At 44.0% G+C, this 125,554-nt stretch overlaps 1 protein-coding gene and 1 long non-coding RNA gene across 3 annotated transcripts; one reads left to right on the forward strand and one right to left on the reverse strand.

Annotated features, from left to right (window-relative positions):
• The first annotated feature begins 20,686 nt into the window (after positions 1-20,686).
• Positions 20,687-33,323, forward strand: LOC140714208 (uncharacterized). The gene is made up of 3 exons (XR_012095845.1): positions 20,687-20,800; positions 28,818-28,913; positions 30,953-33,323. It is a non-coding gene; the product is annotated as an uncharacterized lncRNA (long non-coding RNA).
• An 11,707-nt stretch (positions 33,324-45,030) lies between these two features.
• On the reverse strand, positions 45,031-105,824 carry marchf8 (membrane-associated ring finger (C3HC4) 8). Of its 2 annotated transcripts, XM_073025196.1 has the most exons (7): positions 105,593-105,824; positions 59,903-59,953; positions 55,655-55,734; positions 54,126-54,947; positions 50,093-50,273; positions 48,191-48,338; positions 45,031-46,765 (listed from the first exon to the last, which is right to left on the reverse strand). In XM_073025196.1, exons 1-7 carry the CDS (start codon positions 105,620-105,622, stop codon positions 46,461-46,463), a joined length of 1,617 nt encoding a protein of 538 aa, XP_072881297.1. In that variant the 5' UTR covers positions 105,623-105,824; the 3' UTR covers positions 45,031-46,460. The 2 variants fall into 2 exon arrangements, with proteins under 2 accessions (XP_072881297.1, XP_072881298.1); XM_073025197.1 differs by lacking the exon at positions 54,126-54,947 and having other exon boundaries at positions 105,593-105,820.
• Between the last annotated feature and the right edge of the window lie 19,730 nt (positions 105,825-125,554).

Below are 125,554 nucleotides of genomic sequence, written 5' to 3' on the forward strand. Positions count from 1 at the left end.
TGTGGTTTTACTCTTGGTCATTGCTCACTGGGGCTGAGGGAGACTGCCAGAGGGCAGGCTGTGACACTGGCAATGAAATCCAAATGGTGAGGTGGTGGGAGAGGGTGAAGGGAGAAGAGAGGAGAGAGAGGGAGGGAGAGGGGGAGAAGAAAGAGAAACAGAATGAGAGGAGAGGATTGAGGGGGAAGAGAAGGTGGGAATGAGTCAAAAAGAGGAAATGAAAAGGGAGGGGCTGGGGAGGGGGAGATGAGTAAAGGGAGAGAGAGAGAGAATGAGAGAGAAAGGGTGAAGGTGAGAAAAAGTACGGGACAGAGAGAGCAGAGAGATGGAATGATGTGGTGAGGGAGGAGAAGGAGAAGGGAGAGGATGAGGGCAGGAGAGAAGGGGGTTATAGAGAGGAAGAGAGATGGGAGGAAGACGAAGAAAGTGGGAGAAGAAATACAGAGAGGGACAGAGAGTGGTGTGGGAGTAAAAGAGGGAAATAAATATAGAAAGGTGAATTTGAAAGAACAAGAGAGGGAAAGTTAGTGAAAGACAAAATGAAATAAATTCTGAGAATTAGAGAAAAGAATTCACTCAGAGGGTGGTGGGGCTGTGGAATTTACTGCCCCAGAGAGCTGTGGAAGCTACTACACTCAATAAATTCAAAACGGCGATAGACATTTTCCTGGATAAAAATGGCATTAGGGGATACAGTGAGCGAGCAGGTAAGTGGACATGAGGCTAGGTTTAGATCAGCCATGTGATCTCCTGGACCAGTTTTCGACAGCCTGGATGGGTCGGAAAGGAATTTTCCAGATTTTTTCTCCTCAATTGGCAACTCGGTTTTTTTTCCCCGGGTGATCACATGGGTTTGCGCGGGATGAATAATAAAATAAAATGGGTGGCATGGTGCCCTGTTGGTTGGCACTGTTGCCTTGTGGGATTCGGTGAAAACTAGAGTTAAGATTGGATCAGCCATGATCTTGTTGAATGGCGGAGCAGGCTTGAGGGGCCGATTGGCCTACTCCTGCTCCTATCTCTTATGTTATTATGTTCTAATTAGTGCAAACGATGAAGCTGATCAGGCGAGCAATGAGATTCTGCAAGGCAGCAAGGTCACACCCAAGTCAACATGATGTGGGTGTGGAGATTTAACATTAAGCTAATACCTACAAGAAAAACAAATAAAACCACCCTCCCTTTGTAAGAGAACGCATATCGTTGCTTGGAAAAGGACACATTTCTGAGAAACCTTTCAGCAGACTGACTGTAGGGAAAGTACATGGAATGTTCCAATGAACCCTGAGGTAATCTCACAGAGGGAACGCAGGAATTTAAAGAGCCATGCACCCAAATTCACACTGAAGATTATTGAGCATAATGAGATTCATAGTAACTCAGCCGAGGACATGCCCAAGGGATTTTGAAAGGACATAGCTTTACAAAACCAGTTATAATAATGTGACAAGGTATGGGTTTAAAATGAGCACTGTCAGTTCACCAGGTACAAAACTGAAAGCCTTATTGCAAAACATTCAAGGTAGACATTGCTGAGAAGATGGTACAATGGAATTATGTATCTTAAATATGGGACTAATCACCAGTGCAAAACATAGATTGTTTGTAGGTAGGTCAGTTCTGGAAATCCAAAAATGAAATGCCTTAAGTGTAACTTAGCACCTCTGCTCCTCAGACGGGTTTGAGAAGGAAGAGAACCTGAGGATGTTGTTACATGGGGAAATCCAACTACATCCAGAACAGGGATGGAAGGTGAGAATTCTGCAGTGAAATTAACCTTCAGTCCTGCAGGTTATACACCTTCTCTTCAATATACTTGTAGTTGAGAGGGTTCACCCCCAGTATGCTTACGTGGTCTTACCTGATGGGCGGGAGGACACGGTCTCCGTCCGCGACCTGGCGCCCGCAGGAGCAGCAGACCACTACCCCGAACACTCCACGGTAACTATGAACCCTGTACCCGAGGTGACACCGCGCACACCGAGCCCTACACAGACTCCTCACGACACTCCTATACTGGGCGTCTCACACGCGCATATACCAGGCGCCTCGCACACGCATGAGGGATCACTGACGCCTAGTGGGCTGACACCTCCAGTTAGGCCGGAACCAGCACAGCCACTGTCTCCGGTGTAATCACCACCAGCACCTGTGTAATCACAGCCGGTGCTACGTAGATTGCAGCGACAGATTCGACCACCTGATAGACTTAACCTGTAAATATACTTGTAAGAAACTTCGCCCCATGGGGACTCTCTTTTAAAACAAAGGGGGGGTGAATGTGGTGAACTACATATACCTGTCTGGACACGCCCCCCCCCCCCCCCCCGCTGACTGCTCCTGTGGCTCCTCCCACTGACCGTGGCTCCTCCCACAGACCCCGGTATAAAGGCGATTGAGGCCTGAGCCCGGCCCTCAGTCTCCAGGATGCAGTGTGGTGGTCAATTGCTGCTTGTTCTTTCTTCCAGTCAATAAAAGCCGATATCTCGCCTCACATCTCAGAGAGTTATTGATGGTGCATCAATACTGTATATTGAAGAGGATGGATTCAGGAAGAAGAAATATTGTCACATTGGCCCCATGGTTTACAAGTCAGAGGGCAGGACCAGTTAAATGGACAAAGGCCGAGGGGCAGCTCTCAAGACCATGAATGGAAAACAGAAAAAAATGAGAAAGGAAAACTTTTACTCCTCCTCCCATCTCCCTCTCTACTAATCAATGTGCTCTTGATTAGTAAGGGCATCAAAGGTTATGGGGTGAAGGCAAGAGAATGGGGCTGAGAGAGAAAGAAATCAGCCATGATCAAATAGTGGAGTAGACATGATGGGCAAAATGGCCTCACTCTGCTCCTATGTTTTATGGCCTTCTGGCATTATAGACTTGTTGAGCTCCTCCAGCAGGTTGTTTGTGAATGAAATACACAACTTCGGAGGAGGCTATTGAGCCTTTGGTTCTTGTGCTGCCTCCTGTAATCCACCCCAAAGGTTTATCCCATTCCATTTAAATTATTTTCTAGCCTCTGCGCAATATCCATGCCATGAAGGCTCGTTCCTGCCCATTTGATTGAACCAGTGAGAGTTCATTGCATATTGAAGAACGGGGTAAACAACCTTCTCTCTTCATCCCACTGAGCTCCAGCAGTCTCCCTCATCTCTTCCCAACTGCTCTCTCTCTCAGTGCCACTGCCAGAACTTCTACCAACTGCTGCCTTCCCTGAGCTGCTCCCACTCACCGTCTTATTGTGGAACTGCGGGATTCCAGATCCCCATTCCCCACATTCCCACTTCCACTCTGCTTCAGTCTCCTCTATCCTACTCCAACACCTGGCAACCTCACTTCATGACACTGCCCACTTCCTCCATTCTCCATACTCTTAAACCAGTCTCCTTCTGCTTGACTTGTCCCCTTGCCTTTGCCCAAAACAGCCCCTGACTCTCTCCCAACTCTCAATCTGACTCCTTGTCACTCGCTAAAATTTGACTCAATCTGCCTCCCTTCAATTCCTCTCTCACTGACCCCAATTCTCCTCCCCACCCAGAGCCTCACTTCTTTGCCCTATTCCTATTAATTCTGGTCCCTACACCCCTCCCTGCTTCCTTCCCATCCATTCCTCCCTCCCATCAACAGCTCCCAGCCAAGTTCAATTTTTGTTAACCAAAGTTGAGCAATCTGCCCACAGCCAGTGGTGGCACTGAGTAACAGGGTGAAGGTGTGTGTGTGTGTGTCTGTGTGTGCAACAGATGTAATGCTGAGGTTTTGTAAGACACGGTCAGATCACATTTACAGTCTTGTGAGCAGTTTTCGGCCCCTTGTCTAAGAAAAGATGTGCTGGCATTGGAGGGGGTCCAGAGGAGGTTCACAAGAATTATTCCGGGAATGAAAGGGTTAACATATGAGGAGCATTTGATGGCTCTAGGCCTGTACTCACTGGAGTTTAAAAGAACGAGGAAGGATCTCATTGAAATCTATCGAATACAGTATTGAAAGGCATAGAGTGGATGTGGAGAGAACGTATAGAGGGGGAGTTTAGAACCAGAGGGCACAACCTCAGCATAGAGGGGCATCCATTTAGAACAAAGATGAGGAGAAATTTCTTTAGCCAGAAGGTAGTGAATCTGTGGAATTCACTGCCACAGATGGCTGTGGAGGCCGTCATTGGATATTTAAAGTTGAGATTAAGAGGTTAGAGAAGGCAGGAGAATATGGATGAGAGGGATAATAAATCAGCCATGATAGAGCAGACTCATTGGGCCAAATAGCCTAATACTGCTCCTACATCTTATGGTCTTAGGGTCTTACAGCCCTACAGCCCAGATATCCCGTCCACCCCACCATCTGGCATTATCAATACCAAGGGAGTCCCAGTCTCACAGCAGCTGGGAGGGGCATCTCCATGGCAATGGGACACAGAGTAAATCCCTAGAATATAAGCTGATTATGACTGAACCATGTGGAGTGTCAGAGGGGGTGGGGAGGGGTAGGGTTGGTATATTTACCGAGACTGTTCTCAAGAACTGGCATCAATAACTGAGGTGAACTGTCGGGACCACTGGCTTCTCTCCTTCCAACTCGACCAGTACGGTTTCCACTTTCCAAAATCCTTCTCAGAGATTAGCAACTGGTGATAAAAATGACAAGCTTAAGCAGGGAGGTGCTTCTCCCATCTGTTGCCGTGGTCAAGTTTTGTTTCAGTTGCCTCTGACATAACCACCAGTGGTCGCACCCTCCTGGGAGGCAACTCCCACCCTGCCCAAGGACACAGAAAGGTGTTCAGATCCACCATGGAGGCACCCAGTACAAAGCTGTTCAGACCCACTGAGCATCCAGTTTCACAGGGAACCAAAGTTCAATTATTTGAGATTCAGACAGTTAATGCACTGGGCTCCTTTAGTGCATAAATTAGTATTCTGTGTCATGTTTACAGACATAACATTGGGACCATCTGTATGGCATCCAGGGGAATGAGCAGAACAACGTTACACACAGTGAGCATTACACAATCTGCTGGACAGACTTAGCAGTTCTTGCAGCATCAGTGGAAGGAAAAGGATGGTCAACGTTTCGGGTCTGATGGTACACACATTGAGTTGTTACAATCAGGACTCATTGACTTAAACCTCTCTCACAGCATTTGCTGGAATGGAAAGCCAGGATCTGTGCATATCACTATCCAGTCCGGGTTGCCAGAGAGGCCATTCTGCCCCTTGAGTGGCTACAATCAAGACAAAGACTCCAAAGCCAATGAAACAACTCAGTAACGACTCCGAGCAGGAAATTGGTTAAAGCTTTCACCCCTTTGATGGTCAAGCAACCTCTCTACTTACACCAGAAAAATACTCTGCTTCCACCTCCTTTGAGGAAGAAAGTTCCAAATTCTTATCGGCCTCAGAGAGAAAAGATAAAATTACATATCTGTCTTGAACGGTGATTTCTAGATTCTCACCTCCTCTGCTCTGCACATCTATCCTATCCAAACTCTGTTTCATATATCAACAGTTGCTAATGAGTTGCTTGCACAGACTTAAGTTTCCTGAAAACTTCTTTCTCTTGCCTTTACTTTCCACATTACCAGCTTTTGATCTTACATCACTGGGCTCTGATATTGGAGTATACAGCTGCCTGGGAGCTCGTTGTTCAGTGTAGACTGGTAAGTAACTCTGGGTCCTCTCTGACATTTCTTCACTTTCTGGGCGGCATGGTGCCTCACTGCTCCAGAAACCAAGATTTGCTCCTCTTGGTGAGGAGTCTGCACATTCTCTCCCTGACCCTGGCTTCCCCTTGGTGTTCCAGTTTATCCCCACATCTCAGAGAAGGTAGGTATATTAATCGGGAACTTTAAGTGAGATGAATGATGGAATATTATTGGTTAGGGTAAAGTTGGGTGTTTAATGATCAGTGTGGACTTGGCAGGCCAAAGGTCTGTTTCCGTGTTGTATCGCTGAGTCACAGTGACAGCTGTACAAAGCATTGGTGAGACTGCAGCTGGAACATTGTCTGTAGCTCTGGTGGCTCTGCTATGGGAAAGATGACTTTAAACTAGTGCACGTGCAGAAAAGATTCACAAGGACATTGCCTAGACTTGTAGGCTTGAATCATAAGGAGAGACTGGATAGGCTGGGGCTGTTTTCTCTGAAGCAAAGGAGCTGAGGACTGACCATATAGAGGTTTATAAAGTTATGAGTGGCATGGATACTGTGGATGCCCACTAAGTAGGGGAGTCTGGAAGCAGAGGGCATAGAATAAGATGGGGGGGCAATTTTTCTCATTGGAGTGTGGTGAATATCCTGCATGGAAGGAGCTGCCAGAGAGAGTGGTAGAGGCAAGTGGTTTCAAAGACATTTGGACAGACTAGTGGATAGGAAAGATTTAGAGGGATACAGGCAAATGGGATTAACTCAGAAGGCATTTTAGTTGGAAAGGACAAGTTGAGCCGAAGGCTTTGTTTCCTTGTTGTATAATTCTGTGACCTCACGGTGTGAGATTGGAAATAAGTAACAAGCACCTTCACACGCAGCCATGCTACATGCCGTAATAAGCTGGCACTGTACCAACACAAACAGGACTCAAGGAGTGGCGCTCACACCTCATTGATGCACATTGAGGCTGTAACTGGACCATACAGGAGTAGACAGTTCCTGGATGAAAGCAATCATACTCTTCCATATTCTCTCACACACGTTCACTCTGCACACTCACACAAGCACATAGTATTTCTCACACACACTCACACTTTCTCACAGACATTTATGCTCTCAAACAGTAAGACAGTTGCCCATCCATTCCCATCATTTAGACTTCACCACACATACTCTCCCCCACCCCCCATCCCTTCACAGGTCAAATCTCCAAATGTAATGAAAAGGTCATCTCCTCCACCGGGGAAGAAAAGAGAGATCTCACACACAGGAGTGGCCCCTCGAGACATCAGTCCCTCACCAGGGAGGAGACCATCCTCATTGCTATGGGCAACAAGGCCACCAATGATCAAGAGGTAAATATCCTGTACTTTATGTTCACCACATTACCATGCAACACCCCTAATACCAAGAGTGTTGCACCATCACCGTAAATGTCTTTTGGTCACAGGTCTTAAAAGTGCAAACCTTTTCTCTTTCCTCTTTGCTGATAAACGAGGAGAGATATCAGTTACCGCTTTTTGGAACCAAAGCACCCAGGCACTGTGCCACTACATGTTGAGGTCCTACCTATCCCCTGGTTTGCAAAGATGGGTATGATCCCATTGCTTTGCAATGTCCCAGATGGCTGGACGCTGCCGCACTACCTATCCTTCATGGAAAAGTTCTTCCAGACAAAATTCTGTCCTTCCAGACAAGTTCTTTGTACTAAACACTTCCTGGTGACCATAAATCCATCAGGTAGTGGTCAGCAAGAAACTTCCTGCTGATGCTGAGAGACAAGGATTCTATGGGACACCATTTCATAGAATACCTCATCACTCCAACTCACCAACAAGCAGCAAGACCTGGCTTGGCCAGCAGTGAGAAGGGCCCTTCTTGTGTGATTGGAATCTCATTCCCAATTCATGCTGCCATTGGGTTAGCTGTTGTGGGAAGGATATGCTCCACCCATTTCATTGCAGACCGTGGATTTGCTAAGAGGGTGTGGAGGAGGAAGCGGGGGTACTTGTTGTGGTCCATTCCCAGCATCTGTATAACACAGGGCTCTCTGATCTGGGAGGCTGTTCCCAAATACACACGCCGAGATGGAGGTCAAGTGCTGGAAGGTTCATCAATTCAGTGAGAGGTACCCTTTGGTCTTCGGCCAAAGCTTGTTTGTCTCCCAGCTTAGTGCGATGCCCGTAAGGGAATGCTGACAATTAGGACATTCCAGACTGCAGAGTGCGTGCTGAGGGACACACTAAAGCTTGATGCAACCAATGTAAAGGCTCTGTGGGGAAGACCACAGTCCAGGTCCTTTCGCTGTTGGACCAGGAGGGGACGAGGCTGATGAGGATGGTTCTCAGTCTGGCAGCAAAAACATAGAGAACATCACATGGAAGTTGGTCTCCAAACCACACACTACCCTGACTTACAAATGTATCGCTGTTCCTTCACTGTCGCTGGGTCAAACTCCTGGAATTCTATCCCTGACAGCACTGTGGAAATAACCACTCCACAAGGACTTCAGAAGGCGACTCACTACCACTCTTGGACAGCTAGGAATGGGCAATTAAGTTCTGGCTCTGCCTACAAAGTCCACATCCCTCGAACGAATGAATAAAAATAAAGGTCAGCTGTGGAATAGTGTAGTCTCAGTTTTCAGCACACTTCTAACTAATCATATCAAAATAATTTCCTCTTGCATGTGCTTTCTGCTAATAACAGATAGACAGACAGACACACTTTATTATTCCCGAGGGAATAAGTCCTAATGCTATGCCCATTAATATTTGAGTTTGAGAATCAGAATCAGAATCAGGTTTATTATCACCGGCATGTGTCATGAAATTTGTTAACTTAGCAGCAGCAGTTCATTGCAATACATGATAATATACAATAAATAAATAAATAAATAAATAAGCAAATCAATTATAGTATACGTATATTGAATAGATTAAAAATCACCCAAAAACAGAAATAATATATATTTAAAAAGTGAGGTAGTGTTCACGGGTTCAATGTCCATCGGATGGCAGAGGGGAAGAAGCTGGTCCTGAATCGCTGAGTGTGTGCCTTCAGGCTTCTGTACCTCCTACCTGATGGTAACAGTGAGAAAAGGGCATGCCCTGGGTGCTGGGGGTCCTTAATAACAGACGCTGCCTTTCTAAGACACTGCTCCCTGAAGATGTCCTGGGTACTTTGTAGGCTAGTACCCAAAATGGAGTCGACTAAATTTACAATCCTCTGCAGCTTCTTTCGGTCCTGTGCTGTAGCCCTCCCCCCCCCCCCCCCCATACCAGACAGTGATGCAGCCTGTCAGAATGCTCTCCATGGTACATCTATAAAAGTTTTTGAGTGTATTTGTTGACACACCAAATCTCTTCAAACTCCTAATGAAGTATAGCCACTGTTTTGCCTTCTTTATAACTGCATTGATGTGTTGGGACCAGATTAGGTCCTCAGAGATCTTGACACCCAGGAACTTGAAACTGCTCATTCTCTCCACTTCTGATCCCTCTATGAGGATTGTTATGTGTTCCTTCATCTTACCCTTCCTGAAGTCCACAATCAGCTCTTTCATCTTACTGACGTTGAGCGCCAGGTAGTTGCTGCTGAAGCACCACTCCACTAGTTGGCATATCTCACTCCTGTACATCCTCTCATCACCACCTGAGATTCTACCAACAATGGCTGTATCATCAGCAAATTTATAGATGGTATTTGAGCTATGCCTAGGCACATAGTCATGGGTAAAGATAGAGTAGAGCAGTGGGCTAAGCACATGCCCCTGAGGTGCACCAGTGTTGATCGTCAGTGAGGTGAAGATGTTATCACCAATCCACACAGATTGTGGTCTTCCAGTTAGGAAGTTGAGGATCCAATTGCAGAGGGAGGTACAGAGGCCCAGGTTCTGCAACTTCTCAATCAGGATTGTGGGAACGATGGCATGGGGAAGTGATGGAATTCACCTCCTGCTGAAGCTAATGTTCAGTGACAGTGGGATTGTGGCTCCAGAATATCTGCCTTGCAAGTTGTTCCCTTTCAAGTTTTAACCAATTCCCCACCTGAGTGTGTTTCATCATTCACTCGGACGATGAGTCTGGATCAGAAGAACACATGGTGTGCTGAATTGTTCTCATTTGTCAGGCTCCATTGCAATGATCCCACTTTATATCTATCAACGTATCACTGAATCTTGATTTGTACACTAAAGAAACCCAGTGCATTCAAATATCTGTTTTCTGCCCTCGCAGTGTGTATGTAGAAAGCTATATAGTGAATTAAACAACTTCTCAAAACTCACTGGAGATGAAAGCTTTCTTCAGGGTTTTTAATGAGATCTTACTTGTGAAACCACAAAAAGGTAAGTAAAGGTAAGTAAAATATTACTTTTATATTACTGACATTGAGTGCAAGGTTGTCTCTGCAACATCATTCAATTAGCTGGTAAATCTCTTTCCTGTATGCCTTCTCAGCTCCAATGAGATTCTACCAACAATGGTTGTACAATTAGCAAATTTATTGATGGTATTTGGGCAACCTAGCCACACAGTCATAGGTATAGAGGGAGTAGAGCAGTGGGTTAAGCACACACCCCTGAGGTGCACCAGTGTTGATCGTCAGCGAGGAGGAGCTATTATCACCAATCCACACATATAGATAGATAGATAGATAGATAGATAGATAGATAGATAGATAGATAGATAGATAGATAGATAGATAGATAGATACTTTATTCATCCCCATGGGGAAATTCAACATTTTTTCCAATGTCCCATACACTTGTTGTAGCAAAAACTCATTACATACAATACTTAACTCAGTAATAATATGATATGCATCTAAATCACTAACTCAAAAAGCATTAATAATAGCTTTTAAAAAAAAGTTCTTAAGTCCTGGCAGTTGAATTGTAAAGCCTAATGGCATTGGGGAGTATTGACCTCTTCATCCTGTCTGAGGAGCATTGCATCGACAGTAACCTGTCGCTGAAACTACTTCTCTGTCTCTGGATGGTGCTATGTAGAGGATGTTCAGGGTTTTCCATATTGTGGTCTTCCGGTTAGGAAGTCAAGGATCCAATTGTAGAGGGAGGTACAGAGGCTCAGGTTCCATAGCTTATTGATCAGGACTGTAGGAATGATGATGTTAAATGCTGAGTAATTGTCAATGAACACCATCCTGTCATAGGTGTTTGTATTGTTCACAAATTGCGTGGCCCCCACATGTTTTCCTTGCAATGTGAACCAAGGGCCAAACACGTCCAAACATATGGAAATGCAGGGTCAGTGCACAAGTGATCTGCTGGCAAGTCTGCCATCTTCTGTATCCTGCAGTCTACCCTGCCTCTTGCACCATGTCACAAACTGTAGATCAGGCTACTGGCTTTTGCTTTCCTCCAACAATCCATTAACCTCTGCTCTCATGGCTCCTTCAGTAAAATGCCGGCCTTGTTGACATACTTGTTCATTGATAATATCTAGTGAGCAGAGGTGTTGTAATATTTACTCAGAATGATGATCAGGTGAGTTGAGCCTTCCTTATATATCCTCCAACTCACAGTAACCTCTCTGAGTCAAGAAAGGAACAGAGTTTATGAAGGGGACTTTGTTTTGGGAGAGGTTCCTGCTTTGTAATGCACTGCACTTCTGCATAAATCTGTCTTTGAACAACAAAAATGATTCGAACCTTTACCCTGTTCAGTTGCTTTGTGCTGAGAGGCTGCATGCAGTTGTGCCAACCATTGTAAAGGCTGCCTTTGGCTACTCCTGGAAAGGAAAAAGCAACACGTGAGAGCCAAGCAATTACTGTCAAATTCCTGCTGACTATGTTCCTGTTGGGGATCAGCAAGAAATGCTGGCCAGTCAACCATGAGGAGAGGGTGAGCTGACTAGCTTGGAGCCCCCTTGTGGCATGATCAGCCAAGTATACATTGGATGTTATTATGTACTGTACATGAACACAGAATCTCCTTGTTTCATTGAATATATAACTGGCTCAGCATTGCTGTCGGTAAAGAACATGATACCATCTAGTTCTGTGCCCACTCTTCAGTTATCACCTCTGCCATCTCAACTACTATAACAGCAACACCTTGCTCAAACCTTGGTAGAGCATGGCTTCAACACTGTTGGGTAGGATCTTATGTATTCTGAGATTAGATTGCACCAACGTGTCTGATGACTGCTTCTTCTGCACAAGAAAATTACTTAAAACCATCATCAACATAGAAATGCCTCTCTAGATACCTGTGTGCTTCAGTCCTGAATTCCTTCTCTCCCTGAATAGCTGTCTTTTAAGCCTATACATTGTCACTGCTGGTCAGTTACCACAAGCATGAACTCTCATGTGGTACTCCAGAACCCCATTGCCCAGTTGGTGGTCATAAAATCGCAAAAACCTGAGGTGGACTTTCACTAGGAAGCTGTGGAACATTTGTTTGATGTCTGCCATCACTGAAGTGCATGAGGACCCCATGCAGACTGTTATTGAGGTCTGGAACTCAGAATAGCACATTGCTCTGTGACACGCCGTCGAACTGCACTCTTGAGTCAAGGACAATTCGTATCTGTGCAGGTTTCTGGAGATCGTAAACACCAATGCTGGGCAAATACCAGTTTTCGTGGTTGGGATCTGGTGAAGGAACTAACTCAGCCTGATAGCTTCTGAAGATTCTCTCCATGGACTGCACGTGGTGAACTTTCATTTCCAGTTTCCTTGTCAATGTGCAACTGAGGGAGATCGGTCGACTCAGAACCTGCTCTCTGTTGTTTGGTAGGAGTTGTCATGGAGAGCAGACAGCAAGAGGAGCTATCCAAATGTTTGACTCAATTTTGCCTAACTGTTTGTTCAGGATTCAAAGGAAGACCTTGTCTTCAATGGAAGGTGCCAGTTTATAATCAGCTTCTGAGTGACAGAGGGCGAGCCTGCCTAAATCTGGCTGAGCAGAGTTAAGTATATCAGGATGCTTGGTTTGCCTACCTACAATCATCTCTTTCATTCAGGTTCTACTCTCACAGGGCCTGAAGTAGCTTGAGTACCCATTCTCCAAGACATGAGTCTTAAATTAACGGTAGTATGGTGTTGCCCAAATGCAGAGGGATAGACACTGGTGGATTTAACAGTTCACTGAATTGTAGTAAGAACTGTGCAGAACAAAAGGAAAAATAGTCAACGTTAGGCCAACAAGGACATTAACTAGAACTCTCAAACTAAAGATAACACCAACAGTGCAGCTCAGAAGCGGTAACTTAATACTGAATTAATTCCACTGCTTTACTGCGTCAATCTAAGCTGTAGTCTGCTTTCCTGGAACGAGGACTAAGATAAGCTAGGAGCTTAGCCATCGGTCTGCTTTGGTCAAGACTCAACAAGACTGAAATGAAAGGAAGGGTGTTAAATACAACCACAATGAAACACTAACTGGCTGATATGTGCCTACTCACAAGGGTGGTCGGCAACTCTGTTCACTTACCCACCTGCGAGGGCACCCAATCTCCCTGGCAGTCCGCTGTGATTGTGACGGGCCCCCCCCCTCCCTAATCGTAGCCCCTGAGGCACCAGAGACTTGTGCCCACTGGAAGTCCAGGATGAGAGACTTGTCCAGGATGTCATGTGCAGGAGCCCAAGAACGTTCCTCAGGGCCATACCCCTCCCAATCCAGGAGGTACTGGACGCTACCCTGCACCTGGCAAGCTGCCAGAAGTCACCCCACAAAGTAGACCAGGAATCCATCTACTGTGGTGGGGGGGTTAAATGGAGTGTGGGAGAAAGAAGTCATCATCGTGAGCTGGGAAATATGGAATGCCGGAAGAATTTTCATTAACGATGGTAGGCACAGTCTATAGGAGGCACTGTTAATAGCCTTCTCTACTTCAAATGGTCCCGCATGGCATGGGGCCAACTTGTGATTCAACTTTCAAAGGAAGATCTCTAGGTGGCAGCCAGACTTTCTCCCTTGGCTTAAGAGTTCTCACTTTTCAATGGAGCTAACCAGCCTACTGGGCAAATTGTCTCTGAGCACAGCACAGAAGCCCAGGCCTGTCTCCATGTGTGCTTATAACTTTGAATCAAACAGTCAGCAGCAGGAACTCACTCATCCAACTCTTGGTTAGGTAGGAGTGGTGGCTGGAATCCCTGTTGGCATTCAAACAGGGACATGCCAGTGGAGGACAACTGGAGGTTATTGTTGGCAATCACCGCCCAAACCAGTTGGGAGCTCCAGGTCACGGGGTTGGAAGAACAAGGCAGTGCAGGGTTGTCTCCAGCTCCTGAATACCCTCCCAGTCTGGCTGTTAGATCGGGGGTGGAAACCAGATGAGATGCTGGCTGTGGCTCCCACAAGAGAACAGAAAGCCTTCCAAAAGTGGGATGTGAACTCGGTCAGACACTATGTCCTGAGGGAAGCCATGCAGCCCTGAACATGAAGATGGCAGTTTCACAAGCCGACTGGAGCTTGGGAAGAGCAATGAAGTGGCCAGCTTTGGAGAACTGGTCCATCACTACCAGAATGGTGGTGTTTCCATCTGACAGGGGTAGACCAGTGATGAAATCCACTGAGAGGTAGGATCATGGAAGGTAAGGAACAGCCAGTAGAAAGCTGACATGACATCTTGTTCTGGGCACAATAGGGATAGGCAGAGATGAAGTCACGAACATGCTAGGACATAGATTATTTTCTTTTATTAAGTGCAATCGTGAACAATAACCAGATCAGAAATGCTGATCAGGTCAACTAGTTCTCAAAGAGAACTCTGATAGGCCAATCAGACGGTTCACTGCTGCTCAGCTAGAAACACACCTGAGTGCTGCGGTGGAGGTATGTGCTATACGTGACCTCATTTTTTTTATGATTTGAAGTTCTGACAACAGGTCTGCAAGCTCCTATAGCTTCTGTATGGTTCTTTGTGTGGGAGCTTTGGAAAATTATCAAGTGTACTGAACAGAGTTTCTTCAATTGCCTCTGCAGAGCCACAGCATTTGTCTAGCCCCTGCCACAGTATATGTAAAGCTGTAGCTGGATTATTAATATGAACTGCTCTCACCCTTCCTGCATGTTGCAGTGACTCCCCGCTAAGCCACTTACAGAGAAGGTCAAGTTCTTTGCTAGGTTTGAGACTTAGTCCTTCCACAGCATAGCAAAACTCTGACTTCAGGACTTATAACTGCCACGCTAGTTGTCAAATACTTTTAGTCGTGCTGTGACAAGGTCTCGATGAGCCAGAGGTCAAGCCAAATCTAATACACCTGCAGCTCCTGAATGAGGGCGTTGTGGAGACGGGTTTGCTAGACGTGCTTCCTGCAATGGATGGAAGTTCAGTCTGTCCACTCAGGCGGGACTGGCATCAGTAGCAACTCTTGAGTGAGATCTTTGCTACGGTGGAACTGCAGAGGGGGTGTGTGGGTATTTGCAGTTGTAGACCTTGACTGTCGATACCTGCACTATGCAAAAGTCATGTTGACTGCATGGTGGGGACAACTTCTCCTTGTAGAGTTGGAGCACTGTCTTTTTTGTTGGCAGAATGCATTTGAACATGTTCTTTAGTAAACTGTATTGGCTGTTGTGACGGCAAAGCATAAATAATTCTGGTTATAAACTCATCACTATCTAAGTCGGTTCCTGTTTCATACACCTTTGCTTCTGCTGAGGCAGTTTCAACTTCACACTCTTCCTTGAGTGTACTTAACATAGCCTCTGCACGTGCTCTCTCTATGTCTATACTTGCTTCCTCCATCACTATATGACTATTACTCCAGTTGCATCTCAACATCGTGCTCAGTATAAACCACTCTCGTTCTTGCCGCTTCAGCTCCCGCGTGAGCTCATGCTGCAGCTGTGCGGATGTGGTTTCGCTCAAGCATCACCAAGATGCAATAGACGTGCCACATTCTCACCTGATTTGCATGATCCAGATGGCTCAGGTCAGAAGCTGACCTTGTCAGCTATAGCATTCAGATGCGTCTCCATCTGTTGGCGAAGTCTTTGAAGAGGAGTTATCTTTTCACTCTACTGCCCTCACAGTAGATACGTGCAAAGCTATGCAGTGAGTTGAACACGTTCTCAAAAGTCATCCAAGATGGAAGCTTTCTTCAGGATTTATATTGAGAAGGTGTGAAAGTGCAAGAAGTTAAGGAAATACAATATTAAATTCAATACAGAATCATCGCGCACCTATACATTACTAATACTGTTGATTCTTCTCACAATTGGTGTTAACCAAGATAATACACATACACTTTAATCCTTTTTCGCTCCTTATGGAGCATAGAGCCTCAACAAAAGTCCTCCACTTCCTGCGATCTCTAGCAGATGTTTTTGCAGTCTCCCAAGTTTGGCCGGCGGCTTTCAGTTCATCCAAGAGCCTACGCCTCCAGGTTTGCTTTGGGCGACCTCTTCTTCTCTTCCCTTGTGGATTCCATTCGAGTGATTGTCGAGTGACGTTCGACTGGCTCTTCCTCAAGGTGTGGCCAACCCATCTCCACTTCCTCCTCCTTATCTGGAATACAATGGGCTCTTGGTTTGCTCTCTTCCATAGGTCTAGGTTTGACACTCTGCCGTACCACTTGAGGCGGAGGATCTGCCAGAGGCATTTGTTGAGAAAGGTCTGGATCTTGTTGCAGCTGGTGTTAGTGATTCTCCATGTTTCGGATCCATATAGCAGGATGGCTTTCACATTGGAGTTGAATATACGGAGCTTAGTTTTGACAGAGATGGCCGTAGATCTCCAAACAGGTCGTGGGGTTGGGCATGTTGGGCTTTTCCGATCCTTGCTCTGATATCCACATCTGTACCTCCTGATTTACTGATTTTGCTTCCGAGGTAGGCGAATTTGTCTACATCTTCAACTATTTGTCCTTCAATCCATAATGGCTCCTCTTGTTTGTTATTAATGCGTAGAACTTTGGTCTTCTCCTGACTGATCTTAAGGCCTACTCGCTGTGAGGTCTCTCCCAAGGAATCTACTTTCTTCTGCATATCTTGAAGTCGGTGTGAGAGAAGAGCGAGATCACCTGCAAATGCTAGGTCTTCCAATTTCCCTGTTAACGTCCACTGGATGCCTCTCTCTGAGCCAGCATAGGCTGTTCTTGTAGCCCAGTTGAGTACCACAAGAAAAAGTAGAGGCGACAGCAGGCATCCCTGTCTGACTCCAGTAGTGACCAGGAACTCTTCGGACAGTCTCCCATCGTGGATGACCCTGCATGAGAAGCCATCATAAAGCTGCTTGATGATATTCACCATCTCTTCCGGTACACCATAGTGTCGTAAGATGCTCCACATTGACTTTCTGTCCAGGCTGTCAAATGCCTTCGCAAAATCAATAAACACACATACAGTGGAGTTTGCCATTCTATAGTCTGCTCCACAATAACTCTAAGTGTAGCTATCTGGTCAATGCATGATCTCTCTTTCCTGAACCCTGCCTGCTCATCTCTAAGTCTCTGGTCAATGGCGTCTTTCATTCGTTCCAAGATGACCCTGGTGAGAACTTTGCTAGGAATGGACAACAAGGTGATCCCCCTCCACTTGCCACACAGTGAAAGATCTCCAGATTTTGGCAGCTTCACAAGGAGGCCCTTCTTCCAATCTGATGGGATCTCTCCTGTTCTCCGTATCAAATTCAGCAGTATATGCAAATGGTCCACCATAACCTCTCCACCCTCTTTCAATGCTTCTGCAGGAATGTTGTCTTCTCCAGCAGCCTTGCCGTTCTTCAGGCTTTTCAGGGCTTTTTGAATTTCTTGCTTGGTGATTTCACCTATATTGATGTTGAGTGGGTCTCCAGGCTCCAGGTCAGGTGGGTTCTGTGGTGGTGGTCTATTCAATACTTCCTGGAAGTGTTCCTTCCAACTCGCCAGCTGATCTTCAACCGAAGTGAGCAGATGGCCTGTCTTGTCTCTAACAGGTCTGTTGAAATTGCTTTTCTTCCCTCTCAAAAGTTTAGTTGTCATGTAGAGTGCCTTGAGGTCCCCTTTACTGGCCGCTGTTTCTGCTTGCTTTGCTATTTCATTGAAGTATGACTTCTTGTCCTTTCTGAGCTGTTTCTTCACCTCCTTGGCCATCACGCTATACCTGTTGGTGGTGATTTGTTTCTGTTGCCGGTTTCTGGCCTGATTCAACTCCTGTTTGAGCTTTTTCCTCTCCTCCACCTTCTGCCATGTCTCATCCCTGATCCAAGGTTTACTGTTGACTGGTGGTCTTCCCAGTACTTCTTCGCAGGCTCCTACGGTGGTCTGCTTGAAGATAATCCAGGCGTGTTCCGCTGTTCTCTCATCTTGTTCCTCTATTTGAAGAGCCCCAAAGCGGTTTTGCAAGGCGATGTGGAAATCTTTCTTGTTCTCTTCCGTCTGTAGTTTTCTAACATCAAACTTTATTTGCGTGTTCTGTTGCTTCTTCTTGGCTGACAGCTTCATCTTCAGCTTTGCAACAACCAAATGGTGGTCAGATCCAATATCTGCTCCTCTTTTGGCTCTCACATCTTGCAATGAACTTCTCCAGCACTGGCAGACTATGACATGATCAATCTGGTTCTCTGTTTGATGGTCAGGTGAGACCCAGGTTATCTTGTGGCAGCGTCGGTGGGGAAAGAGGGTACCTCCAATGGTCAGTTTGTTGAAGGCACAGAAGTCGGTAAGGAGTTCTCCATTTTCATTCATATTCCCCAAACCATTCTGGCCCATCTCTCTCTCCCTGCCAGTGTTATCGCTGCCTATTTTGGCATTCAGATCTCCCATGACGATCAACATATCTTGCTTAGGTACCTTTCCAACTACTGCTTGAAGCTGAGTGTAGAAGAGATCTTTTTCTTCTTCCTCTGCGTTGTTAGTTGGGGCGTAGCACAGGATAATGGATACCTTCTGGAATCTGGACTCAAACCTGGCTGTGATGATACGGTCGGACACTGGTTCCCATTCTATCAAACTTCTGCCTGCTTCTTTGGACAACATCAGGGCCACAACAGCCTCATGCGGGTCTTCCTCTTTTTCTTTGCTGGAATAGAGCAGAGTTTCTCCCGTCTGCAGTTTGGTCTCACCAAAAGTATTCCACCTTGCTTCGCACATGCGCAGGAGTGTGAGGTGGTATCGGTTCATTTCCTTCACTGCCTGTGCACACCTACCTGTCTCCCAAAGCGATCTCACACTCCATGTTCCGATTAGGGTAGATTTCTTCTGTGAGAGCAGCTTTGGAGCCTCCATTACAGTTTTCCTCAGGTGAAGGACGGTTGTCAGCCCTGCAGCTTCCTGACGGGTTTGGTTGCAGCGCGTCATCAGCCTCCTGAATGGGGCCCTGCTTTTCCCGAGATCTGGGTTAGTGGTTGACAATCTGTTGATGGTTTCTGTAACAATTGCTTGTTTTACGTGAACGGGTTGTTAGCCCATTGCACAACCCCCAACCTGGAGGACCAGGGGTTTTCTGTCGGGGTCACCTTCCCCTAGGCGATGGCATTTCCATGCTAACGAGCTCCACCTACCCGGGTTTGAAATCAGAGTTTACCCTCTCCTAGATAGGCTGCCATCCAAGGTTAATGAGTCCTATCTACCCAGGTTTGGAATCGGAGTTCCTTCTCCTAGGCTATGTTGGTTCGCGGCACCTTCTTCCATATTATCCGGTGCACCCCTCACACGAGGGATCCCCCATCCACCACCCAGGGGACGCGCCTCAACGCCGTATAGCCCCAGCGCGAGGAATACACATACACAATACTCCATAATTACAGTGCATAAACAAGAGTAAACTCATGGTGCTACAATATCTTAATAATGATAAGCAACAAGCATAATACTTGCTACAAAATATATCTACTAAATGTTTACTAATATTAACAAAAACTTAAGTCTCTCAGATATTGCTGATTCAAGAGGAAATAAAGAGTAGGTGGAGATGGGTGGCTTTCCACTGTCAGCCTCATATAGAAAAGAACTAACCAGCATAGAAAATGATAGAAGAAAAGAGCTTACGTACAGGAAGTAAAGTCCATACAAATCCAGTGACTGGGGAATGGAGATTGGCATTCTGTTTAGGGAGGAGAAGGGGGGCGGGGGTCAGTGAGTGGAGGATTGAAGTGAGGGAGAGCAAGAGAAAAGGGAGTAAGGGAGAAGGAGTCAGAATGAAGGTTGGGGGTGTTTTGCTAAGGGAAGGAGAGAGGAGAAGTGATTGAATAGAAGAAGATGGGATTAGTGGGCAATGTCATGGGAAAGGAGGCGGTGAAAACTGTGGAAACTGTGTGGTGGTTTCTTTTGAACTTATAGTCTTTTAACATCTTTGGACTATTTTTACTGTGCCCATGGTCTGTTTTTTTTTTCAATTATGCTATTGTTTGCACTGTTGTAACTATGTGGTTTTGTGCAGGTCTTGTAGCTTTAGTTTTTGGTCTTGTTTTGTCTGGTGGATTTGGAGCTCCTTTCCGGGGAACACACTAAGATGGTAGCGCGATATTAATACGCAGCAGCCTCTCTGGACTCTGGATTGGGGATTGCCAAACGTTATATGGATTTTTTGGTGTGGTCTGTTTTGTCATATGCTTTTGTGATATCATTCTGGAGCAACGTTGGCTCATTTTTTAACTGCATTGCATTTGTGGTTTCTAAATGACAATAAACTGAATCTGAATCTGAATCTGAAGGAGACTCGAGGGGCTGAATGGCCTACTTTCCTTCCTAATTCGAACTGCTACGAGCTTGCATGATGATAGAGGAGAAATGACCATACTCTCTGAAATTTTTCCCAGCACAATAAACTACTGAAAGGAAACCTGAACTGTTACTAGGGGAGAAACTCACACCAGGACAGTCAGCGATCGCAGTGGAATCAAAGAATTTTCCCAGAGCCTGCAGTGGGCATAAATAAACAACAAATTTAGTCAATAGCATTCCTTCTAGGTCTGAGATGCTGTATGACCTGCTGACTATTTACCGTGTTTAGATTTTAATCATATCTCCTTTATTATTTTTCCAGTCCGGTCTCCAAGTGACTTGCCCTGGTGGATTTCCTGGGAATTCCGCTCCCCCTACTGGCGACTGATGGACATGCCAAATGCCCTGGCTGCTTTATATAAGGGCAGCGTGCGTGCAGAGGGCTCAGTCAGCTGCCAGGATGAAGGCTCTCCCTCTTCTCTGCTGTGTGGCGATGATTGTTCTCTGCATTTCCTCCCTGAATGTGGCCAGTGTTAAGCAAGTGAAAGGTGAGTACAATTTACATTACTCTGTACCAACATCTGTCAAGTCAGGCAGAGGGAGAGGACTCCTGTTCAAGTTTGTTGCCGTGGGCATATGTACCCAGGGTTTAAATCACTTGAAAATGAGCTTTTTGGCAGCAGCAGCTCAGTACATTACAAGCAGCACATTAGTAAATACCCTGCAGGTAGTGAACTAACTCTTGACTTTGAATATATCCAAGGTAAATCATAAATTTGATTGAGCTTCTGTGAGGACAGCGTCAGGAGCTGCTGAATTGTCCAATTCCTTTATTTGTGTGCAACGTGAGTGGGAGTGTGGGGTTCACTTAAGCACCCAATGTGTTCCAAGTCTCAACGGCTGTCTTCCCTTCACGACTTCTTGCTCCTTTTGGAAGAGCTTTGCTCTTCGACGACAGTCTTTCGCACTTTCACAACTCAAAAGCATGTTGCTCATCCGATGAAGTGTTTAGGAAGCAGTGAGCTCCCACAGACACCCCGTGATGATGGCTTTTAAGGCATTTTCTGAGCAATGAATAATGGTCAAGCAACTGAATGGGGAGCAAATTCAAAAACCGGAGGTACAGAGGGACTTGGGAGTTCTCGTGCAGCATTTCCTAAAAGTTAACTTGCAGGTTGAATCAGTGATAAGGAAAGCAAATGCAACGTTTGCATTCATTTTGATCGGACTAAGTGAACGCAAGGGTGTAATGCTGAGGCTTTATAAGGTATTGGTCAGATCTCACTTGGAGTATTGTAAGCAGTTTTGGGCCTCTTATCTAAAAAGAGATTTGCATTAGGAAGGTTCCAGATGAGGCTCATGCGGATGATCTCGGGGATGAAAGGATTAACGTATGAGGAGCATTTGATGGTTCTGAGCCCAGACTTGCTAGAATTTAAAAGAAGGGGGGGTGGGATCTCATTAAAACCTATTGAAAATTGAAAAACCTCGGTAGAGTGGATGAGGAGAGGATGTATCCTATAGTGCGGGAGTTTAGGACCAGAGGGCTCAACCTCAAAATAGAGGGACGTCCATTTCGAACAGAGATGAGGAGTAATTTCTACAGCCAGATGGTGGTAAATCTAAGAAGTTCATGCCGCAGCTGGCTGTGGAGGCCAAATCATTGAGTAAATTTGAAGTGGAGGTTGATAGGTTCTTGATTAGTTAAGGCATGAAAGGTTACGGGGAGAAGGCAAGGGAATGGGGTTGAGAGGGATAATATATCAGCCATGATGGAATGGTGGAGAAGGCTAGGTGGGCTAAATGACTTAATTCTGCTCTGAAAAAAATACTGGGTCATTTCATCCACACCATCTCTGCAAGCACCAGAATGGTTTACATTCACCAGAAGGGTCACGCAGAGTTTCTGTTCATTGATCAGCTCTGGGTGAATTTGACAGTGCCAGGTTTGGTGTCCTGTTCTCAGAACAGGATCAGCGAAGAGTTATAGAAGGGAAGGCTGGGCAAGTCTACAAGGAGCACTAGCTCACTGGCACTCCTCTGGGCCACATTGCCAGCGACTTGCAGCACAGCTGGTAGACCCTCTGCCTCACTGCTCCAGCCACCCAGGTTCATTTCTGATCTGGGGAGCAGCCTGTGTGGAGTTCGCATGTTCTCCCTGTGACCATGTGGACTTCCTTCGGGTGCTCTCACTTCTTCTCAAACCCCAAAGATTAATTTTAATTAGCTATTAATTAATTAATCAGTATTAATTAGCTGCTGTAAGTTTCCTCTGATATGTGGGTGAGTGGAATCACTGGGTGGGAGTAATGGACCTGTGCGGAGAGTAAAATATGATTAGTCTTGACTGGATGTAGGTAGGTGGCCCATGTTTCTACCCTGCATGACAGACAGCATCTATGGAGAAAAATAAACAGTTGACTAATGAAGGGTCTCAGCCTATAACACCAACTGTTTATTCCTCTCCAGAGATGCTGCCTAACCTGCTGAGTTCTTCCAGCATTTTTCACGTGTTACTCTGGGTTTCCAACATCTGCAGAATCTCTGACTCCATCCCGCCTGACTCACTAATCCTCTGACTTACACTGACAAGGAAGTGGTTAAATCAGTTTCCAAAAAATCTAAGGAGCATAACTATTTAAAATGTAAGGAACCCTAAGATATTAGAGCAGTTTACTAAGGGAATAGGTTTCTCTCTGGATATGTAAGGAGGAGAGAGTGCTGCAGAGACTGATGGATGTAGAGTGAAGCTCAGAGCTTTGTATCCCGGCAGTAGTGTAGTGAATAAAACTGGGGCTTTCTAAGGAGACAGAATTGGAGTAGTAGGGATGGTTGACAAGAATTCTTGAGATTAGAGGTAACATGGCTTTGTAGTGTTTTAAAACAAAGGATGGTAAGGGTCAGTGATGGAAACTATTGGTGAAGCCAGTGGTGATGTTCAGTGATGAAGGTCAATGGTGAGACGAGTGGTGAGGGACAATGATCCCACACCAGTCAGCCCAGTGAATGGAGCTGGAGCTCTAATTTCAAAGTCAGATGGACACCACTGGGATCTCTGGCAGATGAGGTGTACTGACCACACCTGATGTAAAGGACTTCTGCATATCTGGAGGCAGTGGTATGCACTCCTGTAGATTTCTTCCCTGATGCCAACACCAAACCCTTTCAAGCTGCATAAAACTGATCTGATCATCAGCTTAGCCATCTGTACAGAGGGGCAGTGTGGAAACTGATCAAACAGCTTGCTGTGAATCAAACAGCGTCTGTGGGAGGAAAGGAACAGTCATAGCCTCCGGTCAAAACCCTGCATCAGGGCTACTTTCACTCAGACTCTGCTTGAGTTGCAGATTCCAGTGTCTGCTGTCTCTTGTGTTTCAAAGGAAATAGATTGTGATCCAGGATTGGGCCCTCTTCTCTCTGGCTGAGAGCAGAGCTCAGCTTTGTAGAAAGAGGAGGATGTTTGGAGTGGGGATCAATCCCAAACCCTGTAGTGATGAGAACTCCGTGTACAACTGAGAAATGACAAGTAGGAATGGATTTTTGGGTGTGGTTTTTAATGGTTAAAGATTGTATTGCTATAATAATATTATAACTTGTTCCTTTTGTGTTGAGCTATAATTTTAAATTAATGCTTTTGGCAAAGTAAAGCCAGTCAGTCAACTGTTCCAATGGTTACCATGGTGATTGGGGTCAAGCCCCACATCACAGAGATTTCATCTGTGACTGCAGGTCATAGGTCAGTACCTTTTCTAGAACCACTGATACGTACAGCAGAGAGGATGCTCATGTGGCCCATCAAACCTCTGACAGATCATTTCCAAAATTAATCTGCTTGATCTGAAGCAGTCCTCCTTACTTAACTTTGACAGAGGCTGCCCACGAGGAAAGGCTCAGTTGCGTGTGGCTGGGATCAGTGGGTTCAGGAAAGGGAAGGTGGATAAAACCCAGGACACTGAATGAGAAACCAAGCTCTGCCTCTGGTGCCCAGGAAGAGTCCAGCTCCTCCTCATCTCCGTATCAAAGCTGCTTTCCGGAGCGTGACTTGTCTTTAGTGTCAATTTCCCTCGGGCTGTGAGCAAGCTGAGCACTTAATGCCTATTCCTCAAAGCTTTTGGGAAGGTATTGCTGACGCAGCTCCTGAAGTCAGCCTAGTTTCAGTGACGGTGGCGTTCCCAAGACTGGAAGGGAGTTAAGTCACAGTGTAGTGACAGTGAAGAGACAGTGGTCTATTTCCAAGTGAGGCCGATGTGGGTTTTAGAGGGGATGCTGCTGCTGGTGGGGCCCTCATGCTTGGCACAGACCACTCTCCTTAGAGTGGGAGGAGATCTGACTCTTACAAGCCAAGACCTTGAGAACCATTCCTGCCTTCACTCAAGGAAAACAGGGCAGCAGTGAATGGGTATAAAGCAACCCCAGGCGAGTGGGCAGGTTCAGTCATCAATCTTGCCAGATAAAGTCAAAGTCTAAATCAAAGTAAGTTTATTATCAAAGTATGCATAGGTTACTATATACTACCTGGAATTTCATTTTCTTCCAGGCATTTACAGGGAAATAAGGAAATGCAATAGAACTTATGAAAAACCATACACAAACTAAAACTGACAAACAACAAATGTGCAAAATAAAAACAAATTGTGCAAATAAAAAGTAAATAATATTGAGGACATGACTGTGGAGACTTGAAAGTGAGTCTGTAGCTTGTGGAATCAGTTCAGAGTTGTAGTGAGTGAAGTTATCCACACAAGTTCAAAAGCCTGATGAGCGTAGGGCATTAACTGTTCCTGAGCCTTGTGATGTGGCTCCTGTACCTCCTGCTCAATGGTAGTAGCGAGAAGAAAGCTCAGTCAAGATGGAGGGGTCCTTGGTGATGGATACTTGTGGCAGTGTTCCACATAAATGTGCTCAGTGGTGGGGAGGATTTCCCTGTGACGGTCTGGGCTGTATCCACTATGTCTTGTAGACTCTTCTGTTCCTGAGCTTCCATACCAGGTTGTGATGCACCCGGTTAGGCTTCAGAAACTGAAGTCACAAGGTCAGCAGATTCGCAAAGGTACCTCCATGTTCTGTTGGTCAAGATGATCATAAAAGATACTGAGCTCAGCTAGGAGCAAAACCTTGTTGTTATTTATGCTGCTTGGTTGAGCTTTATAGGGATCGATGGCTCCAAGGCCTGCTGCAGCTCTTGACCATCCATCCCTTCTGTGCTTCAGGTTTAGTCCAAGATTGCAACTTTGAACATAAGGTCATACCTGGACCTCTCGTCCTCAACACCACTGATCTAGCCCCAGAAGCGTTCAAGTCTCTTGGTTCATCTAGGTCTTCTGGTTTGGGAAGAATTTGAATGATTTTGTGGCGACACACTCATCCACAAATCTCTGTATAAATACCATGACCATTGTGGTGTGTTTATTCAGCTCCCCAGTGAGTCCTTGAATTTGACCCAGCCTCCTGACTCAACACAGTCCCATCGCTGGTCCTCTGCCTCCCATGGCCACCTCTTTGTTGTCCTTACCTCTGAAGCCTTGATCTTTGGTTTCTGTATATATGCAGGTAGGAGAAGGACAACAAGATGGCCAGATTTCATGAAGTGCGGTCTAGGGATGGGATGGTAGGCGTTCTTGATGGTAGTGTATCAGTGGTCTAGTGTTTTGGATCCACCAATGCTGCAGGTAACAGGACAGCAATTTTTTTAAGCCAGCCTGACTGACATCTCTGGCAAGAATGTGAAAGGCATCAGGGCAGGCTGTTTCTTGTTTATTAATTATGGCGCACAATCCATCAAGTGCTTGCTTGTCACCTGCCTTGGGCGGTATGTAAACTGCAGTCAAGATCACGGCAGACAAGGTGAGTTATAATTGACTCACTGCTACTATAATTTTAACTTCATGCATCTGTTGTCCAGAAGCTAATAGTTCTGCAGAGTTATAAAGGAACCCTTCCTCTAGAGGCGAGGAAGCATTAATGCCAAGAAAGTGGATGGGGTTTAAACCTGTGATGTCCAAGTTTCAAAGTGAACTTATCATCAAAACACTGTACATACACTGTATGTTACCTTGAGATTCATTTTCTTGCAAGCATTTACCCGGGAGAAAAGAAACACAGTGGAATTTTATGAAAAATTATGCATACACACAAGATATTTTGTAGATAATGGAAATCTAGAGCAACACACATAAAACACAGGAGCAAGTCAGGCAGCACCTATGAAGGGGAATTGATGTTTCAGGCCAAGACCCTTCATCAAGACTCATGAAATTTGCAAACAAAGACAAACTGCATTTAAAAATAATACTGATAACAGGAGTTGGAAAGAGTCTTGAAGGTGAATCTGTAGGACATAGAATCAGTTCAGAGTAGTGGTGACTGAAGTTATTCACACCGGTTCAGGAGCCTAATGGTTGTAGTGTAATTGTGAACCTGGTGATGTAGGACTTCAGGCTTCTGTACCTCCTACCTGATGGTAGTAGCAAGAAGAGAACATGGCCTGGATAGTAGGGGACTTCAACAATGCACACTGATTTCTTATTGCAGCATGCCATTTAGAAAAACCAGTACTGAACCCAAAACCTTTTAAATATTCCCAGCCTGTGTGTCACAGCTCATTACTATATAGGAACACACCGCACAGAGAGAATTCTCAGTTAGTACAACATCCGTGATTTAACTTGAGGTTTAAACCAGCCTCACCCGCCCAACACACAGTTGTATCTTTTAATCCAGATCTAGGTTGATAATAAAGCTAGCAAACATAGCCATTGTTTGCAATGCCCGGTACAGAGTGACACACTCACATGCTGTCTGGATTTTGGACCAGGGCTGAATCACCCACAATTGTTTGAAGAATGCATTCCAATGTGAAATGGTCACTTTTAACTTTTGTCCTTTTACGATAAGGGGGTGTGGTGCATTGTGTAAGTAAATTTGTTATAAGCTCTAAAAGGGAATCGGAGGCACTTACAAGAGCTGGTACTGATATGGCCATAGTGCCTTCTTTAGCAGGAAAGGACAGTGGCTCAGAGCTTAGTAATGATCTTTTACAGTTCCAGGCACTCTGGTTTGATCTTGACCTCTCATGCTGCCTGTGTGGATTTTGCACACTCTCTGACCACATGGGTTTGCTCCCAATGGTCTGGTTTCCGTCTACATCACTGAGACTTGTTTTTCCATTCACTGGCTACCCTACCCTTAACTACCCTTAGTGTACTTAAATGACAGAGGAAACAAAGTGGTGTTGTTAGGCTATGAGAAAAAAATATAGCAGAATGGGACTGATGGGATGTTGGGGCCAACATGGGGCAGAGGGCTGAATGGCCTCCTCCTGTATCATGACCAGCAGGATGGTCATTGCATTGTACAGAGAAACAGGGTGCAGGGTAGTTGGAGGAGAGGAACACCAGATGTTGAGAAATCCTCCCATCCAGGCCTCTCTGATTCACTTGTAGCTGAACTGCAGAAATCACAGTCACCATGAAAGAACTTAGAGTGTGGCCTGGGTCAGTGTGCAAGCTGGGTCTTCCCGAGACCAACCTTCCAAGGAGGGAACTGGTCCAGCCTACTTGTGACTACAGTCTGATCATCTACACTTGTCTTCAGAACCTAAGTTTAGGGAGGTGGCTGATTTCTCCAGGGGAGGGGAAAGACATCTGGAGCAATGACTTACAACTAGAATGAGCATGTATGTGCACAAGTGTTCGCATGTGTATGTATGCACACGTGTGTGTGTGTGTGTGTGTGTGTGTGTGTGTGTATACGGCCTTTCATTTAAGAAACATTGCAAGAATTTAATTTCTTAGAACATCTCAAGATGCAGAAAAAATGATGCACGCTTTTGTTTTTAGCCAATTAGATTACTGAATGCACTCTTTTCAGGAGTGCCTAAGAACGATATAAATCAGCTGCAGCTTATTCAAAGTGCTGCAGAAAGAATCTAAACAAAACAAACAAAACTCAGAACACATTTCACCAGTTTTGGCATTGTTACACTAGCTGTCTGTGTTCTTTAGGATCAAGTTTTAAATATTGTACATAAGGCTCTGAATAACTTAGCTCATCCATATACTTTGAGTGTCTATCCCCTTATGTCCATAATTACAATCTTAGATCTGCAAGTACTGGTTTGCTAATGTCCCGAGAGCCAAGCGTTTAAGAACTGGTGATGCAGCCTTTTGCTCTTATGCAGCAACAATTTGGATACACCAGGCTAGTACCGTAGAACATTTCAAAGTATTTCTAAAAACCTGCTTTTTAAATTTGACCTACTTCCGGGATTACGTTATGCAGTTGATGGTGATTATATTTACAGTATATAATTTGGTATATTCATTTACATTGTTTTCTATATAATATTTGTCTTATGATTTTTAATTTTGTTTATTATTGTTATGGCTGTATTGATTTATCTTTATAATCTGTGTAAAGTGCTTTGAGTCTGCATTTTAGTGTATGAAAGGTGCTATACAAATAAAGTTATTATTATTATAATACAGTATACTGGGGTCCAGGGATTTGATTAGGCTTGGTCAGGCCAATGTGTTACATCCTTTAGTGACTGTCCACCTGTTTTAGGAAAGAAGATAAGATGCTGCAACAAGTTCAAGCAGTGCCTGCGGTGTCCCTACTTCCTGCTTGACAAAACTAAAGAAGCTCATCATTTCAAAAAAGGTGATCACATCCGGGGGCTGCCCGTGGGACTGGGACAGTGGGAGATAACGAAGTCTCAGCGACAGGGTCAGAACATGGAAGGCACATTCAGAGGAGACCACCTTCAGTCAGGTTGCTTGGCCCTGAAGATGTGGGTCTTTGAGCGAGCCTCTCAGTACTGAATTCAGAGGAGAGTAAAACTAGGGAAACCAGTTGCTAACTCTCTCACCCTCTGATCTGATGAGGACTGACTCATGAACCGGTGGTTTCCCTCTCCTGAAGTGTCCAATCAGTTATTCAGTATTGTTTGATGCACTGATGCAAAATCTCCACAGATGACCTGCAAAGCATTTTCAACAACTTCTATTTTGATTTCAAATTTGTAGCATCTGTTTTCTAAAGTGCTGCCTCTTTATTTACGCCTTCTGAACATCACATCGTTGTGTGTGCTTCTATTCAATCTGAACCACTTTGCTCCAGGAGGAACAACTCAGCTTCTCCAGGAAATGAATTCCTTCCTCCCAGGTCCATAAGACACAGGAGCAGAATTAGGCCATTCAGCCCATCAAGCCTGATCTGCCAATCCATCACGGTTGATTTATTATTTCTCACAACCCCATTCTCCTGCCTTCTTCCCGCAATCTTTCATGCCATTACTAATCAAGAACCTATCAAATTCCACTTTGACTTGGCCTCCACAGCCATCTGTGTAATAATTTGCACAGATTCACCACCCTCTGGCTAAAGAAACTCCTCCTCATCTCTGTTCTAAAGGGAAGGATTGGGTTGACTCTCTTCAGCACCCTCTCCTTGCCATGGCATCTGGCTCATGATAGACTGTATTTCAAATACTTCTGACACGACTGAGAGCCAGAACCCAATATCATCAGAGCATAAGGAGCAGGCAACTCAGCCCCTTGAACCAATGCTGTCATTCATTAAAATTGGCCGGCTGGTGGCGTAGTGGCATCAGCGCCGGACTCCGGAGCGAAGGCTCCCGAGTTTGAATCCAAGTCCCCCCACGCCCGAGCACGCTTTCCATCCGTGCTGGGTTGAGCGTCGAACTAAGCACTCGGCCTCGTAAAAAAAACAAGGGTCGAGTCAGGAATGTTCATATCGTGACCCAGTTAATCCAAAAGGAGACCAATCCTGACACCACGCGACTGACAAGAATGGCTGACTGTCTGGTGCGACACGCTAAAAAAATACATTAAAATCATGGCTGATCACTACATTAACACTACTTTCCTAACCTATAACCCCATCCTTGCTCCTTCCAACACCCAGAAATCTATCAATCTCTATTTTGAAACAGATTGTTGGGGCTGAAGTTTATACTTTGGCTCACTAACTCTTCAGTCAAACAGAGGTTTAAAGAGATCCTGGTCCAACTCTACCAGCATGGGCAGTTTGTCACAGATCACTTGCCTCTGCCCCAGGAAGGCAGCGAACACAATTAATGAGACTTTCCTCCCCAGATGTTCTCTTTTCTCCCTTCTCCTATCAAGAACAAGATACTGACCTTACAAAGCCAAGGTAGCATTAAGCCCAAGGACAGTTTCTATTCCACTGTTATAAAACCCATAAACAGATGTCTTATGCAATGAAGATAAACTCTTGATCTCTCAAACTATGTCATTGTGGCCCTCACACCATATTGCCTACCCACACTGCAATTTCACTGTAACTGTAATGCACTGCTTTCTTTCTGCATTTGTGTGTGGAATACTCTGTCTGGATGTCATTCCAAACTACACTGGTCACTGACTCCCAGTAATAATAAACTATTTACCAGTTAGCAAATTCCGAACAGAACTAGGCACAGGGAGAGGAGGAGAGGGGATGGAGCCGGCAAGGGGATGGGACAGCCAAGGCCTGAGTTATAGGGCCCTGAGCCGCTGGGGAAGCGGGAAACTGCAGTAGGTCACATGTGGATGGGCTGCCCAGAGACAGCAACAGCATCATCTCTCAGTGGTCCCACGATCCAAGGCTTGCTGCCTCAGTACAGGGAGAGAGGGCATTGGAACTTATTTCCTGACTGCTCTGTGTTTCTCTTCCAGCGCATTCCATCAAGTTCACGAAGCTGATACACAAATGCATAAAATGCTTGAGTTCCATGTCGTTTCCTGGAAGAACAATACCTCTGCCTGGAATATAGGGAGAGGCACCAGACATCTGCAGGAGCAGCCAATGGAAGCAATGTTTGCAGATCTCCAAATTAACCTGCATGTCTCATACCCAGTTCATAGCTCTACACACATCTCTCCTCCTACAATACCTCAGGTGCCCTGGACTCGACACCTTACTCTCCCAATTATTTTAACTTGCAAAAAGTCTCTCACTTCCTGCTATATTTGTTGTCGTTGATCTGTAATTAAAAAGCCCTCATAAGATGAATCTGTTATGAGATGACTGTTGACGAAGTGCCAGTCCTTTGGTGACCTGAGGTGAATAGGTGATGCTGAAGTTATCGAAAGACGTAGATTGATCATTACACAAACAGACTCTGTGTCTCTGTCCAACAGGGGCCTTTGGACACTCACTTCCCTCTCACGCACTCCATGTATCTGATTTCACCATCCATTGTAAACAAAACTCACCTGCCACATTATTGTTTAACTACAGGCCATTATCCTCGATGTACATAGCTCAGAATACCAAGGATGGGATTGGATGGGAGGGGAGGGGAGGGGAGGGGAATGGTAAAGGGCTACAGATCTGTAGGTTGTAGGTCATTCCCAAGATGTACCTATTGATCTCTATCTAGCTCCAGACATCAGACAAGAAATGGTGCCTAGTTTCTCTCCCCAGCACCCGTGGCATCTGGGCTGAGAGCGGAAAGTATCTCTGAGCTAACTCCCTGCCACCCGGTCTGATGCTCCAGCCGAGGACCCTGTGTCTGGGACCGAAACAAATCTGGCTGTTCTCCCTGGCCACTTTATCGCCATTATTCCATTGAAAAAAGAGAGAAACTATTCAGCCCATCGAGTGTACGATAAACAATCCCATTCCCCTGATGCTCTGCCCACCTTTTCACCGGTATAGTTGATAGTAACCAACATGCGTTTGGGGTGTGGGAGGAAACGGGGGCTCCTGGGGAGAAACCCACATAGTCACAGGAAGAACATTCAAAGCTGAGCTGCTGGAGGAACTCGGTGGGTCAGGCAGCATCTGTGGTGGGAGATGGACAATCAATATGTTAGGTTGGGTTGAGACGCTCCATCTGGGCTGAAAGAATAGCTGGGAAGTATAAACAGGTGAAGGGAAAGGCTGGGACAAGAGCAGGGAATCATGGATCCAAGTGAGGAGGGATGATGGACAGATGGAGAAGGGAAGACTGGAGGTTTGGAGGTAGCAGATTGAGGTAACAGAGGACTGCAGATGATTGAATCTGATAGGAAAGGAAGGTAAAGGTTTCTTGGGTAAAGATATTCTGGAGTGCAAAACCTCACACCTATAATAGATGTGGTGGGGAGTGTGCAAACTTCACAAGTAACTTCAGACATCAAGGTGGAACCCAGGTCACCAAAGTTGTAAGACAGCAGCACTATGCCTCCCACAGGGCTGATGACCACACCATAGGACCTCAGCTCTCCCATGAACAAATCACCAGTCGTATATTTCCAAATTCTTTGAACTACTTCATGATTGTATATAGAAGCTCGTAACATTGACAGTGGCTTTAGCAGCAGATAGTTGCTTTGTCAATGGCATTTGTGATTAATGGCTGTGCGTATGCTCTCAAATGGAGGGCTTTTGATTCATCAGTTCATTTAAGCTTTTTGATTTGCTTTGTTTGACAATCTGTGCCTTTTCAGCAAATGTTGAGAAGATAAGAAATAGAACATTTGGGCCATTCTATCCATCATGCTTGTTTTGCTAATTGTTAAAATCATGACTGATCTCTGCATCAACAGCATTTTCCTAATCTATCTTCAGATCCTATGCATCTTCTAACACCATTTGATTGCCATAAATAACCAATCCTCCCCAATTCTCTGGGACAGAAAATTCAGAGGATTGGCCTTGGTGAGAAAATAATTTTGCCTCATTTCAATCCCAAATCATTTCCCCTTCACCTTAAGTCTACAAGCCTTAGTTCTGGCATCCTCCACCAGGAGAGACATCTTTCATGTACTTATCCTCTCAAGATCTCCAAGAAATTTCTTTCAATGAGGTCACCTCCTGCTTTTCCAACCTCTAGAATTGCAGCTCAGTCTCTCTCCTCTAGTGATAGACCAACCACCCAAGGAAATAGTCTGGTGAATATTCTCAGCATTTCCTCTGTAAAATGATTTCCCACTTTTAGGTGAGAAGACCAGATTTGGACACAATCTTCTATCTGTGGTATCAGCAATGCCCTATATAAGTACGATAAGATATCTTCCATCATGTACTCAAATCCCTTGGCAATAAAGGCTTTGTTAATTACTTGCTGCGTCTGCCTGTTAGCTTTCAGTAACCTGTGTACAAGAGCAAACAGATTCCTTTGAATGTCAGTATTTGCTATTCTATTTCCATTTAAAAAGTACTCAGAACTATTTTTGATTTCATTGCAGTGGATAAACTCTCCACTTCCCCTACCAGTCTCCAGCTGCCATTCCATTACCCACATACTCAGCTTGTCTGTGTCCATTTGAATCCTCTCCACTCACAGCCCACTTAGTTAAGTTTGGTGACGACAGTGAACTACAATATTTGGTGCCCTTGGCCAAATCAATGACATAGATGTTGAATAAGTGGATCCTAAGCACTGAATGCTGCAATACCCCCTAGACACAGCCCCAAATTGCAGGAGAGCTTATTCCTACCTTTTCTCTCCGTTAATCAATCCATATTAGTACCTTATCTCAAACCTTACTCCATCATTGGAACCTTGCTGTAAATCTAAATATATTACATCGACTGGATATGCCTCTCTTACTCTACTGAATCCATTCCTAAAGTACTTAACAAATTGGTCAAATGTGATATCCCTGCAATAAGCAAACAAGAGAAAAACTGCAAATATTCAAAATCTGAACACGCACACTAAATGCTGGAGGAACTCAGCAGGCCAGGCAGCATCTATGGAAAAAAGTACAGTCGACATTTCAGGCTGAAATCCTTCGGCAAGAATGGAGAAAAAAAGGCTAAGGAATAGATTTAAAAGGTAGAGGTGAGGGGAGAAAGAAACACAAGGTGATAGGTGAAACCTGGAGGGGAAGGGGATGAAGTAAAGAGCTGGGAAGTTGATTGGTGAAAGAGACAAAAGGCCATGGAAGAAAGAAAAGGTGGAAGGAGCCCCAGAGGGAGGTATTGGGCAGGCAAGGAGATAAGGTGAGAGAGGGAAAAGGGGATGGGAAATGGCGAGGGAAGGAGCCATTACTGGAAGTTGGAGAAATCGATGTTCATGCCATCACTTTGGAGGCTACCCAAACGGAATATAAGGTGTTGTTCTTCCAGCCTAAGTGTGGCCTCATCATGCCAGTGGAGGAGGCCATGGATGGCCATATCGAAATGAGAATGGGAAGTGGAATTAAAATGGGTGGCCACTTGGAGATCCCGATTTTTATGGCAGACGTAGATGCTTGGCAAAGTGGTCTCCTAATCTATGTCAGACCTCCAGTATACAGGAGGTCACACCAGGAGCACCAGACACAGTATGTATATGACCCCAACAGACTCACAGATGAAGTGTCCGCTCACTTGGAAGGACTGCTTAGGGCCCTGAATGGCAGTGGGAGAGGAGGTGTTGGGACAAGAGTAGCACTTGTTCCTCTTGCAAGGATAAGTGCCAGGAGGGAGACCAGTAGGGCGGGACAAATGAACAATGGAGTCGCAAAGGGAGAAAGTGGGGGGAGGGAAAGATGTGCTTGGTGGTGAGATCCCATTGGAGATGGTGGAAGTTCCAGAGAATTATGTGCTGAATGTGGAGGCTGGTGCAGTGATAGATGAAGACAAGAGGAACCCGATCCCTGGTAGGGTGGTGGGAGGGTGAGGTAAGGGCAGACATGCGTGAAATGGAAGAGGTGCAGTTGAGGGCAGCGTTGATGGTGGAGGAAGGGAAGCCTCTTTCTTTGAAAAAGGAGAACATCTCCATCATTCTAAAATGTTAGGCCTCATCCTGAGAGCAGATGTGGCAGAGACGGAGGAATTGAGAGAAGGGGGTGGCGTTTTTACAAGTAACAAGGTGGAATGAGGTATAGTCCAGGTAGCTGTGAGAGTCTGTGGAGTTATAATAGATACTGGTGGACAAACTGTCTCCAGAGATTGAGCCAGTAAGATGGAGAAAGGTGTCAGAAAGGGACCAGGTAAATTTGAGGGTAGGGTCGAAGTTGGAGGCAAAGTGGATAAAGTCGACGAGTTCAGCATGGGTGCAGGAAGCAGCACTAATACACTCGTTGATGCAGCATAGGAAAAGTGTGGAACAGTCACTAGTGTAGGTTTGGAACATAGACTGTTCCACGTAGCCAACAAACAGGCTTAGCTGGGACCCATGCGAGTGCCCATAGCTACCCCTTTTGTTTGAAGGAAGTGAGAGGACCCAAAGGAGAAATTATTTAGAATGAGAACAATTTGCTAGGCAGAGGAGAGTGGTTGTGGAGGGGAACTGCCATAAACCCATCTTGACTCTACGCAGTGATGTTTTCCAAGTGTTTTAATATCATATCCTTTATTATATATTTTTGGATTTTACCTGATATTCCCAAAAAACTCAGGGGCAACCACTCAATAGTCATCAAGGGCATTAAATTTTGAAGGATAGCAAGGTACTGAGAAGAGGAATGTCATCTCTCCACAGAGCATAATCCTGAGAATTATAGACCACCGAGTGAGAGGATTCTGAGATACAGGATGAATGAGCTTTTGGAGAAGCATAGTCCAATCAGAAATAGTTCACACAGCTTTGTGAAAGGCTATTCATGCCTCATGAGCCTGATTGAATTCTTTGAAGAAGTGACAGAACAAATTGGTGAAGGTAGAGCCGTGAATCTGATGCATATCAATTCTAGTAAAGTATTCAACAAGGCCCATTCAGAAAGTCAGAAGCATGGGATCAGGGGAATCATGACTGTGTCAAGTTGGAATTGGCTTGCCACCAAAGCAGTGGATTGTAGTAGGTGGGTTGTATTCTACCTGGAGATCAGTGACCAGTGGTGTTCTGCAGGAATTTGTTCAGGGAGCCTGCTCTTTGTGACTTTTATGAATGACTTGGATGAGGAAGTGGAAGGGTGGGTTTGTAAGTTCAGATGAGATGAAGGTTAGTATTGTGAACTGATGACAGAGTACAAACTTAATGGCAGGATCCTTAGCAGTGTGGAGGAACAAGGAACCTTGGAATCTGTCCATAGATCCCTCAAAGTTACTACACACGTTGATTGGCTTTTGTTAGTAGGAGAATTGACTACAAGAGCCGCAAGGTAATATTACAGCCCTATAAAACCCTGGTTAGATCACACTTAGAGTATTATGTCCGGTTCTGGTCACCTCACTATAGGAAGGGTGTGGAAGCTTTAGAGAGTGCAGAGGAGATTTACCAGGATGTGACTTAGATTACAGAACATGTCTTATGAGGAAAGGTTAAGTAAGCTAGATTTTTTCTCTTTGAAGCACAAGAGGATGAGAAGAGACTTGATAGAGGAGTGTAGGGTGTAGGATGGTAACAGGCGTAGATAGAGTGGGCAGCCAGCACCTTTTTTCCCAGGATGCAGAGATTAATACAAGAGGGCATTTTTTTTGGAAGATGTCAGAGGTCGTTTTTTTAACACAGAGTGTGGTAAGTGCATGGACCATACTGCTGAGTGGGGGAGGGGGCAGATGGTGATAGAGAAAAATACAGTAGGGACATTTAAGAGACTCCTAGACAGGTACACGGATTAAAGTAAAATGAAATATGAGAGGGAAGGGGTAGATTGATCTTGGATAGGTTAAAAGGTCAGCACATCATAATGGGCCAAAGGGCCTGTGTTGTATTGCACAGTTCTATGTTCTAAAGCCTCTGTTATGGACTTTGTGGTAAATGTCCCACGAATTAAGAATGCCAAGGTAACCTGAGGCAGTACTAGTGCAACAGCCCCACCAGCAGCCTGAGGGGAGTATTGCAGCCACATCCCCAACATATTAAAAGGAGCTAACGGCAAGATCTCAGAGAAAATGGTGGTGGAATGAGAAACACCAAAACCTTGGCAAATTAAAATTAAAATCACAGTACTGGAAATAGGACTTTAAAAAACATAGAAATTGCTGCAAACACTCTGGAAGTCAGGCCGTATTTGTTGAAAGAGCAGCATAATTAATGTTGAAGTCCTGTTATCACACCCAATGAAGCATCTCCCTGTTGAGAAAAAAATGATGGGAATGCAAGAGAGGGGTTGGGGGCAGGGTGCAAAGTAAAGATTCTCTCATTCATGTAGAACCAAGCCTGGGCCTAATCTCATTCCGGGTGAGTCATGGTGACTGAGCATCGAGGTGAAGGAGTAAATTTGTTATTGGCATTTCCCTGTCAGGGAGGTGACAAATGGGGAAACCGCCTGCCTTTCCACATAAAGAAGAAATCAAACTCAGCCCCATTCTGGGAGCTGATTGACTTTGATAAAATTTTAACTATCACAGACATGGGTGTCAACCTGTAACATTTGTTCTCCACTGACACTGCCAGCATTTGCTGTTTCCGTGTTAACATATTATCTTTTTTCCAACTCATCGTGATGAGGTGTTGCGCTAATTACTGCACTCTCTCTCCAACGTATTGAACAGCCTCCATTAAGTGGGCACAATTAGCTCTGCAGACTCACTGAGTTAGATGATGCCAAGAAATCAATGTAGCACCGAGTTATGGTCTCCTTTGAGGTCATAGCTCAGATTTAATTGTGTTTTTAGGCTCATTGGGATGATTTGGGGACAGAGAAGGGAGTGAGGGTCAGATTAAGGTTTAGGGACAGTGATGGGGGGAGGTATTAGAGGTCAGGCCTTTTCTCCATGCTCTGTTTTCAAAAGCCAGTAACATGGACATGTGCTGAAGGACATGCTGGACTAGTGGCCCCGCAAGGATGAAAGCTGGACCACCCCCCACCGGGTCAGTGAATTATCGGTGGGTTCCAGCATCAGAGTTTTGTCCGGGCAGGAGGCATGAGGGCAAGTGACCACTAGATATGCAACCTGGTGAGACCAGAGTTTGAGGTCCTCATCCAACAGCATCAGTGAGCCCTGAGGTCAATACCAAAGATGTATGATGCAGTAGTGAGGGTTTGGGAGAGTGCAGCAGAGGGGAGAGTGGGGCAGAGGGGTAGTGAGGGGGGGGGAAGAGTCAGAGAGAGATTGGGAGAGAGAATGTGAGTGAGAGAGTGAGAGAGAGTGACAGAGAAAGAGTAAGAGAGAGTAAGAGAGAATGAGAGAGTGAGAGAGAGAGAGAGAGAGAGAGAGAGAGAGAGAGAGAGAGTGCAAGAGTGAGAGAGACTGAGAGTGTGTGAGAGAGGGAGAGAGGGACTGTGGGGAGTGAGGGCTTGGGAGAGTGGGGGAGGGCGGAGAGTCAGAGAGACAGAAGTTGTGAGAGAGATTGAGAGTGTGTGACAGAATGTGAGAGTGAGGGATAGTGTGAGAGTGTGTGTGACAGAGAGTGTGAGAGAGAGTGAGAGAGAGAGTGAGAGAAAGTGTGAGAGAGAGTGAGAGAGAGAGTGAGAGAGAGGGTGAGAAAAAGTGAGAGTGTAAGTGAAAAAGAGTGAGAGAAATAGAGTGTGAGATTGTAAGACTGAGTGGGAGAGTGAGAGCATGAGAGAGACTGAGAGTGAGAAAGAGTGAGAGTGTGAGAGTGAGCGGTAAAATGGGACATTGGGAGAGTGGAGCATAGGTGGTAGTAGAGGGAGAGGCAAGAGTCAAAGAGAGAATGTAAGAGAACAAGAGACAGTGTGACAGAATATGAGAGACAGAGAGAGCGAGTGTGAGGGATAATGTGAGAGAGTGAGAAAGACAGAGAGAGTGTAAGAGAGTTTGTGGAAGGGAGAGAGTGGGGACTTGGAAGAGTGGGGAAGAGAGGTGAGGGGGGAGTCAGAGAGAGAGATTGTAAGAGAGAGTGTGACAGAAAGAGTGTGAGTGAGAGGGTGAGGGATAGTTAGAGAGAGTGTGCATGAGAGAGAGAGATAGTGAGCAGGAAAGTGGGTGAGTGGGGGCTTGGGATAGTGCGGGAGTGGAATGGGGGTGAGTCAGACAGAGAGAATGTGAGAGCAAGAGAGAGTGACAGATTGTGAGGAAGAGAGCACAGGAGAGTATGGAAGTGGAAGAGAGCAGGAAGAGCGAGAGGGCAAGCCAATGAGAGACTGGGAGTGCGAGAGAGGGAGGGAGGGGTGAAAGAGAGGGAGAGTGGGCGTGAGAGAGAGAGGGAGTGAGAGTGGGAGTGAGAGGGAGAGAGTGGGAGTGAGAGGGAGAGAGTGGGAGTGAGAGGGAGGGGTGACAGAGGGAGTGAGACAGACTAGGAAGGAAGGAGGGAGTGAGAGGGAAGGAGTGAGAGAGGGAGGGGTGAGAGAGGGAGTGAACTAGAACTTGAGTTTGAGAGAATGATAGAGTGTGTGAAAGAATGAGAAAGAGGATAGTGAGAGAGAGTGAAAAAGAGAGGGGAGAGAGAAAATACGAGCAAAAGTGAGAGAGAGAGTGTTGGAGAGAGTGAGGGTGTGAGACAGAGTGTGAGAGAGAGGTTGAGCAACTATGAGAGCAATAAAGTATGAGAGAAACAGAGGGGGGATTGAGTAAGAGAGTGAGAGTGCAGGAGTTGTAGAGTTATGGAGAGAGTGTGAGAGAGAATTAGAGTGAGAGAGGGAGAGAGGGTGTGTGAGAGAGTGTGAGATAGTACAAGAGAGTGTGTGATGGAGCTTGAAAGAGTGTGAGAGAGAGCATGAGTGAATGTGAGAATGAGTGATTGTGAGATTGAATGTGACAGAGCAAGAGTTGTAGAGCGAGGAGTGAGAGAAAGCAAGAGACCGAGAGAGTGAGTGAGACAGACTAAAAGTGTGTGTGAGTGATGGAGAGAGAGTAAGGGGGAGTGCGAATGAGTAAGAGATGTGCGAGAGTGTAAGGGAGTGTGAACGTATGAGAATGTGAGAGAGAGTGAGTGAGAGTGACATTGAGGGAGAGAGGGAATGCGAGAGAGAGCGTGAAAGACGCAGAGTGAGAACGAAAGCGAGAGACTGAGTGTATGAGAGAGAGAAAATGTGGGAGTGCGAGTGAGAAAGAGCAAACGCAACAGAGAAAGGATGGGAGAGAGCACGAGAGAGAAGCAGTGTAATCGAGTGAGACAAAGCGTGAGTTGTAGACAGTGAGTGTGAGAGTGCGAGAGACAAAATGAAAGTCAGTGTGAGAGTCTTGAGTGTGAGTGTGATAGTGTGTCAGAGTGAGAGCGAGAGAGGGCGAGACTGGGACAGTGTGATAGTGAAAAAGAGGGAGAGGGTAAGAGAGGCAGAAAGACGAGAGATTGAGGTTGAGAGTGACGTGGTTTGTTTTGCTGTTGTCACTGTTGTTCTGGTAGCAAGGCGACCATGCTATATTGGCTCCCGAATGAGTGCTAACTCTTGTAGATGCCCCCTGCACTTCCTTACTTGTGCGTCACATCTACGCCGCGTTGACGGCTGCGCTGTTTGTAAACGCAAATGACACATTTTCGTTGTGTTTTGATGTACCTGTGATAAATCAATAAGATCTTAATCTGAACTACTCACAATACCTGATTGTACCCTGGTTCATTCAAATTTCTTCCCCACAACTTCAGGTGGTATGCATACTTCATAGTAACGTCACACGTTTTAGAGTTTGATCTTTTAAGCAAAGTTGTGCGTTTCAGACAAATTACATTGTCACTTTTAACCTCTTCTTGCTTACATTTGCAGCTAATTTGGAAATGAGAATGGCTTCTGATATTACCAGGTATAAAGCTGCTTCAACAGATAAAGATTGAAGCAAAGGTTAACATATAACTCTTGTTCCATAATGTGGGTCTGTAAACTGTTTGCTTAATTTGTGACAAAGTATTTACTGCAGGAGTTCTTTGCCCGTCACCTTGTATGTTTCTACGTGGCATTGCATTTATCAACACGACACGTCCTCATCCCAAGACCAGCACAGTCACTAGCCCTGACCAGCAAGTACGGGAATTTCAGTGAATGCTTTGCACTACTGGCAATGCCAAGGATGGCTCTGTTTGTATTTTGAATTTTTCCTCATTATTCTAAACTCTAGTGAATATAGATATGCCTGGTCAACCCAATCTCTCCTCATGCAGCAGTCCTAGGACACAGGAATCTGTCTGGCGAATTTGTTCCACTTCCTCTCCGACAAATATACCCTTTAGTCCACTGAGACTCCAACAATAACAGCAGCAAGACATATTTATGCCCGTGTACAAATCTGGTGTTGAAGGTCAAACACAGCGTTTGACCCCCCATCCCCCCAAAAAAATGCTTGCTGCACCTGCCTTGTACCACTAACAAACAAAGTTGTCAATATCTGTGAAAATGTATACTTTCCTTTGAAGTGACAGGATCCTTCATGCCTCTCCATTTCCCAATCTATCCTGATTTTAAATAAGCCAACTGGCTGATTTCACCTTTATGCCCACTGTTCCATGTTAATCCCATATTTACATACTCATTCAATCTACCAGACCAAGTGTTCTTTAAAAGGAGGGATAGATAATAGGTGCAGGAGTAGGCCATTCAGCCCTTCAAGCCAGCACCACCATTCAATGTGATCATGGCTGATCATCCACAATCAGCACCCCATTCCTGCCTTCTCCCCATATCCCTTGACTCCACTATCTTAAAGAGCTCTATCTAACCCTATCTTGAAAGCATCCAGAGAATTGGCCTCCACTGCCTTCTGGGCAGAGCATTCCATAGATCCACAACTCTCTGGGTGAAAAAGTTTTTCCTGAACTCCGTTCTAAATGGCCTACCCCTTATTCTTAAACTGTGGCCTCTAGTTCTGGACTCCCCCAACATCAGAAACATTTTTCCTGCCTCTAGCGTGTCCAATCCCTTAATAATCTTACGTTTCAATCTGATCCCCTCTCATCCTTCTAAATTCCAGTGTACAGAAGCCCAGTCACTCCAATCTTTCAACATCTTGGGAATTAACCTCGTGAACCTACGCTGCACTCCCTCAATAGCAAGAATGTCCTTCCTCAAATTTGGAGACCAAAACTGAACACAATACTCCAGGTGTGGTCTTACCAGGGCCCTGTACAACTGCAGGACCTCTTTGCTCCTATACTCAACTCCCCTTGTTATGAAGGCCAACATGCCATTAGCTTTCTTCACTGCCTGCTGTACATGCATTCTTACTTTCAGTGACTGATGTACAAGAACACCTAGATCTCGTTGTACTTCCCCTTTTCCTAACTTGACACCATTCAGATAGTAATCTGCCTTCCTGTTCTTGCCACTAAAGTGGGTAACCTCATATCTATCCACATTAAACTGCATCTGCCATACATCCACCCACTCACCCAACCTGTCCAAGTCACCCTGCATTCTCCTAATATTTCACACTGCCACCCAGCTTTGTGTCATTTGCAAATTTGCTAATGTTACTTTTATTTCCTTCATCTAAATCATTAATGTATATTGTAAATAGCTGCGGTCCCAACACCAAGCCTTGCGGTACCCCACTAGTCACTGCCTGCCATTCTGAAAAGGACCCATTAATCCCTACTCTTTGTTTCCTGTCTGCCAACCAATTTTCTATCCATTTTAGTACCCTACCCCCAATACCATGTGCTCTAATTTTGCCCACTAATCTCCTATGTGGGACTTTATCAAAGGCTTTCTGAAAGTCCAGGTACACTACATCCACTGGCTCTCCCTTGTCCATTTTCATAGTTACATCCTTAAAAAATTTCCAGCCCAGAAGATTAGTCAAGCATGATTTCCCCTTCGTAAATCCATGTTGACTCGGACCGATCCTGTTACTGCTGTCAAAATGTGCTGCTATTTCATCTTTTATAATTGACTCCAGCATCTTCCCCACCACTGATGTCAGGCTAAATGGTCATTCTGACATCATTCAGATAGGGCTAGTCTTGGTGGTCTTCAACAATATCCTGGGTAGCACACAGCCTGCAGACCTGGAGTGATCGTCCTTTTCTCCACCACCTTTGGATGAGAGTTGGAGCTTCTAGACACTAGAATGCTACAGCACAGTACAGGCCCTTTGGCCCTCGATGTTGTGTCGACCCATATATTCCTTTAAAAAAAGAGTACTAAACCCACACTACCCCATAACCCTCTTTTTCTTTCATCCATGTGCCTGTCCAAGAGGCTCTTAAATACCCCTAATGTTTTAGCCTCCACCACCATCCCTGGCAAGTCATTCCAGGCACCCACAACCCTCTGTGTAAAAACTTACCCCTGATGTCTCCCCTAAACTCCCCCCCCCCCCCCTTAACTTTGTACATATGCCAAAGTTCTTCTGCTGGTAGGGAGAAGATTCAGAGAAAATACAGAGGAACTCCCAATCATGAGGGGCTTGGTAGGATAAAGGAACTCCTCCCGTCAGGACAGACATCCAGAATGCAGCCACTTCAGGCAACTGTTGACAAAACCAAAGACGTGCAGTAATGCTACTTTGATCCAGCAAGTCTGCACTGACTGCATTGGAACTAAATGGAATCTTCAAGAGAGAAATGGATGGGTACATTGGGAAATAAAGAGCACAGGAACTCCAAAGTAATATCAGCTGAAAACTGTCGAAGAACTAGTGGGGTGTAATGGACCCAATAATCCTGTGCTAAGATTTAATAAGTTTTCACAGTCAATCAACCACTGTTGTAGAGGGCAGTTACAAGGATAGTCCCAGAAGCAGACAGCACAGATGGTGGAATGTGAAGTGCGGGGGGTGGGGGGGGGGGGGGGGGGAGAGGATGGAATGGGCAAAGAAAGAGTTAATTGTGATTGGGTGAGACCCTGAGTGCATATGCCAGAATGTGTACTGGTGCCCACAGCACCTGTACCATTGAGCAACCAACAATCTGCATGTAAACCTCAGCAGGTCGAGCAGTATCTGCGCAAGGAAAGGAACCGTCAATTTTTTAAGTTGAAATCCTGCACCACAACTAGGCCTATACATTTGCTTCAGTCCCTACAAAGGACAAACCAGAGGGAGTGTGAACAGATGCCAGTCTTCCATCCCATGTTGAGAAGCAGAAAACAGCAATGCAGGGTCCAAAAGTCTGCTCTCCCCATGAATGCCGTCTGACGGGCTGAGCATTTCTAATTTAAAGTAGTTGCTGTTTATGATGGCCCAGCTTCTGCATTGATCTTTCCCTGATCATCTTCCTCCACTTACACCTTTCCCACCTTTATTTCTCTATTTACACCTTTCCCAGGCAGCATTTAGATGGCACCAACAGCTTAAAGCACTGATCAAAGGTTTTGATCCAAAACATTGACTGTCCATTTCCTCCACAGATGCTGCCTGACCTGCTGATTTCCTCCATTTCCTTTGTGTATTGCTCCAGATTTACAGCATCTGTGGTCACCAATAACTTGAACTTGGCCTGCACCCCATCAAAGATACTCTCCTATTCTCTGTCTCCCCCCCCTCCCCCCACTCCCTTTCTACAACCTAAACATACTGCTTTTGCACTTCTCCAGCTCTGGTGAAGGGTCGTCAACCTGAAATGCTCTTCATTTCTTTCACCATGCAAGCTGTCTGACCCACTATGCATCTCCAGTGCTGCCTCTGTTCAATCCCACACCTACAGTATTGCCCCAGACGGAGCAGCTTCTCACTGTCTGCTGCTAGAGACAAGATACCCCCAGTGCCTACCCATTTGAATGCAACTTCCCGTTGCCATTCTGACATGTCTGTCCACGGCCTCATCTTTTGCCATGAGGAGGCCAAAATAAAATTGGAAGAGCAATACTTCATATTCTGTCCCTGTAGATTTTTATAACTTTTGGCAATTTCTCCCCCCTCCGTCCTTATTCCTTCCCCTCCCATATTTTATTCTGGCTTCTGCCCCCTTCCTTTCCAATCCTGAATAAGAGTCTCAGCCCAAAACGTTAACTGCTTCTTTCTCTCCATAGATGCTGACTGGCTAAGTCGCACCAACATTTTATGTGTGTTACCTTTTACCCCAAATTCCTTTTCCAAAACATATCAATTACACACATACAACAAAGTCAACATTTATTGGGAAACTATGCAATAATGTAGATGACACATTTAATACTGTACTCTGGAAAAAGAACACAATGAAATACAAAACTATACATTTGAAATACAAGTAATGCACCAAGAAAACCCTCTTTCCCAACTAGTTAACTAGGTGGTGTTTCTACTTCATGTGACACTGCTCATAAACAGCAGCAGGCAACAGTTCAAAAGAATCCTCCAATTTAACTTACATTTTTGTTTCTAAAAGTAAAAGCACGAAGGTCAAGTCTAGGCTTGTTCCACTTGTGGTGACGTTTCATCAAGGATTGTATCCTCTGTCTCCAGCCTCTGCTGGCTGCATTGTAGTTAAAAAAATACAACTGTCATTCTTTTCATTTTGATAGGTCATTTTCCAAATAGTCGGACTAAAAACAGTATTAATCCAATATTACATGAAAGCATTTGCTAATAAACAGAGATACTAATTCTGTGGACGTTGTGGGAAAATGAGCAGAGATTGATCCAGAAAATGTACTAGGTACAAGTCCCACCCCTGGTAACCAAATTGGCTACAGTCACAACAGCTTCCTGGCCCCTTGATAACACACCCACCTGGAAAATGCTGGCTGCTCAAAAGATCCTGTGTCTTGGGTTCAATGGTCAGCATTAAACATGGTCAAAGTGGGCCCATAGTTCCAAAGTCAGTGTTAAGCAAGCATACAGATTTAGAAACTTTAGATGCAAAAAGCTGATAGTTTTATAAATAGAAATAAATGGTATTATAAAATTTATATTAACTTCTAGAAGCAGTAGTATTGTCCCTTTTCTTTGCTGCTCAAACATGCAGATAAAGGAAATCTGGTCTGATCCAGACTCCCCAAGTGCACCTTCTTAGACATTTTCTAATAAATAATTTTATTCCAAAAAAAAAAAACAGGGAAGTAATTGCACTTTGCGATGTAGCCTGTGTGAGAGTGTCTTGGAGATTTGATAAGAATCCTCTAAAATAATAATTAAAAATAATAAATCCTAGTATCCTGTTATTTATTTGTTACTGCTCCATGTCTATTATTATTTTCTTTGAAAACTAGTTTTGTCTCCTCAGTATAAAGATAATTAGCAAAGGGATTTTTATACATTTTAATTCCCAGCTAAACACTGTCACAAAACATGGAACTTTAGAAGTAAGTTTAGTTGAAAGTGCTCATTTGCTACTGAAGTTAAATATTTCCAAAAACATTCGTCGTTTTTTGCAGTCGGTCATTGTATGGGATCACACTGATGTCAGCAAGAGATCGCTGGTTCTCAATGTCTGTCAAAAGTGGTTTCTAAATATCAGAAGACCATTTCAACCTGTGCTACTGGCTGTGTCAGGTCTTCAGGGTGGGGTGACGGGGAGATGGGGGGGGGGAGGTGAGACAAGAGACACCCCATATCATGTAAACTTCAGACATTCAGTATTCCCATCCCATGATCCTCAGGCTCTGTACAACGCAGAGAGTTGATATCTGAACGTTGAACTGATGGAGCCTCCTTGTTCTGAAAACTTTGCTCCATCAATGGTGGTTTCTCCACTATGCTCTTCCTGCTGGTCTCTGGGCAGTTCTGTACATAAATCACTCTGTTGTATGCCTTCAGTCTCTTCCATAGTTGTATGTATACTTTACATTGGACGTACATAAACACAAGTCCCCCAATGAATCCAATCGCCACAACCACCAGCTTAGTCCAAAACGGCCACTCTAAAATTCCTGTGGAAATATGTTTGGAACATTTCAGAAACATTACATCATTGTGCTTTGTAGCATCACTGTACCAGAGAAAAAGCATGAATATTTCTTCTTGTATATGACATGCATCTTTAATAATGTTCAGTGTTGCAGTTCTCACCTCATTCCCACTGTGGTGACTATTAGTCCATCGATTTCACAATAGGTACACTGACCACAAGACAGCAGCTATAACCCTACTGGCAGCAATGGTTCAAAACTGACAGGTGTTATCTGTCATTCGAAGAGGATTAGCTGAAGTAATTAAATGTTAAGTGTCAGGATTAAACAGCACACAGTCAAACCCTTCAGCTCGACTCATCCATGGTGGGGTCTTTCTGAGCTAGTCCTATTTGCCTGCATTTTTCCTCCAGCCTTTCCCATTTGTTGCAAAGACCAAAGCCAGTCTCGCAATTGTAGCCCAAGTTTTGAACCTCAGATCACTCATAAACAGAGATCACCTGCTTCCAGCTCTATTTCAGCTTTCTGCACCCTCACAGTCTAAACCACTACTGGAGCCATCAGCCATGGCATGATTCAGACTGGGCATCTACTCCACTACACTGCTGTCTCAGCTTCCTGTTCCATTCTCTGCAAACATAATCATTCAGTGTTTGCTGTTCCTGCCCCTTACATCTCCCTCCTGTCCAATGGCAGCCACTTAAGCAAGCTGTCAGTGTTAATATACTCACTACTTTTAACTCCCTAGCTCGTACCTCCCGCACCCTTCTGAATACTTTTCCAGCAGAATCTGCTTCCACCTCCCTTTAATGCAGAGAATTCCGAACACAACACAAAAAATATCCATGTCTCCTTTTGGCCAATATAATTAATTGAAATTATTTGCAAGTCCCTGAATGTAACAAAACTAAATCACTTCAACAAGCAAAAAACAGTTTTGACTTCAGTTCTGCAAACTCACTATATCCACACATGACCACCAGTGAGGAGCTGGTCAACCACAACTACAGCCCCTTGTATTCACTGCTCACTCAAGTACCTTGTGCTGTCACCTAGGATTTTATACACTTCAGATCCCCTCTCAGTCTAGCTGGGCTCAAAGGAAGCCCAAAAATGTTCCCCTATAACAGAGCCAGAGGGAGACTCTGCTGGGGCCCTCTTGGGAAAGCAGAGGTCTCCCCGGACAACAGGCATTCCATCCCTCCCAACATACAAGCTGCACAGGGCTCTGTTCCAATCAATACACTTCTTCGTCCAGCTAACAATCCGACCAGGTGGACCATGACTCACACAGCCACTCATTCACCAGAAACAAGCCCAAGGTATTGAAAGAAAATCTCCACCCCATTAAGAATATTTAAGTTAATTCATCCCGGATGACAGATTTCTAAATGAATAATGGATTTGAGGATCATGTACACAAGAGGAGGAGAGAGCTGTACCTACCATTTGTCTGGCCTTGCTTAATCTCTTCGGCTGTCCGATCAATCAGGACGTACAATGACCACACCACGCAGGTGATCGCAATGATATGGAATGTAACTGAACACAGGATCTTTCTCCTCTCACTCGCAGTCATCTGCAACTTCTCCCACTGTGTAAGGAAGGTGAGCATTATAAGACAGTGCAAAGCACAAACTTCACATGCATCCAGCTAGAAATGGAGCCAGACCGGACATGTGACCTGATCCCCCTCAGCTACAGCAGAAGACACCTTCGAGTCCCACTCCCGAACAGGACTTGCTCAGGTAAACACACGCTCTATTTCGCTGCATCCTTAGAATCAGAGATCTCTCTGCTGCTCTAGGCAATGGTTCTCTCTCCACCAAAACATTAACTTGGATTCAACCTGAATCAGTGGACACGGGCATGGTGCCAAAGAGAGGTCTTGAGCATGGTGATCAGCCTCAATCTCAGTGAATGTTAGACCTGTCTCATAGGGCTGACATTCTGTTCCCTTCCTCCCTCCCTCCCCGTCTTACCTGATCCTTCAGCTGATTTTTAATTTTGGGAGCTTGCTGTGCACAACACTAGCTGCCATGATTGCATTGTAGCAGTCCTTCCTTCACTGGCCACCAAGCCCATGGGGTGGTCTGGAAGGTGCTACAGAAATGCAGACGAGACTGAAGCTGCCCTGGGTTCAGTCTAGGCACCAGTCTGGCCCTGGCCCGAACTATGTTGGGGAGAGGGGTGGGGGAGGGAGTGGGAGGTGTTCAGAAGGACACATCAACTCCAATGGCTTTCCCTCCTGCTCTGGACTCCATTTCAGAAGAAAGATTAAACAACAGGGATAGGTGGAGCTCTGGTTTAGCAGCCACCACATCTTGGGATGCCCAATACAGTGTCCATATGTGACCCCTGACAATGATACTGGCATATCTACAGCCAGTTACAGCACCATTAGTCTTTGGCCAGATGAACCCACCGCTACCTAACGCAGCTTTATCTTTATAAAACATGTACCAGATCCCCCATCCCAGCAGTGGCAGCACTAGGACTGCCGTCCACTCTGTGACTCGGCCAAGTTATTACAGAGGAACCCCATTACCCTCTGACACAATTCCCCAAGTGTGAAGCTTCACACTGAATCTGCTGGCTTTCTACAATTCTCTGACCCTCTCCTTTCAACTAATATTTCAGGATGAATATTGCTGCACAGACTAATCTCATGGAATTTCCAGCGTAAACAAGCTATACAGACCAACTTCTCTATAACAGCCCATTGTCTCCAAAAGCCCCATTCCACCCTCTAAACCTGCCAACCCCCAACCTCCAGTACTTATGGAGAGGCACCTTCGATACATCAGCCCTATTTGCTCCTGCTATTCTCTGTGGTAACAAGCTCTACAGTCCAAAGTCTCTTTTATGACAAGGGAGACCATTCAGCCCATTTGACCCATGCCAACTCCCAACAGAGCAATCCCATCATCCTGTTTTACCAACTTTCCTAAACTTTGCAACTTATTCCCTCTTGAGTGGCCATCAACTCCTCTGACTCTTTTGCCACTTAAAAGTGATCTATAGCAGCCAACTAACTTACCAAGCATCAAGATCTTTTGGAAGGTGGAAGGAACCAGAGCACTGAGAGGTAACCCACATGGTCAGAGGAAGAATGTGAAAACTCCATACAGGCAGTACAGAAATAGGTCATTTAGTCCAACTCTCCCATGCCAACCAAAGTACCTGGTTAAGTTTGTCCCACTGGCTTGTATTTGATTATATCCTTCTACACATTACTTGTATTGTTGACTGTCTTATAATCACGGCCATAAACTTTAAACCACATGAAAGACTGGTGGATATTCCACAACATGTCATTTACTCAGCAACGTGCCATTCCTTACGTACTTTCCGCAGTGGTTTTAATTTGGTCTCCATGATGAACTCGTATTTGCAGAGCTCACAGCACCGTGTGTCTGAGCTCTTGATCCACTGTTGCAGACAAGCCTGGTGTACATATCGGAGGCTTCCCGTGCAGCGACAGGGCGTAATGAGTGGACCTTCATCATCTCCTTCACAGTGACATATTCTGTATCAAAGTAGAACAAATTAATTATAATCTGCGCTGCCTAGACTAGTGAATTCCATCTGATATCAATACCCAAACAAAGCAACAAATCATTTGATTCCTAATCCAGTACACAGCTCCAACTATCTTCACTAGGACATGGGCATAAGGCTTGAGCTACAGTACAAGCACAGGAGTATGTTGCAGCCTCTTTCATCTAGTAACTCCCTTAGATGAAGCAGCCATTTCAAATTAATGGACCACTGCCTGCTGCTACTTTACAAATCGATTTCCCAGGTTTCCCCCAGAATGCTGAGCCAAGGCATGTTCCAAAACTTTGACACAGTAGAGAATATCCTAACTGGTTGCATCAACACCTGGTATGGAAACACCAATGCCCAGGAACAGAAAAGGCTGCAGAAAGTGGTAGACACAGCCAAGTCCATCACAGGCAAAATCCTCCACACAACTGAATACATTTACATGGAGCACTGCCACAAGAAAGCCACATCTATCATCAAGGACCCCCACTATCCAGGCCATGCTTTCTTCTCACTACTACCATCAGACAGGAGGTACTGAAGCCTAACACAGTACCTAACTCCTACACAACCAGGTTCAGGAACAGTTATTACTCTACAACCATCAGGCCCCTGAACTTCTTGGATAACTTCAATCGCTACTACTCTGAACTGATTCCTGATGTACAGACTCACTTCCAAGGGCTCTACAAGTCGGGTTCTCAATATTTTTTGTTTGCAAGTTTGCTTCTTTGACACATTGGTTGTTCATGTATAGTTTTTCATAAATTCTACTGTATTGTCTTTTCTCCTCCTATAAATGCCTGCCAAGAAAATGAATCTCAAGATAGTTTACTTTGAAACCAAGCCTAAGTGGAACTGACTATGTGGAAGTGATTGAGAAATGGGAAGGGAAAGCTAACAGAGTGACTGTTTCAGTACTAATGCTACCAGTTGGCAGATGCAGTGTTTGCTAAAGCATTCGATTCTCACAACTTCAATGCTGGGGACTCAAAGCCAAGGAGAACAGCTTCTCATAATTCCATACGTTATTCCATCCATCAAGGCTATGCTAGATCTCAAAGCAATCTCTACCCCCTCCCACATCCTGATTCATCCAAAGATGAGGTACCAGAGGACACGGGGAACCACCACTGGTCACTAGAAGAAACTGGAAACTCCACAGAGACCACAGAGTTTGGACACAAGCCCAGACCGTTGGAATGGTGAGACAGCAGCTGTCACTCTGCGTTAGCTAGTGTCACTTTGAATATAGCTTCTCTGCTCAACTGTTTTCTTGGTATGTCCTCTTCTGCATAAAGTAAGTCCTCTGTAGTTTGTACATGTGCAAATGCAGCCACTGGGTTTATTGAGAACATTCCATTCATTTTTACAAATGGCCAAAGCTACAATTCTCAATGTTTCCGAGGAGATCCCAATTCCAAATCATTCTGAATTATCTTCAATCATCTTGAATGCCAAGTGAAGTTCTAATTGCAAATGATGTTACAACCCCCAATAATTTCCCAAATCACAGATTTCTCAAGGTCATTCACTCGTGGTTTAATGGATTGCTTCCTAAATTTGTTGAATTTTTTTGCCATGCGCACAAGTACGGTAAGGTACAGGCACAGTGAAAAGCTTCCACAAATGGTTCAAATTCACTTGGACACTTACACGTTGTGAGGATACTGTTGTACCTTGCGTCTGGACCATGAGGATGTCATTATAATTTCTGTCCTGTACACTAGAGACAAGGCCAGAACTCTCCTCTGGAAACATGAGCATTTTAGCAACTCTGAGGTGAACCACTGAGGAAATGTGACAGGAAGGCATCTCACCAAATCCCACAATTTAGAAACACCATTTCCTGAGTCATGCTGCCAGTTCCACTTCAGGCAATAACATTAGATGACTTCTTCACCTTTCTCTGTTATTTCTACCACATCGCAGGCACAAGGATTAGATGAGGTCCTGAGTTACCCTGAAAATTGGTAGGAAATACTACCCTTGCACAGAACACTCAAAATTAGGCTGCATGTTGTGCTCGAACCCACACCCCATTGTTCTTGGCAGCTGGAAATCACATTCCAAGCCATCCCCGCTCATGTCAGGTGGGATATCACCACAAGAAAAATCCAGGCTTCAAAATGCTTGTGGTCTCAGGCACAAATCGCAGTTGGGTGCTTGGTGGTTGTTTATTCAGAGTTACAGTGAATAATGCCTTCCTCTGGCAAAGCAAATACTAAAAATAAAACCATAACCTCACCTCTGTCCTCTGGGACTTTGTCAACCCACTTACAACTAAACAGAACCGCAAAAACTTAACATACAGGCTGCCTCCCTGATTCAGTGCCACTGCTTTGTCATCCCTTTCTCTGTGTAATATCTAGTTAAATGTACCTCATTACCACACGATGCAACTTCATCATTCACACTCCTCCGTGGGAAGAATTACCACCAGAGATCCTTTTAGATTTATTACTGATAATTCTATACTTTGTACACTCCAGTTTGTGTCTCCCTACGTGGAAGTGTACTCCTTGTATCCACATACAAAGTCTCAAACTCTGACTGAGATTCATACAGTTAGTGGGGATAGACAGGCCCCATTTTTATCAAGTGCCCAGGCCAAACCCAATCTACTGCGACAACAGTTTTCTCAGCAGAGATGCAAATACTCAGCTGCTGCTGACACTGGAAAAAAGCTGAAGTACCGGGCTCAAACCACAGCCGGGCTGTTAGCCCACTGGTGTTCACTGAGAGAAAATAAGGACCAGCTAAAGCTTTGAAAATAAAAACCAGAAATGATAAAACCCAGCTGCTAAATATTTCTCGCCCTCCTTGCAACACTGCATATGGTCAAAGTTCTAGACTTTAAAAAAAAAATGTCATGGACCAATACCATTAATCAAGGGGTCCATGGACCTCAGGTTGGGAACCCCTACTCCAGAGTGATACAGCAAGGAAAGGGGCCCTACAAGCCCACTATCCACACTCACCAAACACCTGTCTTTACACTAATCCTAGCCACTTTATTCGCCCCGTATTCCCCTCAACTGAATTCTATCACTCATCTGCACACTAGGGGCCAATTAGCCTATGAACTTCTGGGAGGAAGCAAACAGGGAGATCATGCAGACTCTGTACTGACAGCACTGCAAACCAAGGTCAAACCTGCGGTGCAGGAACTACACTGCAGCAGCTTTACTGGTGTGGCAAGGTGTCAGTCTACGATGTTCACCCCAGGCCAATGTCCGAGGTACATAGATAAAAATGAGCCAAAACAGCCAGGTTAAAACTACTTGGTTTTCACTTGGAATTGAGGCAGGAGAGAGAACACAGTGAGATCCAATACAACTCAAGAGGCTACAGGTTAAAAATACCAATGTCCTCACAATGCAAGGACACAACCTGTGAAATAACAGGGGAGAAAGAAAAGCAACCCAGTTCATGAGGGAAGTCTCCAACTACATTCCAATGCAAAACCTCATTTCCCTCTGCTCAATGACATCAAGTATATTGCAACCAAGAAAGCAGTAGTGGTCTCAACACATTTGAAATGTTTTAAGCATTTACCTGTCACGTTTCTGATTCATCTTCCAACAAAGTTACTTGGTCACCAGGTTTCCTTCTCAAGCTAGAATATTCTTAGTCTAACAGAGCATTGTTTTCTCACAGGTCAGTGACAGCAGACAAAGTGGTGTATGCAGAAACAAGCAGCTACAACGCAGAACTGTAGGCAATTACAAAGCAACAGTGCAGCAGAGGGGTGGGGGCAGAGGGGTTCCAGTTCAAGTTGGCACCACTAGAAGGATTAAGTATAGGAGGAGCTATTATCTGAGGAACCAACCTGCACACCTCCCATGATGGCGAAAGACACCATTTTACAGATGTAAGGGAGGGACCTTCTAGGTCACTGTCACCTTCAAATGAGCAAAGAGGGGCTCGCTGCTCTTCCTCGGTTACTTCCAGCCCAGGCACTCTGATTGCAGCATCTTTTTCAAACACATCATCATCTCCAATTTCCTCGGAGCAAAAGGAGTCAGTGGACAACTTGGTAACTGGAACGTGGACACCACTCCCCTCTGGTTCAGGAACCCTCTTCAGAACACACAAGCTCGAAGTGTGCAAGGAAGGGAAGAAAAGTCGGTACAGGTAGGATCTTTTGTTGCTCTGCTCTGCTTCAGTGACAGTGACTTCAACCACACCAAGGCCATCTCTAGGCCCCCGGTTGTCTGAGAAACCAGACACAAAGGGCTGCATCTGAGAACTTAGGATATTTTGCAATGGTTTGTAATAGTCTTCTCTCTTCTTAATGTGATGTTGCTTCTTTATCTTTGAGCTCTTCGCTTGGACTGGTGTTAATTTTCCATCGGAGCAAGTCCTCTCAATGAAGCTCAGACTGCTAGCTGATCGATCAGGCTTCATGTGGACATCGTTGAGGGATTTGGAGTGCTTCACCTCTCCACTGTCTGTGGTTTGCTTCCCAGGCCAAAGGAGATGAGTCAGATCTTCTCCAAATAAACTCTGCTTCCTTGTACTCTGTGGCATGTCTTGACAGGCACACGTAGCAACCTCGTGGACCAGAGATGATTTGCTTTTGGGCCTAGTCAGGACAACAACAGTCTGCAGTGGACTGCTTGGCAAATGCTCAGATGGAATTGCATCCGAACTGCATGCAGAGAGAGCAAACAAGGAGGGAAGAAAGGGAGAGGGTAGTTGGGGAAAGAAAAGAAATGAAAATAACTCAGGATGAATCAATTCCACACAGGAATGGTTGCTCATAGTCATGGAACTCTATTAGGTTTTTGACAACAGAGATAAGTAATGCTATAAATGTGAAAAGAAATGCAACTACAGTTAATCAATGAACCCAAAGTTATTGCCATTTCAACATTGACTGTATGTTTACTTGCTATCTTGCTTGTGCTATATGAGCCTTGTGCCTTGGCCCCAGAGGAACAGGGTTTTGCTTGGCTGCATTCATAGTATTCATGTATGGTTAAATGGTAATCATATTTGAACTTAAAGCTTTCCTGTTACTTGTGAGATGAGGTTATGAAACTATTCAACTGATGTAACATCACCATCAACAACCTGAACCCTTGTGCCATTTTCATCACTGGATTAAAGGAAAACAAGAGCCTTGTTCTCTTATCAAACACTTCGAATCCCAATCCCACATCGGAGCTCACTCAGGCTGATCTTAACAACCATAATGTTGCCAATGTTAAGTTCCATCTGATACTAAGCATGGAAGAGATATAGTTCATATGACAACCAATTTACTGGACCTTCTTCATGCCCCAGTCTATCAGTGGTTAATTCAGTAAGTGAACAAAAGAGTCTCAATTAAAGATTTGGCAAAGTGGGGATTACCTGCAGATATCCTGGTCCGAGGGGCTGACTGAAGTCCTGGAGAAGCTGTGAGGAGCCGTCACTGACGTTGGACTGCCTACCTGCCAGCACAACACATAAGCCACGTTAGCCAAACAATTACTTTCAATATACCACACCTCAGTCAAACATTCATACACAGATACCAGCAAATAACCATCTCCAACACTGGCATTACTACTGTCTAATCACCAACATCCTGATGGTGCAACACACAAGACAATGGAGGAAGCATTTGTGGAGGGAAATGGACAGTTGACTAGAAAGTCAGTGACAAATCAACTCACCACATGGGATTTGGCTGCTAGCATCAAGTCAATGAAGATCAACAAGTAGTCCTAAAGGTACTGGAATGTTCTAAACTGAGACAAGGTAGGCATCTCCAGCTGGGCACATTCATGGAGGTTCAATCATGTGACATCTTGACTCAAACTCATCCAACCAAACTACCTTTTAAATGTTTTCTATTTAAAGAATTTTTGTTTTAAAAATCAGATTCTAGAGTAATTTCCAAAAGAGAGCAAGATAAAGAGGGCTGCTGTGGGGGGTGGGATTAATTGGACATTCATGCAGTGAACATAGACACAGGCAAAACAGACCTCTCTCTACCTGTACTACAGGATTCTGCACACTGGTTGGAAGCAGTAGATATGCGCACAGCTATCAACAATTGGTGTGACTCTCAGCTCCACGTTTTCTCCCATTTATTTTCAGTGGTGGTTGGAGGACCAGATATCAGCAGCTGATGTTCCCCTGCTTGCCAGTCAAGCATCCTTTGTTTCTAACAACCCTTCTCCCCCCCACCCCCCCCCCCAGCAATTTACTCTCAAGTTTTACCTAGTAGATTAACCTTCAATCACTAGAGAATCTAGGACAATCTGGATAATTGTTTTAGATAAATCAAAAATAACAGTTGTGTTGGGATTATAGCAAACACTCGGAAAAGAAAATCTCAGCCTGATCTGGAACTTGAAACACTGAGCTATTACAACAGGCTGCTTTTAAACTGCTTGATCTCCCCTTGTCAGTGAAATCCTGTCACAACATTCAGATCTGTCAGCATTGGTAAATCAAAATGTTAGCAAGTCTATCAAAACACAATCACAAATTACCACTGTAGGAGAGGAATGGCACACACTTCACTTCATAACCATCTCTCCATTATTCTTCGTCTCACTTTTCCTTAAGGTTTAAGTTAATTAAGTAAGGGAGGCCACTGGCAGATTTTAGGTTGGTGTTAATCTTAAAATAATTTCTAGTTTTTTTTCAAGCAGCTCACACTCCCTTTGGGAGACTATCTGGATATGACCCACTGACACTTAGTAGGAGCCACCAGTGCTCCAGCATTGCCCTGGAGATCAGTGGGAGTGAACAAGGAGAAACACTGATACTCGACTTCAGAACTCACATCACTCACATCCTTCTTTACATCGGCGGCACAGCAGTGGAAACTGCAAGCCGTTTCAGACTTGTGGGAGTGTCCATCTCGCACAAACTCTCATGGTCCCGGAACACATTCCACATAGTCAGGAAAGCTCACTTACACCTCTGCTTTCTGAGGAGGCTGGACTGAGCCGGACTACGCACATGTATACTCATGTTCTTCTACATTGCACAATAGAGAGCATCCCAACATGTTGCACGGTACAGAAACTGAAATGAAGCCTCTACAATGAGTAATCAAAACTGCCTAACCCATCATCAGCACCATCCAACCTGCCATTAAGGACATATATAGAGAAAGGTGCCAGAAAAGGGCCAGTAACATCACAAAGCGTCCCACCCACCCTGCTCATAAATATTTGCAATATTTGCCCCATTCCCATCCAGTGGGGGGGGGGGGGGGGGGAGATGCTACATGGCATCAACACCAGTCCCCACCAGACTCAAAAACCGGTACTTTCCACAAAACTGACCAACACCTCCACCACCACTATATTATCATTTTTTGTCAGAGTCATCTTATGCACAGACACTCCTGTGGCTAGTTTCACTTTACAATGTTTTAGTCCAACTACTTTCATCAGTTCTTGCAGCTGTTGTCAGGTCAATGAAGTCTTAAGAATTGCAGGTGTGAAATTTACAGGAAAAGAAAACAGGTTCCTCACATTGAACACTATTCCCAAGAGTCAACCACACCATCTGGGGAAGTTCAAAAACAAGTCAATCCAGTACACAATGCTTCAGGTCTGAGGCTAATCAGCCACGGACAAGTTTTAATGAACTTAAGGTCAGAGCAAGAAGTAAAGTGAGTGGTGGAGAGTGTTACCAACAGTACTTACAAAGTGTCTGGACATGCAACTGAATCATCCAGGGATCAACGGCTACGGACCAAGTGCTGGAAGGTGTGATTAACACAGATGCGTGCCCACTAATTGGCACGTTACCATGCTGTACAAATCTGTGAGACAACATTCTGCAGATTTCCAGATTTTTAAATCTAGAGTTCCAATGGTGGATCACAATCACCGTTCAAGATTTGATTCCTGCTGCTGTCTGTAAAGAGTTTGTATGTTCTCCCCGTGACCACAAGAGTTTCCGTCCACTTTCCAAAGACGTACAGTTAGGGTGCAGACAAGCAAGTTGAGGACTTGCTATATTGGTGCCAGAAGTGTGGCGACACTTAGGAGATGGACAATCCTCACCAATTGGATGTGAGGCAATGCAAACTTTGCATTTCACTGTACGTTTCAATGCACAGGAGACAAATAAAGTTAATCTTTATTCTTTTCATTATATACTGATAAACCTGGAGCAAATTATAGGAAACAGGTCACTTCAAAAGAGTGAGCAATCTGAAACACACACACATCCCTGTGGCCAAAGACTGTAGGACTCAGTGTGATATTGTAGCAAGCAGTCTCTATTAGTCCCTGCAGGGTCCATTAGGTGGGTGTGCAGACAATGTTTCCTCATGTGTCGGATTCTAGAAACACAGGTCGCCATTTAAAATTTACAGAGATTCACTGGGAATTGCTGGGAGAAATAGGTAGCTGATAGTACCATGGAGAATTTGCACAGGAGTTAGCCCGCTTCACAGTTAACGTCCCAACAATGCAGCAGCAGAGAAAGGTTCCTGGGGCAAGGATCAGAGAATGAGGGTAGGGTTTGGCCACCCTAAAGGAACATGGAGGAATGACATTTAGAAGAATCGACATTTGTCTTTGACAGTGGATTTTCCGACAACAGCTTTAAATGAAGTCAGTCCCAATGAGGAGAAAGCATTTGCACATTCCTATTCCACGCACCTGCTTGTGTGGGGCATTCACTGTGACATACAGCACTCTCATTCAAACCTTGCAGCACCAAAATGAGCACACTAATAGAGAATTCAAATTCCCAGCATGAACGATGCATGCACATATGATGGGCACTGGGTGCCTCATCACAATTAACAACTGGTTTTGCACTTCCATTCCACAGCAGAAAAGAATATGCACTGCGATGGAGCTCTAGCCAAGTGCATTAATGTTACAGAACCATGGCAAAGAAACAGGACTTACAGTACATCTCAACCATTAAATCTGCCTTTTCCTCAATTTACAAAAAGAGACGTGCTCTTGAGAAACAGTTTGTTAATCAAAACCTCAAAAATCAAAACAGCTGAATGAAATGCATTATGGGTCCTTTGTTGTTGTAAATTTTTATGCTCAGAGAGCTGTTCCTTATATTAAAATATGTTTGGTAATTCAAATGTTTCAAGATTCAATGACTAATAGCAAAAAATTGTAAACTATACAAATTGTAAATTGAAAAATTACTGTAACTAACTGGCAGAGCACACTTAACAGACTGGAATATTCTTGTGTGTTCTAATGAAAAACAGATCTCCAAATACGTCTTCTGTGCATATTTCACCAGCTGTATTTAATATGTGAGATATGTCAAAACTTGAGCCACTTGAGCAAGCTTCAGAAATTTCAAAAAATGCACAACCCCGAGTGACATTTTTATTTAACTATACTAATGAACTGGATGCCTCAGTTGGGCAGTATTAAATTGGAAAGTAATTTTATCCTGCAAAGACTATTGTGGCCTGCCTAACAGATCAATCCACTGGACTCTTAATAGTCTATTCTATTCTAATGAAGGGTGCAGTGTTTAACAGAAAATAAACTGCAGCTTACATGATGAAACAGCTCCATGTGCTAATCAGTTGAGTTTAGATAAAGTTCATCTTGTAACAGCATGTATTACCATCCTTACTGCATTTTCTGATTCAGCACGTACCTTAGAAATATTGCTGGAACGGCTGGTAGAATGGCCCAGAGGCTTCTCATTCTGTAACAGAAAGGTGAGGCATATTAGCCTTGCTGACCAACAACGCACTCAATGTAAAATAGCACCGATGTTAACAAAACCTTAGCTGCTATAAAGCAAAATTAACTGTAACAAAAGTAGTTTGCACAGTAATATTTCAGCAAAGGGGAGGAGGGGAGAGAAAAGCATCAGAGCCATCCAGCATCCACTCAGACCTAACAATTTACACTGACCAAGTACCTAGTTACACTGTTGGCCAAACAAAAAGTAGTGACAAATGGGTTTATAGGAAGGAGACTGAAAATCTAGTTGAATGGTGCCACAACAAAAACCTCTCACTCAACGTCAGCAAAAACCAATGAACTGATTATTGACTACAGGAGGAAGAAACCCAGGGGTCCGTGAGCTAGTGCTCATTAGGGGAATGGCGGTGGAGAGGGTCAGTAATTTTAAATTCATTGGTGTATTCGTACAAGTGCATCTGTCCTAGGACCAAGAGTGCAAGTGAGAAAGAAGACACTACAGATCCTCTACAGTCTTGGGAGTTTGTGCAAATTTGACACATCATCCAAAACTTCAACAAACCTCTGTAGACACAAAGTGGAGAATATCCCAACTGGTTGCACCACGGCCTGGATGTGACATATCAATAACTGAAGTGTTTATCGTGGAAGGGTTTTATGTGCTCAAAGTAGTTAGCTTCACATTTTTCAGAGACCTAGCTGAGATCTAGGTCTCCAAAGATGCATTTAGACCATTTGTGTTGAAAGGATATCTAAGGAAATATCATATGTGTGTGAAGTCACCTATGTGGGAGAAAACGGGTATATAATGTAGAAAATAGTTCAGGTACATTAGGAATGTGGTTGGAACATCAAGAAGAAACATGAAAGAAACACAAGGTGAAGGAAAATTAATTCAGCCAGCTTCAGTTTCTGCTCCAGACAATTTGTTTGCAACTTACACTGGACAACAAATTCTTTGAAAGTGTTGCTCCCTTAGAAATTGTTTTTTTGTTTGTTTATGATAGATCACGAAGCTGGACACAAATATAATTCCAGACTACTTGTATCATGTAGGAATTTGGAGAAACAAGAAATTAACTTTACTTGAATATAATATGTTTAATTGCATAATAGTGCTAACAGTTTGCAATAGCTCAAGCTAAAGATGTTTTGTTGATCATTTTCGTTTGCTTTTAGTGTCTGAGGCTTCAAACTTAAGTATTCAACACTAGTCAGCCAGCATTGATGGATTCCAATTGCCCTGATACCGTTTCTCCATGACCACAACATCCTGGTGAAACCTTTCACCGTGCTCATTGATGACTGTACCAAAATTTGCTGGGAAGAAATCTAAATGGGAATGCAGAAAATGGATCTTTAGTGACAGGTTGAACTTCATGGTTTTGTATGCTTGAAGCATGCTGTCAACCAGCTGCATGTAGTTTGGTGCTCTGTAGTTACCAAGAAAATGTTCAACAACATGCTCAAATGCCTTCCACGCAATTATCCCCAGGCCCACTAGTTCTTCAAATTATCTGTCGGATTTGCAGATCACAAAAATGCCTTGCTTAACGTTGGCATCAGTTATTCTGGGAAATACCTGTCTCATATATTGAAATTCCCCAAGTCTCTGACCAGGTCATCCAACTCAGATTGAGTTACCAAATGAGGCTCACTCAACACAGAGTTCAAAAATCTGTAATCAGTATCAGTGTGGTTTTCCCTGATCCTGGCTCATGCATCATGGCATTTTAATTTGCTTCCCCGAGATTCCAAGTTTTGTTTTTCTTAAACCTGTCTTACAACAACATCCGCCCTGCCTAAGCATGTTCAGGCATGCCCGAACAAGATAGAAAACTTTTCAGCTTACATTGTGGGTAACATTTAAATGAATTGAAATAACAAATATTGGTGATTTTTTTTTTAAATGGTGCCCCAAAATATGCAGGAACAAAATCTTTCTTGTCCAATGTTATCGGTATGTATGTTCTTTAGCTTATCAGAATTGTACCTGTATCTCTGAAAATCCTTTCAATTTAAGAAATTCTTTGGGCTTTATGTTTAAGAAATGCTTTGTGCTTTGGAGATGTTTTGTGTTTTAGAAATAGCTTGTAATTTGGAAATATTGACGATAAAAGTCCTCTGAATATTAAATGTGTTTTTAAGACACATTTAAGACTGTTGTTTGGATTTAAATGTGTACCACTGAAAATAAATGAACTGTGTTCTGTACCAGTTTGTTAGTTGGAAGAATCTTCTCCTTGATGGGGAGAGAGGATTCACCTTTCGGATAGTGGGAATTGGCAGTTAAACTCATGGCAGAGAATCAACAGGGAAGTGTTACGAATGTGACGCAACTCTGAGGGGCCGAAGGGTACAAAGTCGTCCCCTCCTTTTTGAGAATTGCAAGATCGTTATTAATTCGGGTCTGGGACCCAGGAAATAAGAGAGAGACGTCCAGAATACACAGGGGTTGGAATGTGTCCTGGCCTCAGCGAAACGGAATCATTGATAACGGCTATTGTCTCTTGGAGACGGAATTGTGTATTGAGTACTGTACTATTCATTGAAGCCCCTCAGGGGATGACCAGAGTGGGCTGGTTGAGGGATTGCATCATCCCAACCTGATTGACATCTGAGACCCCGTGAATAAGGATAAAAGCGGGTCTGGGGAACAACCCCTTTAGACGCACCAGGAGAAACGCTGAAAATCCAGTGACAGCGCTTTATAGCGAACGCTGGTGAGGGCTTATGTGCGTCCTCCCTTTGCCAGGGTGGCGGGCTCATCACGGAAGAACGGCTTAGCTAAAGAAGAGGCCACCAGTGAACGGCCACACCAACAAGACTCCGACGGATCGAAATCATAAAAGGAAAGCCGGCAAGTTTTTCTCCCAAAACTCTCTCTCTCTCTCCAACCATTGCAAACCCAGCGGTCCCCAAAGGCTGCAGCCTGCATAAACTGAGCGAACTTTATATTTCCATCAGACAATACATTATCCCCTAGACGACGATAGAGCTTATTTCTTATTGATTATTATTATACCCGCACTTTTAGATTTAGTATTGATGACGTATATTATCTGTTTATTTGCATTGATATTATTTTTGTGTATTTTTACTAATAAATACTGTTAAAAATAGTATCATCAGACTTCAACGGACCTCTCTATCTTTGCTGGTAAGTGACCCAGTTACGGGGTTTGTAACAGAAGTAAACTAGTTTGTGAAGGCTGAGTAGTTACAATATAATCTCCCTTTAGTGAGGGCCCTCATGGCAAGTTATATCTGATAGGGCTTAAAGTCTGTTTGAATTTAGAACTTTGTGGCCAGCAAACCCAATACCATCACAGGAGAGCCTTCGATGCATCTGTAAGAAACATCCTTTGCAAGTCTAAATTATAATTAGCAGCAAATGCAGCCAGAAGGAAGAGCTACGTTAGTGCTGAGGTGTGGCATCACAGCACCGGCACAGGAATAAATTTACTCTGACCTGCTAACGTTGATGATTTTACTGCCTCAGCGTTTGGTTGTTTTTAAAATCATAAATCAGTAAGTTCTAACCCTACCCAGCAGCTACCAACCCCCAATCTCCAAACGTCAGTCTAGGAGACTGATGATCCAAGTCACTGTGATGTCAGCAGGGATTCCATGTGGCCACAGCGTCAACCGTCACTAAGACAATACCAATGAAGGGTTGTACTGCCAAGATTCCCTTTGCCAGCTGGCTCAATGGCAACACATCATTTGTCTGCAACAAAACAAATGCAAACAATGCTTGCAGTATTGAAATCATTACATTCAGATGACTTGCAGTTGCAGTCAGCGAGTGGGGGGTGGGGGAGGAATAGAATTGGTTTGTAAGAATCAGGTTTAATATCACTAGCATATGTCATGAAATATGTTTTGTGGCAGCAGTACATTGCAATATATTAAACTAAATTACAATAAGAAATATATATATTAAAAATTAAATTAAATAAGTAGTACAAAAAAAAGAACTAAAAAAGAAAAAAGTAAGACAATGTACAAGAGTTCATTGTCCACTGAGAAATCTGATGGCAGTGGGTAAGAAGCTATTCCAAAAACATTCCTTGATGGTGACAATGAGAAGAGGAAATGTCCTGGATGATGGGGGTGGGGGGGGTCCTTAATTAATGATGGATGCTGTCTTTTTGAGGCATCGCTTTTTCAAGGTGCCCTTGATGCTGGGGAGGCTAGTGCCCACGATGGAGCTGACTGAGTTTACAACCTTCTTCAGCTTTTTCCCGATCTTTTGCAGTGGCTCCTCATACCACATGGTGATGTAACCAGTCAGAATGCTTTCCATGGTACAACTACAGAAATTTGCGAAAGTTGTTGGTGACATGCTAGTGCTCCTCAAAGCCCTAATGAAATACAGTTGCTGCTGTGCCTTCTTTGTAATTGCCTCAATATGTTGAGACCAGGATTGATCTTCAGAGATGATGACACCCAGGAATTTGAAATTGCTCACCCTTTCCACTGCTGATCTCTCAATGAGAGAGACTGGTGTACGTTCTCTCGATTTGCCCTTCCTGAAGCGCACAATCAACTCCTTGGTCTTACCGCTGTTGAGTCCAGGGTCATTATGGTGACACCACTCAACCAGCTGATCTATCTCACTCTTGTACACCTCCTGATCTGCATCAGAATTCTGCCAACAATGTCACTGGATAATCTGTAGATAGTGTTTGTGCTGTGTCTTCCCACACAGTCGTGGGTGTATAGAGTAGAACAGTGGGCTAAGCAGACATCCTTGAAGTGCGCCAGTGTAGATTGGCAGCGAAGAGAAGTCTGATCTGCCATCATTGTCATAAGTACCAAAGTACAATGAGAACTTTGTCTTGTACATTGTTCATGCAGATCAATTCATTACACAGTGCACTGAAACAGCAAGGTGGAACTCCAGGAGTACAGAATAAAGTATAACAACTACAAAGTGCAATGCAGGTGACAATAAGCTGCAACATCAAAAAATGTGGTAGATTGTGAGGTCAAAGGTCCATTCTATTGCACTAGGGAACCATTTAATAATCTTATAACGGAGAGGAAGAAGCTGTCCTTGAGCCTGGAAGTATGTGCTTTCAGGCTTCTGTCATTTCTGCCCGATGAGAGGAAGGAAAAGAGAATGCCCACAGCGGCTAGGACTTTTGATTATGTGGGCTGGTTCACTGAGGCACCAAGTATAGACAAGAGACCTTGGAGGGGAGGCAGGTGTCTGTGATGTGTTGAGCTGTATCCACACACACTGCAGTTTCTTGTGGGCACAGGCACAGCAGTTGCTGTTGTAGTTGGAGAGATGGCAAGGGAGCCCTGATGAGGGAAACAGACACAATTGAAACAAGAGATACTACAGTTAGACAATGTCAAGAAGTCTTTTTGCAAATATCATGGTGGGTTAGAGTTTCCCAAGAGACTCAGAGCAAAGATAAGAGTATCAAAGGCAGGAGAGGTGTTCATGAAGATGATATATAGGATGTTTGAGCTGGTTTTCAAAAATCTAATGGACCTCACTCTAAGGAAGAGCAAAGGAGTCCACAGCCAATATTCATTCACAACCAACACTTGTCTGTACTTACTGAAGTCAGTCACTGCTGAATTTCAAGTGCTACAAGCCTCCACAGATCAAAAGTCAATAGACAATAGGTGCAGGAGTAGGCCATTCGGTCCTTCTAGCCAGCACCGTCATTCACTGTGATCATGGCTGATCATACACAATCAGTACCCCATTCCTGCCCTCTCCCCATATCCCTTGACCCCGCTATCTATAAGAGCTCTATCTAACTCTCTCTTGAATGCATCCAGAGACTTGGCCTCCACTGCCTTCTGGGGCAGAGCATTCCACATATCCACCACTCTCTGGGTGAAAAAGTTTTTCCGCATCTCAGTTCTAAATGGCCTACCCCTTATTCTTAAACTGTGGCCTCTAGTTCTGGACTCACCCATCAGCGGGAACATGCTTCCTGCCTCCAGCGTGTCCAATCCCTTAATAATCTTATATGTCTCAATCAGATCCCCTCTCACCCTTCTAAATTCCAGTGTATACAAGCCCAGTCGCTCCAATCTTTCAACATGTGACTGTCCCGCCATTCCGGGAATTAACCTTGTGAACCTACGCTGCACTCCCTCAATAGCAAGAATGTCCTTCCTCAAATTTGGAGACCAAAACTGTACACAATACTCCAGGTGGGGTCTCACCAGGGCCCTGTACAGCTGCAGAAGGACCTCTTTACTCCTATACTCAATTCTTCTTGCTATAAAGGCCAGCATGCCATTAGCTTTCTTCACTGCCTGCTGTACCTGCATGCTTGCTTTCATTCACTGATATACAAGAACACATAGATCTCGTTGTACTTCCCCTTTTCCTAACTTAACTCCATTTAGATTAGTGAATGAGTAATCACTAATTCACTAGTGATTAGTGAATCACTAATCACTAATTAGTGATTAGTGCCTTCCTGCCTTCCTGTTCTTGCCACCAAAGCGGATAACCTCACATTTATCCACATTAAACTGCATCTGCCGTACATTTGCCCACTCACCCAACCTGTCCAAGTCACCCTGCATTCTCATAACATCTTCCTGACATTTCACACTGCCACCCAGCTTTGTGTCATCAGCAAATTTGCTAATGTTACTTTTAATCCCTTCATCTAAATCATTAATGTATATTGTAAACAGCTGCGGTCCCAGCACCGAACCTTGCGGTACCCCACTGGTCACAGCCTGCCATTCCGAAAGGGACCCGTTAATCGCTACTCTTTGTTTCCTGTCAGCCAGCCAATTTCCAATCCATGTCAATACTCTGCCCCCAATACCATGTGCCCTAATTTTGCCCACTAATCTCCTATGTGGGACTTTATCAAAAGCTTTCTGGAAGTCCAGGTACACTACATCCACTGGCTCTCCCTTGTCCATTTTCATAGTTACATCCTCAAAAAACTCCAGAAGATTAGTCAAGCATGATTTTCCCTTCATAAATCCATGCTGATTCAGACTGATCCTTCTACTGCTATCCAAATGTGTCATAATTTCATCTTTTATAATTGACTCCAGCATCTTTCCCACCACTGACGTCAGGCTAACCGGTCTATAATTCCCTGTTTTCTTTCTCCCTCCTTTCTTGAAAAGCAACATTAGCCACCCTCCAGTCAGCAGGAACTGTTCCTGAATCTATAGAACATTGGAAAATGATTACCAATGCATCCACGATTTCTAGAGCCACCTCTTTAAGTACCCTGGAATGCAGGCCATCAGATCCCGGGGACTTATCAGCCTTCAGACTCAACAGTCTATCCAACACCATTTCTTGCCTAATATAAATTTCCTTCAGTTCATCCTTTACCCTAGTTCCTTTGACCACTATTACATCTGGGAGATTGTTTGTGTCTTCCCTAGTGAAGACAGATCCAAAGTACTTGTTCAACTCATCTGCCATTTTTAACTTTTTTTTGCTATTCACATACCTAAAGAAGCTTTTATTATCCTCCTTTATATTCTTGGCTAATTTACCTTGGTACCTCATTTTTTCTTGGCGTATTGCCTTTTTTGTTATCTTCTGTTGCTCTTTAAAAGCTTCCCAGTCCTCTGGTTTCCCGCTCATCTTTGCTATGTTATACTTCTTCTCTCTTATTTTTATACTGCCCTTTACTTCCCTTGTCAGCCACGGACCTTTACTCCCTTTACTCCCCTTAGGATCTTTCTTCCTCTTTGGAATGAACCGATCCTGCACCTTCTGCATTATTCCTAGAAATACCTGCCATTGTTGTTCCACTGCCTTCCCTGCTAGGGTATTGTTCCATTGAACTTTGGCCAGCTCCTCCCTCATAACTCCATAGTTCCCTTTGTTCAACTGTAATACTGACACATCTGATTTTCCCTTCTCCTTCTCAAATTGTAGGTTAAAACATATCATATTATGGTCACTACCTCCTAATGGTTCCTTTACCTCGAGGTCCCTGATCAAATCCAGTTCATTGCACAACACTAAAGCTAGAATTGCCTTCTCCCTGGTACGCTCCAGAATAAGCTGTTCTAAGAATCCATCTCAGAGGCACTCCACAAACTCCCTTTCTTGGGGTCCAGTACCATTCTGATTCTCCCAGTCTACCTGCATGTTGAAATCCCCCATGACAACTGTATCATTACCTTTGCAACATTCCAATTTTAACTCTTCATTCAACTTACACCTGTTACAAACCCCGTAACTGGGTCACTTACCAGCAAAGATAGAGAGGTCCGTTGAAGTCTGATGGTACTATTTTTAAACGTTTTTATTTATAAAGGGGCACAAAAGTAAGGTTAAGACAAACATTCAGATAATCTACGTCGTCAATACTCAATCTAAAGCGCGGGTATAGTAATAATCATCAATAAGAAGTGGCTCTATCGTTTTGTCTAGGGGTAAAAATATTGTCCGATGGAAATATAAAAGTCTCGCCAGTTCATGCAGGCTTTTAGCCGTTTGGGGACCGCTGGGCTTCACTTGTTGGAGAGAGAGAGATTTTTGGTGAGAAAAACTTGCCAGTATTTTGGGCGCAAACCGTTGAATCGGGAACGTGGGTTCCCCGTTGTCAGTTCGAAGTCCTTTTCGGTGTTATCAGCCACCCGTTCCCCAGGCAAAGGGGAAACGAACCACACGTGGCTTCCGAATAGCTTCCCGTTATCACGGGAGCGATGAGCGATGGTGTCTCCTTCTGGTGCGTCGCTAAGGGACTGCCTCCTGCAGCCCCTTTTTATCTTGACTTGCAGAGTTGTAGATGTCAATCAAGGTGGGGTGATACAATCCCCACCCCACATTGCCCGAGGGTGTGCACGTAGCCCTGATAGCTGGCACGTAGCATAGAGTCGCAATCCACACAGGTATCTCCAAGAAACAATGGTCAAAATTCGTTGTGTTGTCTTTCTGAGGATTCTCTCTCATTTCCTGGGTCCAAGACCCGAATTAATAGCGATCTTGCAATTCTCAGGAAGGAGAGGGCTGGGATCATAACACACCCTACATCCAGACTGCTGTTTGGGGGCCTGTAGATAACTCCCATTAGGGTCTTTCTACCCTTAGAATTTCTCAGTTCAATCCATACTGACTCTACATCCCCTGATTCTATGTCCCCCCTCACAAGGGACTGAATATCATTCCTCACCAACAGAGCCACCCCACCCCCTCTGCCAATCAGTCTGTCCTTTCAATAAGATGTATATCCTTGAATATTCATTTCCCAGGCCCTGTCCGCTTGAAGCCATGTCTCTGTTATTCCCACAACATCGTACTTGCCAATTTCCAACTGAGCCTCAAGCTCATCTACTTTATTCCTTATACTTCGTGCATTCATATATAATATTTTTAATTTGTTACTCCCCTCTCCTTTCATATCAATTCCTATTTCACTTGGCCATACTGTATGATCTCTTCTTAAGCTTTCTACTCCATTGATTCTGTTGTCCTTTTTAACTTTTCTTATTTTCACTTTCCCTTTAACTCCATCCTTATATTTCCAGTTCATTCCCTACCCCCCCCCCCCCACTACTTAGTTTAAACACATCCGTGTTGCAGTGGCAAACCTGTCTGACAGAATGTCTAATTGCCTTCAGGCTTCAAATGCCTTTGGGACATTCAAGCTCATGAAAGGTGGCACAATAATGTAGTGGCTAGCATAATGCTATAACAGTGCCGGCGATTACCAACTAGGGTTCGATTCCCAGCACTGCCTGTAAGGAGTTTGTATATTCGCTCCATGATCATGTGGGGTTTTTGTTGTTGTTGACATCCATCTGTCTTGAAGGACAATGGGTGATGATCATCTCCACAACCCTAGTCTTCAAGATCCCCCCCCCCCCCTTTCAGCCTCACCAGTGTAGTCCAAAGGAAAGCTTATGAAGCAATATTTTTGGCACCAGCTTGACTGCAGTAGTTACCAGAAGAATGTTCAATAATGTCCAGCCACCTCAGGGACTCCACTCCAGATCCTCTGTCTGCGTTTACTCTTGTAGCTTTTGTTTCTCTTGAGGCTGCCCACTATGCAGATGGGCTATTTACCCATAGCTGGGGATCTGGTTCACAAGCACCAGGGCATGTCCACACACCGCTGGGCCCACGTGCTATGTGTGCAGGGGCTAGACCTCCTCCTCATCCTCTGTAGTTCAGCCCGAATCCAAAAGGAGTTCTGTTTCTGTGTGTCGTTAGCAAGGAGGCACTACACAAGGCTTTTTTTTTTAATTAGTTTTTTTATACATTTTCTACATAGCTACAGATAAAAAAAAACCCAGATCAAAATGAAGAACATTGATACAGTGCAAAAATAAACATACAATAATAATGATACAAAGAAAGATAATTGAGAAAGCACCCAAATTGAAGACATGTAAAATTAGTATCCTCCCCAAGCCCCGCAACAAAAAAAAACTCCAGACCAACCACAACACAATACAGAGAATATAAATCAGGACAATCAAACCCCCAAAACTGTAAATACACTTAGCAACAGAAGATATTAATGCCTACTACCAAAAAAAGAGCTGAAAGCAAGGGACCAAAAAAAAAACCTTAGTTAAGAGGAAGGTTATGAAAGTACTCAATAAAAGGTCCCCAGACCTTATGGAACTTTAAATCCGAATTAAGAACTGAATAATGAATTTTTTCAAGGTCTAAGCAGGCCATAATATTGTTAAGCCATTGAGCATGTGTGGGCGGGGCAACATCTCTCCATCTAAGGAGGAATAAACGTCTAGCCAGGAGAGAGGCAAAAGATAATATTCGACACTTAATCGAACTCAGACGTAAATCTGTCTCACCCCAGAAACCGAACAAAGCAATTAAAGGGTTAGGTTCTAGGTGGTGATTCAGAATATACGATAACGTTATGAAGACATCTTTCCAAAATTTCTCCAAGCTAGGACAAAACCAGTACATATGAATGAGAGAGGCCTCGCCCCTTTTGCATTTATCACAAAGCGGACTGATGTTAGGGTAAAATCGAGATAATTTAGATTTAGACATATGGGCTCTATGAACAATCTTAAACTGTAAAAGGCAATGGCGAGCACAAAGAGGTTGAATTAACCCATTTGAGAATCGAGTCCCAAGTCTCATCAGATAAGGAGGTATTTAAATCATGCTCCCATGCCATTTTAATTTTATCCACAGGGGGCACTACACAAGGCTTGCTGTTGTCGAGGCTGCGTACTGGCAGGAAGAGTCTCACACTTTCAGCTCTCCTGTTCACAAGACTGCTAGCCAATGGTGGAAACAGAAAGTGAGAACGACAAGCACTACACAGTACACTACCACACTAGACACATCACAACGACAATTTGTACAAAGCCTATAAAAAGTGGTCACCTTGCTTGGAAGTTTTCATGTTTTATTGTTTTACAACATTGAATCAGTGGATTTAATTTGGCTTTTTTGACACTGATCAACAGAAAAGACTGTTTCATGTCAAAGCGAAACAAATTTCTACAAATTGGTCTAAATTCATTACAATTATTAAACACAAAATAATTGATTGCATGATCACTCACCCCCCCCCCCCCCCACCAAGTCAATATTTAGCAGATGCACCTTTGGCAGCAATTACAGCCTTAAGTCAGTGTGGATAGGTCCATCAGCTTTGCACATCTGGAAACTGCAATCTTCCCCATTCTCCTTTATAAAATTGCTCAAGCTCTGTCAGATTGCACGGGGATTGTGAGTAAACAGCCCTTTTCAAGGCCAGCTACAAATTCTCAATTGGATTGAGATCTAGACTCTGACGTCACTCCAGGACATTAACTTTGTTGTTTTTAAGCCATTCTTGTGTAGCTTTGACTTTATGCTGGGGGTCACTGTATTGCTGGAAAACAAACCTTCTCCCAAGTCGCAGTTGTCTTGTAGATCGCATCGGGTTTTCTTCCAGGATTTCCCTGAATCTTGCTGCATTAATTTTAAACTCTACCTTCACAAGCCTTCCAGGGCTTGCTGCAGTGAAGCATCCCCACAGCACGATGCAGCCACCACTATGCTTCATGGTTGGGATAGTGTGTTTTTAATTATGTGTGGTGTTCGGCTTATGCTGAACACAGCATTTAGTCTGATGGCCAAAAAGCTCAATTTTGGTTTCATCAGACCATAGAACCTTCTTCCAGCTGACTTCAGGATCTCCCACATGCCTTCCGGCAAACTCTAGCCGAGATTTCATTCAAGTTTTTTTATCCCCCAACCGTGGCTTTCTCTTTGCCACTCTCCCATAAAGCTGCAACTAGTGAAGCAACTGGCAACAGCTGTATGTGCAGTCTCTCCCATCTCAGACACTGAAGCTTGTAACTCCTCCAGACTCTCTTAGTGGCCTCCCTCACTAGTCTCCTTGTTGCACGATCACTCAATTTTTGAGGATGGCCTGCTCTATTCTTTCCATTTCTTGATGATTGGCTTAACTCCAAAGGATATTCAGTAACTTGGAAATGTTGTTGTATTCATCTCCTGACTTTTGCTTCTCAATAACCTTTTCATGGAGTTGCTCGGAATGCTCTTTTGCCTTCATGGTGTATTTTTTGCCAGGTTACTGACTCAGCAGCAGTTGGACCTTCCAGATTCAAGCGTATTTTTACTACAATTAATTGAAAAACCTTGACTGCACACAGGTGATCTCCATTTAACTAATTATGTGACATCTAAAACCAATTGGCTGCACTAGTGATGATTTGGTGTGTCATATTAAAGGGGGTGAATACTTCTGCAATCAATTATTTTGTGTTTTATATTCGAAATTAATTCAGATACCTTTGTCAAGATCTGTTTTCACTTTGACACGAAAGAGTCTTTCTGTTGATCAGTGCCAAAAAAGCCAAATTCAGCCCACTGTGATTCAATATTGTAAAACAATGAAACATGAAACCTTCTTGGGGGGGGGGGGGGGGGGAGTTGAATACGTTTTATAGGCACTGCAGTTGTGGGCATGCTATATTGATGCTGAAAGTATGGCAACACGTGGCCTGCTCAGCACAATCCTTGCTGATTTGATTTAACACAAACGACACATTATGACAAATTAAGCTAATCTTTTTAACAGAAGCACACGCCTTCCCATCACTGGGGATCAGTAGACTACAACATCAGGAATGAAGCTGAAACTGGAAGTCAGACTAGCAATGGCTTCTGAAAACAATGGAAGAGGCAAAATGCAAAAAAGTTAGGCTAAAAATAAAATTTGCTGGAAATACTTAACAGAACAGAATGTGTTCATTTTGCATCAGAGTATTTCAGATTGGTGTACAGGTACTGGTTTTACTGTAAAAGAATAGAAGCTTATAAACGAAGTAATGCTGCAATTATACGGGTATGGGTGAGGTTACACCTGAAGTACCGTGCACAGCTTTTCCCCTTAGTACGTGTCTCCTTGAAATATGTATATAATGACATTGGTTGCAATCCAAAAGAGATTAACCATGCAAATTCTTGCAATGAGAAGGTTGTCCAGAGCAAGTGGCTACAGAAATTTGATCTGTATTCTTTGGAGTTTAGTGGAATAAGGGGTGATCTTACTTAAGAATCAAAGAATCCTGAAGGAACATGAAAGAGTAAATGTTCAACTGTTTCCACTTGTGGGACAGTCTTGAATGAAGGGATAAAGCTATAACTTAAGGGGCAGACATTTAAAACTGAGCTGGTATGAATCTCTTCTCATGAAATTATCAGCCCTGGATGCCTGTGCAGGCTCAAGAGGAAAGTAGGCATGATTTTGAAAGTTCACAAAATCGAGAGCTGTGGGAAACAGGCTCAGAAGGAGAGGTGAGCCTGGGGTACATCAGCCGCGACGATATTGAATAGGGGAGGGGCTGCAGAGGAGGGGAAGGGTTATTCATGAATCAACAATTACATCCTTCCCATAGTGTTGCAGCCAGAACTACATACAATACTCCAAGTTGCATCCTAACCAACATTGTATACAACTGTTAACATAGCGCCCCAACTCTTCCACTCAATGCCTCAGCCAATGAAGGTAGATGTCCCGTATGTCCCAACCTATCTACCTGCCTTAATGACTATCGCCCAGTAGCACTCATATCCACAGTGATGAAACACTTTGAGAGGTAAGCCATGACTACACTGAACTCCTGCCTCAGCAAGTACCTGGATCCACTGCAATTTGCCTATCATCACAATAGGCGGACGCAATCTCAATGGCTCTTCACATGGCCTTAGACCACCTGGACAACATGTCCAGATGCTGTTCATCAACTATAGCTCAGCATTTAACACCACAATCTTAATTGATAAATTACAGAACCTGGGCCTCTGTACCTCACTCCGCAATTGGATCCTCAACTTCTTTACTGGAAGACCACAATCTGTGCAGATTGGTGATAATATCTCCTCCTCGCTGACAATCAACACTGGTGTACCTCAGCAGAGTAGTCCACTGCTCTACTCTCTCTATACCAAAAACTGTGTGGCTAGACATAGCTCGAATACCATTTATAAATTTGCTGACGATACAACCATTGTTGGTAGGATCTCAGATGGAGATGAGAGGGCGGACAGGAGTGAGATATACCAATTAGTGGAGTGGTATCACAGCAACAACCCTGCACTCAATGTCAGTAAGATGAAAAAGCTGACTGTGGACTTCAGGAAGGTAAGATGAAGGAACACATACCAATTCTCATAGAGGGATCAGAAGTGGAGAGAGTGTGCAGTTTCAAGTTACTGGGTGTCAAGATCACTAAAGACCTAACCTGGCTCCAACGTATCGATGCAGCTGTAACAATACTTCATTAGGAGTTTGAAGAGATTTGGTATGTCAACAAAACCACTCCAACTTCTAGAGATGTACTCACAGGCTGCATCACTGCTTGGCATGGAGGAGCTACTGCACAGGACTGAAAGCAGCTGCAGGGGGTTGTAAATTTAGTCAGCTCCATCTTGGGTACTAGCCTACAAAGTACCCAGGACATCTTCAAGGAATGACCCCCAGCACCCAGGGCATGCCCTTTTCTCACTGTTACCATCAGGTAGGAGGTACAGAAGCCTGAAGGCACACACTCAGCAATTCAGGAACAGCTCCTTCCCCTCTGCCATCCAATGGACATTGAACCCGTGAACACTACCTCACTTTTTTCAATATATTACATTCGTGGTTTTGCACGATTTTAATCTCCACTATACATTTGCTTTTGTTTATTTACAAACCCCATTTCCAGAAAACTTGGGATATTTTCCAAAATGCAATAAGAACAAAAATCTGTGATATGTTAATTCACATGAACTTTAACTGACAAAAGTACAAAGAAAAGATTTTCAATAGTTTTACTGACCGACTTAATTGTATTTTGTAAATATACACAAATTTAGAATTTGATGGCTGCAACACACTCAACAAAAGTTGGGACAGAGTTAAAATAAGATTGAAAAGTGCACAGAATATTCAAGTAACACCGGTTTGGAAGACTCCACGTTAAGCAGGCTAATTGGTAGCAGGTGAGGTATCATGACTGGGTATAAAAGTAGTGTCCATCAAAGGCTCAGTCTTTGCAAGCAAGGATGGATCGTGGCTTACCCCTTTGTGCCAAAATTCATGAGAGAATTGTTAGTTAGTTCAAAATGAACATTTCCCAATGCAAGATTGCAGAGAATTTAGGTCTTTCAACATCTACAGTACATAATATTGTGAAAAGATTCAGAGAATTCAGTGACATCTCAGTGCGTAAAGGGCAAGGTCGGAAACCACTGCTGAATGCGCGTGATCTTCAAGCCCTCAGGTGGCACTGCCTAAGAAACCATCATGCTACTGTGACAATTATAGCCACCTGGGCTCGGGAGTACTTCCAGAAAACCGTTGTCACTTAACACAGTCCGTGGCTGCATCCAGAAATGCAACTTCAAACTGTATTACGCAAGGAGGAAGCCATACATCAACTCTATGCAGAAACGCCAGCAAGTTCTCTGGGCCCGAGCTCATCTCAGATGGACCGAAAGACTGTGGAACCATGTGCTGGGGTCAGATGAGTCCACATTTCAGCTAGTTTTCGGAAAAAATGGGCGTCGAGTTCTCCGTGCCAAAGATGAAAACAACCATCCTGATTGTTATCAGTGAAAGGTGCAAAAGCCAGCATCTGTGATGGTATGGGGGTGCATCAGTGTCCACGGCATGGGTGAGTTGCATGTATGTGAAGGTACCATTGACTCTGAGGTGTATATTTGGATTTTAGAGAGACATATGTTGCCATCAAGGCGACGTCTCTTCCCGGGACATCCATGCTTATTTCAGCAGGACAATGCCAGACCACATTCTGCACGGGCTACAACAGCGTAGCTTTGTAGACACAGAGTGCGTGTGCTTGACTGGCCTGCTGCCAGTCCAGATCTATCTCCTATTGAAAATGTATGGCGCATCATGAAGAGGAGAATCAGACAACGGAGACCACGGACTGTTGAGCAGCTGAAGTCTTATATCAAGCAAGAATGGACAAAATTTCCAATTGCAAATCTACTACAATTAGTATCCTCAGTTCCAAAACGATTAAAAAGTGTTATTAAAAGGAAAGGTGATGTAACACAATAGTAAACATGCCTCTGTCCCAACTTTTGTTGAGTGTGTTGCAGCCATCAAATTCTAAATTTGTGTATATTTACAAAATACAATTAAGTTGGTCAGTAAAATTGAAAATCTTTTCTTTATACTTTTGTCAGTTAAATAAAGGTTCACGTGAATTAACATATCACAGATTTTTGTTTTTATTGCATTTTGGAAAATATCCCAACTTTTCTGGAAATGAGGTTTGTATTTTGTTCTGTATTATGTATTGCATTGAACTGCTGCTGCTAAGTTAACAAATTTTACGACACATGCCAGTGATAATAAACCTGATTCTGATTCTAATTTGGCACATTCCAGGGGCCATGTACTTGTACCCCTAGTTGTATCCGTTCACCAACACCCCCCAGGACCTTGATACTCATTAAGTATGGCTTGCCCTGGTTTAACTTCACAAAATATATCACTACACATTTGTCTAAGTTAAATTCCACCTGCCATTCCTTTGTCCATTTTCCCAGTTGATTAATACCTTGTCATTACTTTGGACAACCTTCTTCACTGTCCACTAGCACAGGAACTTCGGTGTTATTGACTACCGTAGATTTCGCACTACAGAGCGCACCTGATTAAAAGCCGCTGGCTCTAATTTTAGAAAGAAAATCAATTTTGTACTTGTACAGGCCGCACCGGATTTTCGGCCGCAGGTGTCCCACGTTGTAATATGAGATATTTACACAGAAAGATATTACACGTGAGGATTTTTTAACTTTTAATTAAATCCATATGGTAACATAAACAAATACATATTGCAAATGCTTTTTTTCGAACCGTGCCTGTAACGCGGCTACTTTTAAATATACGTTGCGTATACTTTTTTTACTGAACAACATTCCAATATCTCCTAACGACTGGTAAAAAATATATATACTGCAGCCTACCAGGAAAAGTTATTGATCGCCTTTAACTTAAAAGCAGCGTTCCCTCAGATCTAATGCCGCTCGCGTAATGCGCTCGCCCCCGCCTTCCCATTTATCGCAAACCGGCATTTTTCCCACAAGACGCGGCGAAACCGGGTGTGACGTCATAGCATCCCGCGATGTAGTACAGAAAACAAATATAGTTAAAACTCTTCTAACTTTAACTAGAAATTACTAACAAATGAATTACTAAGCGAAAATATTATAAACTAAATAACTGCCATAAAGGCAGCACAATGCTTTTCTTCGAGTGTTTTCCATGTCGATGAGGGTGAGTACAAATGACTGATTTACAATAATTTAATTGTGAAAGTGCGCTTGATTTATCGTACAATTTCATTGGACCTCTGTGAACTACTCATCAATTTTATTGGTCTACTGTTACGAGGCAAAATGTTTTTGGCGGCATGAAAAAAAATCATGCATTAGCCGCACCGTAGTAAAGGCCGCAGTGTTCAAAGCTGTTCAAAATGTGGGGAAAAAGTAGCGGCTTATAATCCGACATCTACGGTAACTTATTACTCGTGCCGCTTACTGTACAATCTTATCCAGATCATTAGTATACATGACTGGCCATAGGCATCCAGTAAAAAAAAACTTCCACTATGTTCTTGGCTTCCAGAATTAACTACCATCTGATATATTTGATTTGTTTTTCCAGTTTCTCAGTATCCTTCTAATGGTCTGTGGCCAACATACCGACAAAGAATGATTACAAAGAACTGGCAGCACAGAAACAGGCCAACAAGTTCCTGCCAATGATTATGCTTCATGTAAATCTTCTCTCATCTAACCGAATATGGAATATAACCATTCTACATTTCAAATGAGTGTTAGGTGGACTTAGTAACTGGCCTTGGGTTGTGTCTGTGTTAAAGAAGAATTATTTTATAAATGCAATCTTGTTTCCTGGTGCAGAATCATTCAGGAACTGCTTACTGCAAATTGCTTTGATCTGAAATCAAACACTAAATGCTGGAACTGCTCAGGAGATTAAATGAATTTCAAAGTTTCATTTTACTGTCAAAGTATGCTTGTACAATACAACTCTGATATTTGTCTACTCCAGATAGCCACTAATTACAGAAAGACCATGGGTGATGAAAGACATCACCCCCCTCCCTCACCCATCTATGACCTCCACGAGGCAGCTCTTTGGACATAGTGCTGGATCCTTGGATCCTTCAAATTCAAACTGTACATCACAGACTACAACAGTTTCCAAAACACAAACAAGAAGAACAAGCAGAAGGGGTAGAAAAAGTGAAATAATTGGAAAGATCTGACATCTGAAAGATGTCACCCGAAGAATCGTTGTTCGTTGGCGCCATCTTGACTAGAATTTGACCTAATCCTCTGGTATTCCAATATTTCTTTTCACATTATTTAAGTTTGAGGATTCAAAAGATAACCTTCAGAACACTATTTCAGAGTAAAAGTAATGTTCTTTGTTGGACTTCCTTTACTAAAAGCAGCTGGCTCTCAGCTATCAGCAGTGGTTTGGTACAACAAGGTAACAGCAGGCACACAATTCTTAAACATACAGTAACTATGTTACTCCCTCTGTAAAGTACTAAACTCATACAAACATATCAATTGCAACACACACAAAATACTGGAGGAGCTCAGTAAGTCAGGCTGCATCTATGGAGGCAAATAAACAGTCAACATTTTGGCCAATATCCTTTAGGATTAGAAACGAAGGAAGGAAGCAGAAGCCAAAATAATGTGGGAATTTATCTATTGCTTGCATATATAATTGTATAATTTCATATCCAATAAGTTAACTGGTACAATCAACTCATCAGATATGTATGGTAAATGATTTATTGATTCATAATTTCATAACTGCTTTTAATCCAATCCCCAAATATATATTTATTCATTCTTCTGTATTAAAAGTTCTTCACTGTGAGTAGTAGTTGTTGTTACAGCAGAATTCTTTTCCAAGAATCAGCAACTCAGTTGACCACTTAAAGTCAGTCACTTACATGAAAACAAACTCTTGGGCCCACACTAACCACAAAGCACCTGTTTACACAGTTACCACACAAATTGTATTCACCACTCATCTTTATCTGGGACCAATTAATTGAGAGTTGGCAATTGATGCAGCAACCAGATCTTCCGATAGCAGAAGGAAATACATGATTATAGGGGGAATGTGCAAACTTCTCATAGACAGAACCTGAGGTCAGTTTCAAACTCTGATCCTTGGCACTGTGAGCCACTATTTGCCATCTCCACCTCTACAGATAGGCTTCACACAAAACTGTACTTGCATCCTGCACTATGATCGTTAGCCTCACATAATTATTTCCATAACTCAACATTACAAGAAATACATTGCATTTTATATTTACTAAATATTCTTGGATCCTGGTGATTCTGTGATCTATGGGTTCTTCAGAAGTCAAAAGTTAGATATAAAACTAGGTGGTTACTGTTATGTTTTACAGCCCCAAAATATTAAACTGAAAGGAGAAACAGAGCCGAGAAAAACTTATCGCAGCTTAATTTTTACTTTAAGCGAGGCACACATGTATGACGCAGTGCCGTGATGATGCACGTCATTCACTTACTTTGTACATATAACCATAATGAATTATATAAACAAAGAATGCTTAATCAAACAATACATTTACAAGATTATACAATTATTACTTAAATATTAAATACACAGTACTCCTCCCTGCTTTGCTATAAACTACAATACTGTATAGAATGCATCTCAAATTATGTACAGACAGATCCTAGATTTTTTTTAATACAAATTTTATTTTAGAGATTTATTTTTTGTTTCTGACATTAGTGTGTCAGTAAAAAGAAAACTTTAGATTTCCAAACATACATTTTACAAAAATTTAAATGTTAAAGAATTTTTTGTACTACGTTAAAGAAAGTAACATATTAAGTAATCCATCACTTTTCAAATAAAAACTTGATTACTTTGCATATAAATAGCCCAGTACATGATCAAAGATAACAAACGGGTGCTAAATATCAATGACATGAGGAGTTGAATGAATTAAATTGAATGACTAAAACAGAAACCAGTAAAGAAGGAATCAAACTGGATGAAGGACGACCAAACTAAAATGTGAGGATGAGGCAGATATGACAGTTTTAATAATTACGCCAGGCCAAGAGAGAATAGCAACAAGATGCAAGGTGGTCATCCTACATCAGCAAGGCCTCTCCCAAACAGAAGTTTCACAACATTCCGAAGTTGAGATGTGTTGTCCAAGCTCTTCTCAAAGAGGACAAAGAAACAGGCAAAGTTGAGGACCAGAAACTCAGTGGCTGACCACAGAAACTGCAGATGAGAGATACATCAACTGACTTCTCTTCTAAGTTGGAAGAAGTTCAACACTGCTATCAGCTCTGAACTGCAACCCAAGAACACTCCCCTACAATCCAGGAAAGTCTTGTCCGAAGTGGTCTTCATGGAAGAGTTGTTGCCAAAAAGCCATTACTCTAAAGTGGAAGCACAGCCAAGAGACTCACCTATGCACAACAAACACAAAGACTGGGTGCTGCACAATGGCAGCAAGTCAAAATTTGAAATATTTGGCTCAAACAGGATGCAGTTTGTCCACAGAAGTACTGGAGAGTGTTACATGGATACGTGTCTGCAGATAACAGTAAATCATGGCAGAGGTTCCCTGCAGGTTTGGGGCTGCATTTCTGCAAATGGAGTTGGCAATCTGTTCAGAATTAATGGAATTCTCAATACTGAAAATCAGAGGATCCAGTGATGATTAGAAATGAGGGTAAGCTCTCTCTTCCATACAAGTACCAATCGACACCCCAAACCAGACTCAAGGCCTCTCTGCAATATGCACACAACTTTTCTCTGCAGTTTTAAGGGAGCATGATGCAAAGGCTATGGCAGACAACCCCAATAGGAGGACCGCGGGCCAGGTCCGGACCGCGAGAACCAAATGTCTGGACCGCGTCGATCCATTGGCACTTGCGTGAATGCACCTGTCATAACGTGTAAATAAAGCACGCACTGCTCTAATTTATTTTAACCTCAACCCACACCGTACACTTGACCTACGCCCCTGTACAGCAAGCGACATTCACGGGAGAAAGTTGCACTTTCCACGTCTGCGAGAGCATTGTAAGAAGAACGAAATGCGGGAGGATCCAGTGATGAAGGATTTTGTGACGAGCCTGGCAGAAAACTTCAGGGAACGACTTGAAAGCTCCCCTAAACTCTCAGGTGACATCCTCCTCTTCCTGAGACAGCCGTTCTCCATTTCGGCTGACGGCCAGTGGACTGCAGAAGCCAAAAGGCTGGTGCCTTCCATAGATGAGGCAACTCTTCAAATGGAGATCTTGGAAATGGGAACATCTGATTTGCTCAAAGTACAACACAAGGACGTTGGGGTGAGTGACTTTTGGATCAATGTGGTACCCCAAGCTCAATTCAAAACCACGAGAGCTATTGCAATGCTCCTACTCACACTGTTCCCCTCCACATACGTGAGTCATTGCTTTCTTCAATGAACTCTATCAAGAACCAGGACAGAAACAGACTCTCCAAAGCAAATCTTGGCCAGTGCCTCAAGATTGCAACAACAGAATACAGGCCCGACATCAGAAGGATTGCTTCATCCCGTCGCTGTCACTTCTCTCACTGATTGGTGAGTGAATCAATTTATTTTTGTCCATTTGTCAATCTTATTGTGTTATAATAATATTACAACAATACTGATAATTTCATTTATAGCTACACTTCATACTTCAAATGTTACATAGCTTAATTAAAAAGAACAAATAGATTAAATGAGAGAACAGAAACAGTGGAAAAGGCAGTACTACTAAAACTCTGTGTGGAAGAGAAGTGGTGAAGACTACCATTGTGTGTGCACGTGTGCGTGTATGTATTTTAAATCCCAAATGAGTTCTCAATGTGACAGCTGACAGTTGTGATAGCTAGAGTCATAATTAAATGGTTGGTTTTGGACTTATTTTGTTTCAAGAGTGCATATTTTTTCTTGTGTGACCCACAACACAGGCTTTGAGAATCCCAGGCCTAAATTATTACTACTACTACTAATAATAATGGTAATAGCAGCAACAACATCTGCCCATAAAACAACTCACTGGCGCAATGGGAAAAAAAAACCCTGGGCATTTTGGCCTTTGGCTTGGCATGCTTGACATAATTTGGCCCTTGTGGAAAAATAATTGGGGAACCCTGGGCTATGGGGTCACTTCCATGTGATATGACTATACCTATTCCATAAGGCAAACTATCACAGGCCAGCTTCACTGGATGTAATGGATCATGAGTACAGTGTCTGACATCACTGTTTCTTTTACCTTTTTGAAAATCACCTCACACTACTTTGTCCATTGCTATTTCTTCTCTCTCTGTAGTAGAGTTCAAGGGATGGAGCACAGTAGACAAGTTTGTAGGAACCTATTACAGTAATTGACAAATCCTAAAAATGACTGTAACTGACATGTCCTTTGGCTTTGGGGAAACCACCAACTCCATCTGTAGATAAGTCTCAGCCAAGTCCACTTTGCTAAAGTGTTTTCCTCTAAAAAGATTTGTAAATATATCCTGGGCAGAGAGTATTGATTTACTTTCTTCTCTGGGTTGACGGTGACACTAAATTGCAACAAACCCTGACAGACCCATTCTTCTTGGTTAGTGAGACGGGCATTGCCCATGGACTCCACTCAACCTTGGAGAGAATTCCTTCAGCCTCTGTAATCTAGCTCACTGGCTACTTCATCATGGACGCTTTTCAAAACTTGGTTGTGGCATTTTCATTTAACATGTTTCATCGATATATTTGAGTTTTCCAATGCAATCCTTGTATACTACTGTGCAGCATCCAGTACCTTTCTTAATTTGCTTTCAATTGACTGTTGAAGGGGATGTGGTATGCAAATGGTGGATGGAGCTCCAATCAAGTTGCAATTGTCTCAGCCAATTATGTCCCCACAATGCTGGCCCTCCTGTTTTTCCAACATACAAGCCCAATATAGCTTGTCAGTTTTGTATTTCACTGTTATGAATGTCATTCCCAAAGGGGTTATCTTTTCTCCACTATAATTTCGAAGGTGGATATCTGTAGGCCTCAGTTCAGTATCATTGAAATGCTGCTCAAACTTATTATGTGGAACAACTGAAACGGCTGAGCCAGTGTCCAATTCTATTTTGTTTAATTTACCATTCACTTCTGGTGCACGCCATATTGCTTGTTTATTGTTAGTTTTCACACTGTAAATCTCAAAGCTACTAAGTCCTGTGTCAGTCTCATCATCAAATTTTTCATCAACGGCATGAAGCATGCTCTTTGAAACTGCAAACTGATTTTTTAAAAATCTTTTTCTCTTCCCTGTACAGTCCATTTATTTTTGGATGTCTGGCATGCTCTTTGTATGTCTTCTACTTTGTTACATTTTCTGCAAACTTCGCCTTTAAACTTTCATTGGTCTGGTCTATGTGAGCCCCTGCCACAACGGTAACACTTAATTATAATTTTTCATATTTGGTACATTAAATAGCATGAACTCCCATACATCCTCTACTTTGATTGTTTCTTGATGCTCTCCATTTTCTACACACTAAATTCTACTTGACTCCTATAGACTCTAATGAAGTCATACAGCTTAGAAACAACCCAGCACATTCATGCTGTCCTTTCAATATCTCTGAACTAATACAATTTATCCGCATTAGTTCTTTAGCTTTCAACATCTTACTAATTCACTTATCATCTGCATGTTTTGTAAATTCTGTTACTTCTCTTTCCTGCTGCCATGGTCAAAATCGCTAATCTTCTCGGACCATCACTCGGCACCTCCTCCAAAGTTCCTAAATCTGCTATGACTGTTCATTCTTGCCTCTCTCTGTACTGGGTTGACACAAGTTCTGCCTGTATAAAATCTTCAGAAATTTGAACTGCTTCCATATTGCCCAACACCCTGCTCCAATGACCTGGAGCCATGCCACTCAATTATGCTGTAAACACAAGGTTTGTGAATGCTGGGCTCTTTCCCAAAGCTCGGTCTCATCTTCTGCAGCAGAATCGCCCAAATGAAACAACCCATGCAGAGCAGACAGTTTTCTACCTCTTAATTTATCTAGAGATTTTTAATGGCCATTCTCTACCCTGAAGCACTAACACACTGCCCACTTAGATTCAGGGCATTTCCTCAAACTGCCCGTTATCAAGGTTGTGAATATTGCTAAAAACAAGAAATTCTGCACATGCTGGAAATCTAAAGCAGCATAATCAAAATGCTGGAGGAACTCAGGTCAGGGAACATTTAAGAAAAGAACAAACAGTTGATGTTTAGGGCCAAGACCCTTCTTAAGGATTAGAGAGGAAGGGGATAAAAAGTTGGGGGAGGGGAAGAAGGATAGCTAGAAGGTAAAGCTAGGTGGGTGGGAAAGGTAAGGGCTAGAGATGAAGGGATTTGATAAGAGGAGTGTAGACCATAGGAGGAAGGAAGGAGGGGCACCGGGGGAGGTGAATAAAAAAAAGGAGTGGGGGGCAGACATCAGGTTGGAGCCCATCAACGGAATACAAGTTGTTGCTCCTCCACGCTGAGGGTGGCCTCATTATGGCACAAGAGGAGACCATGGGCTGACGCATTGGAACGGGAATTAAAATGTTGGGTTAACAGGAAGTTCCACTTTCGGCTCTAGTTCCCCAATTTATGATGGGTCTTACCACTCTAGAGAGGAAACATTGGGAGCACGAGACAAAACAGATGACCCCCAGAAGATTCAGCGGTGAAGCGTTGCCTCACCAGGAAGGACTGATTGGGGCCCTGAATGAAGGTGAAGGAAAAGGTGAATGGGCAGATGTATCACTGGCCATTTGTAGGGATAAGTGCCAAGAGGGAGATTAGTGGGGAGGGATGAATGGCCAAGGGAATCAGAAAAGGCCTTCCTGGCACGTAAGTGGTCCTCAAGCAGACTCAGAAGATCCCACTGCACTGTTTAAAGAAGAATAAGGTGGTTCTCTCAGTATATTGGCCAGAGGTTATTGTGCAACCGACACTCAAATATTGAGTGCCTGGTCATGATCTCAGCTCTACTTGTGACAGTTCAATCCAGTTCTTTGGGAATTTTAACCCTTGCATTGATGAGTCATGTGCAATCTTGATACCAGAGTCTACATCTGTGACCACACTTCAATGCAGCTTAATGTACAATTTACTGAAATATTCAGAGGTCATGAAAGAGTACAGATAGTTACTTCTTCAGACAGTTCCCCATTTTGGTAAAAATGTTCCCAAGAGGTCACATTTGGGGATATAAACAGCCTCAATTCCTGTTAAAATGTCGTAACACAGCAACCTACTTGTCAAAATGAAGACAAGTATTCATCAATAAGCTAACTTTTTACTCATTGCCTACATAGGCCATACTAGCATTTAATGCCAGGAACTCAACAGTACAAGTTCTTAACAAAATATGCAAATACACAAGACAAACTCTTCTCAGGATTCCAGCCGGGTACGGGTATTGATTTTAACTGACATTTCGATGACAAACTCTGCCATCTTCATCAGGGATGATGCTTGGATGCGTCTAGTCCAGTGGTATTTAACTAAATGGCAGAGTGTGTCATGGAAACATAGGTTAAAATCGATCCTTATTTCAGGCTAGAAGCCCGAGAAGAGCTTTTTCTTCATATACTCTGGGAAAGCACTAGATTCTTTTCATACAAGACATTCAAAATGAGGTTATCCCCTCTTTATTCAAGATCTCTTTGCCGTGTGCCCCCCTGGAACTATTAACCCTTTTGCAGTTATTCACAAGGCACAATCCTTAAATAGCCATATAACAATTTCTGCTATCAACAATTAACACAAATAGGTCAACCACGTGTTACAAACGCCTATGATTTTGATGGTGTGTTCTTGGGCCGATTGTGCAATCTGGCACTTTGCTGTCTCCGAGGGTGTCGGTGAGGTTTGGAGCAAAGTGTGCAGCTTGGAGATGGGGCATGAACCCATGATCGACTCCATTTCTCGCCGATCTCATCATTTAAGGGCGTCGAGAAAGATGAAAATCAATGGGAATGAGAGCAGAAGGAAAGCAGGTATTCAGCTCCGTCTGCCTGTGTTTGACTGATCTCTCTCTCCCTCCTCTCCTGCCTCAGAGGAAGGTGTCTGCATTTGACAGTTTCTCTCTCCTTCTCGTGATGCTGCCAGAGCCATGAGTCTCAGCTTAGACTCCGCAGTTCATGTCATATGTGTTTCTGGGAACTCCTTTTATATTGCTATTTTGTGCAATTTTGATCGGAGCAGACAGGCTCAACTGCCTGCAATCTGTGGTTTGATGTTTTATATTCAGTGTTTATCACTCAATTTCTGCCGTTTCGCTATTTTTTCTGCATGTTGGGTTCCTTGAATGGGTTCCATGACGTTTCTTTGTTTACTGGCCGTCTGTGGGAAGCTGAATTTCAGGACTCTATACTGCACACACTTTGATAATAAATGTACCGGTACTTTAAACTTCAAACTTATAGGCATCCCTACATACAAACTCATAATATTAAATTCAAAAATCCAATACATTCATTCTGATGCATAGCAGACAACCAATATTCTCTCTCTCTCTCTACTTTCAGTAATTGCTCTTATGTCTTATTTTGATGCCATTCATTACAAAAGTGTGGAGGCATGGCTGCCATATTAAGTGACTTCTGTGTACTTTCTGACATATGGACAAAATCAGCTATGGGCACCTGTAAAAATCAGAACCCATTCTTTCCCTGAGACGGCACGTACAATGCAGTTACAAAAGGAACCCTCAACACTATAGTGTTATTATGAATGCCATCCGAATCTGGAACAGACCACCAAGGAAATCCTCTATGCAACAGTTGCTAGGAGACCGTAAATCCCAGGAGCACAGATCACAATATGAATACCACAAACTGCTAATAGGCTTAGTAATTCCTTTGAAGTTTCCAAGGGGGTACAATATCGTTTAAAGAAAAAGCACTAAACTGATTACCCTACACATTTTTTTCCTGCCTCTGAAACTGATATCCTGTCTCCCTTGAAGATACAACTATCAAGATCTAGATGCAGTGTTTCACAGACTGAGGCAATAAGCCATATGACTACAGGATGCACATCACAACTCTTCTCCTTCCCAGCCCAGACTTACTTACTGAATTTGTATACCCTCAATAGTTGCTGTAGGATTTGAAGTCGTTATCAGACCACCAATCTAGCCATCTAGATTGCTAGGCCTGCAAGCGAATATTTTTTCCCAGTACAAAAAGGGTACATAACTCAAAGTCCAGGAATGTAAACTGATCTATGACTCATTCCCATGTGGAGCATTGTCCATTGAACCACATTAAGGGACAAAAAAAAACTTCTCCTTCGCTGCCCCCTCTCATGACCACAGCTTGTCCCACAGTAGTCTGCAGCCAATGAAGTATTTGAAGTTTAGTCACTGTGTGCCACAGGAAAAACAAACGAGATCATTTGATTTCAGCAATTCCTCTGAATAGCAGCAATACAGGGACCAGACAATCAGCTTCAGCTATGGTGGCTGGCAGACATCCGGCAGAGAGCTAGCAGATCTCTCTGATGTTGAGCTGTGGGATGTTTTACACCCACTCAGATTACATGACCAAGGTTTGCCATAGCACCAACAGATAGCAATCCATGGAGCAGAGGGACTCAGACCAGGCAGATAGTGAGAAACATAATCCCATGTTAGAGGCATCTTAAACCAGCGGGCACAAGTTTAAGAGGGTTAGTGGGGACCAAAAGATGATTTTTTTTCCCCCAACTAGAGGATGGTTACAATCTGGAACAAAATGGCAGGTACTCTCAACGTTTAAGGAGCATCCTGAATTAAAAAGCATAGAAAGCTATGGACCAAGTTTATCTGGATTAGTGTGGATAGGTATTTAATGATGGGCTGAAGGACTTATTCTGTTCTGTATAGCTCTGTGAGCACTCCACTGGAGTTACACCTCCCACTTCCTAATTACCTCCTGATCACCCTCCTCCCACCCCCTTTTCCTCCTTCTCCACTGCTGCCCACTATCACCCCTCCCACCACCATGCGAAATTCTTTCCACTATTCAGGAATGCTGGTATTACACAACTGTTGAACAAAGTGACTAAAATTGCAATTAAATTAGTTTTTAATTTCACTACTGTAATTGTTTCAATTGTGTGATGGTTTAACTCATTGAGAAAGATGTTGATAACATTACATTATATTGCAATATTTTACTGCACATTTCTTTTTACAGACTGCAGATAAAAACAAAAATCAACATTTTACCTTCCATATTTTATGTCATGATGTTGCATTGCTATAATACAGTTGGCCCTCGTTTTTCAAACATTCGCTTTATGACACCTCGCTGTTACGAAAGACCTACATTAGTTACCTGTTTTCACTAACAGAAGAGTGTTTCACTTTTATGAAAAAAGGCAGCACGTGCCCCGAGCAGCCAAGCTCCATCCCTGGAAATGCATTCCAGCCGCCATTGCTTAAACACATGCCTGTGAGCATCTGCGCTTTATCTCGATTTATTTTGTGCATCCATTAGCAAGGTGAGTTCTAAGGTATTGGAAATGCCTAAAAGAGTTCATAAGGGCGTTACACAGCGTAAAACTGGACATAATTAAGCGTTTCGATCATGGTGAACAAAGTAAGGACATTGTCCACGCGTTGAACTTGTCTGCATCCACCATTCGCACTATTTATACGCAGAGAGAAAGAATCTTGAAAGCTGCCAATGTTACTGTTGGTTCTGCTAGTAGTAAAGTGGTCTCTTTTAGTCGGCATCCAATAATAATAAAATGGAAAGTCTATTGCTTGCGTGGATTGATGGGTGTACAAAGTGTGTTGTTCAGTAAAGTTATCTTATACTTAAGGAGAAATCAGTCAGTCTTTATAATAAGCTGAAACAGAAAGCACTGGACGATGGTGATGAAAGTGGAAGTGTTGTGAAAGTGGAATTTAAAGGTAGTCATGGATGGTTTGAACGGTTTCTGAGGCAAGGGCAACTTCATAGTTTAACATTTACTAGAGAGAGTGCTTCAGCTGATACTGAAGCTGCCAAAAAGTTCCCAGTAGAACTTAAGAAAATAATTACAGAAGGTAATTAACATATAAACATATATGTTTAAAATATATGTTTAATATATTAAACATATTTAATATATTAAATATATCAAATATATTAAATATTATTTATATATAATTAAATATTTAAATATTAAACATATGTAATATGTTTATTAATATATATAAAAACGTATAAGTGTTTAACTGTGACGAAACTGCAACTTATCAGAAAAAATTGCTGAACAAAACATTTATTTCAATAGAAGAAACTGACAGATGAAGAGCTGATGCAATTGCAAGAGGAAAGGATAACAATTGAAACCAAACACAAAGTGAAGTCATCCAGGAACTGAACGTGAAGCAATTGTGAGAGATTTTCGCTACGATTGACAATGCTGCAATGATTGCAGAAAAGTATGACTTTAATTTTGAAAAGGTACATAGGTTTAGGGCATATTTGCAGGATGGTTTGAGCGCTTACAAAGAACTGTACGATAGAAAAATGCGCGAGCCTAAGCAGTCAAGAATACTGTCATTTTTCAAGCCTTCCACATCAGCCACAGCAGACGACAAACCTCGACCTTCGACATCGAGGCAGGCAGACACAGAAGATGTTAGTGACCTGCTTGCCCTGATGGAAACAGACGACGATGAGATGGCACCCCAGTCTCCTGTATCTCCCACCACCCCAACCTCCGACGACTCAGCCTAACACACCATCATCAGTTTGTTCACTGTCTTCCCAATTCCGGTAAGTGAAACTACATTGTACATACATTATTTCTACTTTATATAGGCTGTGCATTTTTATGTGTTATTTGGTATGATTTGGCAGCTTCATAGCTTAAAGGTTACTGGAGAGACTGCTTCCACTACGCTAGTAGCACTACATAGTGAGATTTTCGCCACGCTAGACAGTGCTGCAATGATTGCAGCGAAGTATTTCTACTTTATATAGGCTGTGTATTTATTATATAATTCCTGCTTTTACTATATGTTACTGTTATTTTAGGTTTTGTGTGTTATTTGGCATGATTTTGTAGGTTATTTTTTGGGTCTGGGAACACTCAAAAATTTTTCCCATATAAATAAATGGCAATTGCTTCTTCACTTTATGATATTCCAGTTTACGAACCGTTTCATAGGAACGCTCTACCTTCAGATAGCAGGAGAAACCTGTATGTAGATTATGCTTGAATCACTGCCAAGTTTCTTAAGGGTTTAGTTCATTAGAGATTGAAAACGCACAAGTAGTAGGTATCCCAGTCTAGAGTTGACATGCTTTGAAGATGTCTGTCATAGACTGATAAGCCTTTGATCTGCTCTGGAAGCATATCCATCTCACTGGCTCTCCAGTTCAGTTTCTCATTAAGTGAGACCTTCGTCTCACACTGCTGAAAGATCTGGCATCAGTTCTAGACGATGTGTTAGCTTTTTAAAATTCATTTCAAGGACACCAGTGGCAACACCAGCCCTTATCTCACTACCCTTTAACTGAGTGACACGGACTTACAGAATGAGACCATAAACGGTAGTCCTTGAGTCATGTACTATAGACAATAGATTTCCTTTCCTAAAGGGAAGTAATGAATCAGCTGTCTCATTACAATAACTGGCCATTCTGTGGTCACCACTGATTTCCTGCTTACTGATCAACAAACTAACAGTTTAAATACACTGGCTGCATGAGAGATTGAAACAAAACTACTGACAACATGAGCAATGTACTATCACCCGCACAGACCCAGCATCTTACAGATATCCAGTGGGAAGGGATCAAGTACACCCGATGTACCATTGCAACAGCTGCCTCTAGAAAAGCTGACAAAAGTTACCACAAGCCACTAGGAGGAACACAGACATGAAGGCCTAGACTAGAGGCAATAATGTCTCATTAACAAAGTACTGTATGGAAGGATCACCGTTTAGGGTGTGCAACCCTTGTGAATGGCAGGGTTAATAGTCTTGATGTTTCATGGGGTGGGGGGGGTGGTTGTCCTGTTGGCTGTGCTGACCATTACTGTAGGGCCGTCACAAGGGCTCAAAGCCCAGCCATGTTGCTCAATGACTTCCTTTGATGAAGCCACAACCTTTGATCCGAGCTGCCTGCAGACTGAAAATTAGAATCAAATCTAGCACATCGTGCACAGTGTGCCAAACCCAGTCCTGACAGATATAATCACAGGCTAACATTAGAACCTGGAATGGTAGATCTGTCACTAGAAGTAAGGACTCTATGACAGTTTGAGTGCAAAGAGTCAGAACATGGAGCTAATACCTTCATCCCAGCTGTTCCATGCTGACAGACACTCATGAGATGGTTCAACTTACCTCATTTGGCTCATCACCTTATTTCTTGCCAACTACAAACATCATGTTTTAAAAAAAACACAAATCATGCAAATGACACTATTTAACAGTTCAGTCTAATCATAGTATAGCGTGTAACGGCACACGAGTGTGCATGACTGACACTAGTTAGAACCTGCTCAGCAATAGTCCTGCCCCAATCAAGTGGCATAGTGTCCCAAATAAACAAAGGGAAGCCCAGCTATTTTCTCATTCAGCTTTTGTTCTTTAGGAGTTGTCCCACATAAGCAGCTGCCCTGATTATTCAATAGCCCAATTATCCAGTAGCCACTGTACTCACTAACTTTTGTGTGAATATACCCCTTAGGTCCCTTACAAATCTTTTATCTCTCTCTTAAACCTAGGCCCTCTAGTTTTCTCACCCTGGCTATGCTCCTCATGATCTCATACCCTTCCATGCCACCTCTTCAGTCTCCAAGGAATAAAGTCCTAACCCACCCAGTCACTCTCCATAACTCAGTTCTCGAGTCCCAACAACATTCTCATAAATCATAACCAGACAGCGTGAGCTTTAGCTTAGCTTTGGTTCACAGAAGACATTCTTCTCCATAGGACAGTAAGTCATAAGTTCACATTGTACTCCAGAGGTCAAGCTGATAATCCAAGTTAGGAGCTGGGATGTTAAGCTGCTCTCTCCAGCCCCCAGCACTCATTCAAAGAAAAGTATGAGCAAATTTCCTGTTTTCCTAGAAAACATTTTCTTCCCCTGTTGGTGGCCTCATTTCCCGTTCTTAAAAATAGACTACACCTCTGCAAGAACTTCACAGCTACACGCTGAAGAAGCCCACAAAATACAACTTTCTCTCTTGGATTGAGGAGAGGAATATCTCCACAATCTCCATGCTGGTGGTTGGTGTAATTTGAGATAGGATGCGAGTTTTCATCAGTCTAGTCAGAACAGCTGCCCATTTACAAAAGCTTCTGATGCAGATATAACCCTGTTGCTATTACCCTTACAGACAAAAATACAACGGTTGTCACCACAAACTTCTGGATTTGAAGTTAGATAATAATCCAAGCAACAGCAAACATCTCAATGCAATCAAACAGCAAAGGTGGGGTGTCTCATGTGGTACCAGCCATGGGATTCTCCAATTACCTGGCTGCTTTTATCAGCTTTCATCAAGAGGCAGCTTCTTTGCCAAGAATTTATAGCATACTGCACCTAAACCTGTAAAGGCATCATTGGTTTCACTTTAGGCATGTGTGGGTGTATTGCAATGAGAATCAGATGCCAAAAAGAACAAAAAGCAGGTCCCTCTAAAACCACAACACAATTTTAGCCCCATCACTGCCAGTGGGTTAGACATTTCACTTAGAAAGTCCCTAATAAAGAATGGGTGGGGAGGGAAGTGGTGATGTGGAAAATCTCCCCCCATTTCCTATTGCATAGTGTGAGAGCTTTACTCTGGACCTAATCTTTCACACGGGATGCTTGCTGCAAGGGTGGCGAGCAATGAGTGACTTGCCTAATACCCAAATGTATCCTATCCTTGGCTTGGTAAGCACAGCAATCACAGCCAACATAGCTAAAGAAATGCTGGAAGTAATGTCTATACACAACAAATGCTTCCTCTGAGAATCGTTGCCATAACTTGGCACTCTTCCATCTGGACTTTGGTTGACCAACCATTTGAAGTGGGAATATCTGTTGCTGGTTCACAGATCTCTCTGAGAGTTCTGGTTTACCTCTCCTACCACAGTTCCAGGAACCAGCTTGTACCATTAACTTGGGTCAAATGACAACCAGACCAGATTTTTTAAAATAAGTTACTAGTATCAGAACTAAAATAGAATAAAGTATAATAGTTTTACATGTTGTAAATAAAAAGTCTAACCTAAAATCACTGATAGAAATACATAGTAGTAATGCCCAGGTATTTCCACCAGTCAGTCCAGTCCCACAATATTCCTCTGGTCTTTGGGACACACCCTCCATAACTCCCATCCCAGTGTGTACATAGCAGGGCAAACTACTTGATGGTCACCAAGTGAAAGCTGGCTTGCTGTTCACTGGACTGTTGCCTTCTATCACAGATAATTGGCCAATGTCCCATTCCAGGGATGTGTTGCATCTCCCAAAATGCGGCACTTCAAAAATCATCTCATTAGCTGCCATTCCCTTTGAGACATCCGTAGGTCATTTTATGAAGGCAAGCTTTTTCCTTTTGTCATCCTACTTCTTGCCCATATACTCTGGATGAACGAGCTGCAACCATTAATCATCCAAAAGCAGCAGTGATACACAGCAGAATTCCCATCTGCTTCTTATTGATCAGCATGCCCACCACAAAGCCTCAGTTCTGGGAAGGAGGGGCCATGGGCCTTTCATACAATCGCTCTCAGTCAGCTTCCTCACATTCTCTTTAAAATGGGCCTGGATGCAGGAATTCCCAAGGGCAGATTTAGTACCTGACCACTGACCCAGCTGAAACAACAGGTAAATCTCAACAATGTAAGAACAGCCTGCAGAGTTCCTGAAACAGCACACAGCCCTAGCCACTACCCTCCACACCACCCCCATCTCACACACTGACATTGCTCAACCTGCCAAGTTCCTCCAGCAGTGTTTTTTTGCTCCAGATTCCAGCAGCTACAGTCATTTGTGTCTCAATGCTGCACAGTTCAGGTGCCTATTTCTAGCTTTTACTGTGTGCAACCAGGGTTTCTGGAGAACCAGGGGATTTTAAAGTTCAGTACCCAAAGTATTCTAGCAATTAGTGCAATCCCTTTCAAAACATTGTGGGCTGTCCCAGAGTGTCTAAGAATTAAAGAGCAACCACTTAAGGATGAAAATCATTAGACATTTTAAAAAGAGAGATTACAACATTCTCTTTTTGCATACTGGCACAAAATTGTCAATGAGACAAAAGCCGTTAGACAGCTGAGTCATTGAACCAGGAGACACCACAGTCTGGAATCCAGAGCGAAAAAATTAATTATGAATTATGAAATGAAAAGAACTTAGTGAGTTGGGCATCATCCACAGAGGAAAATGTACAGTATATGTCTCGGGTCAACACTCTTCATGTGGACAAAGAATAGAGGGAAGATAACCAATGTAAAAAAAATTCTGCAATGGACAGCTCCAAGCCCAGCTGCAAAAGGAGGAGGGTTGGACATGGGGCAAGAACCCCAAGCCATAAAAACCCAGTGCTACAGAAACAGTAACAGAAGCTCCAAAGACCTCACTCCAGGCAGAGGAAGGGTCTTCACCTGGAAGATGTATGGTCATGTGGTGAAAGTCACAGCCACAAGGCCAATCGTCCTTCTACTGACTCAGGACAGAGGACTCTGGCGAGCTGCTGGTGGTGGCCGGTGCCCCACTAGGGGTGACGGGCTTAAGGAGGAACCAGTATAAAGAGGTGAAGGGAGGAGTGGGACAAGAGTTGATAGGCTGCTCCAGATGATTGGCAGATAGTCAGGTGGGGAAAAGAAGGGTGGAAATAATGACAGAGATGTAAAGGAGAAGGGAGTTGTTGGAAAGAAGAGCTTATGTGAGAGAACCAGAGTAGAAAAGGAGAGAGAAAGAGACAGATGAGAAGCAGTTAACCTGAAAGGGGAGAACTGAACTACGGGCTGCTTAGATTTCAATGAATGCAAGTAGGCAAGATGATGAGCGGGTCAAGCAACCAATTGGGGCAGGGGGCAGGGCAGATGGTGGCAGGCAGACTCAGCCCAATACATTATGGGCACATTCCTCCCTACAATCGGTAGTATCTGCAGGTGGTGTAGCTTCAAAGAAGCACCATTTTTGTTCTAATTGTGCTCTTTCTCATATAATTTTGTATGTGTTTTACTTTTCTTGTGAATGTTGTGTATCTGATGACATGTGCCTGTGACACTGTTGCAAGGACATTCTTCATTGCACCTGTGCATACGATAATAAACTCAAATTTTGACATTTTTGTACATTCATCACATACTGGCAATCAGACTTCACTTCCATTACTTCTGCTTTTGGGCATCAAATCTTTGAGCACTTACTCAGCTAACAACTGATTTCTCCGTGCCGCTCTCTGCTGCTCAGTTGTTCAACGCACGAGAGCAGAAAACAGGAGTAGGGGGACTCTGGTTGCCAGCAAATTTCATCAGGAGGCCACCTGCCACCAACTCCCTACGGCCCTCTCTGCTGCCTCACCTTCTGTTGTTGATAGGGTGGTGACACAGAACCAACCGAGCCTCAGAGCTAACCAGGACTGCAAACACTAGGCCTCCAGCGGCAAAACATCCTGGCCAGTCAAGGCAGAACTCAAAATAGATCAGCGTGAATTATTTGGGGTTTTGACAAGTTTTCAGCTTCAAGTGAGCATGTTAGCTCATAGAACAGATGCAGTGTCAGGAAATACTGTTTACTGGTTCAATGGTTTTGCCATATTTGTCTCTTTTTATGAAGCTTTCTACTTTATACAGCTCTTGAGTAATACATTAATGGAAGCTGGATTTTATTTATGCTATTTTATTTCCCAAAATGTTGTTTAAATTTTACTTTATTTCCTTGTGGACTTCCAGAAGCGATCATGCCAAAGGCCGTGATGTGACACCCCTTTTCGTGACCAACTGAATCACACAAGCTTAAACCATCTGGGTTATATTTTGTTGCTTGTCTTCAGTTATTAATGTGTAGCAAAACCCAAGTTCCCTAGGCAAGTGCATTAACTTTCAGTATTGGTAATACAACACAACTGACTGATAACAACAAGCACAAAATTAGTGTCGCCGCCCACATTTGTATTATTCTGGGTTCACCCTCCCTAAAGTTACCTAGTCATTCACCTACTAGTGCATCTACAGACAAAACAAACCTACTGAAGCATTCAGGGTTTCATCGTTGTGGTTATCTTAAAACAGGAAAAAAAAGACATGTCTTCCTTTCTATGTAGGAAGCCATTCAGTTCATCAAGCTCTCAAAGCAACCCCATTCTCTGCCATTTCCCATTCATCTCCTTGTAACCAATTCTCTCACAGGCTCAGCACCTCTCACCTCTATTGCTCAACCCACACATCTTTGGGACCTGAGTGAAAATCAGAGCGTCTGGGGTGGGGAGCTCACCTAGTCACAAAGAGAATCTGAAGACTCTTCAGAGACAATGTCCCTGGATCATAACTGAACTTGGGACAGTGCTGCCCTCTCTGAAGATCACTTTCATGCCGTGAAAATATTCATAGCTTTCAAGATTTTTATGGCATCATCCCTCCACAACCCTTCCCACCCCCCGCGGCTTTACAACCCTCCACACTCCCTGCCAGTGCAGGAGGAGGTGCACAAGAGGCATTTTCAAGGTAAATTAAGGTTCTGATTAAATCTAAACCACAGCAGAAGAGGTTGTGAAGCAAAACTACCAGAGACATTGGGAATCTAACATACAAGTAGAAAATTCTGGGAACACATTGCAGGCAAGAGTCAACATAACAGGCTGATTCCTGTTAGTACAATGGTCACATTACTGGACAATTAATCCAGAATCCTGACAACAAGTTCAAATCCCACTATGGCAGTGGAGTAATCAAGTTAATTAAATAAAATGGAATAAACTCTAATACCAGGACTGCTGACTGCAAAACTACCAGATTGTTGTAAAGCCATCTGCTACACCAGGAAAGAGCATCTGTTGTCTTGAATGTGGGGTGAACTCCTAAACCAATGTGGTCGGCTCTTAACCAGCCACTGAGGTGGCCCAACATGTTGCTCTGTTAGGGACAGACTGGCAGGGATGTCAATATCCCATGACAGATTCAAAACAGGGTGCAAGGCTGTGGATGAAATCACAAAGGGATTACAGAACACTGACACCATTACAGGCCAAGTTCTCACAGGTGAAATGGCAGCAAATAATAATTTGGATGAGGTGCCATAACCATGGTTATTAGCAATGGTTTCCAGGCAACAGAGCAGTAGATTTAAGACTAGATGGGATCCCTGCGGAGATTTGCCTATTGTTGCTGAGGAGCACTGACTGACACAAGCACATCAATTCCAACTGAGCCATGGCACCCTCCCACAACATTCAATATATGCAGTAGTTTGCAAGACACAATTCCATTAACATCCTGCCTTTAATGTACTTATGCTCATTCCAAAGATCTTTCAAGCCAATGAACTGAAGCACAATGTCTGGTGTAGAGTGGGGAAGCTTCAATTTGTGCACAGCAAGATGATATAGTAGCAAAATGATATAAATCAGGTTTTTTTTAATATATTGATTTATGAATAAAAATCAGTCCCGGCACACTGGGAAAGAGACTCCCGGTCTTCTTTAACCTACTGTGGTTGTTTTGTTTTTTCTTATCTGGACAGAACTACAAGTGAAAGTTGCATTTGAAGAGGCCTCCCCGGCTCACCTCAGAACCACATTGACATGACATCCTGCAGTGAGACGAGTTCAAACCTCCCCTGACATGAAAGTGCAACTGGTACCGTTTGAGCAACAGCAAACTCCTAAAGTTCAGCCATGACAGATGAGTCGTGCACTTGGCAGTTTGACAAGTTTCACCTCCAATGCTCAAGATCAAGGGCGAGGTCAAAGGCTGCAGATGAAAGATCACAAGCTCCCACCTCCTCTGAATAAGACTAACACTCTCACATCCCAGTCAGAGGATTCTGCATTCAGAGTCCACTACAGAAACAGAGTCCAGATCATCATCATCAGCCAAGACCCTTCATCAGGACTGGAAGGGAATAGAAGCCAGACTAAGAGGGTGGGGGAGGGGTAAAGAAAGGAGGACAAGCTGGCAGGTGATAAGTGGGGACAGGTGAGGGGTAAAATGGGTGGGTGGGAGGGTGAAGGTGAAGTAACAAGCTGAAAGGGGACAGGTGGAAGAGGCAAAGGGCTGAAGAAGGAACCTAACAGGAGACTACAGTGGACTGTGGAAAGAAAGAGGATGAGGGAAACCATAAGGTGGTGATTAGCAATTGAGAAGAGAAGGGATGAGAGGGTAGCCAGAATGAAAAATGAAGGGAGGGAGAAACTACTGGAAGTCAGAGACATCAAACGTTCTTGCCATCAGGTTGGAGGCCAGCCAGGCAGAAGATGAGGTGTTGCTCCTCCAACCTGAGTTGGGCATCATCATTGCAGTGGAGGAGGCCATGGACAAACATGTCAGAATGGGAAGTTGAACTGAAATGGGTGGCTACCAGGAGATCCTGCCTTGTAGCAGGAAGAGCAATGGTGCTCAATGAAGCAGTCCCCAACCTGCATCAGGTCTGATCTACCGTCAACAATTAGATTCCTCCCTCTTCAACCCTCTACCTCTTCTACCCATCACCTCCGAGCTTCTTTTCATCCCCCCCTCCCCCGCCACACCACCTATCTCCTCTCTCACCTATACCTGCCAGTTTACACTCCTCCTCCTCCCCCACCTTCTTAATCTAGCTTCTATCCCCTTCCTTTCCAGTCCTGATGACAGCTCTCAGAACAAAATGTTAGCCATTTACTCCCCTCCATAGATGCTGCCCGACTTGCTGGGGGAGGGGGGGGTTGTCTGAGGACTTCCAGCATCTGCAGAATCCCTTGGGTTCAACATTTCCAAGTGTTCAGGCATCATGTTTTGCATGAGAAATAGCCCATACCCTCTCAGAGGGATGCAGAAGGTTCTGTGTGCCAAAGATTTCAAGCAGCACAGACACTCCCTGCCCAGGTCTACCACTCACCCAACACCTCTAACCAGAACAAGCCAACTGTTGATTTCATGCCTGTACTCAGAACACAACTATACAAATCAACAATCTTGATGAATGGGTGACAGCCCTGACAATCTTGTCAAACGTCATGCTGTAACCACAGGAATTCATTTTGTCCAAATAACTCTCCTCTGTTGCTGCATTTCCTGGGGAAACCACTGTATCATAAAAGGGGATTGCTGTGGTTTCAATCATAACTTCAATTCAGTGTAGACTAGTTAAAAAGAGAAAATAAACTATTTGCTGTGTGGCACAGTGTTTGTTGACAGATCTTCCCCGCTTAAGTGGTGTCAGTAGACACTACTGCATTGTTGTGTGCGGAAGCCCGCAGTGTAAAAGTGCACTGCTGCATTTCCTACAACAGCGATTGCACTTCAAACAAAGCTGCAGTGGGGTATTCATGAAAATCTACAACTTAAAGGCAGTGCACTTTCACTGATCAGAATTAGCCATTTTGGCTGAATCTCACCCACCTCTGACAGCCAGCTCTATTTTTTTCTTACTCCAATACTAAACCTGGCCCGTTGGGTATGCCCTGCACCCTACATTTGTAAAATGTTATCTGTATTGTTAAGTGCTGCCATTAAATACCAAGCACTACATTTTCCCCATGGCAACAGTGGCCTCACCCCATCACATACATTCCTTGTCCTTGCATTTCTTCTTAGAAATGAAAGAGATTAGAGATGTTTGTGTGTTGTTCCTTATTATCTTTCCTGACTGCGAATGGAATTGTTTGTGATTCCTTCCACAAGTTGCTTTGGGAAATTTTCTGTAATTCTGGTGTGGTAAATGAGAACCATGTCAACTGTTCCTCTCTTTGCAAGATGCTGTCTGACCAGCAGAGTGCTTCGAGGATTTTCTGTCCTACTCCAGATTTTAAGGATGTACAGATTTTATTTTTGAAATGATCAGACTTCTGAAAGGCAAAAGTGGGATGCACTTTTGTGGGACAAAGGAGCAGGGTGATGGAGACAAAAAGAAGCAAGGCAAAATGTGAAGATGGGTGATAGGGGAAGGAAAATCAACTTCAGCAACAAGAAGCTGGCTAAAAACAAAAACTGCAAATGGTAGAAACCTGAAATAAACACAAGTAGTATTTGGAATACCCAGGAGGTCAGGCAACATTTGTGGAGAGGGGTAGAGGTTTATCAATTTGTTTCTCTCCTCTCAGGTGCTGCCTGGCCTGTATTTTTAGTTTTTTTAAATACATAAATTGCCTGCCCACATTGTTTTTAGGTAACATAAGAATATGCATGCCTATTATTATCCTTATTAATCACCAGCTCACGAATTCTAATAGCCTTCATGTGTGAGGAAATGCATTTACAACCTGTGGACTAGAAGTGCTAGAGATTTTAAGACTAGAGAGATAAGACAAAAATATGCCCACTCATCATCAGAATGGCCATTGGATCGAATGGCCTGTTTATGTGCTGCACAATCCTATCTATTTCACCAGAAGCAGAGAAAATGCCCAAAACATTAATGAAGGGATATCAAACAAAATTCACCAGAGTGAAGGAAAACAGTACGAGGGCCGAGCTTGGTCAAAGACTACATTGTAAGGTGTGCCAGAAATCCAGTAGCACTGGGCTTTCTCCACATTATGATCTGTATTTGAATTGCAACTCCATACTGCAAGCTCCCACTCTTCAATAACACAAACATTTCAAACTGAAGGAAATGATAAACTGCCCTACAACTGACCATCCAGAGGAACAAACTCAGCACTCACTAAAATAGCTCATCAGTGGGAGCATCAAGCTACAGGTTAACGAATGTGCTAATTTTACTACAAGTTGGTTAGAATTATATTAGCAACTACACAATAAAACTTGATATTGCTTTATCAGTGTCTGAACCAACAGTTGATTAATGTTATATTAGCAAAAACAGGTTAATTATCACCGTGCTTGTAACACAACTGTCAATAAATTGAGAGACGGTCAGAACTACCAGTTAGCAATATACTAGAATCAAAGTAACATAACAGCAATTACAAGCAACAGCAATGAGATCTACATCCTAGGATATCTACAAATATCTGAGGGTTGATCTTCAATGTTTATTAGGGAATACAGATCCTCCCCAGCTTACAAACACCTAACCTGTATACAACCCATATACATGAAGCAGTGTTTGGGAGTCTGGCAAGACGGATTTGCCAGCTGCTGCAAGAATTTTCTGCCATGTCGGAACTCGGTCCACAGCCACATTTCTGACTTGTTCAGATTATAAACAGCTGTAACCTGGGGCAGGACCTGTAAGGCGTTGTGACTATACATCGCTATTTCTAAAAAAAAACTTAAGTCCAGATATAAAACAGAGAACTATCATAACATTATAAGAATCCAAGTCTTCCACTTACTGGCTATGGTTTAAATTAGTGCAGCCCTGGCAAGATCAGGACTGAAAATCAGGACTAAAAGTTAACCGGTGATGCACCCCAAAATACCAGCTGACTGACTCCATCATCCCCAAGAGACTCCATGGTCTGGAATATGGTTTATTTGGAATTGGGTCTGCCATTTCACTGTACAAGCCCGCTCTACAATTCATCAGCTTAGCCAATCTTCTACCCCAATGCCATTTTCCAACACCATTCCCGTATCTCTCAATTCCCTTAATATCTAAAAATCTACCAACATCTGCTTTGAATGAACTCAAAGACAAAGTCTCCACAGCCCTTCAGCATGGAGAATTCTGAAGATTCAGCTCCAGGACAAATTCCTCAGATGTATGGTTAGGATTAGTGAATTGTGGGAATGCTACACTGGCACTGGAAATATGGCGACTCTTACAAGCTGCCCAGCACAATCCTCGCTGATATAATTTGACACAAACGATGCACTTTACTACATTTTGACTTATTCCTGACAGATAAAGTTAATCTCCCTTTTACCCCTTGTTCCAGAATTCACAGCCAGGGACACATTCTCCCTTCATTGATTGCTCAAAATCTTCGTTTCAATGAAATCTTTCTTCCTTCTAAACTTCAGAAGGAACAGGCTCAGTTGATTCAATCTCTCTTTATAGAGCACACCCATTCATCATCCCAGGACCACAGTCAATGAAACTTTATTGCAAGTATATCTTTCTGTAGGCAAGGAGACCAAAACTGTATGCAGGCACCATCCATAGACATCTGGGCAACAGAAATTTGTCCTTCCAGAAGTCACAAATCATTATCAAAACATGCAAGATACTGAATAAGATTCTCCTTCACCAAATTTATCTGAAGAACTTTTTTTTTCCAACTTGATACAATAAAGATAACAGGCTTGCATTACAGAGAATTGTGATAGACAATTTTCTAGGAACACAAACCACACCCCCCTCTCCTCTGTATAGCGTACAGCAAAGTGGATAACTCATTTGCTATATTCCATTATATCTGTCACGTTCTTATTCATTCTGCTGAAACCATGTGACCAAAAAGCATAGGAACAGAATTAAGCCATTTCGTCCATCGACTCATCCCTGCCATACCATCACAGTTGATTTATTATCCCCTTCAACCCCATTTTCCTGCCTTCTCTCTGTAAACTTTGATCTCCTTACTAATTAAGAATCTATCAAACTCTGTTTTAAATATACCCAATGACTTAGCCATTTGTGGCAATGAATTCCACAGATTCACCACCTTCTGGCTAAAGAAATTCCTCATCTCAGTTCCAAAAGGACATCCTTCTATCCAGATTCTGTGCCCTCTGATCCTAGACTCCCCCACTATAGGAAACACCCTTCCAACATTCGATAAGTTTCAATAAGATCTCCCCCTTATTCTTCTGAATTCCAGTGAGTACAGGCCCAGAGCCATCAAATGCTCCTCTAATGATAACCCTTTCAATGCCAGAAACATTTTCATCTGCATCCTTTGAACCCTCTTCTGTGTCAGCACATCCTTTCTAGTTAAGAACCCAAAAACGCTCAGTACTCCAAGTGAGGTCTCACCAGTGCTTTATAAAGCACCAACATTACATATGTTGATGCTTTATACTCTAGTCCTTTCAAAATGAATGCTAACATCACTTTTACCTTCCTCACTACCAACTCAAGCTGCAAGTTAACCTGTAGTGAATCCTGCATGAGGACTCCCAAGTACATTTGCACCTCTGATTTTTAAATTTACTCCCCATCTAGAAAATAATTCCTCCTACCAAAGTGCATGACCGTACACTTCCCTACACAGTATTCCATCTGCCACTTCTTTACCCATTCTCCTAATCTGTCCAAGTCCTTCTGCACACTCCCTGCTTCCTCAATAGGACCTACCCCTTCATCTCTGCGCTGTCCGCAAACGTGGCCACAAAGCCTTCAATTTCATCATCCAAATCCCTGATGTATGCACTGTGTGAAAAGAAGAGGCCCCCTGCAGAACACCACTGGTCACTAGCAGCTAAACAGAAAAGGTCCCCCTTAATTCCCACTCTAAGCCTCCTGCCAATCAGCAAATCTTCCATCCAAGCCAGCGCTTTTTCTTTAATACCATTCTTGTTCTTGCTTAGCTGTCTCGTGTGAGGCACCTTGTCAAAGGCCTTCTGAAAATCCAAGTAAACAACATGCACTGACTCTCCTTCATCTATCATCCCTATTATTTCCATAAAGGATTCCAACACCTACTTACGTCAGCAGTAAAGTGATTGGTGAGTACTAGCTGATTTATGGATGGCAATTCCATTAGCATCTCACAAGTCTCAGCCTGCCATTCCAAGAAAACTCTGAACAAGCAAGATCCCAAGAATTGGAATCAAGCAGCTACCCTCGTTCCTTTGATGCCAACATTACCCAGTCCACCTCTGTGTCAACACAAGAGCTTAGAAGCTGTTGACTGGGACAGTGAGACACCAGCAGACCAACATAGTGGTTAGGAGCTCAACCTACATCATCCCAAAATAAAACGACTCTGTTTTTCTTCAATAGCACCAGCTCACCCAGACTGACATCCAGGGTGAATCCACAGCAGGAAGTAAATAACCAAAAATTATCTGCCCGTGATCATATGATCTTTGCATACGTAAACTATATTTTCTAATATAACAGAAAGCACTCCTATTAAATGCTTTGAACAATAGAATAAAGAAAATTAGAAATGTAAAGAAATCTAAAACAAAAACGCTGGAGATCCCCTGCAGGTCAAAGGTGCTTTTAGCTAAAGCTGATCCTCTTTCGTTCCTTCTGAACTGAATTCGGCTCCAATCCGAAGGACCGCACAGTCCTTTTCCGGGACGGAGAAGGCTGAGCTCAGAACACAGGCCACATACACTCCGAACCAGTTCAATCTTTCACTTGAAAGGAACGTTCCACGCACTACACAGACGAAGCAATACACATTAAATGGTGAGACCGAGCACCGAAAGCTGATACGACGTTTCAGAAGGGTGTATAGCCACTTCTCTTCTCTCGCCAAAAGAGCACAGGTACACCCGACTCCCAACTCTCAACTCAGGTCCACACAAACACACCTTAAGTGCAGGCTTACTGACTCCCCCCACAACATTCCCAGCCAGAAGTGACGGAGAGCTCTCCCTCTCCAACACTACTGCCACAGAACTGCCCGACACCCTTCCCTCTGATGGGGCCAGGGTGACCCACTGCCGCCCCTGGCAGGAGGTAAAGATCCTGTACTCACAGCAGCGGATCCCAGCAGGGAGACGGCCAGGGCCGGGGCTGAGCCGCAGCCCTGGCATACCAACTGGCCCAGACACCAGTAGCTAGGTGTTCGGCAACAACCCTCCATCCGGAGGGCGCAGAAACCAAAACCCAGCGCCCAGTCAAACAGGAGCAGAGCGGGCCATTTGCAGAGAAGACCTGTCTCTACACAGGTTACTAACAGCCCCATGAAAATGTGTATAGGTATTTCCTTCGCCTCCACTCACCCACTCTCTTTCAGCCCCGTCCCCGCTCCCGCTCACCCCTCTACCCCCGAAGTCGGGTATCCCGGGGAACGCAGCCCAAGTCTTGCTTCCCGGCGACGCAGACAAAGGGAACACGGTACCTGCAGTTTCATCTTCCAGCAAGGCTGCATCGGCTCCAGGCGCCTCGGGCTCCCCTCCCGCTGGGCGCAGGGCCGCCCGCAGCCGGCCCCACATCCGCGCCGGCGGGTCTGTCTGTCTGTCCGTCTGTCTGCGAGCCGAGGGAGGGAGAGAGCGAGGGAGCGGACTATGCAGTCCGGCCCGCGATCACATCAGACACGCAGGAGCAGAGCGGCTGAAGAATTATTCATAAGCCCTCCCCTCCCCCCCCCCCCCCCCCCCAACAACGGCGCGTAGCTCCGGCCGGCGGCGTGCGCGGAACCGCGAGAGTGACTGGATACGCCTCGCTCCCGCCTTCGCTGGAGCTCGTCCCCGACCGCTCGCACCCGGGCCGCTCACTTCCCTCAACTTCATGCTGCCGCCTTCTTCACCCTCACACACATTCTCCGGATTTACCCTTTTCCTCCCCACTCCCTCTGTCTCGACTGACCACCGATTTAACCTCTCTAGACTGCGTCACAACAACTTGTCAAGGCTTCCTGGATTGTGCCTCCAGACCTGTGATATCTACAGTTCTGTATTTAACATTTCAGTAATATTTGAGTAATGTTGTGAGTATAATGTTTGACTAAGCTTTCTTTGTTTAGGTTATCTGTTAAAGTACGTGAATGACATTCATCTTATGCCACCACGTCATGTGCGCGCCTCACTAAAGTTAACAAAGTACACGCTTATCTCTGCGTGTTTTTATTTCAATTCTTTTAGGAGTTACAAAGCAGCAGTGGCGACGAAGATGGCATTGTAAAACTCAAAATGTATCAAGGGTAAAAATAGTGTTAAATTAAAATGCCACACCCAAGTTTTACAAAACTAGTCTAGTTCCTTATACCATCTGTGATAAAGTAGGCAGTGAGAGAGATCACATGGAGGATGAAGGAATTCTTTCCAAGGTTGAGTGGAGCCCATGGACCCAGAGGTCCCAATAATCAAGAAGGAGGGGCCTGTCAGGATCTGCAGTAATTTTAAGATCACAATCAACCCAGTACTGAAAGTAGATCAACAACCTCTGCCCAGGATTGAGGATATCTTTGCAAGCCTTTCTTGAGAAAAACACTTCAGCAAAATGGACTTAGCTGAGACCTACTTAAAGATGGAGATGGAAGAAGAGTCCAAAACGTTTCTCACCTTAAACATTCACAAAGGGGCTTATCACTATAACAGGCTTTTTATTTGGAGCAGCATCCACACCTGCACCTGCGCTCTATTCACACTTATGATCCACATCGTTCAGTAAACCTTGTCTGATGCCTCACCTTATGAGATGGTGCAGTCATGTAACATACTATGAGTCGTGGAAATGAATGCCCCACAGACTTTGTATTATGTTTCCTTACCACAGTATAGAAAAATTATGAACAGGTTGACAGAGAGGCTTTGAATCTGGTTTGGGGTGTCAACCAATATTTGCATGGGAGAGAGTTTACCCGCATTACCGAGTATCAACCACTGGAGTCCATTTACAATCTGCAGAAGCTAACAACAGTAGCATAAATACAGAGATGGGATCTGTTTCTTGGAGGACACAATTATAAGATCAAATTTAAAAGGACAAATAATCATGGAAATGCTGAAATGCCCCATTTACCCTTGGAAAAAGGAAATACTTGAAAAATTTACAAAAGAGGACACTCCTCTTGACGTATTCTCCCCAATACAAATTGAAAGTCTTCCTATTACGTCAGGGATGAAAGCATTGGCTCAAGGCTTTGGTGGCCTGGGATAGATCAGCAGATTGAGGAGCTTGCCATGCACTATTCAGGATGCCAAAAACTGCAGCAGAAGATGCCAAGAGCATCATTGGGAATGGCCTACATTGCCCTATCAGAGGATTCATATGAATTTTGCCAGACCTTCCATGGGCTCAGTTTTCTAGGTAATAGAGGATGCAACTACAAAGTGGTGAGAAGTGTTACCAATACCCTCCACGACAGCCTCGCACACTGTTGATGTGTTGAGAAGCCTCTTCTTAAGGACTGGTGTTCCAGAACACTTAGTCAGTGACAAGGGTTTGTTGCGGAACAGTTTCAGTCATTCCTGAAAATGAATGGAATAAGACATACATCTGCTCTTTGCTACCCAGCTACAGATGGCTTAGCAGAACAGTTCGGGCGGAATTTGAAGAATGCACCGCAAGCAATGACAGCAGAATACAACTCACTAACACTGAAACAGAAGCTCATTAACTTCCTCCTTCCATGTCGTAGTCCAGCACACTCCACAACTCACCAGCTACGCTCATCCATTGTGTTCACACTTGGATTTCCTCACACCCAGTCTCAGAAGTACTATGCAGGACTAATAGCTGAGTCAAATTGAGGGCTCCCCAAACAAGGAGGTTCAATATTTCGGTCATGGACAAGCAGTGCCAGTCAGGGACTATGAAAGTGATCAAAAGTGGGTACTTAGAAAGATTAAGGACAGAACTGGACCACCCTCCTATTCAATGGAGATTACGTCTGATGTCATCTGGAGATGACACATCGATCAACTGAAAGGAGCAGAGTCAATTGCAAAAAAAGAAAGGTGTTCAGAGCAGTCAGAACCACTTCTTGCAGTCCCAGAGTCAACTCCTGCAACCACCACAGAAGAGGCCCCAAAATCTGAGAATGCTTCACAGCTGCAAGTCTCTCCTGCTAAGCAGAGTGACCCACCACCCCTTCCTTGTCAGGAAATGTGTGATTCCACAAGAGTAAAAAATCTTCCATAGTGATTAAATCTTTAGGCCTGTATGGGTCAACTCAAAATGTTTTTGAGATGCATTCTGTACCGAATTAGGGTTTATAACTAAGCAGCATACAGTGTTTTGCATTTAATATTTCAGTAATATTTGGGTAATATTGTTAATATATTGTTTGATTAAGCTTTCTTTGTTTAAATAATTAATTACGGGCTATCTGTAAAAGTATGTGAATGGTATACATCATCACGCCACCACAACATATGTGCGCACCTCACTAAAGTACAGAAAAATGAAGAACAGGCATTTATTCCTGGGCTCCCTGTGTTTTTCTATTGATAAGTTTTGGAGTTACTGAAATAACATCTACCATCTAGAAACACAAGTGTAACAGAACTATCCAGCTCTCTCTCTCATGCTGTTCTTGGACTACAGTTCAGCATTCAACACCATAATTCGCTCTAGGTTTGACAAGAAGCTCAGAGACTCAGCCTTCACCCTGCCTTATGTAGCTGGATCCTGAACTTCCTGTCAGATCGCAGGAGGGTCATAAGAGTGGGCTCCCTTACCTCTGCCCCTCTGATCCTCAACACAGGTGCCCTTCGGGGCTGTGTCCTAAGCCCCCTCCTTTACTATCTGAATACCCATGACTGTGTTGCCACCCACAGCTCCAATCTGCTAATTAAATTTGCTGATGATATTACACTAATTGGCCTAATCTCAAATAATAATGAGGCTGCCTACAAAGAAGCCGTCACACTGACACAGTGGTGTCAAGAAAACAACCTTTCCCTCAATGTCACAAAAACAAAAGAACTGGTTGTGGCCTACAGGAGGAATGGGTCAGGCCAACCCCTATTGACATCAATGGATCTGGGGTTGAAAGGCTAAACAGCTTTAAGTGCCTCGGCATACACATCACCAAGGATCTCATGTGGTCTGTACGTACTGGTTGTGTGGTGAAAAAGGCATAACAGTGCCTCTTTCACCTTAGTCGGTTGAAGAAGTTTGGTATGGGCCCGAAATCCTAAGAATTTTCTACAGAGGCACAAATGAGAGCATCCTGACTGACTGCATCACTGTCTGGTTTGGGAACTGTACTTTCCTCAAATGCAGGGCTCTGCAGAGAGTGGTGCAGACAGCCCAGTGGATCTGTAGATGTGAACTTCCCACTATTCAGGACATTTACAAAGACAGGTGTGTAAAAAGGGCCCGAGGGAACATTGGGGACCCGAGTCACCCCAACCACAAACTGTTCCAGCTGCTACCATCTGGGAAACAATACCACAGCATAAAAGCCAGGACCAACAGGCTCTGGGACAACTTCTTCCATCAGGCCATCAAACCGATTAATTCATGCTGATGCAATTGTATTTCTATGTTATCTTGACAGTCCTGTTGAACATACTATTTATTATAAATTGCACATTGCACATTTAGACGGAGGTGTAACATAAAGATTTTTACTCCTCATGTATATGAAAGATGTAAGGAATAAAGTCAATTCAGTTTAATACTATTCCTGGGCAATGCACCATCTCTTCTTGGAAATAGATCTCTGGTCCTTTATCATTTCTGGGCTGAAGTGTTCAACTTCTCTGGTCCCACAGCACTGCCAAACCCCAGCAGGTCAATGTAAACCAACCCCGCTTTCTCAGAGGTGTCTCAATGGCAATGAGTATGTGGATAAGTGCTGGCCTGTCAACTGTACTCACATTCTGTGAATCAATGAAGAAAATCCCTCAAGTTCACCACCTAATCTGGGCAATTCTCCTTAAATCTCTCTGCCTTGCACTCCCTGTTTCTTTTTCCCTGAACAACAGCTTACTTGTGCTCTTGTATCTCAAACTACTGCTTTTACTGGGTTCTTTGCTTACAGATTCAACAGAAACCCAGTGACAGTATTGCCATCTAATGCTCCCATGAAGGACCTTGAGATAGCTTATTGCATCAAGGTGCTGTTTAAGTGTAAGTTATTGGTATAACCTTGCTCTAAATTCACTGGAAATGACTGGAGTTGAGATGTCCTCGTTTTGCTGTTCTCATTTCCCAGGCGAATCTTCGCCGATGGTATTCTGGCTTTTTTCAGGAAGGTATGGTCTGAATTCTATGAATAGGAATTCTTGCATGTAAGCTTCTCCTTAAGATGGTTTTAAATAGTTCCAGCACTCCTCCTCCTTTCTGTGCCCCACAAGGACAAATGTGCTGCCAGGGGAAGTGGTGGAAGCAGGTACAACAGCCATGTTTAGGGGCATTTAGAGAGGCACATGAGCAAACAGGGGATGGAATAGACCATGTGCAGGCAGAAGGGATTAGTTTGAGTTGGCAGTTGTGGGCCAAAGGGGCTGTTCCTGTGCTGTACTGTTCTATGTTCTATGGCGTGGTTTTGTGACAGTTCTATTGGGCAGGCAGTGGAATGTCTAAACTATTTGGAGATTAGGCACTCCTGATTTTGTACACGTTGGAATCCCAGCTGAAAGCTCCTCTCACTGCAGTGATAGGTGGCTGCTGGGTTCAAAGAGTGTAAGCCTGTGCCTCCTTCTAAACCACCCACAGACCAATTCAGAGCTCACAAGGGAAGTAGCGATGATAAGAAGCATCACAGTGAGAGCACAGGATAGTTTCTACATGTCCTGACTGTGCTATTGCCGCAGGGGCATTTACAGACTGCACACAAATCCACATTCCTGACTGCCAGTTCCCATGCACACCACTGAACCAGGGGGCAGAGAGCAATAACACAGACAACTCCAGATCTGGCCCTTCAGCCCAGCTCATTCACACTGACCAAATTGTACATCTGAGCTAGTTCCTTCGGATTGATTCAGTATATATCCTCCAGAAACATTTTCTATTCATGTATCTGTCCAAACTTTGTAACTGTACCTGTCTCTACAGCTTCCTCTGGCAGCTCATTCCATATACCCACCATTCTCTTGTGTGGAGAATGTTGCCCCTTAGGTCCCTGTTAAATCTTCCTGCTCTCTATATATATGCCCCTTGCTTTAGACTTACCTATTCAAGCTAGAAGACTACGTCCATTGATGTTCCCTATACCCATAATGGTGATTCTACACAATGGCTCCTTCTAGGGAAGGAACAACATATTGCCTCCCCACCTCCTGAAACCAGATCCAGTGCAGTCCAGTTAATTAGCAATGTCTCTGAGTAAGTATACAGGCATCGAATATGTTTAGTAGTGGTACATAGTAGTTTTTGGCAACACCAAGTCCATTTAGTCATGAAGTTCGTGGATGACATAACAGTGGCTGCCCTTATCAAGAACGACATTGAGACAGAGTGGAGCAGCTGGTGGATTAGAGTGTGAAGAACTACCTAAGCCTGAACGTGGAGAAGACAAAGGAAGTCATTGTGGACTTCAGGAAGTTGCAGACGAACCACCCCACTCTGCGAATACATGAACATTGTAACTCTCCGTAAAGAGGGTTAAGTGCATCAATTTCCTGGGAGTTCACATCGCAGTTGACCTCACCTGCTCCCTTAATATCACCTCCCCGAACAAGAAGACACAGCAGCGCCTCCACCTCTTAAGAAGATTGAGAGAAGCAAGGCTCCCCCTCACCCCCCATCTAACTGCGCTTTACAGGAGCATCGAGAGCGTCCTGATAAGTTGTATCTCCATCTGGTAAGGAAGCAGTCGAAGATTGGACCAGAGGCCCCTACAAAGTACAGCTGAGAGGATCATAGGAGTCTCCCTACCAATCATAGAACATAGAACTACACAGAACATAGAAATCTACAGCACATTACAGGCCCTTGGGCCTACCATGTTGTGCCGACCATGTAACCTACTCTGGTAACTGTCTAGAATTTCCCTGCCGCATTGCCCTCTATTTTTCTAAGCTCCATGTACCTATCTAAGAGGCTTTTAAAAGACTATTGTATCCGCTTCCACTACCACCACCGGCAGAGCTTTCCATGCACCCACCACTCTCTGTGTGAAAAACTTACCCCTACATCCCCTCAGTACCTATTTCCAAGCACCTTAAAACTATGCCCCCTCGTGTTAGCCATTTCAGCCCTGGGGAAAAGCCTCTGGCTATCCACACAATCAATGCCCCTCATCATCTTATACACTTCTATCAGGTCACCTCTCATCCTCCGTCGCTCCAAGGAGAAAAGGTCAAGTTCACTCAACCTATACTCATAAGGTATGCTCTCCAATCCAGGCAACATCCTTGTAAATCTCCTCTGCACTCTCTCTATAGTAGCCACATCCTTCCTGTAGTGAGGTGACCAGAACTGAACACAGTACTCCAAGTGGGGTCTGACCAAGGTCTTATATAGCCATAACATTACCTCATGGCTCTTGAACTCAGTCCCACGGTTGATGAATGTCAACACATCATATGCCTTCTTAACAACACTGTCAAACTGCAGAGTGGCTTTGAGTGTCCTATGGACATGGACCCCAAGATCTCTCAGATTCTCCACACTGCCAAGAGTCTTACCTTTAATATTATATTCTGTCTTAAAATTTGACCAACTGAAATGAACCAGCACACTTATCTGGGTTGAACGCCATCTGCTACTTCTCAGCCCAGTTCTCTATCCTATTGATGTCTCGCTGTAACCTCTGACAACCCTCCAGAATATCCACGACACCCCCAACCTTTGTGTCATCAGCAAACTTACTAACCCACCCTTCTACTTCTTCATCCAGGTCATTTATAAAAATCACAAAGAGGAACACCAGTGGTCACTGACCTCCATGCAGAATACAAACCATCTACAACCACCCTTTGCCTTCTGCGGGCAAGCCAATTCTGGATCCACAAAGCAAGGTCTCCTTGGATCCCATGCCTCCTTACTTTCTGAAGAAGCCTTGCATGGGGAACCTATCAAATGCCTTACTGAAATCCATATACACTACATCTACTGCTCTACCTTTATCAATCTGTTTTGTTATATCCTCAAAGCATTCAATCAGGCTCGTAAGCATGACCTGCCTTTGACAAAGCCATGGTGACTATTCCTAATCAGATTATGTCTCTCCAAATGCTCATAAATCCTGCCTCTCGGGATCTTCTCCAACAACTTGCCCACCACTGAAGTCAGACACACTGGTCTATAATTTCCTGGGTTATCTCTACTCCCTTTCTTGATCAAGGGAACAACATTTTCAACCCTCCAATCCTCCAGTACTTCTCCCATGCCTATTGATGATGCAAAGATCATCTCAAGAGGTTCAGCAATATCCTCCCTCGCTTCCCACAGTAGCCTGGGGTATATCTCATCCAGTCCCAGTGACTTATCTAACTTAATGCTTTTCAAAAGCTCCAGCACATCCTCTTTCTTAATGTCTATATGCTCAAGCATTTCAGTCCACTGTAAGTCATCCCCACAATTGCCAAGATCTTTTTCCCTGGTGAATACTGAGGCAAAGTACCTCCACTATCTCCTCCGACTCCATGCACACGTTTCCACTATCACACCTGATTGGTCCTATTCTCATACCACTCATCCTCTTGGTCTTCACATATTTGTAGAATGCCTTGGGGTTTTTCTTAATCCTGCTCACCAAGGCCTTCTTATGATCCCTTCTGGTTCTCCTAATTCCAAAGCTCCTTCCTAGCAACCTTGTAATTTTCTAGAGCTCTAACAGTACCTAGTTTCTTGAACCTTTCATAAGCTTTTCTTTTCTTCTTAACTAGATTTGCTACATCCTTTGTACACCATGGTTCTTTAACCCTACCGTCCTTTCCCTGCCTCAATGGAACATACCTATGCAGAACTCTATGCAAAGGTTCCCTGAACATTTGCCACATTTCTGCTGTGCATTTCTCTGAGAACATCTGCTCCCAATTTATGCTCCCAAGTTCCTGCCTAATAGCATCATACTTTCCCTACCCCTAGTAAATGTCTTCCAAAATTGTCTGCTCCTATCCCTCTCCAGCACTATGGTGAAGGAGATGGAACTGTGGTCAGCAATGAAGAATCCTTCTACATCAGAGTGTGACAGTATTCCTGAGTCTCCACCCGGGACTTGCATGGTTGACAGTAGTGAAAGCTGAGAGGAAGCTACTGACATAATGAAGGAAGCCCTGAACACCACCAGAGATGGAGGAACTTCATTGCTGCCCTAAATGCCAGCAGTCCAACAGGTAGTAAGTAAGTAGTATATTTAGCAGTACTAACTTAGTTTTGTTGAGTGCATTTATATCAGAGTGAGTTTGTTGGTTACTGAGTAGACTTAGCAGTTCCCTGTTTAGTAGTACTGAATAAAGCTGGCAGTTCTGAATGCACTTGAGTATGTGAGTAAGTTTCGTAATCCTGAGTACGTTTACCAGTATGTATTGAGTAAGATTAGCAATGCCACCAAGTGATTGTTGTGATGTCAGCAGGTCCAAGCCAGCACTCTATAGACATTCATCTCTCCACTGTTTTTAGTATAGGTGAATGGGCTGCTAGCTCAGTATCCCATCAAGGAAGGTGCTAGCAGGCAGTAGGACCAGAGCTCAATCCCAAAAGTCCTTTGGATTGTGGGGTATAAGGGCAAGGGTGGGGAAATGTCGGTGATGACCAGCAGAGTCTAGGATCAACAGACTCCAAACCCACAGGAATGTTAGCAGGAGAAGCTAACTATAGATCTGAATTAGCAGTATTTCAGCAGGTTAAATGATCTCTGGGACATGTGGAATGGGGGTGGTTTATCCTTGTCCCATGAGTTGTTCAAGTCACTCCTTTCAGGGACAACACAAACCCTTGCACTGTTGACTGATATCATTATAAGACCATATGATATAGGAGCAGAATTAGGCCATTTGGCCCATTGAATCCACTCCACCATTTTATCATGGCTGAGATGATAAGATCAGACTAACTAGCCTATAATTCTCTTCCTTCTGCCTCTCTCCCTTCTTGAAAAGGAGAATGACATTTGCAGTTTTCAAGTCCTCCGGAACCTTGCAAGATCTAATTACTTTCAAGGTGCCATATCAGTGAAATTATTATTGTTTCCAGTTACATTTCCACTAGGATTTGGAGAGTGGGAATTCTGCTGTCTGAGGCAATCTGACAATTACTTCTACGAGGGAGGTCACTGGTTTCTGGCATGATTCCCTTGCTCTTCTGCTGATGATGGAGGGGGAACTGCAAGGAATTCAGTATCCATCCTGCTGTCCAAATCTAGATCCTTAAATGGAGGCACATGGTACAACTTAGAGATCAAGGGTAGTGAGTGGTTTTGGAGCCTGTACATGAAACATTCTCAAATTATGAGTCTCTGGGTCATCCTCAAGTAGACAGCTGATACTAGCGTCACTCTGTGATAAATTTATTTGTTTTAACATGAAGTCAGCTGAAGAGGCATTGTCAGGATTCTGTGCTGGCAGTGAAAATGATAGAGTAATTGTAATAGCTTTCTGAACAAGTGTGATGGACTCAGAGTTAAGGATATAGCCCAGTTACGTGGTACTGTTGGATCCCGTCTAATGTTCTCAACCTGAGCAGATATCACTTGTAGTCAAACATCTGAAAATGGAGAAAATTTGCAAGTATTGATGCACAAAATCCTCCTCTGATATATAAGCATGTGCATATAGAGCACAATATATAAATTAGTTCCAATTTGATAAGTTTGGTAAATTTATCCAGTATTTATTTTCATTTGTCTCAATTTATTTCTGAAATAGTAATTGAAGAATATAGTGCTTAATATGCAGGACCTGTTCTTTTTGGATTAATACTTAGAAATCAGTTGTATTTCTCAAAGATTTGTCACAGAGCAATAAACACCTGACAGCAGAAGACCCAGAGAAAGCAGTATGGCTAATGTGCAGGCCTAATAAACCTCATACCCACTCACCAACATCTGCTAGGCCAGAAGGTAGGAGTCACCAACAGAAGCAGTCACAGTAGAAGGGCCTCTAATTAGGTTCTTCAGAACTGGAACTGGCTGAGTGGGGCTGAGCATATGGGGAAGACAGCAATTTAATTGAAACGTCCTGGCACTTTCATTAGGGTGTAAACCAGATTCTGCACATGTTTTCAAGTTGAAATTACATCAGAAAAGAATCAGGTAATTCCAAAGGCATTTCCAACCTTTAACTAAACTTTAGCACTGACCTTCATTTATCTTTTTCTTCTTTAATCTTTTTCGCTCCTTATGGAGCACAGGGCCTCAACAAAAGTCCTCCACTTCCTGCGATCTCTAGCAGATGTTTTTGCAGTCTCCCAAGTTTGGCCGGCGGCTTTCAGTTCATCCAAAAGCCTACGCCTCCAGGTTTGCTTTGGGCGACCTCTTCTTCTCTTCCCTTGTGGATTCCATTCGAGTGATTGTCGAGTGACATTCGACTGACTCTTCCTCAAGGTGTGGCCAACCCATCTCCACTTCCTCCTCCTTATCTGGAATACAATGGGCTCTTGGTTTGCTCTCTTCCATAGGTCTAGGTTTGTCATTCTGTCGTACCACTTGAGGCGGAGGATCTGCCGGAGGCATTTGTTGAGAAAGGTCTGGATCTTGTTGCAGCTGGTGTTAGTGATTCTCCATGTTTCTGATCCATATAGCAGGATGGCTTTCACATTGGAGCTGAATATACGGAGCTTAGTTTTGACAGAGATGGCCGTAGATCTCCAAACAGGTCGCGGGGTTGTGAAGGCATTTTGGGCTTTTCTGATCCTTGCTCTGATGTCCACATCTGTACCTCCTGATTTACTGATTTTGCTTCCGAGGTAGATGAATTTGTCTACATCTTCAACTATTTGTCCTTCAGTCCGTAATAGCTCCTCTTGTTTGTTATTAATGCATAGAACTTTGGTCTTCTCCTGACTGATCTTAAGGCCTACTCGCTGTGAGGTCTCTCCCAAGGAATCTACTTTCTTCTGCATATCTTGAAGCCGGTGTGAGAGAAGAGCAAGATCATCTGCAAATGCCAGGTCTACCAATTTCCCTGTTAACGTCCACTGGATGCCTCTCTCTGAGCCAGCATAGGCTGTTCTTGTAGCCCAGTGGAGTACCACAAGAAAAAGTAGAGGTGGCAGCAGGCATCCCTGTCTGACTCCAGTAGTGACCAGGAACTCTTCGGACAGTTTCCCATCGTGGATGACCCTGCATGAGAAGCCATCATAAAGCTGCTTGATGATATTCACCATCTCTTCCGGTACACCATAGTGTCGTAAGATGCTCCACATTGACTTTCTGTCCAAGCTGTCAAATGCCTTCTCAAAATCAATAAAACACACATACAGTGGAGTTTGCCATTCTATAGTCTGCTCCACAATAACTCTAAGTGTAGCTATCTGGTCAATGCATGATCTCTCTTTCCTGAACCCTGCCTGCTCATCTCTAAGTCTCTGGTCAATGGCGTCATTCATCCACTCCAAGATGACCCTGGTGAGAACTTTGCTAGGAATGGACAACAAGGTGATCCCCCTCCACTTGCCACACAGTGAAAGATCTCCAGATTTTGGCAGCTTCACAAGGAGGCCCTTCTTCCAATCTGATGGGATCTCTCCTGTTCTCCGTATCAAATTCAGCAGTATATGCAAATGGTCCACCATAACCTCTCCACCCTCTTTCAATGCTTCTGCAGGAATGTTGTCTTCTCCAGCAGCCTTGCCGTTCTTCAGGCTTTTCAGGGCTTTTTGAATTTCTTGCTTGGTGATTTCACCTATATTGATGTTGAGTGGGTCTCCAGGCTTCAGGTCAGGTGGGTTCTGTGGTGGTGGTCTATTCAATACTTCCTGGAAGTGTTCCTTCCAACTCGCCAGCTGATCTTCAACCGAAGTGAGCAGATGGCCTGTCTTGTCTCTAACAGGTCTGTTGAAATTGCTTTTCTTCCCGCTCAAAAGTTTAGTTGTCGTGTAGAGTGCCTTGAGGTCCCCTTTACTGGCCACTGTTTCTGCTTGTTCTGCTATTTCATGGAAGTATGACCTCTTGTCCTTTCTGAGCTGTTTCTTCACCTCCTTGGCCATCACGCTGTACCTGTTGGCGGTGATTTGTTTCTGTTGCCGGTTTCTGGCCTGATTCAACTCCTGTTTGAGCTTTTTCCTCTCCTCCACCTTCTGCCATGTCTCGTCCCTGATCCAAGGTTTACTGTTGACTGGTGGTCTTCCCAGTACTTCTTCGCAGGCTCCTACAGTGGCCTGCTTGAAGGTAATCCAGGCATGTTCCGCTGTTCTCTCATCTTGTTCCTCTATTTGAAGAGCCCCAAAGTGGTTTTGCAAGGTGATGTGGAAATCTTTCTTGTTCTCTTCCGTCTGTAGTTTTCTAACATCAAACTTTATTTACGAGTTCTGTTGCTTCTTCTTGGCTGACAGCTTCATCTTCAGCTTTGCAACAACCAAATGGTGGTCAGATACAATATCTGCTCCTCTTTTGGCTCTCACATCTTGCAATGAACTTCTCCAGCGCTGGCAGACTATGACGTGATCAATCTGGTTCTCTGTTTGATGGTCAGGCGAGACCCAGGTTATCTTGTGGCAGCGTCGGTGGGGAAAGAGGGTACCTCCAATGGTCAGTTCGTTGTAGGCACAGAAGTCAGTAAGGAGTTCTCCATTTTCATTCATATTCCCCAAACCATTCTGGCCCATCTCTCTCTCCCTGCCAGTGTTATCGCTGCCTACTTTGGCATTCAGATCTCCCATGACGATCAACATATCTTGCTTAGGTACCTTTCCAACTACTGCTTGAAGCTGAGTGTAGAAGAGATCTTTTTCTTCTTCCTCTGTGTTGTTAGTTGGGGCGTAGCACAGGATAATGGATACCTTCTGGAATCTGGACTCGAACCTGGCTGTGATGATACGGTCGGACACTGGTTCCCATTCTATCAAACTTCTGCCTGCTTCTTTGGACAACATCAGGGCCACACCAGCCTCATGCGGGTCTTCCTCTTTTTCTTTGCTGGAATAGAGCAGAGTTTCTCCCGTCTGCAGTTTGGTCTCACCAAAAGTATTCCACCTTGCTTCGCACATGCCCAGGAGTGTGAGGTGGTATCGGTTCATTTCCTTCACTGCCTGTGCACACCTACCTGTCTCCCAAAGCGATCTCACACTCCATGTTCCGATTAGGGTAGATTTCTTCTGTGAGAGCAGCTTTGGAGCCTCCATTATGGTTTTCCTCAGGTGAAGGACGGTTGTCAGCCCTGCAGCTTCCTGACGGGTTTGGTTGCAGCGCGTCATCAGCCTCCTGAATGGGGCCCTGCTTTTCCCGAGATCTGGGTTAGTGGTTGACAATCTGTTGATGGTTTCTGTAACAATTGCTTGTTTTACGTGAACGAGCTGTTAGCCCATTGCACAACCCCCAACCTGGAGGACCAGGGGTTTTCTGTCGGGGTCACCTTCCCCTAGGCGATGGCATTTCCATGCTAACGAGCTCCACCTACCCGGGTTTGAAATCAGAGTTTACCCTCTCCTAGATAGGCTGCCATCCAAGGCTAACGAGTCCTATCTACCCGGGTTTGGAATTGGAGTTCCTTCTCCTAGGCTATGTTGGTTCACGGCACCTTCTTCCATATTATCCGATGCACCCCTCACACGAGGGATCCCCCATCCACCACCCAGGGGACGCACCTCAACGCCGTATAGCCCCAGCGCGAGGTCATTTATCTTTATATGAAGTATTTGCACATCATTAGTGATAAATTCCAATTATGTATTGTTTTATTAATTTAAAACTAATGAATTTTAAACCTAATCCAAAGGAAGATTGCTGAATCCCTCCACTGCCCCAACTCTCCCTAAGGCTCAGCAAGTGAAAGATTCAAGTGAGCAGGTGGAATAAAGCAGAGTGAAAAAAAAACTGCATTTATATAACCCCTTTCAGAGCCTTTGACCATAACAAACTATGAAATGCCTCTGAATGAACTGTCATAGTGGTTTGATTGAAGAAATTCAAGGGACATTATACACTAATTCCAAGTTCCGTTTGCTCTGCCAGGTGGACACAACACTACTTTAGAGTGGGGGAGGGGAGTTCCCCTCATGTCCTGGTCAATATCATTAAACCCAGGTGTTACCAGGCAGGGTAACCGTGGTGAGTACAGCAATCACTAAACACAAGCTAGGATTTGATTAGGTGACAGACTGCTCTTCCAGTGGCAGACTGAACCCCATGCATAGCCAATGGTTCTTCCAGGCAAAGGTTTGAAGGGTCATTGGTACAATACCTGTGACTGACCAAAGGCAAGGGGAGAGGGACCTAGGAAGGGTGTGGCTGGAATCTGGAGTGGAGGGAGTCAGAGTGATGATTGTGAATGAGATCTTATCTTGGCTTGATCCCTGCTGGGAAGTCAGCCTGTTATTTTGTATTAGATTGGGTTAAGATTCATTAGCTTTCAACTATCAATGGTTAAGGCTCGACCACCATTCTGGTTGAGAATATGCACTTTGCCGCAGGTGCTGGGAGCGTGAGGGACCCTCTCCAGTCACGGCCATCCAATGTCCTAGATCTCACTGACGTGCCATTCCCAACACCAGTGTCTTTACTTTGAACAAATAACCTAAAGGAACAAAAAAAATGCAAAAAAAAAATCTAATATGGTCCTAGCTGATCTATGCAGGCCTGGAGTCCAGCATACTTATGCCAGTTCCCTGCATCCCACAATTCCTCACTCTTTCCAAAGATGTTCCTACGTCCAGTTTAATGATCCACCAGCCTCAGGGCAGAGATTCTCTAGCCTCCGAGAGAGGATTTTACACATCTCCGTTTTAAATGACCACACCTCTATTTTGTTGCTATGTCTCCTTGTTCATGATTTTACCATTTGTTAAAACATCTCAACATCTTGCTAGCACAAAAAAAATCCCCAAATTCAGCACTTGACTTGGGTGCCTCGTCTTTAACTCAGACTGTGAGAGTTCACAGTGAGATCATTCCGGAAGAATCCCCAAGCAAAAAACAACTACAGATGCTGGAAATCTAAAGCAGGCCAGACAGCATCGGTAGACAGGTATTAATGTTTCAGTTCAATGATCTTTCATCAAAATTGGAAAAAATGGAGACAATGATCACGTATTAAATTGTAGAGTTGTCGGAGAGAATTAAATGGGAGGCCTTGTGATAGGGCGGAGACCAGAAGATGATGTAAGTTACAGAGGTGCTGGCTGAAAGGGATGGCTAAGGCTTGTTAATCACATCCGATCTTTCTGGAGGAGGTTTAAATAGTGGAAATAAAAGAGGGGGTCAGATGAGCAAATGAATCTAATGTTTGATCTGTGTGATGCAGAACACTGTAGCCAGTGGACATCTTACATGCTCTGTAAAAGCTTACTTGCTATATTCCCATGATGGTGTGGCGAGTAAGTTTTTAATTCTGCTTGTGCATATGACAGTAAACTCAACTTCCTCTTTGACCTGAAGTGAAAGAGAAAGCTGGAAACACTCAGCATCTCAGGTGGCATCTATGGAGGGAGACACAGAGCTTGACAAGTGGCCGGCTCTGATGAAACGTTATCTGCCTGCAATACTGGCTTGGTTTTCCTCTCAGGAGATGCTGTATTATCTGCCAAATGGTTCCAGCTTTTTAGTGCATCTTATTCATTCAGGAGCTTTTAAGTGTTTTCAAGATGGCAAACTTGTGGTTAAGTGCAAAGTTTCTACACTCATGACTCACTGGAAGCACTCACATGACTCAGTCAGAGCCTGCGGGTTCAGCTTCGTTCTCAGATAATCTATGCTCCAAAACTGAGCCTAGGAGTACTGCACTACCCTGGCTTCTGTCTGCTGGATGAGGTTCCGGAGTTTCAGGGGAAACATGGAAGATCACTGGTACTTTTCATAGAGAGAGGGGATGTCTCTCTGAATTTCTTGGTCAGTACCTCACCCTCAATCAAATTCTGAAAGCAATTAACCTGCTCCTTTAATTATTATTGCTTTTGAAAGCTTGTTGTACTTCGAATTCCAGCAGTATCACAACCGTGTTCCTCTTTGCAACTTACTGAGGTTAGGAAAGGTGTAATGTAAATGCACTTTTTGCTTCATTCAATGACCCAGCCTAAAGCACAGACCATAACCTCTTCTCATGTCTTGTAGCCACAGTTAGGCTGGCTGCTGAGTGGAGGGTGAGGAGAGATTTAGCAGCCAGGCCACAGTGAGGGCTTGTGTTATAGTAAATGGCTTAATTCATTGGCACCTTCTCAACTCTGAAATCCGTTCTGTTAGGTTCCAACAAGTAGTTCATCTGACCCATTGCCAGGAGCATCCCATCCCTTGGAGTTTTCGATTCTAACTTTTGGATATTGCAACATCTGAGTCATCTCCCATTTGAGGCTACTCTCTCAGCACGTGCAGTTGCAGTTACCAATGATGAGGCTGCCTGGCACATCTCACTGGTCAATGGAGCTGGTGGTCCACTCGTCTGTTGGTGCTGAGTTTCAGTGGGAATCCCATCAATGCAACTTACAGGCCGGCAAAGTGGCGAAACTCAAACTGTTTCGGCGCAAAGCTGGAACTCTCTAACTCATGATAGGCTCAAGAAGAAGGAAAGAGTGTGGATTCTCCAGATGTTCTTTAAGAGGATCTTAGCTATGGGGAGAGATTGGAGAAGCCGTCATAAACACAAGAAATTCTGCAGATGGTGGAATGCAAAGCAACACACAAAAAGTTCTGGAGGAACTCAGCACATCATCCATGAAAATGAACAAAGAGTTGATGGTTGGGGCTGAGACCCTTCTTCAGGCCGTGCTTGCTTCCCCTTCGACAAAGGAGGCTGAGAGTGACCCAACCTAAGTATGTAAGATTAGGAGAGACACAGATAAAGGAGATAGTCAAACTCTTTTTCCTTGAGGGCACAGGTTCAAGATGAAACAGAGGAGACTGATAAAGGAGACCAGAGGAGAAACATTTTTACACAGAGTGTGGTTGGGACCTAGTACTCACTGCCAGACTGGGTGGTGGATTCAGGTGCAGTCACTATGTTTAAGAAGCATTTAGGCAGGTACGTAAACAAGCTAGGCAGAGAAGGACACACGTCTAATGTGAGTAAATGGTATTAGTATAGATTGGGGAAAAGGGCCAGTATGGACAAGATGGGCCAAAGAGCCTGGTTTGGGCTGTACCTCTGTCCTCTTGCCTCCTGCAACTTCCTGTCAACTGCATGCAAGAATAATTTCCTATTGTTACATCAGGCCCTGCAACGGATCAGAACCGCAGGGTTGATAAAAGCACTTCTTCCCCTTTTTGGATAGATTACCAGCTAACACTACCCAGAGAGGCAGAAGCTGCTGTCCCATCATCTGCTGTGGAAATGGGTTTTACAGCAGAAGGCGGTTCCTGTTTATCCAAGCCCCATGACCAGTCTGCTTGCACTGCACTGCAGAATGAGGGACGGCAACAATGGGAGAGCTAGAAATCAAAGCAACCAAACACCTGTTTAGTACCAGGCAGACTGGCTCCGGCCTCCCGGGATTCTTCTTGCTGCCGTTACAGCCAAGACACTAGGCAACAGGCATTAAGGGGAGGCAAGTTTTTAATGAATGTTAATGCTCAGGTTCTAGAACAAGGACAAATCTGCCCATTTCACATGCCTCACCCGAGTGAATCATGGCCTGTCCATGGAGGAGGACTCACTACCCCAATGCAAAATGACAACCATCACTGTACAAACACCTAGGGAGTGTTTCAGTGAGCAAAAGTATCTGAGGGAGTGTGTCAGTGTGTGAAAGTATCTGAGGGAGTGTGTCAGTGTGTGAAAGTATCTGAAGTAGAGTGTCAGTGTGTATGAGTATCCGAGGGAGTGTGTCAGTGTGGAAAAGTATCTGACAGAGTGTGTCAGTATGTAGAAGAATCCAAGTGAGTGTGTCAGTGAGTACAAGTATCTGACGGAGTGTGTCAATATGTAAAAAGAATCCGAGAGAGTGTTTCAGTATGTAAAAGTATCCGAGCAAGTGTGTCAGAATGTACAAGCATCTGAGGGAGTAGTCAGTGTGTACAAATGTCCAAGGGAGTGTATGCTGGGTTTTGGGGAGAGTGTCGGTGTGTCTGGGTTCTGGGGAGAGTGTCGGTGTGTCAGGGTTCTGGGGAGAGTGTCGGTGTGTCTGGGTTCTGGGGAGAGTGTCGGTGTGTCAGGGTTCTGGGGAGAGTGTCGGTGTGTCAGGGTTCTGGGGAGAGTGTCACTGTGTCTGGGTTCTGGGGAGAGTGTCGGTGTGTCTGGGTTTTGGGGAGAGTGTCACTGTGTCAGGGTTCTGGGGGAGAGTGTCACTGTGTCAGGGTTCTGGGGACAGTGTCGGTGTGTCAGGGTTCTGGGGACAGTGTCACTGTGTCAGGGTTCTGGGGAGAGTGTCGGTGTGTCAGGGTTCTGGGGAGAGTGTCACTGTGTCTGGGTTCTGGGGAGAGTGTCGGTGTGTCAGGGTTCTGGGGACAGTGTCGGTGTGTCAGGGTTCTGGGGAGAGTGTCGGTGTGTCAGGGTTCTGAGGAGAGTGTCACTGTGTCAGGGTTCTGGGGAGAGTGTCGGTGTGTCAGGGTTCTGGGGAGACTGTCGGTGTGTCTGGGTTCTGGGGAGAGTGTCGGTGTGTCAGGGTGCTGGGGAGAGTGTCACTGTGTCAGGGTTCTGGGGAGAGTGTCGGTGTGTCAGGGTTCTGGGGAGAGTGTCACTGTGTCTGGGTTCTGGGGAGAGTGTCGGTGTGTCAGGGTTCTGGGGACAGTGTCGGTGTGTCAGGGTTCTGGGGAGAGTGTCACTGTGTCAGGGTTCTGGGGAGAGTGTCGGTGTGTCAGGGTTCTGGGGAGAGTGTCGGTGTGTCAGGGTTCTGGGGACAGTGTCGGTGTGTCAGGGTTCTGGGGAGAGTGTCACTGTGTCAGGGTTCTGGGGAGAGTGTCACTGTGTCAGGGTTCTGGGGAGAGTGTCGATGTGTCAGGGTTCTGGGGAGAGTGTCGGTGTGTCTGGGTTTTGGGGAGAGTGTCGGTGTGTCTGGGTTCTGGGGAGAGTGTCGGTGTGTCAGGGTTCTGGGGAGAGTGTCGGTGTGTCTGGGTTCTGGGGAGAGTGTCGGTGTGTCAGGGTTCTGGGGAGAGTGTCACTGTGTCAGGGTTCTGGGGAGAGTGTCGGTGTGTCAGGGTTCTGGGGAGAGTGTCACTGTGTCTGGGTTCTGGGGAGAGTGTCGGTGTGTCAGGGTTCTGGGGAGAGTGTCGGTGTGTCAGGGTTCTGGGGAGAGTGTCGGTGTGTCTGGGTTTTGGGGAGAGTGTCGGTGTGTCTGGGTTTTGGGGAGAGTGTCGGTGTGTCTGGGTTCTGGGGAGAGTGTCACTGTGTCAGGGTTCTGGGGAGAGTGTCGGTGTGTCAGGGTTCTGAGGAGAGTG

This window comes from Hemitrygon akajei, chromosome 21, assembly GCF_048418815.1.
Source record: "Hemitrygon akajei chromosome 21, sHemAka1.3, whole genome shotgun sequence".
Lineage (NCBI taxonomy): Eukaryota > Metazoa > Chordata > Chondrichthyes > Myliobatiformes > Dasyatidae > Hemitrygon > Hemitrygon akajei.

Bases quoted from the DNA above. Each gene is read 5' to 3' on its own strand.
- marchf8 (XM_073025196.1), bottom strand. From the start codon at position 105,622: ATGCAGCCTTGCTGGAAGATGAAACTGCAG. The intron at 54,948-55,654 runs GTAATCCCCACT...CTCTGCATGCAG, and splicing joins TCGGACCAGGATATCTGCAG to TTCGGATGCAATTCCATCTG. The intron at 46,766-48,190 runs GTAGGTACAGCT...ATATTTCCACAG, and splicing joins TAAGCAAGGCCAGACAAATG to GAATTTTAGAGTGGCCGTTT.